Source organism: Loxodonta africana, chromosome 8 (assembly GCF_030014295.1).
Source record: "Loxodonta africana isolate mLoxAfr1 chromosome 8, mLoxAfr1.hap2, whole genome shotgun sequence".
NCBI classification, from domain to species: domain Eukaryota; kingdom Metazoa; phylum Chordata; class Mammalia; order Proboscidea; family Elephantidae; genus Loxodonta; species Loxodonta africana.
Window position 1 is genome coordinate 85,779,088 of NC_087349.1, and position 144,179 is coordinate 85,923,266.

The following is a 144,179-nucleotide window of genomic DNA, read 5'->3' on the forward strand; positions in this document are numbered from 1 at the left end:
GCTAGCCTTCGAAGCATTCAGCTTATTCATGAAACTTCTTTGCTTTTGGTTTAGTCCAGTTGTGCTGACCTCCCCTGTATTGTGTGTTGTCTTTCCCTTCACCTAAAGTAGTTCCTATCTACCATCTAATTAGTGAATGTCCCTCTCCCACCCTCCCTCCCTCCCTCCCCCCTCTCGTAACCACAAAATAATGTTTTCTTCTCAGTTCAAACTATTTCTCAAGATCTTATAATAGTGGTCTTATACAATATTTGTCCTTTTGCACCTGACTAATTTCACTCAGCATAATGCCTTCCAGGTTCCTCCATGTTATGAAATGTTTAACAGATTCCTCACTGTTCTTTATCAATGTGTAGTATTTCCATTGTGTGAATATGCCCTAATTTATTTATCTATCCATCCGTTGATGGGCACCTTGGTTGCTTCCATCTTTTTGCTATTGTAAACAGTGCTGCAATAAACATGGGTGTGCATATATCTGTTCACATAAAGGCTCTTATTTCTCTAGGATATATTCCAAGAAGCGGGATTGCTGGATCGTATGGTAGTTCTATTTCTAGCTTTTTAAGGAAGTGCCAAATCAATTTCCAAAGTGGTTGTACCATTTGACATTCCCACCAGCAGTGTAGAAGTGTTCCAATCTCTCCACAGCCTCTCCAACACTTATTATTTTGTGTTTTTTGGATTAATGCCAGCCTTGTTGGAGTGAGATGAAATCTCATTGTAGTTTTGATCTGCATTTCTCTAATGGCTAATGATCGTAAACATTTCCTCATGTATCTGTTAGCTACCTGAATGTCTTCTTTAGTGAAGTGCCTATTCATATCTTTTGCCCATTTTTTAATTGGGTTATTTGTCTTTTTGTAGTTGAGTTTTTGCAGTATCATGTAGATTTTAGAGATCAGGTGCTGATCAGAAACGTCATAGCTAAAAACTTTTTCCCGGTCTGTAGGTAATCTTTCTACTCTTTTGGTGAAGTCTTTGGATGAGCATAAGTGTTTGGTTTTTAGGAGCTCCCAGTTCAGTTTTTCTTCTGCATTCGTAATAGTGTTTTGTATACTGTTTATGCCGTGTATTAGGGCTCCTGACATTGTGCCTATTTTTTCTTCCATGATCTTTATCGTTTTAGATTTTATATTTAGGTCTTTGATCCATTTTGAATTAGTTTTTGTGCATGGAGTGAGGTATGGGTCTTGTTTCATTTTATCACAGATGGATATCTAGTTATGCCAGCACCGTTTGTTAAAAAAAAGACTGTCTTTCCCCCATTTAACTGTTTTGGGGTCTTTGTCAAATATCAACTGCTCATGTGTGGATGGATTTAAGTCTGGATTCTCAATTCTGTTCCATTGGTCCATGTATCTGTTGTTGTACCAGTACCAGGCTGTTTTGACTACTATGGTGGTATAATAGGTTCTAAAATCAGGTAAAGTAAGGCCTCCCACTTTGTTGTTCTTATTCAGTAATGCCTTATTTATCCGGGGCCTCTTACCCTTCCATATGAAGTTGGTGATGTGTTTCTCCAACTCATTAAAGAATGTCATTGGGATTTCGATCGGAATTGCATTAAATGCATAGACTGCTTTTGGTAGAATAGACATTTTTATAATGTTGAGTCTTCCTATCCACGAGCAAGGTATGTTTTTCCACTTATGTAAGTCTCTTTTGGTTTCTTGCATCTTTCCTGCCTTTTTAATGACCTCCTGTTTTCTTCATGTACGATGTCCTTTCACAACTTGTCTGGTCTTTGATCATTAGTGTTCAAGGCATCAAATCTATTCTTGAGATGGTCTGTAAATTCAGGTGGGATAAACTCAAGGTCATACTTTGGCTCTCATTAATTTGTTCAAATCTTCTTCAGTTTCAGGCTGAACCCGCATATGAGCAACTGATGGTCTATTCTGCAAATGGCCCCTGGCCTTGTTCTGACCGATGATATTGAGCTTTTCCATTGTCTCTTTCCACAGATGTAGTCAGTTTGATTCCTGTGTACTCCATCTGGCAAGGTCCACATGTATAGTCATCATTTATGTTGGTGAAAAAATGTATTTGCAATGAAGAAGTCATTGGTCTTGCAAAATTCTACCATGCGATCTCCAGCATCCTTTCTATCACCAAGGCCAATTTTCCAACTACCAATCCTTCTTCTTTGTTTCCAACTTTTGCATTCCAATCTCCAGTAATTATTACTGTACCTTGATTGCATGTTCGATCAATTTCAGACTGCAGAATTTCGTAAAAATCTTTAATCTCTTCATCTTTGGCCTTAGTGGTTGGTGTATAAGTTTAAATAATAGTTGTATTAACTGGTCTTCCTTGTAGGGGTGTGGATATTATCCTAACACTGACAGAGTTATACTTCAGAATAGATCTTGAAACGTTCTTTTTGAAGACAAATACAACACCATTCCTCTTCAAGTCATTGTTCCCGGCATAGTAGACCATATGATTATCCGGTTCAAAATAGCCAACACCAGTCCATTTCACTAATGCCTAGGATGTTAATGTTTATGCATTCCATTTCATTTTTGATGATTTCCAATTTTCCTAGATTCATACTTCATACATTCCATGTTCTAATTACTAACGGATATTTGCAGCTGTTTTTTCTCATTTTGAGTTGTGCCACATCAGCAAATGAAGATTCTGAAAGCTTGACTCCATTCACATCATTAAGGTCAACTCTACTTTGAGGAGGCTGCAAGGTCGACTCTACTTTGAGGAGGCAGCTCTTTGCCTGTCATATTTTGAGTGCCTTCCAACCTCAGGGGCTCATCTTCCGGCATTATATCAAACAATGTTCCACTACTATTCATAAGGTTTTTGCTGGCTTAATCTTTTCAGAAGTAGACTGCTGGGTCCTTCTTCCTAGTCAGTCTTAGCCTGGAAGCTCAGCTGAAACCTGTCTGCTATGGGTGACCCTGCTGGTATTTGAATACCAGTGGCATAGCTTCCAGCATCACAGCAACATGCATGCCCCCACAGTAGAATAAACTGACAGCCACATAGGGGGAGTGAAATTAGTCAGTCACAAAAGGACAAATATTGTATGAGACCACTATTAGAAGAACTCAAGAAAAGGTTTAAACACAGAAGAAAGCATTCTTTGATGGTTATGAGGGTGGGGAGGGAGGAAGAAGGGAATTCACTAACTAGAAAGTAGACAAGGATCATCTTCAGTGAAGGGAAGGACAACACACAATACAGGGGAAGTCAGCACAACTGGACCAAAGCAAAAACTAAGAAGTTTTCTGAATACATCCGAACACTTTAAGGGACAGAGTAGCTGGGGCTAGGCCTAATGGCCGTAGTTTCAGGGGACATGTAGGTCGATTGGCATAACAAAGTTTATTAAGTAAATTTCTGCATCCCACTTTGGTGAGTAGCATCTGGGGTCTTAAAAGCTTGTGAGCAGCCATCTAAGATGTAGCAATTGATCCCAACCCACCTGGAGCAAAGGAGAATGCAGAACATCAAAGACACAAGGAAAATATTAGCCCAAGAGACAAAAGGTTCACATAAACAAGAGACTCCATCTGCCTGAGACCAGAAGAATTAGATGGTGCCCGGCTACAACCAACGACCACCCTGACAGGGAACACAACAGAGAGTCCCAGATGGAGCAGAAGAAAGTGTGGAGCAGAACTCAAATTCACATAAAAAGACCAGACTTAATGGTCTGACAGAGACTGGAGGAACCCCTGAAACTATGGCCTCTGGACACTCTGTTTACCCAGAACTAAAACCATTCCTGAAGCCCACTCTTCAGACAAAGATTAAACTGGACTATACAACAAAAAACAATACTCATGAGGAGTGTGCTTCTTAGTTCAAGCAGCTACAAGAGACAAAATGGGCAGAATCTGTCAGGAGGCAAGCTGAGAAGGCAGGAAGGGACAGGGACGGGTTGAATGGACACAAGAACCCCAGGTGGAAAGGGGGAGTGTGCTGTCATATTGTAGGGATTGCAACTATGTCACATAACAATATGTGTACAAATTTTCGCATGAGAAATTAACTTGAGTTGTAAGCTTTCACCTAAAATACAATGAAGAAAAAAAAAAAAAGAAAGAATCAGAGGCTAGCGTTTGCAATCTAAAAAGCAGCAAAAGGTATTAGAAGGAGCAAGGTCATTGGAGTCAGAGAAACCTAAATTTGAGTATTAGTTCTACCGCTTACTAATGTGCAGTTTAACACCTCTAAGTTTCAGTTTCCAGATGAACGAATTGTAGTCAATAATACCATTGACCCCAACACCCACACATGCACAAGATTGTTGTGTTAAATGAGACCAGGCATCCAAAACACCTGGTTCCTTTGTAGTTGGAGCACAAAATATCAGAGTTATTGTTTTAAATAAGATCTTTGACCCTGCTTATCAAAAGAGTCCCACATTAACTAACGTAGAATCCACAGAAGAGAATACAACCTATAAGAGGGCTTCAGTTTTGGGAATAAATTGAAAAACAGAATGCAATATATCTATGGATGTCCAAATGAAATTTCTTTCACGATTGATCTGGAGCTGGCACAGCATTTAGTCCAGAATTCATCTATAAGGAGGAGTCGGAGCTCTACAAAATAAAATCACAGGATTTAGAAAGCAGGCAATCCTACTTTGCAGTAAAAAAAAGAAAATCCAAATATTACTGACTCTGCCCTGGGATGCATAGTGAGCCTAATTTGGGTGTTGGCAAATAAGCAGGACTGAAGCGCTGTTAGATCTGGGGAAAGAGAAAGAGGGCAGTTCCTCTGTCATGAAAGCAGGGCTAAGATACAGGCAAGTTCCGTACAGGAGCAGTTTGTTTAGAAGTGAGCCTGCAGGGCCAGGATGAAGAGGCTGAGGCCAGCTCAGGAGGCCTGATACCACCTCTGTCCCGTGTGGAGCTGGGATGGAGTAGCTTGCAGCAGAACTCCTGCTGAGAACAATTAGAAAAGCCAGATTTAAAAATAAAATCTGGAGATAAGGGAGAAGTAATCAGGACTTGAAAGGACAAAATCTTGGAGAAGAGAACTGCACAGAAAGGTGAGCCAAGGGTTGTGTAGCTGGATTTTCCCTCGGGGCAATTGCTAATTATGGGTGTGGGGCAAAATCCTAAGAATCCAGGTAGAGAGTTCAGGCAGAGGGCCATGTCTTAAAAGGCAGAGAAACCATAGAGCATTTGGCACTCTCATGAGGATGTTGTTTTTTGAGGATGTTGTTATCCGCTGTAGAGTCAGCCAGACTCATGGTGACCTCATGAATGATGGAACGAAACCCCTATTCTGTCTACCTAACAAAAGCATGAGTGAACCCTCTCTGGAGGAAGATATCATTCAGAGCCACAATAATTTTTCATACCCCATGTTGATATTCAATAAAAAATTGTCAGGCATGCTAAGAAAAAGGACAAAATGAGTGAAAACTGAAAGAGAGGGAGAATGAAAAAGACAACAAAGTGATCCATGAGGATTCTAGATAGTTGCACTTTGAGACAAGAACTCTGAAAGACTTATGAAAAATAAGAAAATACAAGACTTCACCAGGGGATTGGAATTTATAACAATGATGGAGATCAGTTATAAGTCTGCAATAGGGTTTCTCAACCTTGCCGCTACTGACATTTTGGGCCAAATAATTCTTTATTCCAAGAGGCTGTCCTGTGCACTATAGGATATTTAGCAGCATCCATGGCTTGTACCTACTAGATGCCAGGGGCACTTCACACACACAGTTGTTTGTTGTTAAGGTGCCATTGAGTTGGTTGTGATTCACAGCGACCCTCTGTGCAACAGAATGAAATACTGCCTGGTCACAGTGTGACAAAAATGTCTCCAGACATTGCCAGATGTCTCCTGGATGGCAAAATCACCCCTGGTTGAGAACTCCTGGGCTGCAGTAAAAGTACTCTTTGCTGTGGAATCAATTTCTCCTCGTAGTGCCCTACAGGACAAAGTAGAACTGCCCCATAGAGCTTCCTAGGCTATAATCTCTACAGAAGCAGAGTGCCACATCTTTCTCTCACAGAGCAGCTGGTGGGTTCAAACTGCTTACCTTTCAGTTAGCAGCTGAGCACTTAGCCACTGCGCCAGATGGAAGATAATACAGGCTTGAATTAGGAACTGATTTGAAAGACAGTTAATATACAGAACTGAAAATACCTGATGATGAGTGAAGAACAATGGAATGAACAATCTAGGATATATGCCTAACTTCTGGTTTGGATGACATAATAATCAAGATACAGACTATAAGAGAATAAGGTTTTGGGAGAAAGTTAATGAATTTATTTTGGGATATGTTAGGGTTGAGGTGCCTGTATGTCTTCCATTGCAATTGTAATAAATTACCATAACTTTATTCTCTTACAGTTCTAGAGGTCAGAATTCTGAAATGAATCCTATGGAGCTAAACTCAAGGTGTCAGCATGTTACTGCAATTTTGCAAGTTATAGCTGCCTGCCTCAAACAGCCAGTTCTTGAGACGGGGTGAGGTGGGTAGCAAGAGCTTTTTTACATATATACCGGTATATGGAGACGGAGGGGAATGATCTCCTCCTAAAGCTGCCTGTTTCGAGAAACTGTAGTCCAGATGGGGTTTTTTAGGGAAAAGGGGACATGGGTTTTAGGAACTTGTGGAATGTCCATTCTCTTTCTGTATGGTTTAGGTGATCACTTCTCAAACATGTTAATCTTTCTCTGCCATTATCCTATCAGTCCAGTGGGTGACTGGCGCCATCCTGGTGAGCATTGTCCTGTTTGACAGGCTGAGATTGATATCACTTGTTTTTCCATGGCCCTAGGGGAAACACTGGTTAACATTTAACTTTTAGAGGGTCTAACAGCAAAATCATACTTGGAGACAGAGATATGCTACAGAAGGGAAAAATGGTGCACCTTCTGTTCAAGATAAGGCTGAGCAGTCTGTTCCAAGCAAGGCTGGTTGCTCCTGAAGACCCCAAGGGGGAATCTGTTCCTTGTCTCTTCCAGCTTCTGGAGGTTGCTGGCATTCTTTGGTTTATGGCCATATCACTGCAATCTGTGCTTCTGTTGTCACAGTGCTTTCTTCTTACTCTGACTCCTCCCATATCCCTTATAGACTCTTGTGATTACATTGGGCCCACTCAGGTAATCCTGGATAATCTCCCCATCTCAAGATTCTTAACTTGATCACATCTGCAAAGTCCCTTTTGCCATATAAGACATTCACAGGTTCTGGGGATTAGATTGAGGACATCTTTGCGGGGGTGGGGCGGGGGCAAATAAAGATAGCTAAAGGCAGTTGGAAAAGAAAAAAGTGCAGCTGAGTATATGGCTTTTTAGCTCAATAGAAATTTGGACTGTAGATACAGATATGAAGTCATTGGTATGTATGTACTAAAGTCATGGGTATGGATATTGCCAAAGGAAAAAATATAAATCAAAATATCAAAGGCATAACTTTGGGAAACATCATTATATAAGACATGGGTATATTGTAAACTTTATAGTATTATAATCAGCTTTATATAATGGAAACTAAAATAACAATGGCTTAAATAAGAAAGAAGACGTATTAAACTCTTAAGTAAAGAAGTCTGGGCTATTATGGCAGCTTTACTATGTCACCTAAGTGCCAGCTCTTCTATCTTTCTGCTCTGCTATCCTTACATGCATGGCTTCCAACCTCAATGTTGCCATGTAGTCCAAGATGGCCGTCATCCCATCCAGGTTCCAGGTAAGAAGAAGAGGAGAAGCAAAGGGCAAAAGGGCACTTCTCCTAGCTGAGTCAGATCTCTAAAAAAGATTTCCCAGAGGTCCCACCCAACTAACTTCCACTTGACCCTTTGACTACATCTAGTTAGGCTGGACATGTAGTCTTTTTTTAGAGCACATTACCACCCTGAAAAAAAAAAAAAATCAAAATTCTGTTACTAAAAATGAAGGAGAGAATGAGTATTGAGTAGACAAACAGCAGTCTTTGCAAGAGTGGACAAAAAGAAGCCTACAAATGAGGGTGAGAAGAAGTTAATAGAAGAGGAACCAAGTGTGGGGAGTTTGTGGCTGTTTTTTGAAGGGCAGTTCCCTGCCTTCCTATGAACTCAAAGTGGTTGGATTCGAATAGGCCATCTGTGGTATAAAATGTCATGGGTAAAGGCATTAGCTCTCCACTTTCAAGGTGTCCTCCTTGAGAACCCAGCTTGGGCAGAGGAGGGTACTGCTATAGCTGAGAGAATCTGTTAGAAAACCACACATCTTGCTTGTATTTTCTTGTATCTATTAGTATAGGCCTTGGTTCTAACCTTCCTGACCAACTGTAGGGTGAAGAATAAAAAGAATAAAAATCTTCGGGCAGAATATCTACAAAGAGTCTTGCATATTTAAGTTACACTTTATATTTCATTATGCTAAGAGAGCAATTGAGATGCTTCAACAAATGGATGCAATGCTGGAGGTGCTCACTCATCTATACCAACAAATTTGGAAGACACTAACTACCTGGCTGTTTGGAAGCAATCCATATACATGCCCATTCCAAAGAAAGCTGATCCAACAGAATGTAGAAATTATTAAACAGTATTACTAATATCATATACAAGCAAATTTCTGCTAAAGATCATTCAAAAGCAGCTACAACAGTACATCGACAGGGAACTGCCAGAAATTCAGGCCAAATTCAGATGAGGACATGGAATGTGGGATATAATCACTGATGTCAGATGGATCTTGGCTGAAAGCAGAGTATACCAGAGAGATGTTTACTTGTATTTCATTGACTATGCAAAGGCATTTGACTGTGTGGATCATAACAAATTATGGATAACATTGTGAAGAATGGGAATTCTAGAACCCTTAATTGTGCTCATGCAGAACCTATACATAGACCAAGAGGCAGGTGTCAAACAGAACAAGGGGATAGGTGTCAAACAGAACAAGGGGATACTGCATGGTTTAAAGTCAAAAAAGGTGTGCATCACGGTTGTATCCTTTCACCATACTTATTCAATCTGTACACTAAGCAAATAATCAGAGAAGCTGGACTATATGAAGAAGAATGCAGCGTCAGGACTGGAGGAAGACTAACGACCTGTGATATGCAGATGACACAACCTTGCTTACTGAAAGTGAAGAGGATTGCACTTACTGATGAAGATCAAAGGCTATAGCCTTCAGTATGAATTACACCTCAACAAAAAGAAAACAAAAATCCTCACAACTGGACCAATAAGCAACATCATGATAAACAGAAAAAATATTGAAGTTGTAAAGGATTTCATTTTACTTGGATTCACAATCAACACTCATGGAAGCAGCAGTCATGAAATCAAATGACATACTGCATTGGGCAAATCTGCTGCAAAAGACTCTTTAAAGCTTTGAAAAGCAAAGATGTCACCTTGAAGACTAAGGTGTGCTGGACCCAAACCACGGTGTTTTCAATCGCCTCATATGCATGTGAAAGCTGGATGATGCATAAAGAAGACCGAAGAAGAATTGGCGCCTTTGGATTATGTTGTTGGTGAAGAATATTGACTATATCATGAACTGCCAGAAGAATGGCAAAGTCTGTTTTGGAAGAAGTACAGCCAGAATGCTCCTTAGAGGTGAGGTTGCAAGACTTCATCTTGCTTACTTTGAACATGTTATCAGGAGGGACCAATCCCTGGAGAAGGATATCATGCTTGGTAAAGTAGAGGGTCAGTGAAAAAGAGGAAATCCTTCAACCAGATTGACACAGTTGCTGCAATAATGGGCTCAAACATAGCAAAGACTGTGAGGATGGTGCAGGACTGGGCAGTGTTTTGTTCTATTAAACATAAGGTCGCTATGAGTCAGAACCAACTCTATGGCACTTAACAACAAGAGAGTATGTGACCTTGAGTTTCAGTACAAAAAGTCCTCCTTCATTACCTTATCTTTGAGAGATAATAGGTTAGGAGAGGGTGAGATGAACAGGACCTTCTTGCTATTATTTCCCACTGAGTATTGTTTCTCCAAAAATCTTAACCTAGTTTGACTTAGGAGACTTACAAGTCAAAAATTTCTTCTCCCAAAATCCTGTCTCTACCTGTGCAAACAGCATTCAGTATTTATTTGGCTAGCCTAGTGATGTTTCCTTACATCACACATGCCTTACTCAGGAATTATATGAAGCAGTGTTCCAGAATCGACAGTATTTAACAATACAACTGATTATTCCTCAAGATAAGTCAGCAATTTACCATGACGGAACAGGAAGCAAGAGCACTAGTTCTTTACAGGCAAGGACTCTCCATGGGCACCTTGCTATGACCTGGATTGAACTTGCTGATAAGTCTCCATGTGAGGGGAATAATGGAGAGCTGTTACCAATCTCCTAGACCATTTCCTACTCTAGCTGCTTCTAATGCACATATTACCATCTGGATTTGTTTCCTTTCTTGTCAATATTATCTTTAATGGTTCAGGAGAAGTTGACTAGGGCTGGCATTATCCCAGTAAGTAGGGTATTAAAAACTATGCCTTTGCAACAACAACAAAGACTCTTCAAGCAAACAAACAAAATGTGCCTTCATTAGGCTATTGGATAAACTAGAAACACTTAAAAGGTGAGAGTTTATGAAAATTAGGTGCCCATTTTACCTTTGGACCACAAATTTCAGACCCCCTCAGAAAAGCTCCAGAAGTACATGGAGTTGGCAGAGGTTATACACAGCTGATTCTTGGTCCACGACACTGATTAAGAATGAGTTATCACCTTTGGGGTGGGTTATTAAAATTCCAGCCCTAAGTCACACATACACATCTCTTAATTCCAGTCACTTTTCTCCCACTAAACCGCCTGTCCATTTTACTTGGAAGAGCCATCACAGTGAGTGTCCTCTCCCTTCCATGCAGTCTGCCCAAATGTTCAACAATTTAACAAATCGAACTGCCCATCCTGTTAAGAAATAGCTAACATTTGAGTGTTTACTGACTGCCAGGTAACATCCTAAGTACATCATCTTGTTTGATCTTCATAACAACCCTAAGGGGTAATATAATTAGTGTCAATTTTCAGATGAGAAAACTAAGGGACAGAAAGGTTAATGTGCCTAAGAGTCCATTAGTCAATGTCAGCAGAAGGTTCAGACTCTTAAATTGTCTTCCTTGAACATCGAACTCTAATTTCACCAGTACCCAGTGACCCAGTGCCGTCAAGTCGATTCCGACTCATAGCGACCCTGTAGGACAGAGTAGAACTGCCCCATAGAGTTTCCAAGGAGCGCCTGGAGGATTCAAACTGCCGACCCTTTGGTTAGCAGCCATAGCACTTAGCCACTACGCCACCAGGGTTTCCAATTTAGGAAGTATAAAAACAGGTTTCATCTTACTGATAACACAGTACACTCCAACTTGGCACAGGTAACTTAGAAAATCTACAGATTTCCCCTTCCATCCTCAAACTTGCAAGATTTGTTGTCTCTTGGTCCAGATGCACTACACTTGCCAAATTCAGGTAGGGATAGCTATAATTTCATTAAACTTAAATTGAATAAGAAAAGCTGAATTTTGTATTGTTGGAGTGTGGCTCCCCATACAGAGTCCTTGAACTGAAATGAAGGCAAGCGTTTAGCTCTCTGACTCTACAGGAGAGGGAGGCAGAGGACAAGGGGGTTGGGGATAAGTTCTAGATTGCCCATTCTGGTGTATCTGTAGCTACAGTTCTGATATAATCAAAATTCTGAACCATCTCTGAATTGTTGAGGGTGGGGGATGACAAAAACCTTCACAGTTCTTCACAGGCAGTGACTCTCCGTGTGGCACCCTGCTCTGACCTGGCTTGAACCTGCTGATTCAATGCTTATAGTTAGAAAGTGCAGAATTCATATTTGAAATGAGAGGCAAGGCCATCTGCTGTGAGAAAGGGGAAAGGGATTAATAATTAATAATAATTAATAAGCTTTGCGGAGCATGGTGAGATCTAAAATAACAAGGAGGACTGGGAAGGAATGGATATATAAAACGACAGTTGCTCTGAATTTCTGCCGTTCAGTTGAATCAGAGATGGTAAAGTTATAGTGGTTCTGATTGGCAGAAGTGTGTGCTTTTCTCCAAATCAGGTGTGGAAGTGGAGAAAGTAGAAGGTGGCTGCTCCAAGGCCAGGTGTTTGCAGAGCAGAGGCCACGAAAGCAGATACAGGTGACAAAAGTAGAGGAGGCAGACAATGCAGTGGCTGAAGATACACTGAGGTGTCTTGGCTGGCTGAGGAAGGGGGGCCACAAGAGAATGACTGGGGCTCGGGAGTCTTGAGTACAAAGAGATAGAACAGAAATTAACAGTGAGAGACATGAAGTGATGTGAAGTTGTGACCAAATATTAGTGTGGTGGGATTTGTAATTTCAGAGGAGTGGTTCTCTAGCAATGACAAGGTCTAAATTGTAGCCATGGGAAAGAGGTGCTGTAAAAATGATGTGGTGGGGGCGCCTGACTCTGTCTAACTTCACAAGGGGAAGAAGAATCAAGATCAATAGCCCAAGGCTGATTCCTATAAGGCATACCTCCTCTCTCCAACCTTTTTAACAATTCCAACATCAACTGTCCCTCCCACGGCACTTTCTACTGGGTTTGATAATTCGTTGCAATGGCCACACAGAACTCACAGACCATACTTACAGTTATGGGGTTTTTTAGGGAAGTATCAGGTTACAATCCAAGTTCAAGAACACTCAGGATACAGTTCTTCGATCAGGACAGCCTCTCCTGAGCTGTGTCTGCAGGTAGGTCTCTCTCTGGCCCCTCACCTTTGCCCTGCTCAGCAAGTGTTATAAAGCTCTTTTAGCTCTGCCAATAAGTATCCAGAGACACTCCATTCTGCCAGCAAGCTTCCTGCCCCATGGCACTCAGCTATCTTGCTCCATGGGCCACTGCATCGTCTCCTTCCTCTGCTGCTGCCATTTCTCTGCTGCCGCTTCTCGCTAGCTTCGATATTACAGCTCTCTCTCTCGGTCTCCTGGTTCCAGGAGCTTCTCTGTGCAGAGATGTTGGGTCCAAAGGATGTACTCTACTCCTGGCTCTTCTTTCTTGGTGGTGGTGAAATCCTCTCCTCCCACCTCTGGGATGGCTCATTTTAAGCCTAGCTGGATGGCAAAACTGACCAATTCCTTTGTTAGAGTTCCATATACCTTATTTTTGTGATTGACTCATACTCATATCACTGTGTGTGAGTCACAAAGTCTATGGCTAGAAGGGTCACGTTAAGTAATTCACTGCATCACAGGTGCTGAGAAGAGTTAAAGTCAAAACATTTGAGGCTAAAGTAGCGTAAGCATTCGTTCACTTGTATGGAGCTATTACCAAGATAATTTAAAAAAGACTTGAAGTGGAGAAGATTGTAAGCCAGGTGCTAAAGTTCTCAGTGAGTGTGATGAAGGTCCTGAAGTACGGTCATATGTCACTTAAAGTCCACCCTAAGTTCTGCGAAATGGATGTTATGTGATTGGGACATTGTGCAAACAACGGGCTCTGGCAGGCCTAGGGCTGCTCTGTGGCGAGTGGCCTGGGCCGCTTCCATTGTGGACACCTCAGGTGACCACCTGGCCAGGTCCTGCCCAGCACGGCCCCCAGCCCCGTGAAGGTCATGGTGGGGAGGCTCTGGGTACAGGTGGGGCAGCAGGGGAGCAGCCTCGGGTGCTCGGGAGTAGAATCTGGGGTCCACTCCTCCCAGCAGCAGGGGTGCCTGTTCCCATAGGTTAGGGGCGGTGAGGTGGGTTCACTGCTGAGCTGGGCTGTGGGCATCCCCCGGATGGCATGCACCAGACCATGGATGTATATGTGGCCGGACTTTGCCCAAACAGATGTTATGTGATGCATGACTGTACACGGATTGACAGCCCTTACAGATGTCACAAATCCCACACAAGTAGTTCTGCCTGCGGGGGGAAGAGTAACGAATGATCTGGAGGACGCCAGGATTACGAGGCCTCTGTTGTCGCCAGCATAGAAGAATGGGCAGGCACTACTTGTGAGGGCTAGAGAGGCTTGGACCCTGTTTCTACTAAGGAAAGGAAGTGTGCAAATATTCTGTGAGGCTAATATAGGCAATCCAGTTTACATGGAGCTTCAGATGGCACCTTGGAAAGACAGGTATGGAGCTTCAGAAGGCACCTTGGAAAGACAGGTATCAGTGCATGTAACAAGGCACCTGTGTGACTGTTGGCAGTTAACTTCTCTGAGCCTGTTTACTTGTCTATAAAATAGGGACAATACCTATCATGTACAACCCTATAAGGTGATGAGGATGTATTAAGATGTAAATGCACCTTGTAACTATAAAGCAATGAGTTATGGAACTAGAATTTGGGCCAAATGTCATGCTGAAGTAGGTACCTGGGCTAGCAACAGACGATTGCAGCTACAAGTGCATACAGAGTTTTATGCCTATGTGTTTCACTCCATGTGACTGTGAAACTAACTTAAACCAAGGGATGTGAGAAAATAAGAACAGTCAGGGGTGTCAAAAGATGCAAAGATCAGAAGTGATTTGAAATAGTAAATAATACTGTTGTTAGGTGCTATCAATTTTTGGCTCATAGTGACTCCATGTGACAGAGTAGAATTGCCCCACAAGGTTTTCTAGACTGTAATATTTAAGGAAATTGGTTTTAAAGTCAAGAAAGGTGTGCATCAGGGTTGTATTCTTTCACCGTATCTATTCAATCTGTATGCTGAGCAAATAATCCAAGAAGCTGGACTATATGAAAGAATGGGGCTGGAGGTTGATTCATTAAGGTTTGAGGAAGACTCATTAACAACCTGAGTTATGCAGATGACACAACCTTGCTTGCTGAAAGTGAAAAAGACTTGAAGCACTTACTAATGAAGATCAAACACCACAGCCTTCAGTATGGATTCCACCTCAACATAAAGAAAACAAAAATCCTCACGACTGGACCAATAAGCAACATCATGATAAATGGAGAAAAAATTGAAGTTGTCAAGAATTTCATTTTACTTGGATCCATAATCGACAGCCATGGAAGCAGCAGTCAAGAAATCCAGAGACGCATTGCATTGGGTAAATCTGCTGCAAAGGACCTCTTTGAAGTGTTGAAGAGCAAAGATGTCACCTTGAAGACTAAAGTGTGCCTGACCCAAGCCATGGTATTTTCAATTGCATCATATGCATGTAAAAGCTGGACAATGAAGAACGAAGAAGACCGAAGAATTGATGTCTTTGAAATATGGTGTTGGTGAAGAACATTGAATATACCATGGACTGCCAAAAGAAAGAACAAATCTGTCTTAAAAGTACAACCAGAATGCTTCTTAGAAGCAAGGATGGCACAACATGTTGTCTGTAGGGATCAGTCCCTGGAGAAGGACATCATGCTTGGCACAGTAAAGCATCAGCGAAGAGGAAGGCCCTCAAAGAGGTGGATTGACACAGTGGCTGTAACGAGCTCAAGAATAAACGATTTTAAGGATGGTGCAGGACCAGGCAGTGTTTCATTCTGTTGTGCATAGGGTCGCTATGAGTCGGAACCAACTCAACATCACCTAACAACAATAACAATCTTTAAGGGAGCAGATTGCCAGGTCTTTCTCCCACAGATCCTTGAACTTCCAGCCTTTCAGTGAGCAGCTGAGTGCTTAACTGTGATGTCACCAGTGCTGCCAGGACAGAATACTAGACAATTAGGTCATTGTTAACCTTGGAAGTAGTAGTATTTTTCCAGGTGACCTTCAAGGAATTTGACAGGGATATAAAATGAACAAAATAAATATTTCAGTCTTACCAGAGTCAAGTGCTTCCACATGTAAGATGCTCAACAGCGTTTGAAGTATGAGGTAGAGATTATTCCTATTCTCCAGATGGCAAAAATGAGGTGTCTAATCACAGATTGGCAGAACAAAGCTCTAAAGCCGGAGCTGGAAAACTTCTGTCAAGTGCCAGACAAATACCTATTTTAGGTTTTCTGGGCCATATGGTCTCTGTCACAACTACTCAGCTCTGATGTTGTAACATGAAAGCAGCCATTAATGCGTGAGTGCAGTTGTGTTCAAATGAAATTTTACTGACAAATGCAGTGTCTGGCCAGATTCAGCCCATGGGCTGTAGCTTGCTGACCCCTACTCTGAACAATCCCAAACCCAGCATTCTCACCATCATATCACATGTAAGTAGTGCAATGATCCTTTTTCAAAGTATACTGTGCAAGCTATAACCAAAAAAGGCCAAACCCACTGCCGTCGATTCTGATTCATAGCGACCCTATAGGACAGAGAACTGCCCATAGGGTTTCCAAGCAGCAACTGGTGGATTCAAACTGCCAACCTTTTGGTTAGCACCCGAGCTCTTAACCACTGCACCACCAGGGCTCCATTCAAACTATAGACACTATTTAAAGGCCCCAATAAAGAACAGTCACATTTCTAACAAATATAGGAAGATGAAAAAAGCCAAGTCATTCAATATGTCTGGAAAAGGGAGTTTCGACTAAAACAGAACTGAAGTCAGTGTATCCTGGTCCTGGTCTCAGCTATTGCTTATCAGCTATGTAAACCCAGCACAGGTTAATTTTCACCTTCCATTTGTTAAACAGCACAGTTGAATTGTAAGAAATCGCTAAGGTTTCTTTCAGCTATGCCGAGACTTCATTAAAAACTGATTAAAGTATCTCATTTTACCAAAGTGCTATCAAGTGTCAGTCCATCTCTTGGCATTTTTGCCACGCCATTTCCAAAAACTGTCAATCATCTATCAATCACAACACATCGGTCCTCTCCTCATTGTGTATTTCTGTGTATGGAAAGTTATACCTTTGTTAGTGATACACAGGGAGACTGCCAGTGAATGCCCCCAAGACCTGGAAATACATTGCCCTTTGATAAATATAGTAAAATGCCTCAAGCTCCAATTAAGGTAATCTGGAATTCAAGTGTTACCAAGCCAGTGGGAACTTAATACCTTGTATTGAACTCTATGTGAACACCAGGATTATGGTCAATCTGGGGCACAAGGGGAAAAAGAATGCCGCCAAAGCAGCGGCTTTGTAGCTCGGTATACATCCAGAGCACACTTGGAGAAAGACCTGGGAGACTTTCTGGTCAGTGTAGCAGTCAAGATGATGCTCCACTGGGCATCAGCCTGGCCCGTATGAATCACAGCTCTCATTTCATGTTCAGCCTTACTCGACTTTCAGGGTAGTCTGACATGAGGAAGTGGAATCAAAAGAGCCCAGCACTAGAAAGGAATGTTTCTCATCATAAGTAAATTGATTTTTGGTTTACTCTTATCTGACTTTGCCTGATGTGAAACTGCCTGCCTGCCTTTAGAAACTACAAAGAGCCAGACCCTGGACTAATAAATTCACTAAGGCCACGCCACTTGGTAAGGCCTCTTCTTTTACATTCTTCCATGTGAATTCTGTCACAGGCTGTTAAATTTACAACTTTCAATGGTCAAAACTAAAACATACAATATAAAGAAATTATAGAAAAGTGCAGGTAAACAATGATGAGAAGCTACATTCCTAGCTACTATCAGAATGCCATCTACCTAAAATAAACTGTAAACTTCTTAGAATAGGTTGAAAATATGCTGAAGTTATACAGATAACATACATCAGGTTTAGGAGCAGGACTTTAAATCCATGTTCCAAAGGGCTTGACGGTGTACTTCCAAGAATCCTAGATTAAGATGAGTCCCGGGAGGCATTTCGGTTACACTGCTTCCAGTTCTAGATCTGGGCTGTAATACAGTGACCACTAGCATGTGTGGCTACATGAGTTGAATATTCATGAGCTGAATGAAGTGAAAACTTTCAGTCCCTCAGTCATGCTATCCACATTTCGAGGGCTTAGTAGCCACATGTGCTTAATGGCCACCATACACTGGACAGCACAGACCTAGAAGACATTACTGTAGGAAGTTCTAAGGGACAGTGATGTTCTACATAAAACTGAATATAAGTGCTGCTAGGAAGAAACCTGGAACCCCTTAAATATTTTCCACTCTCTCTTTTGATATCATTCACCAACCTACCTACATGAAGCACTAGGAATGAATATACAGTGCTAGCTTTTTGTGTTTTTCTTTATTTCCAAGAGGGCATGTACCCTTTAGGGCTAGGAATGTCCCTTCTGTTCCCTGTGGTGCCTTCAACAAGTGGTACAACTCTAACAAGTAGCCAGGCAATGCTGATTATGGGCCAATTCTGAGAACCACTAGTAGAGCAGTGGTTCTCAAAATTTATTATATATAAGAATCACCTGGTGATCTTGTTAAACTGAAGACTCTGATTCGGTCTATCTAGGATAGAAACGCAAATTCTCAGCAGTGGTTCAACCTGGTCTGAAGCCCTGCTCTAGAATTAACTACAGGACCACTTATGTTATAAATCACCAGCAGTATTTTCACCCTGAAACACAGCAGGTACTCCATAATTACCTGTGCCAACATAAGCCTTAGTTGATGTAGGAGGCATGTAAATATGAGAAAACGTTAAACCTGTAAAAAGTTAAACTTATTTATTACTGATATTCTCTGTATATATGATCAATCCAGGCTCTAAAGCAAGGTTTGAGTGAATCAGCCAGCCATCTTAAGATGGTACTGTCAATTTGATGGTAGCTAATTTATAAAGGCTTGAAAACTTTTTTATTACTTCTGGGTAAAGTGATAAAAATTAAGTTTCTAAATTTGTAGACCAAAATGAAAGTCCCAGTAACTCTTAAGATCAAGTTTTTGTACTCATTAACCATGCTCATTTTCTGTATTATTCCCAAGATACATGAAAATGAACTCTCTGGCCTGCCAAGACTTTCGGTGGTGGTCTAGAATTATCCTTTAAAAGCTAATTGCTCCTGTCTCTGAATACCATTAACTTACGCAGTTATTAAGATCTGCTAAAAGGCTTTACCTCTGAAGGATTTACTGGATCCAATTTTTAATCCCCCACCATTAGCACTCCGGCTAGGATTTCATATGACTTACAGTGGGCTCTCCTTTGCCTTCCAGATTGTTTCTGCCATCTGTGTCCAGACTGATCTCCTCACCTTCTCATCTTCCCTTTGACTGAAAATAAGGCTCACTGGTTACAAATTACTCAGACCTTTAACGCCTATCTAATAATTGCCATCATTTTTGAAATAACTGACCAGTTTCTCTTCCCAGTCTCCTTACTGTCCCACAAAGATAAATACTCTTCCACCAGCACAGATTTGTTACCCTCACTGAGAAATTCTCACCATTCTTTACAGCTTAGTTTAGTTCACCTTCTCTATAAAATTTCTAGGGGCTACTCTCAACATGTATAAAAAAAACTGTGTGTAAAATAATTTAGTACGTAATTATACACTGTTACGTTATCACAAAACTTTGACCAGAGCACACTCTTCTACCCACATCTTGTGTAAATGCTGTAGTTCTTATTCTGGCCAAGCTAACTCTAAGACTGAATTATTGATGTTGCTTTGTGGGTCTTCAGAGCTATTACACTTTTTAACCATTATGATTTTGACATGAGTCATTAAATCAAGCACATTCAAAAAATTATAATGTTATTTTTTAATTACATTAAACCTGATGACCAATTTACAAACTTGTGCCTATAATATATTGCCTCTACTTTAATCCTTCTAACAAGTTGATAAAAGCACCATAACCAATCACACGTATACAGTGGTTCAACAGTTTTATGTGTTTTTGAATAGCTGCTTAAAGACAATCCTGAATTGCAACTTAGTGTTAGATGGTAAAGAATTTAAAATCCAACTTGCTACTATATCTCATCATGCTGACTTTTAAAAGGATCTGACCTTCTAGATCATCTACAGTATGTGAGAAGTGTTAGTCTTTACTTTTTTTTTTTAAATATTCTTTTTTTGATATCATAAACAAACCACACTGCAATGCCTTTTCTTAATTAAAAGGCAACACTTTAGATACAGGGAATTTTAATTAGACTGACATAGTTATGAGCAAAACAATAAAGTGGCCATAGCTAACTTATCTCCAACCCTTGTGTTTAAATAGGCTGATGACTACAAACTGAAATACAGTCTTGCTCTGTTCCATTAGACAGTGAAGAAGTTTCCCCACTATTTAAATATATCCATGTCACCAGTTATACAAATCTAAATATAAAATTAATCTCTTATAGGTTGTGAGATGGCATTTACCATCTTTGTGAAAAATCGACCACTATTAATCCAATCTAGCCTCAAGTGCAAACACATCTTTAAAAGGGAAAAGGAATACCACTTGCTGAACTAAAATTACTATCAAAATTTAAAAAGTTAGATCGTATTTATTTAACCACAGCCAATCTTATTTACTCCAGGAATGCCCAACAAAAACATTCTATCAGCCATTCATGATCTGAATTCTGGTGTATGAGATCACTTTAAATATGGTACACGTAAAAAAAGTCAAGAGACATTACTATTGTAATAAATAAGGCAGTGGCCAACTATTACTCATTAGTAGCTTGCTTGAGATAAGCTATCAAGTCTGCCCTTTCTGCCTTCTTCTTAATGCCAGCAAAGATCATTTTTGTTCCAGGGATGTACTTCTTGGGATTCTCCAAATACTCCATCAGTGTGTCCTCTCCCCAGGTGATACCTATGCAAGGAGAGATTCACTGAGTAAATATTTTACATTCTTGATAAAGGGTTTACTGTAAGCTAAAGTCATGCAATTGTACTTTTGGTTATTAACAACCATACCCCTCTTACCTTTGTTCTTATTGGCATCCGTGTAAGAGAATCCAGGGGCTTGACCAGTCTTCCGCCCAAACAAGCCGTGCAGATTTGGCCCAGTCTTGTGCTTGCCTCCCTTTTCCACTGTGTGGCACTGGGAACATTTCTGAACAAAAATCTTCTTGCCCTTCTCGACATCACCCATTTTGAATTCTAAAAATGAATGAAAGCTCCAAGTTAGTAATTCTTCCCCCAAGAAACAAATACAGTGGAAGCCAATGACCACTCCAGTCACTTAATTACGAATCCATTGCTACTCTATGATGTTAAATACCAGGTTGAATCTTGTTTTACTTAGTACACTCCCAACAGGCTCTTTAATATCAAAACACCATTTAGAAAAAAAAGACTCAAACACACACACTTCTGTATGTGTGTAAGGGATTTAAGATTAAAGCCCAAGTAAGCAAAATGAAACCCATTTCAAGCACCAGTTTCAAGATAGCAGGTCAAGGTCACAGAAGTGTCACAATTCTGAATTACGGGCAGGTGAGGGCTCTGCGAGGTTCCCCCCAGGGACATGCTCACCCTCCCAGCTCTGGGATCCCCGGGAGCCATCACGAGGTCACCCATACAGGCCGCTTTCAAGGAAACTAAGATGAAAACCGCCTTACTGCGATGCCTCAGCAGGTTAACGGGGGCAGCCACTACTGATCTGAAAAAATGATCCCTTACGAAAGGAAAAGCAGCTTTTATTTTCTTTGAAGGAAGACGAGAAGTGCCGCTGTCTCCCTACTCCTCCTCACCGGGGAGCAAGTCTTGCCCATTTTCAAGGTCCCTCGGCACCGAAAACGCGACGGCCTGCGTCTTCTTCGGATCCGCATTCAAGCCGCCTTCGGGCCTTCAAGGCTTTGGCCGAATCCCTGTTTCTACCTTGATGGGGTTCCGCTGCCATCCAGCCTGGCCCACTGGGTTCTGCCTGACCACAGCCCCGGGTCGTCACCCCAGGTCCTGCCTGCCCCACACGGGCTCCACCCGGCAGTCCCGGACGCGGACCTCTAGCCGCCCGCGCGCCCGCCACGTAGGTGTGTGCCCCTCACGGCTCAGCCTCCTACCCGCTGAGCCTTCCGGGGCCCCGTGCTTACCACTATCTCTTCGCGCGCACCTCGAAGGTCACCGCTCAAAAGCCGGACGTCCCGCTCTCTAACTCCAAGGACACGCCTGTCCGCGACTATGAACCGGTGTTGGTGCAACCAAACCCGCTACGCCCTCCCACGTCCCGGCGTGCGGCACGGCCAGCCGCTCCGGGGTGACGTCAGCGCGCCTGATTGGCTCCAGTCTACCCGGCTTGCCTCAGGGACTTGCGCGCGCCTGCCGGCTAGCAGGGTAGGCTGTGCCGCGTGAGTGCCCTATGTCTCGAGGCCTCACTTGCTTGGCCTTTACGACAGGCCATTGAACGAACGACGTAAAGGTTGTGCCGGAAGGGGCTGAAAAGGCGCACGTGGCTTTTGTGCGTATGCGTACATTGGTGGGGCTCTTGGAGCTGAGTCGCAGAGGTGGATCTGGGGCTAAGGAAACGGGTGTTCGGCACGTGACGCAATACGCTTTGAGGACGGTGTTTTGCCTTCTCAGAGGGAGCCGCCCCAACTTTGACTTACTTAGACGTCTCCTGGCTGCCATCCTTTAAGGTGGCGACCGTTACCCAGACTGGGTCATAGTTCCACAGCTGGCGCCAGCAGCACCTCAGACGGCGGGTCTGGAGCCAGAAGTTACACGATTTGGACATGATCCTGTGTCTGTTTTTTTCCACCTCCACGCTATTACTTTAAGTTATCTTCTTCCAAATCTTCCTTTGATGGTCGCCCCAAGACTAGGGAGGATGCTGTAATTGCGGCAGGGACAAGACTATAGCCCTGAACCCTCACCTGCAGGCTTTTCTACCAACTTCCTTTCCTCCAATTTGTGTGCGTTCCGTGGAGGGTGCGGGCAGCATCTAGGAAGAAACATTAATTTTAGATCATTAGAGGATTCTTGAAGAGCTCTGGTGGCACAGTGGTTAAAGTGCTCGGCTGCTGACCAACCAAAAGATTGGTAGTTTGACCTCACCAGCACCTCTGCGGGAGGAAGATGTGACAGTCTGCTTTCCTAAAGATTGACATCCTTGAAAACCCTATAACCCATTGCAGTGGAGTTGATTCTGACTCATAGCGACCCCATAGGACAGAGTAGAACTAACCCACATGGTTGCCAAGTCACGCCTGCTGTATTCCAATTGCCAGTCTTTTGGTTAGCAGCCGTAGCTCTTACCCACTAGCAGTTAAACTTCATCCTGAAGTGTCGCTATGAGTCAGAATTGACTCCAGGGCATCGGATTTGGTTTTGTATTTTAGAGGATTTTTGGAAATTTCCATCCTTTCTAGGTAAAGGTCATGTTAAAGTAAGCTAATGAGGTTGGGGCTGTATTAGAAATGCAGGTTTGATCACCAGTACTGCTGCTGTCAGTGGAATCCCATTCATGGTGACGTCATATATATCCAGAGTACAACTGTGCTGCATAAGGTTTTCTATGGCTGTTTTTCGAATTAAAAAAGTAAAATCCAGGCCTTTCTTTTAAGGCGTATCTGGGTGGACTCGAGCTTCCAACCATTTAGTTAGCATCCAACCAAAGTAACCATTTACACCACTTGGAAACTCCACAGTTCCATAGCTTCCAGTCATACTTTTCCTCCAAAACTGGCTCCCCTTCCCAACGTGCTCAGTTCTGTCACTTGTGAGTTTCTTCTCAACTCCTCTCTTTCTCCTCAAATTCAGCTGCGAAGTTCTGATAAAATTTTCTCCTTTCCTATATTCTATTTAAAAAACTCTTCTACCATGGGGTCAATTCTGACTCATGACCAACCCCATGTGTTTCAGAGTAGAATTGCATAGGGCTTTCAATGGTTGTGAATCCTGGTCTTGCAATGGTTAAGTGCTTGGCTACTAACTGAAATATCAGTGATTCGAACCCACCAGTGGCTCCACAGGAGAAAAGGCCTGGCATTCTGCTTCCATAAAGATTATAGCCTAGGAAACCCTATGGGGCAGTTCTACTCTGTCATATAGGATCAACGCAATGGCACAGAACAGTGATCTTACAGAAGTAGATCACTAGGCCTTTCTTCCATGGTGTCGCTGGCTGGATTCAGACCACCAACCTTTTGGTTAGTAGTTGAGCGCAAACTGTTGGCACTGCATGCTCTATATAGCACTGCCACATTCGTCCCATCAAGTGTTTATTGAATAGCATATTATGTGGTAGGCACTTGTCTAGGTGCCTGGAGTAAATCAGTGAGGACTTCTTCTCTAGTGGAGCTTACATTCTAAGATCTTTTCTCCCACTCCCAACTTAAGCAGTAGATAGTAGAAGGTTGACCTAGATTACCTTAGATCACTTCCAAACCACTGGTTTTATGATTTCTGCTCAGACTACTCATCCTTCTGTTTGACTGGATTATTTCTGTTGTTTTCTGTCTCCTGACTTCAATTCCCTCTCTGTAGTCTCTCACACTGCTGCCACAGTTTTCCTATAAATCCGAGCAGAAATCAAAACACTTAATTCAAGACCCTGTGGCTTTTGGAGGGGACCAAGATAGAGACCATTTCAAGAATAGATTTGATGCATTGAACACTAATAACTGAAGACCCGATGAGTTGTGAAATGACATCAAGGACATCACACATGAAGAAAGCAAAAGGTCATTAAAAAAAACAGAAAAAAACAAAATGGATGTCAGAGGAGACTCTGAAAGTTGCACTTGAACATCCAGTGACTAAAGCAAAAGGAAGAAACAATGAAGTAAAAGAGCTGAACAGAAGATTTCAAGGGATGGCTCAATTGTTGTAGTTGTTGTTAGGTGCCGTCGAGTTAGTTCTGACTCACAGCAACCCTATGCACAACAGGATGAAACACTGCCTGGTCCTACACCGTCCTCACAATTGTTGTTATACTCAAGCCCATTGTTGCAGCCACTGTGTCAGTCCACCTTGTTGAGGGTCTTCCTCTTTTCCGCTGACCCTGTACTTTACCAAGCATGATGTCCTTCTCCAGGGACTGATCCCCCTTGACAGCATGTCCTAAGCATGTAAGGCACAGTATTGCCATCCTTGCTTCTAAGGAACATTCTGTTTGTACTTCCAAGACAGATTTGTTTGTTCTTTTGGCAGTCCGTGGGTGGCTTGGTAAGACAAAATAAAGTATTATAATGAAATGTGCAAAGACCTGGAGTTAGAAAACCAAAAGGGAAGAACATGCTCAGCACTTCTCAAGCTGAAAGGACTGAAGAGAAAATTAAAGCTTTTAGTTGAACTATTGAAGGATTCTAAGCAAAATATTGAACAACACAGGAAGCATCAAAAGAAGATGGAAGGAAAACACAGAGTCACTGTGCCAAAAAGAATGGATCAATGTTCACCCATTTCAGGAGGTAGCATATGATCAAGAATTGATGGTATTGAAAGAATTCCAAGGTGCACTGAATGCAGTGGTGAAAAACAAGGCTTCAGGAATTGATGGACTACCAATTGAGAAGTTTCAACAAACAGATGCAACGCTGGAAATGCTCATTTGTCTTTGTCAAGAAATTTGAAAGACAGCTACCAGGCCATCCAACTGGAAGAAATCCATATTTGTGTCCATTCCAAAGAAAGGTGATCCTCCCAGAATGTGGAAATTATCAAACAATACCAGTAATATCTGTAAAAATGCCATGGTGGGGGCATCTGACCTCCACTAACTTCACAAGGGGGAGAGAGAATCATTAGCATCAATGACCCAAGGCTGATTCCTGTGAGGCAAGGGTGGGGTGGGGTTGGGGGTGGTCCTCCAGCCTTTTTAGCAATTCTGACACCAGCCGTCCTTCCCACAGCACTCTCTACTTCTTTGCTGGGTTCAATATTTCATTGGAATGGCCACACAAAACTTACAGACCATACTAAAAGTTACATGAGGTTTATTAGGGTACTAACAGGTTACAATTCAGGATACAGTTCTTTGATCAGGACATCCTCTTTCTCAGCTGTGCCCACAGATTGGCCTCTGTCTGGTCCTTAACCTTATGACCCCTTGGGCCTTTTGGACTGGCCTGGCCTCTACCCTGCTCAGGCAAGTGTTACAAAGTCCTTTTAGCTCTGCTGGTAAGTGCCCAGAGGCACCCCACTGCACCAGGAAGCGTCCTGCCCAAAGGAGCTCAGCTCTCTCGCTCAGGGAGCTGGGAAGCTCACTGCATTGTCTCCTGCTGGTCTCATGGCTCTGCTGCTGCTGCTTCTCTGCCCCTGATTCTTGCCATCTTGCCATCTCTGGTGTTAGAGCTTATTCTGTCTGTCTCCTGGGTCTAGGAGGGTCTCAGTGCAGGACCCAAGTCCAAAAGACACGCTCTGCTCCAGTCTCTTCTTTTTGGTGGCAGTCAAGTCCTCCTCTGCTGTGGAATTGGCTCTCTTTTAGGCCCATTGGGATGGCAAAACTGCCCAATCCCCATGTTAGGGTTCCATACACCTTATTTGCATGGTCTCACTGCCACAAGGTGGCTATGCACCTTATTTACATTATTAACAAGTTATCCAGTCTCATTCATGGGTCATAAGCACCTCATTTGCATAATCCCACCCAGTCATTTGGTGGCAGTTATAAAGACTATGGCTAGAAAGGCCATATCAAGTAATTCACTGCACCACAATGTTACATGCAAGTAAAATCTTGATGAAGATAATTAAAAAATGGTTGCAGCAGTACTTAGGGAACTGCCAGAAATTCAAGCCGGATTCAGAAGAGGATGTGGAGAGAGGGACATCATTGCTGATGTCAGGTGGATCTTGACTAAAAGCAGAGAATACCAGAAGGATGTTTACCTGTTTTGTTGACTATGCAAAGGCATTCAATGGTATAAATCATAACAAATTGTGGATAACATTGTGAAGAATGAGAATTCCAGAACACTAAATTGTGCTCATGAGGAATCTGTACATAGACCAATAGGCAGTTGTGAATAGAACAAGGGAATACTTCGTGGTTTAAAGTCAGGAAGGTGTGCGTCAGGGTTGTATCCTTTCGTCATACTTATTCATTTGGTATCCTGAGCAAATAATCCAAGAATCTGGACTATATGAAGAAGAATGTGGCATCAGGTTTGGAGGAATACTCAGTAACAACGTGCAATATGCAGATGACACAGCCTTGCGTGCTGAAAGTGAAGAGGACTTGAACCACTTACTGATGAAGATCAAAGACGGCAGCCATTAGTGTGAATTACACCTCAACATAAAACAATAATCCTCACAATTGGATTATAATATTTCTCATAATAAAAGGAGAAAAGATTGAAGTTGTAAAGGACTTCATTTTACTTGGATCCACAATCAGTGTCCATGGAATCAGCAGTCAAGAAATCAAATGACGTATTGCATTGGGTGAATCTGCAAAAGACCCCTCTAAAGTGTTAAAAAGGAAAGATGTCACTTTGAGGAATAAGGTGCGCCTGACCCAAGCCGTGGTCTTTTCATTCACTTCATATGCATGTGGAAGTTGGACAATGAGTACGGAAGACCAAAGAATTGATGCCTTTGAATTATGGTCTTGGTGAAGAATATTGAATATATCATGAACTACCGGAAAAACGAACAGATCTGTCTTGGTAAAAGTACAGCCAGAATCCCCCTTAGAATGGAGAATGGCTTGACTTCCTTTAATGTACTTTGGACATGTTGTCAGGAGGGATCAATCCCTGAAGAAGGATATCATGCTTGGTAAAACAGAGGGTCAGCAAAAAAGAGAAAGCTCCTCAAGGAGATGGATTAACACACCCATCTTGTTGAGGGTCTTCCTCTGCAACAACAGGCTCAAACATACAGCAGTGATCCTGCGTATGGCACCAGACTGGGCAGTGTCTCGTTCTGTTGTACACAGGATTGCTATGAGTTGAAACTGACTTAACAGCACCTAACAACAAGCATTCAGGTGTACTCCTTAAGTAGTCTCATTTGGCAAACTATATAAGTTTTTAAAAGACCAAACTTAGCAAGACTTTGCAAATTCAGCCTATACTATTCAAGCCAACTCCAAAAACATCTTCAGTATGGATATGCTAGTGGCAAATGTGTGAATAAGCCAAATAAGTGATTTAAATGGGATGTTACTGGAAAATGACCCCTGCATCTTTCAAGTATTTAATGGTGGCACTAATACCTGTCTCCCTTCCGCCAACCCTCAGATGTAGTATTGACTTTATTTTTTTGTTTGGAAGAGAGTGGGCAACATACTTCTACTGGAACCTTTCTTTCTTCATGGATTAGGGAGCCAAAGCAAGGATTCTGCCAATTACTGTGTATTTCTACTCCAACTACACACAAGATCTGGAGAAATTACTACAGCCTGAATCTGTGGTCCCATTTGCTACACTCAGAGGAAAGTTTGAGTAAAAGTCCCTTAGCCCCCACTGACTGGTAGATCACAGTGGTCTTATTTCTCTTTCATTACTAAGGGGTATTCTTTCCAGATGTATAATTTCATTTGGCAGTTATTTTCTTTTAGTATATTGAAGCTATCCATCATGGATTAAATTGTATCCCCCCAAAATATGTGTCAGCTTGGCTAAGCCATGATTTCCAGTATTGTGTGCTTGTCCTCCATTTTGTGATCTGATTATCCTGTTTTTTTTTTTTTTTAACTGTGCTTTAGATGAAGGTTTACGGAGCAAATTAGTTTCTCTTTAAACAATTAATATACATGTTTTGTGACATTAGCTGCCAATCCCACAACCTGTCAACACTTGCCCCTTCTTGACCTTGGGTTCCCCATTACCAGCTTTCCTGTCTCCTCCTGCCTTCTTGTCCTTGCCCATGAGCTGGTGTGCCCCTTTAATCTCGTTTTGTTTTATGGGCCTGTCTAATCTTTGGCTGAAGGGTGAACCACAGGAGCAACTTCAGTACTGAGTTAAAAGTGTGTTGGGGGCCATACTCTCAGGATTTCTCCAATCTCTGTCAGACCAGTAAGTCTGGTCTTTTTTTGTGAGTTAGAATTTTGTTCTACATTTTTCTCCAGCTCTGTCTGGGACCTTCGATTGTGGTATCTGTCAGAGCAGTAGGTGGTGGTAGCCAGGCACCACCTAATTGTTCTGGGTTCAGTCTGGTGGAGGCTGTGGTAGTTGTTGTCCATTAGTTATCCTTCATTTTTTAATTTTTATTTTTATGAATCGTGTTATTTTTATTATAGTACAAGTCAACTTATAGTCAATGAAAAGTGAGTAAAAAGTATTCCAGGCATCCAGAAAAGGAACAGGTGCTATGGCCTATGCAAAATCTGGGTCTTAAAAAGCTAAGTAGGAAAAGAATAAGCAGAAATTCAGGAGGATGAAGTTATAATGATTAGTATTGTTAATGTTTACTGGGGGCTTGCTGTGAACAGGCAATGGGTTAATATTTTCCAGGCTTAATCTCATTTAATCTTCCCAACTCCACAAGGTGGTCACTGTTATTATTCCCATTTTACAATGGAAGAAACAGGTCTAGAAGACGATAATTTGTTCAAGGTCACATAGTATATGGTAAGACTGGGGTTTGATCCTAAACAGACTGACCTTACAGGCTAAGGTTCTTAAATACTATTCTCATTCAGGAGTCCCTGGGTGGCACAAATTGTCAAGTGCTTAACTACTGGCTTAAAGGTTGGCAGTTCAATCCCACCCAGTGGTACTGCAAGTTATCCTTCATTTTTTGATGGGTTGTAAATCCTAGACCCTATGCCTGTGGTTATGGTCCCATTTGGGGTAAGCTGTTTGTTATGTTAATGAGGAAAGATTGTTGTTGTTAGGTGCCATCGAGTCGGTTCTGACTCATAGCGACCCTATGCACAACAGGACCAAACACTGCCCGGTCCTGAGCCATCCTTACAATCCTTGTTATGCTTGAGCTCATTGTTGCAGCCACTGTGTCAATCTACCTGTTTGAGAGTCTTCCTTTTCCCGCTGACCCTGCACTCTGCCAAGCATGATGTCCTTCTCCAGGGACTGATCCTTCCTGACAACATGTCCAAAGTATGTAAGACACAGTCTCATCATCTTTGCTTCTAAGGAGCACCCTTTTTGTAGTTCTTCTAAGACAGATTTGTTCGTTCTTTTGGCAGTCCATGGTATATTCAATATTCTTCGCCAACACAATTCAAAGGTGGCAATTCTTCGGTCTTCCTTATTCATTGTCCAGCTTTCACATTTATATGATGCGATTGAAAATACCATGGCTTGGTATCTTTGCTCTTCAACACTTTAAAGAGGTCCTTTGCAGCAGATTTACCCAATGCAATGTGTCTTTTGATTTCTTGACTCCTCCTTCCATGGGCACTGATTGTGGATCCAAGTAAAAGGAAATCCTTGACAACTTCAATCTTTTCTCCATTTATCTCCATTTATCATGATGTTGCTCATTGGTTCAGTTGTGAGGATTTTTGTTTTCTTTATGTTGAGGTGCAATCCATACTGAAGGCTGTGGTCTTTGATCTTCATTAGTAAGTGCTTCAATTCCTTTTCACTTTCAGCAAGCAAGGTTGTGTCATCTGCATAACGCAGGTTAATGAGTCTTCCTCCAATCCTGATGCCCCGTTCTTCCTCATATAGTCCAGCTTCTTGTATTATTTGCTCAGCATACAGATTGAGTAGATATGGTGAAAGAATACAATCCTGACACACACCTTTCCTGACTTTAAACCAATCAGGATCCCCTTGTTCTGTCTGAACAACTGCCTCTTGATCCATGTAAAGGTTCTTCATGAGCACAATTAAGTGTTCTGGAATTCCCATTCTTAGCAAGGTTATCCATAATTTGTTATGATCCACACAGTTGAATGCCTTTGCATAGTCAATAAAACACGAGTAAATATCCTTCTGGTATTCTCTGCTTTCAGTCAGGATCCATCTGACATCAGCAATGATATCCCTGGTTCCATGTCCTCTTCTGAAACCGGCCTGAATTCTGGCAGTTCCCTGTCAATATACTGCTGCAGCCATTTTTGAATGATCTTCAGCAAAATTTTGCTTGATTGTGATATTAATGATATTGTTCTATAATTTCCACATTTGGCTGGAGCACCTTTCTTGGGAATAGGTATAAATATGGATCTCTTCCAGTCAGTTGGCCAGGAAGCTGTCTTCCATATTTCTTGGCACAGACGAGTGAGCACTTCCAGCGCTGCATCTGTTTATTGAAACATCTCAATTGATATTCCATCAATTCCTGGAGCCTTGTTTTCCGCCAATGCCTTCAGAGCAGCTTGGACTTCTTCCTTCAGTACCATTGGTTCCTGGTCATATGCCACCTCTTGAAATGGTTGAACATCGACTAATTATTTTTGGTATAATGACTCTGTGTATTCCTTCCATCTTCTTTTGATGCTTCCTGTGTCTTTTAATATTTTCCCCGTGGAATCCTTCACTATTGCAACTTGAGGCTTGTATTTTTTCTTCAGTTCTTTCAGCTTGAGAAACCCCAAGTGTGTTCTTCCCTTTTGGTTTTCTATCTCCAGTTCTTTGCACATGTCATTATAATACTTTACTTCGTCTTCTCGAGAGGCCCTTTGAAATCTTCTGTTCAGTTCTTTTACTTCATCAATTCTTCCTTTTGCTTTAGCTACTTGACATTCAAGAGTAAGTTTCAGAGTTTCCCCTGACATCCGTCTTGGTCTTTTCTTTCTTTCCTGTCTTTTCAATGTCCTCTTGCTTTCTTCATGTATGATGTCCTTGATGTCATTCCACAACTTGTCTTCGGTCATTAGTGTTCAATTTGTCAAATCTGTTCTTCAGATGGTCTCCAAATTCAGGTGGGATGTACTCAAGGTCATCTTTTGGCTCTCCTGGACTTGCTCTGATTTTCTTGTTTCAGTTTGAACTTGCATATGAGCAATTGATGGCGTGTTCCACAGTCAGCCCCTGGCCTTGTTCTGACTGATGATATTGAGCTTTTCCATCGTCTCTTTCCACAGATGTAGTTAATTTGATTTCTGTGTGTTCCATCTGGCGAGGTCCATATGTGTAGTCGCTGTTTAAGTTCGTGAAAGAAGGTATTTGCAATGAAGAAGTCGTTGGTCTTGCAAAATTCTGTTATTCCATCTCTGGCATTGTTTCTATCACCAAGGCCATATTTTCCAACTACTGATCCTTCTTCGTTTCCAACTTCCGCATTCCAATCATCAGTAAGTATCAATGCATCTTGTTTGCATGTTCGATCAATTTCAGACTGCAGCAGCTGATAAAAATCTTCTATTTCTTCATCTTTGGCCCTAGTGGTTGGTGCGTAAATTTAAATAATAGCCATATTAACTGGTCTTCCTTGTAGGCGTATGGATATTATCCTATCACTGACAGTGTTGTACTTCAGGATAGATCTTGAAACGTTCTTTTTGACGATGAATGCAACAGTCTTCCTCTTCAAGTTGTCATTCCCATCATAGTAGGCTATATGATTGTCCGATTCAAAATGGCTAATAGCAGTCCATTTCAGCTCACTAATGTCTGTCAGTTTGTCGTACTGTGGGGGCTTGCGTGTTGCTGTGATGCTGGAAGCTATGCCACTAGTATTCAGATACCAGAAGGGTCACCCACGGAGGACAGGTTTCAGCTGAGCTTCCAGACTAAGACAGATGAGGAAGAAGGACCCAGCAGTCTACTTCTGAAAAGCATTAGCCATGAAAACCTTATGAATAGCAGCGGGACATTGTCTGATATAGTGCTGGAAGATGAGCCCCCCAGGTTGGAAGGCACTCAAAAAATGACTGGGGAAGAGCTGCCTCTCAAAGTAGAGTCATCCTTAATGACGTGGATGGAGGCAAGATTAGTTTATATTAAAGAGAATTAGGGTGGGATGCAACACCCTTACTTCAGGTCACAGCCCTGATCCAATGTGAGAGGAGTTTCCCTGGCCTGCATCACCTTTTATCTTACAAGAGATAAAAGGAGAGAGAAGCAAGCAGAGAGAGAGAGAGAGACCTCCTCCCACCAAGAAAGAAGAGCCAGGAGTGGAGCACACCCTTTTTACCTGGGTTTCCTGGGCTGAGAAACTCCTAAATGCAGGAGAAGATTGATGACAAGGACATTCCCCCGGAGCTGATAGAGAGAAAAAGCCTTCCCCTGGAGTTGGTGCCCTGAATTCAGACTTCTAGTCACCTAAGCTGTGATAGAATAAATTTCTGTTTGTTAAAGCTATCTATTTGTGGCATTTCTGTTATAGCAGCACTGGATAAGTAAGACACTATTCATGTATTTTTCTCTGACTTTCACTGTTGCTGTTGAGAACTCTACTATCAATCTAATAGTTTTTATAATGTCAGTTTTTTTTTTTCTCATTTTGCTTTTAGGTATTATCTTTGGTATTCTACAGTCTTAGGATTCATTTGGTTTTGTAACTTAATGGATTTTTTTCAGTAAAAATGGTGTGAGGGCATCCTCAGATCTCCTCATCCAACTTCACAAGGGAGATGAGAGAGAATCAAGATCCACATGAGCCCAGGTTGATTCTTGTGAGGTGGAGGTCAAACATACCTCCAACCTCCAGCCTTCATACCAATTCTGACACCAGCTGCCCTTCCCACAGCATTCTCTGCTGGGTTCAATAATTCATTGCAATGGCCACACAGAACTCACAGATCATACTTACATTTATAGGGTTTATTTGGGAAGTAATACGTGCAACTCAGAATCAGGATCAGGAAGCAGGTAGGCAAAGTCTCCCTTCTTCAGTGCAGGGCAGCTCTCAGCTCTTCTTGGCTGTGCAGTCCTCCTCTTGGTCCACTGAGTAGAGGCTCCTCTCATCCCCCTCAGGACAGGCCCCCTCTCTTGGCCCTCGGCCCTTAGCCCCACTTAGGCCTGGACTCTGCCTTGCTCTGGCAAGTGTTGCAAAGCTCATTAGCTCCACCAACAAATGCCCAAAGGCACCCCACTGTACCTGGAAGCCTCTTGCCTGAAGATGCTCAGCACTCTTCTTTGTGGGCAAGTGTCCGGAGGCACCCCACTTTGCCTGGAAGCCTCCTGCCCTAAGGCTCTCAGCTCTCTCACTCCATAGGTCAGCACACTCACTGTAGCCACCTTCCTTTGTGGGCTGGGAAGCCCATCACTCCCTCACACCAGTCCTGGTTCTGATGCTGCCATTCCTCTGCAGCTTCTCATCGTGTCATGCTGTCTCTGGTGTTACAGTGCTCTCTTTTTCTGTCTCCTGGGTCTTGGAGGTTCTCAGTGCAGGGAACCCCGGTCCAAGGAATACACTCGGCTCCTGGCTCTTCTTTCTTGATGGTAGTGAGGTCCCTCCTCCAGCCCCTGGGATTGGCTCGTTTTAAACATAGGAGGATGGCAAAACTGACCAGTTCCCTTGTCAGGGTTCCATACATCTTATTTGCATGGTCCCACCCCCACAAGGGTTCCAGGCACCTTATTTATATTATTAGCAGGCTGTCCAGTCCCCTTGGTGGGGCATAAGCACCTTATTTGCATAGTTCCACCCAGTTATTGTGTGGGAGTTACAGGTCCATGCATGGCTAACAAAAAACAAACAAACAAACCAAACCTGTTGCTATCCAGTAGATTCCGACTCATAGTGAAAGGGTAGAACTGCTCCATAGAGTTTTCAAGAAGCGCCTGGTGGATTCAAACTGCTGACCTTTTGGTTAGCAGCTGTGGCACTTAACCACTATGCAACCAAGGTTTCCTAGAAGGGCCATATTAATTAACTGCACTGCATTCTCTTTCATCACTTCTGGAAAATTCTCAACCATCAACTCTTCAAATATTGCTTCTACTCTATTTTTTCTCTCTCCTCCTGAGACTACACTTAAATATACATTATACAGTATCACTGTATCTTCTATGTCTCTTACTATCTCTTCTTTATTTTCCAATCTTTTGTTTCTCTGTGCTTTCCTCTAGGTAGTTTCTTCAAACCAATCTTTCAGTTACCATTTCTTTCTTCAGCTGTACTGAACTGCTGCTAAAACTATCCATAGCGTTATTAATTTTTATTATTGTTCAGTTCTAGAATTTCTACTTTTTTTTCAAAGCTGCCTTGTCTTTGTTTTGTAGTTTCCAGTTTCCTTCTAAAATTCACAAGGTTAATTTTTACCTCTAGAATATAATAAGCATAGATATTTTACAGTCTGCCTAATAATTCTAAAATCTGGAGTCACCGTGATGTCTTTCTTGCTTCTGCAGTTCTCACTTATATTGTGTATCTAATGTTCTTTCTTTATTGAACACTTTATTTGAAAATCCTGTTTGTAGGGATAATTTGATGCCTAGGTTGATGTTATCTTCCTCCGGAGAGGATTTGTGTTTGGTTTCGCCAGGTAATTGAAGGCAACAGAACTCTTTATTTCAAGTTCAAAACTTGAGGTTTTTCTTGGCCACCCAGTAAAAAGTCAGGCTGAAGACACTGTGAAATCTGGTTTTCTTCCATTACACAATTAATGCTTCATTAGATTTATGCACATATTTACCACTTTTTTCACCTTTCCTTCTGAAATCAGATCTTCCTTCTGGGATAATTTTCCACCTTTCTGAAATACATTCTTTAGAAGCTCTCTAGTAAAGGTCTTTTGGTGATAAACTCTCATCTTTTGTTTTTCTGAAACATTTTTTCCTCTCGTTCTTGAATGATAGTTTAAAGGTATATAATTCTGGCTTGACAACTATTTTTTCAGCCATGTGAGGATGTTACTCTACTGGCTTCTTGTTTTCATTGTTGCTATTGAGAAATCTTCCATGAATCTAACTGTGATTCTTTAGTAGGTAATCTCACTTTTATCTCTGGTTATTTTTAATGTCTTCTTTTTGTCTAGGGAGTTCTGATGTTCCATCACCATGTGTCTTAATGTAGATTTTGTTTATCCTGCTGGGCACTCATTGTGCTTCCTAAATCTGAGATTCATGTTTTTTTTTTTTTTTTTTTTTTATCAGCTCTGGAAAATTTTCAGAATTATATTTTCAAATACGCCCTCTCCCAAGTTTCTCCCTTTTATCCTTCTGGAACTCTAAATAGGCTTGTGGTAGACCTCCTCCATAACTCTTAATTTCTCTTTTGCATATTCTACTGCTTTGTTCTCCATATTACATTCTGGATAATTTACTCAAAACCACTCTCCAGTTCAACAATTTTCCTTCAGCTGTGGCTTTTTTAAACCTGTTTTTAAAACTTACGTTGTAGTCTATCCTTTGTGTTTTTAATGTAGGATGCCTGGCTATATTTCATTTATTTTACGTATAATAAAAATCAGTTACTCTACAATCCAATCCAAGAACTAGAATATTATTTAAAACAATTATTTTCTCTGTTTACAAATGGCAAAGAGACCATTACCTCTCTCCTCTCCCTCTAAGAGTGTTTCTTTGGAAGATGTAAAGGGCCTGACTCCTTATTGCCTCATCCTTTTTGAAATGTAAATACCTAAGAAGGTAGAGTTCCAGTTTCCCTGTCACTTTAGGAGCTTAACATAGGTGTAGCCATTTGTTTCTCAGGGAGATAAGTTTTATTACCCTTTTAGATGATGACAGTTAATTTAAAAAATGGCTTCCCCAACTCTTCAGACAAGGGATTGGACTGGAGTATAAGACAGAAAATGATAGTGGTGAGGAGTGAGCATCTTGGCTCAAGTAGACACGAGACTACATGGGCAGCTCCTGTCTGGAGATGAGATGAGAAGGCAGAGGGGGACAGGAGCTGGATGAATGGACACAGGGAATACAGGGTGGAGAGTAGTGTGCTGTCACATTAGGGGCAGAGCAGCTACGGTTACATAGCAAGATGTGTATAAGTTTTTGTATGAGAGACTGACTTGATTTGTAAACTTTCACTTAAATCACGATTAAAAACAAATGGCTTTCCTAGTTTCCAAATGAGATTTAGGGTGAAGGAATGTGAAAAAACAGATTCAACCAAGAGGGATCTGTTCACTAACTGGGCTATCAAATCTTCCTGTGGAAAACAGGATACCATAGATCCAAACGACAAATGATAATTGTGTTGTCAGTGGGAAATAGGGTACTATCAGTTTTAATATCACGTTATATGATAGCTAAAAATATATGGTATAGAATTATAATTTAGCTTAGCTGTATAAATTTTGGAAACCCTAGTGGTATAGTGGTTAAGAGCTATAGCTGCTAACCAAAAGGTCAGCAGTTCAAATCCATGAGGCGCTCCTTGAAAAGGCTATTGGGCAGTTCTACTCTGTCCTATAGGGTCACTATGAGTCGGAATCAATGGCAATGGGCTTTTTTTTTTTTATATATATACATTTTGTGAGATTTTGTTCTCACTTCATAGTCTCTTGCAGACGACCTACGTGCAAGTACTCTGTTGTGCCTATTCAGTAAGAAATGTGTTTACTTTCATTCAGTATTGATGATGAGATCTTTTTTTGTTGATAGGATTTTTACATCCCCAACTAAACTCCAAAAACTCAAACCTATTGCTGTTGTCTATTCTGACTCATGGTGACCTTATGTGCAACAGAATGAAACATTGCCATAACGGATTTTACTCAATAGGTTCTTCGCAACCCCCGGTTTTCAAATTCATGTCTGATAGCTCTGTGACCTAGATGTAAAGGAGGTTTCTGGCCTTTATATATGGCAGACATGAATTCATAAGCTGAGGAATTCCTCAAATACTAGAAGGTGTTTCAAGGGCTGGATGGCCAAAGGGAATAACAATATTCACCACAGGGATCATACTTAGCAAAATATTTAAACTCTTTTTGAAGATATACTGTATATGAATAGCTAAACATTTATTGAGCACTTACTTTATTCTAGATATTTTACTGAGTGCTTTACATGCTTACCCTCATTTCATCCTTACAACAATGCTATGAAGCAGATACTATCATAATTTCCATTTTACATAACTGAAGTAACTTGCCTGAGTTACCAGGTAAATGTTAAAATCAGGGTTCTACCCAGGTTTGGCTCTAAACTAAGACTGAACTTATAACCCCTATGCTTACTGTCTTTGCCAAGCCATCAAAGTAATTTCAATAAAGGAAGGAAATAAAAAAATACAAAGTTCATTACTCATTTTGTTCTCTTCTTGGCATCTTCCATGCTGTGGAAGATTGGTGTGGACAGCTGACTGTTGTATGGTTATTTTGTATCCTTCGATCGTGCTGAACTGAGTTCTAGGTTAGGAGTTTTTTTGTATGAGAGTTTTTGTGTGTGGGTAGCAACAGAAGTCCAAGAGAAGTCTTATGGATGTACAATTGCTCCAGCACCACCCACCTGACAAGCATCGATTCAATGTAAGCTAGATTTTGCAACTTTCATTTGTGTGATTTACTGTGACATCAATTTAACGGATATGAAGGTGTTGGATTAAACATGCTGTAAGAGAATTGTACTTCCTAGATTGCTTCTAGAGTTTTTATAGTCATTTACATATTGTTAATTAGATAGCATTTACTGTTAAACACACCCATTTTGTCATAATGCAAGTATAATTTTATTACTACATAACATTGCAGTGCGCTTAATAAGAAATCTTAATTAGGTTAATTTGTTAAGACGTTTATGAATACCTCTGTTTGAGGCTGGGAAGCCTTTATGAATCAATAAAATATTGTCTTTTTTTCAGGCAAAGTACTCAGGGAAGGATGTTTCTTTTTTTTTGCAATTTATTATTTTTGAGATAAAATTCCCCTTTTTGATCCAGATTCTTCTATAGAATTTTTGATCAAAGTGTTCAGTAATAGTAGCCAGATACCATCTAGTTCTGGTCTCATGGCAAAGGAGGCCGTTGTTCACGGAGGCAATTAGCTACACATTCCATACCCTCCTCCTATTCCTGACTCTCCTCTTCCTCTGTTGCCCCAGGTAAATAGACCAATTGTTGTGCCTTGGATGGCTGCTTGCAAGCTTTTTAGACCCCAGGCACTACACAGTGAACTAGGAGGTAGAACAGAAGCGCTAAATACATTATTAGGCTAACTCATTGGAATGTCCCCAAAACCATGACCCTCAATCTCCAAACCAAGGAACCAAATTCCATGAGGTGTTTGGTTGTATGTAAGCAGCCTCAGCAGCTACTCTTTGTTGTTGTAAGCATATCTATCACTCAACTTTTGCCAATTCAACTTTTCACAGGTGTACAACTTATTGACAGCAGTTACAGTAATCAGCTGTGCAGCCCCACCTTTAGTGTGATTTTTCCATCACCATAAGCCAAAACAATTCCTTCTATCTTAACCTGGAATACTCCATAAATACTTTTCAAAATTGAGCTCTGGATGAGCATTGAATGACACAGAATTCATGTCTTGGACAAGTACTTGTAGTGTACGCATTCTCTGTCACCAAGTAGGCAAGATCCATTCACCTTAACAATCAGCAAAGTTAGGAATAGGGATGACATCCTCTTAGGAAAGTTGAGGATGATGACCAAGATGTCTGAAGAGAAAGCTGGGTTACCTCTGCATGAAGGTGGGCACAGTGAACACCCATAATCTGAATACAATTCTTCATCCTCACAACCCAGGGGAAAATGTGCAATTAAAACCCCAAATTCCTATACTGCAGAACTGCATCTTCCAGTCTGTTCTTTGGAATTCTAGTCCAATAATATGCTGTATGATAAAAGAGTCAAAATAGTTCGAGAAATATGTATACTATATCCCTGTCACCTGAGACATTTCCAGTGCACATTACATGTTAAAGGCTATGGAGAATCCTGTGATCAAGTCATATGATTGACTTTGTTGGCTCCAGTTTTCCCCAATATTATCTTACTGTTGGAACTGACTCTACGGCAACAGGTTAGGTTTTGGTTATGTAACTTTTTACCCCCCCGATGCATTTGTCAGTTTGTTGTACTGTGTGGGCTTGCACGTTACTGTAATGCTGGAAGCTATGCCACCAGTATTTCAAAGGGCAGCTCAGTGGCTCAAGAACATAACGTATATAGTGACAGATGCAAAGATCTGGAGGTAGAAAACCACAAGGGAAGAGAACACTCGGCATTTCTCAAGCTGAAAGAACTGAAGAAAAAATTCAAGCCTTGAGTTGCAACATTGAAGGATTCTATGGGGAAAATGTTAAACAACACAGGAAGCATTAAAAGAAGATGAATACACAGAGTCACTATACCCAAAAATAATTGGTTGATATTCAACCATTTCAGGAGGTAGCCTATGACCCACATAGTCGAATGCCTTTGCAAAGTCAATAAAACACAGGTAAACATCTTTCTGGTAGTCTCTGCCCTTAGCCAAGATCTATCTGACATATCTCTCGATCCACATCCTCTTCTGAATCCGGCCTGAATTTCTGGTAGTTCCCTGTCGATAAACTGCTGCAGCCACTTTTGAATGATCTTCAGCAAACTTTTACTTCAGTGTGATATTAATGGTATTGTTCGATAATTTCTGCATTCAGTTGGATCACCTTGCTTAGGAATAGGCACAAATATGGATCTTTTCCAGTCGGTTGGTCAGGTAGCTGTCTTCCAAATTTCTTGGCACAGAGGAGTGAGCACTTCCAGTGCTGCATCCATTTGTTGAAACATCTCAATTGATATTCCATCAATTCGTAGAGCCTTGCTTTTTGCCAGTCCCTTCAGCGCAGCTTGGACTTCTTCCTGCAGTACCATCGGTTCCTGATCATATGCTACCTCCTGAAATGGTTGAATGTTGACGGCACCTGACAACAACAACTTTTTGCCTCCCATAATACATAAATCTCTTGGAACTAGTGCTGCATAGAATGCAGTTTGGGAAAAACTCAGTAACTTTAGCCAAGAACGGTTTTAAAGAAATCAAATGACATGTTGGTCATAAAACAAGAAAAACAAATTTCAAAGAGATACTCGTAGAATTCCTCATGAACTTTCCATGATAAACTCTGTGGGAAATGTACCTCTTGGCTCAGTAAATGAGTTGACTTGCTTTTGGGGGTTTGCTAAACTCTTGGTGGACACCTTTCAAAAGTGATGAATTTGGCTTTAGAATAACTGATATTAAACCATCCTTTCCTGCAACAATTAGAACTCACCAGTAACTAATTAAAGCCATTGCTAGATCTTCACAGTAAAATCATTTTATCTGTATTAAAGAAATGATTGTTACTCTTCATCAGGTTAAAGGGAAGGAAACATATTCACCTTGTTGCAGTTGTAATGTGTGCACACAGAGCATTTTGGGTTTCTTCTTTTCCACTTACTGTGATTTTGTCAACTCATTTATATAAGTGGACATGGTACACATATTTATTTTATAATTAGTTTGTATAGTCGCCCATCATTCAGTTAACTGGGCATGTGAGTTTGTCTTTTCCACCTAATGTTATTTTGTGCAAACACTTACCTTTACAAAGGGATAGTGTTCACATATTTTACTAAGGTACTATAGTTTGTATATACATCTGATAATTATTGGGTATTTGACTTTTTTCAAATTTTCATTTTTGTAAAACGATGATGTAGGCTTTGTTGTACACATTGCATTTCATGATTCTGGAAAACTTGGAGTATAATTTGAAAATGAAATTAAAAACTATACATTTTATAGTTCTAATATTTTATTGCCAAATTATCAAACTTTTCAAGAAGTCAGAACATCACCTTTTCTCGGTTCCTCTGACCAGGTCTTAACTTAAATTCCTGAAAACATCAACTTCATTAACCAGGGCATTATGGCTTATCCTGAAAACAGAGTCAGCAACAAGAAGGAAATTCTGTTACATTTTTTTCTTTTCTTGCAAGAGGATGGGTATTGAAGGGATGCATGAAAATCTCAATTGTAGAAATAATAGGAATTATGGCCATAGAATTGGTGTTTCATCCCTGAATGCTCCTTATCCCTGAGGTCTCTATGGTCATCTAGAATTGATTTATGGAAACGTTTTCGTACACCAGATTTTGAAAAAGAGTTCTTAAGGTCCAGCAGGTTGGTTTGAGGTTTGGCCACTCCACTTCTAGGAATCCAACCCAGAATAGGTTTTGTTTCTTCGTTGTTTTCCATGTTTAAGACCAACTGATGTTCTTCTGGCTTACCAAAAAACTGTTCTAAAGTGAAGGTTTCTGTGCCTTGTTTATTTTGTAAAATACTAGGCTTATTAGGGCTAGTAGGATCTTGACACATTGTATACTGATCAGATTTAAAATGTTCATAGTGAATGTAATTGTTTGCTTTAGGGTAAGGTATAGGTTGGGGTTTTAATGCTAGCTGTCTCCAGTACAAATCTTCTGTCTTTTTAGTATCTGTGATTTTTGGAAATGGTTTCATGTCATAAATGTCAGTCAGATCTTTGGTTGGGTAACAAGGTGGAAGTGCATAGGTGGATAGCAAGCTTTGTTCTTCCTTAATCTTCTCTTCAATATCCTGGTTTTTACGGGTCACACCGGCCCGTGTGTTATCATTAAGTGCCCTCATTTCTTCAGAACTGGGTATAAAGGTGTGAAAAGCACACAAAACTGTAGGAGTACAATCTGGACAGGAAGGTGGTTTTTCCTGGACAGTAGGCTCCAGAGGACGTTGGTCATGAATCAGTCTGGCAATTCGCCCTTCCAAGGGTCTGACGGGTTTTAAGACAGGGTGGAATTTTTCTTGCTGTAGTGGTAGGATAAGAAGATCAATTAATTAATAAATCTGACATTTTGAGGGTGTTGCTACAAATGGCAGATCAAAAGTCATACCCGTTTCCACTGAGTAAACAAGGGATGGTGTAGGAGAGCACTTTGCAGTGTTCTTTGATATTTATTTAAAGACTATTAAAATTTGGGTGGTAATAAACATATGCTTATCTCCTCTACTGGTTTTTCCTAAGATGGAAAGAGCAAATATTTTATCTATAAAGAAGCTCCTTTATGTAAGAACTCATTGCTTTCACACTCCCAGAGACATAAAATAGTCACAAGAACAAAACTTCTACCCATCACCAACTCATGATTTAAAAGTAATGTGCAGTTATTTAAATCTCAGCCAAAGCCTTCTTCATTAGGCCAAGGCAGGGGGTTCTTAAACCTTAGCTGACTCAGAGTCACCTTTGAAGTTGGCAGAAAATGAGATTCCTAGGCCTGACTCTCTGAGATTATGATCCAGAAGGCTTGCGATGGGGCTCAGGAATCTGCATTTTTAAGAAGTACCTCAGGTGGTGCTGAGGCAGGTGATGTGCTCACTACGTTTTGAGCAGCACTGGTCTAAGAGGAGTTTGTCCTCTCTGTGCTTCTCTTTGAGGTGTTTTATAAATATTGTTAGTCATGTCTGGTAGCTGCAAAAGCAGTGAGTGTACTCCAAGTGCTAGTAACAGACACATATCTGGCAAGGGCAGGAGATAACTGCGGAGGGGCATGAGGGAACTTTCTGGGATGATGGTTCTACATCTTGATAGGGGTTTAGGTTACAAACTATGTGAATGTACACTTAAGATACGTGCAGTTTCATTGAATATAAATTTTACCTTCAGATAAAAAAACCACAAACAAATCTTGAACTCTGGTTAATGATATGCATGCTGAACAAAATGTTTAAGGGTGAAGTATGCTGATGTCTGCAATTTACTCTGAAATGCATAAAAAGTAATAGAGGGGATTGATAGATGGATAGAAAGATGGAAAGATGAATGCATGTGTGATGAAACAAATATAACCAAAACCCGTTGCCGTTGAGTCGACTGTGACTCGTGGTGACCCTGTAGGACAGGGTAGAATTGCCCCATAGGGTTTCCAAAGCTGTAATCTTTATGGTAGCAGACTGCCACATCTTTCTCCCGTGGAGTGGCCAGTGGGTTCAAACCGCTGATCTTTCGGTTAGTAGCCAAACACTTAATTACTGTACCACCTGGGATCCTTAAACCAAAGCAAGATGTTGATGGTAGAATCTAAGTGGTGAGTAAATCCGTGCGAACTATAAAATTATTTCAACTTCTGTATATGTTTGAAATGTTTATAATAATGTTAATAAAAATAACAAATACTAAGAAGGAATGTATAATGATGGAATTGACAGCAGAGATAACAGAAATGAAGGTGATGAGAAAATAATAACCATAGTTTGGACTTAAAAAAAATGCATGTAGGAACATCTTTTTAGAAACTATCTGTAGTTAGATGAGTTTTTATACTGAATACCTGTGGCTAATCAGGTTTGGGTAGATACTACGAACGAAAGAATAAAACCACCTAGCTCTTCGTTAGGTTTGTCATAAACAAAAAAAGGATAGGGCTTACCATATCCTACTTTGATGGTATCCCTTTGTGCAAGTAGTTTTTAGTACCTTCATTTTATTTTACTATAAAAGAAATTTTCATTAGCTTCCCCAGAGTCCATTATTTATGTTTCAGTCAGAAACCCAAAGAATTTACTGAAACTTTCTTTTGAACGTCAAACTTTTTTAGGTGTATTTTATCTTGTTACTAGTCAATATTTAAATGTTGATTTACTTACACAATAATCTTGCATATACTTGGCAAGCATACTTTGTATAACTGTACATGTATTTCTTTGTAAAAAATTATAAAGCTGCCTCGTGAGTAGCTAGACCCTACAGGGTCAAATCTGGGCAGTTTACTGAATACACCTGACAATGTCAGAGTATACATGTAATATTTTATAGCCTTAGAGAGTACTTGTTGCAAGTGAAAAATAAAGAACATTAAAAACTCTTCAGTGAGTGATAAAGCACAGTCTATGGAACTACTTCTGGTTCTGTGATTTTATACCACCTTAGGGAATACTGAAGCGAATATAAAATGAATGTGTTTAGCTCAATCTAAATACACCTGGTACTGAAGTAATCTTACAGTTGTTTTTTATGTGTCTTTGCACAATTTACATCTTTGAAAATATTAATTTTGTTTTGAAAATTTTGTAGTTTTAGAGTATAAAGTTTAGGCCCCAAATAAAACAACATATATGCATAGTAATAGGTAATTTCATTTCATTTACATAATTAAGCCATCATATTATCACTCCTTCTACTAAAAAATTTCGTTTAGGCCATTTCATGTAATAATTAAGAAATATCTAGTACTACGTGCAGAGAATTTATTGGCTTTTGGTTGTAATTCAGCCAACTCTCAATTATTGTGCATAACAGGAGGAAGCCTTTATCTCTTCAAAAGCAATGGTCATGTACAAGATATACAAATATGCAGAGATTCACAGTATATATTAAGAATCTCATTAAATTAATAATTAATCTCTATTCTTTTGTAAACCAATCCCTTTGTAAATTAGCAACAGTAGCATAGTAGAAAATCTGTAAAAACAGTACTGTGAGGAGGAAAAGACACCTCTCTTGTTCTTCCAAATAGTGGGCAAGGGAATTCAAACCAGTTCAGAATTAACTTTTAAAACGAGTAAAAATTTCCCTATTATTCCATGAATCAAATAAAAAGTGGGCAAAGCAAACAGGAGCCCAGGCCCTGGATACTTTCCCCTGATAAATAACTGAGAGTTGGCTGCAATTACTTACAGGCTCTGGGTCAAATCCTATCTGTCCAGTGAAGTCGGCTACCTCCTTTTCATGGTAATCATCCAGTTCAAGGGGATTCATGGGCCCCAGACCTTAATGGAAACATTATGTCTTATTATTCCGTTAGAGTAAATGAAGAATGGCATTTAAATTACCTTTTATAGGAAAACATACCCATTCCCCTTTGTAATATAATGAGAACCAATGAAATGAAAACCTACTCTACCTCCCAGCTACCCACTAAGAGAAACATGCCACCCACCCTGATTCTTATCCGTGCATAGACTGAGAAACAGGGAGCAATATTGGAGGAGGAAAGCTTGTAACAGCATTGTTAAATATTCCTGTTTTGTTCTTTCTACTTGTTTCAAAGTGAAGTCATACCTGTAAAATCATGAGTGTACGAAGTGATCCAGTGGGACCTCTCAAGATTTCTTTGTATGTTGGCTTCTTTTAGAGAGTTGATAGGATCCCACGAATTTAATGAAGTGTTAGGAGCGAAGGTTTTAGGAGGTTTTGGGTAGAACACTGGCTTATTTTTCTCAACACATTTGGGAAACTAGAATATGAACATAAAGATTATTGCTCTTAATGACATCTAGTAGAATAAAGGCCTATCCGTTATCTTGGCAGGGAAAGGGGGCAAAGGAAGTTCTAGGCTGAAGTTGGATACTACTCCTTCATTACTTACTAACATTCTGCCAACTGTAGCCATATGCAGAGTTAAATGCAATGTTTTAATCAATGAAACAATAAGGTCCTTTCTAGAAGTCTTTTGTCTTAGCAGGGACTCTGATAATGTACATTCAAGAAATGTCCTTGGAAACATATTACCTCCTGTGACATTTTATTAGCAATTCAAAGGACACCTAGGTCTGCTTTTGGATAAGTTTAGCCAAAATTGTGTGTCTCCTACTTTTCCTTCCCTGCCTGAAATGATACCACTTGAGTTATGAGGTGTTAGCATCAAGCTCAGTATCTATTTTATTTTTAATTTTTCATCCAGGAAAGTGCAAACCTTGATTAAAGTTAGGGATGAGCTGTAAGTATGACTGCAAGTTTGGAAATTAAGACCAATTAGGATATTAAGAAAGTGAGATTAATCATTAGAGAGAAGAATACGTCAGTAAAAAATATGTATGTATAAAAGCACTGTGGGGGATATACATATTATAAAACATTTTGGTCTCAAAGAGCTTGTAATTTAGATGAGAAATAAAATACATGTGGACATTACTGGTTATAGTCAGTAAGTGTTGTAGAAAGGCAGAAGAAACCACTTGTGCTGGCGTAATCATGCCTTATAAATTACACCATTTTCTAGTTTTCAGACTGCTTTCATATCTCAGTTAATCCTCATACCTTGTGAAGTTTGTAGACAGATTTCACTGGAATTACACAGATAAATTTTATGATTGAAGCTCAGAGAAGAAAGCAGTATGCCCAATGGCACTTAGAGTAAATGGCAAATAGGGGACAAACTAGAATTTAGGACTCCTGAGTTGACTCTCTTGCTACTACACACAGAAATAATGAGAGTTGAGCTGAGCCTTGAAAATTTAGTAAGTTTTAGATAAGCAGAGAGGCCTTGAGGGAGGGCATTCCAGGACTGAGAAATAGCCTGAACCCTAGTTGGGAAGAAGAGCTGAAAAAGGATAGACCTGTCTTCAAGGACCAGTGAGTGGAGCCAGGCTGCAGGAGAGGAAGTAAGGCCAGATGGTGAAGCATCCACGGAGCATCTAGGTTTACATTTGGGCAGTGGGGAACTTTCAAGATTGTTGAGAAGGGTGTGGAATGAAGAAGGCAGAATTTTAATGAGCAGGTAAAAATGAGGGAAATTGAAAGAAGAAACTGAACTACAGAGCTGGGGATTTTGGCAGTAAGAACATGTATCAATGAAGTGGTCTCTAGAATAAATTCTTATAGAGTGAAGCCTGTGACAGCCTTGTTTTTCTGGGTCTTGAAAGTTTTCTGCCCTTGAGAGGTGCAGTCTTATCACTTTTCTATAGCTCTTTATTAGTGGAAAGTATTTGAATGTTCCTTCACTGACAGGTTTCTGCCTTACACAGGTTTCGGCTTTCACAGGTTTTCCTGTATTCCGGGTTGCTTAGATATAGATTTTGCTTGAAGGAATGAAAGATCCTGTGAAGCAGATGGTTTTTTAAAAAATTTATTGTGTTGTTATTGAGAGTGTACACAGCAAACCATATACCAGTGCAACAGTTTCTACATGTACAATACAGTCATTCTTTTGAGTTGTGCAACCTTTCTCATCCTCCTCTTCTGAGTTGCTCCTCATTAACATAAACCCGCTGCTCCCTAAAGTTCCTGTCTAGTCTTTTAAGAGTTGCTGTTGTCAGTTTGATCCCATATAGACAATTCTTAAAAGAGCATAATGCTCAAGGCAGACCTTTTTTTACTAGTTAAGCTAAGTTATTTTTTTTTTTATTGCTAGCTTTTAAGATGACTTCAGGAAATTTTTTTTTTTGTATATAAATGTATCAAATTTATTAATTTTGACATTTCTGTGGCTTCCCATTTTTTGTTAATACAAACAATGTTGCAAAGAATATCCAAATACATATCTTTCTGGGCACATTAAAAAAATTTTCTTATAAATGGAATCATATATTGTGTGTTTTTTTTGTGACTGGTTCTTTCACTTAGCATAATGTTTTCAGGGTTCATCCATGTTGTAGCATGTATTAGTACTGCAGTCTTTTTTATTGCTAAATCATATCCCATTATAATGATATCCCATAATTTGTTTTTCCATTGTCCTGTTGACAGACATTTGTTTTCTTTCTACTTTTTGGGAAAGTTGAATAACGCTATTGTGGACAGTTTCTTATGATAAAATTACACACGATACACCTAATCTACGGCCCAGCAATTCCACTCCTAGACATTTACCAAAGAGAAATGAGAACATGTCCACACAAGGTTTCTATTAGAATGTACACATCAGCTTTGTCTCTTTGTGCATGTGGGCAACAGTTTCTGTGAAGCAGATCCTTAGAAATGGAATTTGGGATCACAGTTTACATGCATTTTCAGCTTTTTTAGTATTTCCCAAATTGCTCTCTAAAGTATTAGGCATTCCTCCAACACCATATAAAATGTGTAACAGATTCATCTCTTCTCAGGGAATATTTCTGGTTTAAGGTTTAAAGATCATCTCAGGGCAGTAGTTTCAGGGGTTCATCCAGCCTCCATGGCTCCAGAAAGTGTAGATTCCATGAGAAACTGAAATTCTGTTTTGTATTTTCCCCCTTTTGATTAGGATTCTTCTATGAAATCTTTGATTAAAAATGTTCAGTAATGGTAGCCAAGCACCATCCAGTCCTTCTGGTCTCATGGCAGAGGTGGCAGTTGTTCACGGCAGCAGTTAGTCACACGTTCCATATCCTCCTCCTATTTCTGACTCCCCTTCCTTTGTTGCTCCAGGTGAATAGAGATCAACTGTGCCTTGGACAGCTGCTAGCAAGCTTTTAAGAGCCCAGGCACTATACAAGGAAGTAGGAGTTAAAAAAGTAGCACCTAACGCGTTAACTGGGATGTCCCATGAAACCATGACCCTAAACCTGCAAACCAAGGAACCAAATTCCATAAGGTATTTGGTTGTATATAAGCAGCCTTAGCAGCTACTCTATTTTTTTTTGTTGTTGTTGTTATTGTAAATATATCTATCATACAACTTTTGCCAATTCAACTTTCTACAGTTGTGCAACTTATTGACAGTGAATACAATAATTGGCTGTGCAACCCTACCCTTAATGAGATTTTTCCATCACCGTTAACCCCCTTTTTCCACACCCTTCCACCCCTGGTAACCACAGATAAACTTTGGTCTCTGTACATTTGCCTTTTTTATCTTTTTACATAAGTTAGGTCATACAATAATTGTCTTTTTGTGATGGGCTTATTTTGCTCAGCATAATGCCTTCAAGCTCCATCCATACTGTAGCATGTGTCAAGACTTCATTTCTCCAACCAGCTGAGTAGTATTCCATTGTGTGTGTACCACATTTTGTTTATCCATTCATTTGTTGATGGGCATTTAGGTTGTTTCCACCTTTTGGCTATTGTGAATAGTTCTGCAATGAACACTGGTGTACAAGGCTCTTTTTGAGTCTCTGCTTTCAATTCTTTTGAGTATACACCTAGGAGTTAAATTGCTGAGTCATATGATAGTTTTCTGAGGAACTGACACACTGTTTTCCACAACAGCTATACCATTTTGCATTCCCACCAGTAACGGATAAGGGTTCCAATTTCCCCACATCCTCACCAACATTTATTTTCTTTTTTAAATCTTAGCTATTTTTTTTTTTATCCTAGTGGGAATGAAATGGTATCTCATTGTGGTTTTGATATGCATCTCTCTGATGGCTAATGGTGCTGAGCATCTTTTCATGTGTTTGGTGGCCACTGGAGTGTCCTCTTTGGTGAAATGTCTATTCAAGTCCTCTGCCCATTTTATGATTGGGTTATTTGTCTTTTTGTTGTTAAGTTGTCAAAGTTTTACATATATTTTGGTTATTAGACTCTTGTTGGATATATGGTTTCTGAAGATATTATCCCAGTCGGTATCTTGTTTTTCACTTTTCTGGTAAAGTCTTCTGATGAACAAAAGTTTTAAATTTTTATGAGTTCCCATTTATTTATTTTGTCTTTTGCTGTTTATGCTTTTGTTTTCATATTAGATAATCCATTTTTGAAAGCTAGGCCTGACAGCATTGCTCCTGCTTATTCTTTTAAGAATTTTATGGTTTTAATTTGCACACTTAGGTCCTTAATACATTTTGAACTTGTTTTTTTGTATGGTGTGAGGTATAGATTCTGTTTCATTTTTCTGCATGTGGAAATTCAATCTTCCCAGTACCATTTATTGAACAGACTCCTCTTTCCTCATTGAATGGACTTAGCACCCTTGTCAAAAATCAGTTGACCACAAATGTATGGGTTTATTTCTTAGCTCTCAATTCTATTCCATTGGTCTATACCAGTACCAGGCTATTAGGATTACTGTAGTTGAATAACATGTTTTCAGATCAGGAAGTATGAGTTCTCCTACTTTGTTCTTCTCTTTCAACACTGTTTTAGCTATTTGGGGCCTCTTGCCATTCCATATGAAGTTGAGGATTGCTTTTTCTATTTCTGTAAAGAAGAATGTTGGAATTGCATTGAATCTACAAATCACTTTGGGTAGTACTGGCATCTTAACAATATAAAGTCTTCCAATCCATGAACATGGAATGTCTTTCCATTTATTTAAGTCTTCTTTAATCTCTTTCAGCAGAATTTTATAGGTTTCATATCCCTGGTTAAATTTATTCCTAGGTATTTTATTCTCCTAGATGGTATTATAAATGGAATTGTTTCCCTAATTTCCCTTTCAGATTTCTCGTTGCTGGTGTTTAGAAACCCAGCTGATTTTTGTTTGTTGATCTTGTACCCTGCAACTTTGCTAAATTCCTCTATTAGCTCTAGATATTTTCTTGTGGACTCTTTGGGATTTTCTATATGTGGGATCATATCATCCAGGAATAAAGATAATTTTTCTTCTTCTTTTCCAATCTGGATACCTTTTGTTTCTTTTTCTTGTCTTATTGCTCTGGCTAGGACTTCTAATACAATATTGAATATAAGTGGTGAAAGCAGGCACTCTTGTCTTGTTCCTGATTTCAAGGGGAAAGCTCTCAGTCTTTCTCCATTAAGTATAATGTTTACTGTTGGCTTTTCATATATGGTTTGAATAATACTCAGGAATTTCCCTTCTATTCCAATCTCCTTTAGGGTTTCCATCAAGAAAGGGTGTTGGATTTTATTAAATGCTTTCTCTGCATCCACAGAGATGATCATGTCATTCCTTTGTTCTACTGATGTGAATTATATTGATTGATTTTTGATGTTGAACCATCCCTGCATTCCTGGAATAAATCCCACTTGGTCATGGTGTATGAGTTTTTAAATATGCTGTTGGATTCTGTTCACTAGTATTTTGTTGAGGATTTTTAAATCTATATTCATAAGAGATACTGACCTGTAGTTTTCTTTTTTTGTGGTGTCTATGTCTGGTTTGGGTATCAGGGTTATATTTGCTTCATAGAATGAATTAGGAAGTATTCCTTCCTTCTCTATATTTTGGAAATGTTTAAACAGCATTGGTGTCGATTCTTCTCTAAATGTTTGGTAGAATTCCCCAGTGAAGCCATCTGGTCTAGTAAGGGTTCTTCTTGATGTATACTTTTTTTTTTTTAAGAAACAGGAAATTGCCTACTGCATAGGTAATTATGCGACACTGCAGGGACCATACTCTGGCATGCCATGATGGTCTTTCTAGGTTAAATTCACATGTTACTAACCTTCCAAAATTACTGCTTGCTTACTGCGTAGGTTGTTGGATACAAGGAGATAATAAGAGGAAAACACTTGGCACTGCCTCTTATAAAGTAACTGGTCAATAAATGTTAGTAACTATTTTCCTTTGTGATTTAAAATATTATCTTTTTATTCATGTGGAGTTGCAGGAGAGAGGTTAAGAGTAGAGAGTGGGGTCTCACAAACCTGAGTTCTGTGTTCATGAGGTAGTCACCAACTCTCTGAGCCTCAGTTTACTTATCTATACAATGGGAATGTTGATATGTTAACTATATGTGGTTATTTTAAGGGCTAAATGACACAGTATATCTAAAGTCGTTAGCATATAGCAATTTCTCAATAAATGGTAGGTATTGTTTTATTTTCTTTTATTTCTGACTTAACACAAATGTATTAATAATGGCTGGGGCAGTCACAACAAAGTGCAATAGCTTGTAAATCTTTCTGAAAATCTCCATTTACTCTATGCATCTTTGGAGTTATTTGATATAGTATGAATCATCAGAATAGGTTTGGGGGAATACATAGGGAAACACCGCCCTCCTCCATCATCTTTCTGTGGGAACATTTTCATTACGTAACTGTGGATAAATGTTACCTAACTCTCAAAAGTATGTGAAATCGGCTAAGGAAAAAAAAAAAAAAAACCCATATCACAGTTAAAATCTCAAGTTTTTCATCTAGATAGAAAATAAAAACAGTCCATCTTTTGAATGTTTATAAAATCATTGAATAAAAATGTTTCTTTTTTTTTTTTTTTTTACTTTGCTTTAAGCACACATTTAAAAAGATACTTACATCATAATATACACCCTGACCAGGCCAAGTCAAGGCTTTCTTCTTTGAATCTGAGGGAAAATCAACCAGTTCGTATCTATACGGATTACCTGAAAATTTCAGGAAAAGTATTATTATGCTGAAGAAATAAGAACAGGCTTCTAACCAGTGAGATTTATGGATACAATAAATAGAAACAAGCTAATATCAGGTAGAGAGGAATGCTAGTGCTATAGACGGATAGTTGTGCCTTTTGAGTTGCAACCTGCTCCCTTAATGAGCAGAGTGTAGGCCGCACACAGTCTCTGACCTTCGTACTCTCAGCAGTACTGTTATTGTTTTATTAGTTGAGTCAGTTCTGACTCATGGCAAATCCGTGCGTTCAGAGTAGTAACTACTCCCATAGGGTTATCAAGGCTGTGATCTTCCAGAAGTAGATCACGAGGCCCTACTTCCAAGGCATCTTTGGATGGGTTTGAACCACCTTTCAGTTAGTATCTAGCACGTAACCATTTGTGCCACCCCAGCAGTATTGGGGGCACTATGACTTTACCTTCTTGTTAATGACAGGGATATCCTTATGGAAAATCTTCTGGATCTTCTTTCTGGTCTTGGAAGGCTCAGCAAATACATTTCTATACTCTCTGTTTTGACTTTTCCCCACTTTAGTTTTAGTGTCAAGAGTTTTCCAAATGTAGTTAGTGCTTGTTTACCAAAAAGGTAAATTCAGGCGATCTAGCTCTAGAGCCAGCACTCTTAGCCTGTATGCTACTTATTTCTAATCCCCGCCCCGCTGCCAAAAAACAAAACAAAACAAAAACAACCCACTGCTGTTGAGTCGATTCCAGCTCATAGTGATCCTATAGGACAGAGTAGAACTGCTCCATAGGGTTTCCAAGGAGCGGCTGGTGGATCTGAACTGCTGACCTTTTCGTTAGCAGCCGAACTGTTAACCACTGTGTCACCAGGGTTCCTATTTCTAATAAAGAAGAGTTAAAATAAGTGGAAGAGTAGGAAACCTAATACAGTCCTTGTACTTGAAAAGATGTTTTATAAGAGTGGTAGAGTAGTCAACCAGGTAACTTGTTTCTTCAGTCCATTATCTACAAATGCACTGAAAAAAGGTTTTTTTTTTTTAAATAAATTTAACACCTATTTCTGTGATTTCTTGGTAACAGTATGTACTTCATATAACATCAGAAATTCTCTAATTCAGGAATTGAAAAAGAAACCTAATTTGACAGTGAGCCTAACAAGCTTCAAAAATTTCAATTGTTGAGGAATCATATCTCTTAGTTCTTTTGCTCCATACTCCCCTCCCCCATATCACTCAATATGAAATGGTCAATATATTTGATACAGCTTTCACATCTTTTAGTAATGCCAACTGGACTGACAGGTAATGAACTAAACAGAAAAGTTCAGTGGTGTACCTATACTGGAATCATGATAGTACAGCAATAAAAGTGATAACTGCGAACACTTATCTGTTATCCATGAAGAAGGTAGTAATGTTCCCATTTTACAGATTTGGAAGTGAAGGCAGAGAGGTTAAGAAACTTTCCTGTGGTCCACAGTGAGTAAGTGGCAGGGCCAAAATTCTACCCATGCAGTCTAAACTTTGGAGTCTAAGCTCTTAATACTCCTCTATATGGTCTCTTAAAATGTTACTGTGTCCCAGTCAGGTACTGACATTGATGTTAATCATGGCAGTATTCTGTTCTTATATTTTGGTCCAGATATTGATGTACAGAGGAACTGCATCATAGGTCCATTCTTGGGTCTTACTACCTCATAGCCTAAACTCATTCAACAAATATTTACCTCTGCCTAGCATGTACCTTTTCTGTCACCTTCAGTTACCCCCTTCTCTAGTATCCTCAATCTTTCTCCAGAAGTTCCTTCTGTTTTCATACATGTGTAGCCCTCCTCTACAAAAGCTGAAGTGTCTGGTGTGGAAGAAACGTGATGACTGGTCTATGTGATTACCGCCCTCTCTAATATAACACATCCCAGGAGACCCCCAGGTTTGCATCTGGGAGAAGATCGTGAGGTGTTAAGAGGAACTGAACAAACTGCTCCCATTACTTTCTGAGTCTCCTTTCAGTAAGAATTTTCCAGGCTAATCTCCACTGTTATCCCCACGTGAAGACTCTAATGAGCTGAGCTGAACACCGTCCCTTGTGCTGATCACCTGAGCTAGGACAGAATTTTAAAGAGCTAAACTGAATGACAGAGCAGGAAGGAAATAAAAACAGAAAATACAAGTAGAATAAAAACAATCAATTCCGGTTCCTGATTTTCCCACAGTGGGGTGAGGGATGGGAGGGCATCGTGTAGAAAGTAGAAAGGTTAGGAGCCTCTGTGGGGAATCTGATTAAAGCTGACTATGGTGGGACTGATAGTAATGTGCAGCAACGGCCGAGTATCACTTTCCTCATCTACTGATGAATCACGTCTTCACTCATCTACACACGAGTCACATGAGTCACTCAACTGATAAGTACAGTCCTTTGTGCCACTTGCTTTCTTTAATTTTATTCTTGAATAAACTCCAATAATAAAAAAAATTAATATTGTTCTAATCCCAAATCACATTTTACCTCTTGTCTTCAAAATCATTGTATCGTAAGCCTTCGTTGGCACAGTTGGGGGAAATGGCTGTTGGCTGCGGGCTTTAATGCCAGTGTAGAGCTCCTTGGGTGATGTGAAGGTCGGGAACATGGCACAGCGAGAGATGTGGGTGTTGTAGGGGTGTTCAACTGGATACGGGCAGCAGATTTCTCTTAAGATTTCGTTGAGCAAACAAGACAAGGCAAAACAAAACAGAATGGAAAAAATACAGTCAAAAAATTCATCATCAGCTATGTATTGAGGCCCTTCTTTGTGCCGGGTACTGTTCTAGGCCCTGGTGTACGACAGTGAACCAGGCAGTCCCTCTACTCATGGAATTGGCATTCTGGTGGAATATAAGTGCCATGTATACCATTAAACATATGAAACTTTCCTAAGACAAATAAACAAATTTTACTTTTTTAATAAATCATACTTGAATTATTTATCAGGGAATAAATAATGGTTTCATAATTGGCATAAAAAATATGAAGCACTAAGAGTGACAGAAAAATGTAGAAACAGTGGTGATGGCTGAACAAGATGAACATAATTAATATCACTAAATTGAACATGTAAAAAAATGTTGAAATGACAAACGTTTTGTTCCATATATATGTGTTGTTGTTAGCTGCTGTGGAATCACCCCCTACTCATTGTGACTTCATGCACAAATGAACAGAATGCTGCTTAGTCCTGTGCCATTCCAATGACCGGTTGTAGATGAACTGTTGTGATCCAAGGGGTTTTTACTGGGTGATTTTTGGAAGTAGATCGCAAGGCCTTTCTTCCTAGTCCGTCTTAGTCTGGAAGCTCCGCTGAAGCTTGGTAAGCACCAGAGCAACATGAGAGTCTCCACTGATCAAAGAGTGATGGTTGTGCATGAGGTGTGCTGGCCAGGAACTGAACCCAGGTCTCCCACATGGAAGGCAAATATTCTGCACTGAACTGCCCCTGCTCCCTATATATACATGTATTTACCACAATAAGAAATAAAATAAATCCAACAACAACAAAAAATATCAAGCAAAAGACACCTGAATTGTGTGGTGTTGACAATGCTACAGGAAGAATTTCTAGTTGCTTTCAATTCCTGCCTCTTGCTTTAATGGGATTAGAGGATACTCTAATTATTTGTGGAACAGTTTTGAGCATCCAGTTTCAGCAATGCAAAGTTGCACCGAACTTCCAACCCAGGCCATTTATTTCTTTAAGCAATTAACTAACAAAATATACAGGCTGTTGATATACGCAGTGCTATTTAGAAATAAAAAAGCCAAAAATAGCTAGTACATTAAAGGAAAAAAAAAAGTTAAAAGGCCTCAGGGATATAATTTTCCTATCATCTGGAGAAGTGGCAGAAGTTAAAGAAATCCTTGTAGAAGCTGTCTAAACTAAATACAAGGATAGAATTGGAAATGAAAGTAGGAAAAAGCGATACCAGGTGGGCCTCCAATCTTCAAAGAGCACAGGCACGCAGTGAGAAGTCTGCATGTGACAGACATCTGGGTGCTGGGTGCACTTAGAGGCGGAGAGCTACAGAAAGAGTATAAACTCTTTAGAGTCAATCTACAGAAGCTATGGGAACACTGTTTAATGCTGACATTTACCAGGCCAAAATAAACCCACAGGTTATACCATGATTGTTAGTGTTGGAGTCTTGTTATAGAGTCTTTCCTTTCACACTCTTTCTATCTAGGAATTGGCAGAATAGCTTCTGCAAATAACTGTATACGGTGTGACTATGTGAGAATAGCTTCTATAAGACACTTAGTTTGAAATACCTCATTGCTTTTCCATCGTATTTTTCAATCCCAAGCATTTTTGGTTGTTTTTTTTGCCATATAGTCTCAATGGCATGCAAATCAAAGTGTCAGGAAGAAACAGCTTCATGGACCAACAGCTAAAATGGCAAATTCACTAAGGTATCTTAAGTAGTATGTGTCGGAATCGACTCGACGGCACAGGGTTTGGTATCTTAAGTAGTATCATGAAGCTTTGCTTCCAAGCCCAGATCCTCTGACTGGCAGATAACATGCTGCAGTAGCCCAGCCCCAAATCCAGGTCTCTCCTGCTTACTCAGCATGGCGCATACAAATCTGTACTGAATTGAATTTGCTTGGCATTTCGGTGGGGTCTCTGAAATACCTAGCCATTCAAAATTCTTAGCAAAGTTCCTGGTCTTTTATGGATACCACAAGAGGTCTGGGCTCTGGGCAAAAGTCATTCATGAGGCCAGTTAACTCCTTTTGTGTGTGTGTATAAACTGATTCAGTTTTCTTGTCCCTGTCATAAAGTCTCTTACTGGAAGACAATTTTGAATTCGTTATAGAATTTTTTTCATTGCTAGTCACTAAATACTTTTTCAATTTATTTACTTGGCTTAAAAAATGCCTTATGAACTATGACACAGCATGGTGTAAGGTCTGATAGCTGGGTACAGTCACGGCTGTGATTCTGTGAGAACATAGGACCAAGCACTGCTGAACTCCAGCTGACTTCCCTGTGGTCCAGTGATGCCCTGGCCAAAAACGCTGTGTAGTAACTAAGCAAAATAAACTAATACTGGATGAATGTCATTTTATATACCACAAAATGACATTCATTTGTTCTAGATGTTTTCCAATATCCAACTCAGTGGATTCTATAGTAAACTGAGCCCCTCAAATTAATTTGCCCTTCCTTACAAATATGCTTAAAATAAGTGGGCATTATAGTTTTAGTAAACTGCATTTGTGTAGATAAAGCCAGGACATATTCGTGTGCATGGAGAGAATGCTCAGTCTATTCGAGTATGAAAAAGATGGAGTTTGCTGTGCTCTAGTATAAAGCCAGGAGCCCTGGTGGCACAATGGTTAAGTGCTCCGCTGTTAACCAAAAGGTTGGCGGTTTGAAACTACCCAGCTGTTCCATAGGAGGAGGACCTGGTGATCTGCTTCTGTAAAGATTACAGTCTAAAGCCCTATTGGGTGGTTCTGCTTTATCACACAGACTTGCTATGAGTCGAAAATCAACTCGACGTACAAAATATCTTCTAAGGGAGAGTCTTGCACATTCAAAGCCTTGGGGGCTTGCCTTATTCATTTTAAGGAAGAGTAGTCAGGAAGCAGGGGACCTTGACAAGGAGAAAAGATTCTGAGGACAGTGAGGAGTGAAATAGGCTAGAGTTTACATACTGTTCAATAACCAGTATGTAGTCACGAAGCATACTAGAAAGAGTTGCTAATAGAGTAAGTTGAAATATAATTCCTTATGGAGTAAGTTGAAATATAATGATTGTTTTAATATGTGCTAATTAACTTATCTGTGTAGAAAATTCATTTTGAGTCTCTTGGGTTCCTCTCAGAATGTGCCAGATGGAGCTGCTAAGATGTGGGATCAGTGGGACTAATTCCTGAGCCTCTGATACCATTTCCCATGGACTTGACTGTAGTTTAAGAAAATGTGGTATGAATATTTTACAAAGTTGTCATACCAATCCACTGTCTACAGAAAATATCTCAGTAGGTAATCCGGGAGGTCATTAGACACTGCAACTGCTGAGTGAGCAGGCACTGCCTTTAACTGTTTTTTAACAACTACAACAGTAATAAAACGCTTACATGCTAAGTGCTTTATCTGCATTCTTTATCAGAATCTTCCAACAAGGTAAACACTAACTTGTACCAGGCCAGAGGCCAGGCAAGGCGGTCTGATTTCCTTAATCTGATGGTTGACAGAACTTCCTGAACAAATACCATTACATTTTGTTTTCATTATATCCTTTTTTTTTTTTTTTTTATTACAGAGACATGGCCAGAAGGTGGTTTAACTTGTTAATTTAGAAAACAAGTTCTAAAGGTAAGAAAGCGTATTAAATCTCTCTTTCACACATGTGTGCATGTGCACACACGAACCACAGTAATTCCATGAGCCATTTCCTTCTGATGACTGGACCCCTGGACAGAAAGTAAATGTGCAAAATGCGTATACGTAGGCCCTGAAATCTGGTTCCAGTTTGCAGCTAGGATTCTGGCTTCCTGAGGAAGAGGTAAAAGGTGGGGGAGGTAAGAAAGCAGGGAGAGGCCTTGAGTAATTCTGATCATTTGGGATCACTGAGGCAAAGATTCTATTTCCATTGGATTCTAGAAATGTATACTTCCCAGCAACTAGTATAAAAAGATATATGGTAACAATTGAGGGAAACATATTTTACTCTAATACCTGAAAGCTGTGAACTGTGTGTGTTGAGAAATGTATGAGATTTTACTCAATTTCTTGTATGTATTAAAAAGGTTATTAAAAAAAAAATTGCAAAACTCTACCTTCAAAACTGAACGTTTCCATTCCCATTCAAGTTGTGGGTACAACTGTATTAAATGACCAAAATATATTTTCTTCTTTTAAATTAAGACTGTATAGAAAATAATTACCCTCTTATTATATTAAATGATTCATAAAGATTGCTTTTTACTTTGTGTTTTAAGCTCTTGTGACCCCAATACTCCCCAGCATGTTTTCTCCTTTTTCAAAACAGGCAACTGAGAGCTTGACATAACTAATGCCATAATGAACCTATAAGCTCTTCTTCTTGTTCTGCCTGCCTCCTCCTTCACATACCTCTGTTAATGACTTTGTTTTGACCAAATGTTAATGACTTTGTTCTTTGTTTTAAAATGATGCAAATAACCTTTTGTTATGTCCGACCACGTGGCCTAAAACCCACAGGAAAATCAGAGCCCAGGTATCTGATATGAATATCTTTAGCCTAATAAAGAAATGTCTGGCAGGGGACTACAAAGACACTTGTAACCCTTGTTAAGATTCTATATAAGCTGTAATGTAAAACTGCTCTTTGGGATTCCATACAGACAGCCTGTGTTGCTGCTAGGTCCCTGAAGATGTATAAAATAAAAAATTATTGATGTATAAATCTCCTTAATAAACTTTCTCACTCTTTCTAACTTGGAGTATGTTTTACTGGCTCGACTGCTCCAGGGCATGGACCCTAATCAGGCAACACCCTTAAACAGAAAGGAAATAATAAGGAAAAGGCAGAATGTTAAGCACTCATTTAACCACATACATACTTAAACACAGGAATTGGGTTCCTTTTTTATGAATCATTTAGTTAGAGGAGGCATGGGCTATCTCCGGACTCAATCTGCATTGTATCCTTCACCAAGATGTTACACAGCACTTTGAAGGGAAGTTTGAGGAGCTCAGGTCAAAGGAAGAGACTATGGGGCTTAATGGGATTCAGGCAGAAACATGAATCCAAGGAAACAACCCAATAAAAAGGGCTTTACTTTTCATCTTGTTAAGAAGATAATTTGAAAAGTCTCTAACAAGGGTTCTTCACATAGTTGTTTTAAAACAAACAAAAAAACTAGGCCCTAACTTTAATAGTCTTTATGTTCTTAATATTCAGCTTAATATTTTCAGTTAAGATTGGTGAGATTCCAGTGGCACCAAGCACATCTAGTGACCAGATCTTGGTTTCTGATACCATTCTCCCATAAAAGGAATCAGGGGTCTTTGGAGAAATGGTTGATTCTTAGCACTGGGGCAGGAAATATACTAGATGAGCCTGGAGAATTTTGTAGTACGAAAAAGTAAGTAAGTGACAAAAAAAAAAAAAAGTCCTCACAATGATGGGATGTGACAAAGGGATTTAGGAGCCAGCTGAAAGAGCTCCCAATGACTACCCCTGAGCAAAAAAGAAGAGTAGTATTGGATTATAAGCCAAAGTGTAAGTAAATATCCATGAGCCCATAGTGATCTGAGTAAATGACTGAATAAAATAAATGGATCGCCCATGCAGAAGAATTCCAAATAATTTATGTAGATATCCTGCCTCAAGGAGGTGGAGCATAAGTCCAGACTCCTTAAGAGTGGCTGTGCATAGTGGCTTTCTTCCAGAGTACACTACTGAAAGTGGGAAACAAAAGAGTAACTTTATAGTGGAGAAAGCTATCAAGCACTACCTCTAACAGATGGTCAATGTCAACATCAACAGTGATATATTTGATAGTATGTACCCTTGATGTGATGTGACAAACACTGCACTTTACCTCCGTAGTCTTCTTCCCCAAAACATTATGCAGTCTAATCATGAGAAATACATCAGACAAATCTCAGTTGAGGGGTATTCTGCAAATACCTGACCAATAATTCTAAAAACTGCCAAGGTCATCAAAAACAAGGAAAATCTGAGAAACTATCAAAACCAAGAGAAATGTAAGGATTCCTTGGATTAAATGTTATACAGTATTCTAGATAGGGTCCTGGAACAGAAAAAAGGACATTAAGGAAAAACTGAGGAAATATGAAGTATGGATTTAAATTAGTAATAATGTATTAATATTGGTTCACTAATTGTGATAAATGAACCATGCTAATGTAAGATGTTAACAGGGGAAATGGTGTGGGGTATACGGAATTCTCTGTATCATCTTCCCAATAATTCTACAAATATAAAACTTCTAAAATAAAAAGCCTATCTTGCTAAGAAGATAATTTGAAAAATCCAGAAGGATTCTTCACATAGTTGTTTTTAAAAACGAACAATGACAACAAACTGGGTCTTAACTTTAACAGCCTTTTGAGCAGGTCTTTTGCATTAACTGAGAAAAAAAAGATTGAGAGGAGATATAATTGGAGGAAATTAATAATACCGTTATAATTATAAAATATATCATTATCCCAATAATACTTGGAACTTGTTATGGATTGAATTGTGCCCCCCAGAAATGTATATCAACTTGGCTAGGCCATACATGATTCACAGTATTGTGTGGTTTTCCATCGTTTTGTGATCTGATGTGATTATCCTAACCCAGCCAACCCCAGTGCCGTCAAGTCGATTCCGACTCATAGCGACCCTATAGGTATCCTACGTGTTGTAAATCCTAACTTCTATGATGTCAGTGAGGCAGGATTAGAGGCTGTTATGTTAACGAGGCAGGACTTAATCTACAGGATTAGGGTGTATCTTAAGTCAGTCTCTTTTGAGAAAAACAGGGAATTGAGCAGAGAGGAGAGGGATCACCAAGCAAGAAGAGCCAGGCACAGAGTGTGTCCTTTGAACTCGGGGTCCCTGCACTGAGAAATTCCTAGTACAAGGGAAGATTGATGACCTTCCCCCAGAACTGACAGGGGGAGAAAGCTCTCCTCTGGAGCTGATGCCCTGAATTTGAACTTCTAGCCTCTCAGACCGAGAGAATAAATTTCAGTTTGTTAAAGCAATCCACTTGCGGTATTTCTGTTAGAGCAGAAGTAGATAACTTAGACATACCTGCACCAGCCTCTCCTCCCAATTGTTAAAAAAAAAAAACTTTCATGAAAAGTCTCATTAGTCCTCATACTTGTCTAAGACATAGAGAATACCAATATTTTTTTCTTGATTATAATATGGAAAGAAAATATAAGTTGTATACTCACTCTACCATAGCATTAGGTGGTTTGGGAATCCTAGAATAAAAACAGGAAACAAATTATAATTTATATTAAGGATTTGTTAAAGTTTATATTCCTATTAGAAATATACTTAAAAATAAAGATGTATCCCATTTTCAAAGGTAGTGTCATCAAGATTATATTCTTGGTTCACTTTCTGGAACACTGAATATTGACAAGGCAGAAAAATATGATGATATTTACATATCTAAGTTGTCTACTAATTTTTTTTTTTCCTTTCCATTTATTCTCGGCCCCACTCACCACACTTTTCGCATTTCTTACTGGCCGTGAAGGTACTCGGGCTGACTACTTCTAGCCATCACAGAGCTCTGGTTCTCACTGACATTCACTTTCATAGTCAGGCAGTAGCTGGGGTGCTCTGAGGGAGCCTGACATCACGCATGTGATGCAATTACATGATCTAAAGTGACCCAAGCGTGGCCTGGTTGGAGAGGAAATGCAAGAACTGCATGAGCTTTCCCCCTTTGCCCAGGCTGTTAAGTACCCATGATAATAAATGCTGCCAGTCGACAGAGAAGCTGGAATAAAACTGTCCAAATTCCTGGAAGCACGTCTTTTATGAACCAGTTCATTCCAAGGTTATGTTTACTAATTACTCTGAGACTTGTATGCCAAGGAATTACACTGCAGTCCTGGAACAAAGTCCATACTATGCGAGGGAGGAACAGCCATCCACTTACATTTGAATTTAATAATTAATTTCAGCCTATGAAATAAGATTCTAAGACTTTAGATACAAAAAAGGAACAAAATGCTGTCAATTTGATAGTAAGGATCGGTAACATTAAACATACTGTTTAATTTTATAGAGGAAAATCACTAGAAAGTGGTATATAAGCTATATGATTTTATTATCCTATAAACAGAATTCACGTGACCATTAAAGGTCTATATCTTTATTGGACTCTGAGTTTGTGGGCTTGGACTAAAAAAAGCATGTCTTGTCTTCCAGCCATATTTCTGGTTGAGTTGGGGGTTGGGGAGTGGATGAGTACAGCAATCCAAGAGATCTAGAGTTACTAGATTGGCTACTATATATAAAGCATTAAATTGGCATCTAAAATTGTTCTCAAGTGACAAATTTTGCCATGATATTGACAATATGCCTAAACTTGATTTGATCCAAAAATGAAAAATAAAACTTAAAAAAAAAAACTTAAAAATTTGAAAAGATAAAATGAAAATAACAGATGCTCAGAGATAGCACTTCTTTAATCTGAGCCAGTACATCAATTTACTGCCATGTTCCTCATCTGTTTTGCAAAATTCACTAATCCCAAAGGCAAACGGGCACTGCCATTGCAGTGGTTAAGAGCTCGGCTGCTAACCAAAAGGTGGGCAGTTCGAATCCACCTGCTGTTCCTTGGAAACTCTATGTAGCAGTTCTACTCTGTCCTATAGGGTCACTTTGAGTCACAATCACTCAATGGCAATGGGTTTCGTTTTTGTTTTTAAGGCTGGTGGCCTAGCAATGACACATTCATGTCTTTTTGGCTCCCTCTAGTGGCAAAAATCTATATAACTTCTTACCTATTAACAGATTGCTAACAATTCTAAGAAAACCATGGTGGCGTAGTGGTTAAGTGCTATGGCTGCTGACAAAAAGGTTGGCGGCTCAAATCCACCAGCTGCTCCTTGGAAACTCTATGGGGCAGTTCCACCCTGTCCTGTAGGCTCGCTATGAGTTGGAATTGACTCGATGGCAGTAGGTTTGTTTTTCTGGTTTTAACAATTCTAAGGAAACCTTGATGGCATAGTGATTAAGTGCTACGGCTGCTAACCAAAAGGTTGGCAGTTTGAATCCACCAGGCACTCCTTGGAAACCGTATGGGAGTTGGAATTGACTCAATGGCAATGGGTTTAGTTATTTTGGTTGAACAATTCTAATAGTTAAAGGTAAAGAAGTGATTTTTTGTTATTCAATATTGTCAGTGTTTTATCTTTATCTGAAAATTAAAAGTATGGCTTTATTTTAATAAATATGACAAGCAATTTCAATGAGTAAAAAAATTAATATACTGGAAAATAACACCTCTGTAAGCAAAGGATAAATTAATAACCAATATTCCTTATTCAGGAACTCTGGTGGCACAGTGGTTAAGAGCTCAATTGCTAACCAAAAGGTCAGCAGTTGGAATCCACCAGCCTCTCCTTGGAAACCCTACAGGGCAATTTTTCTCTGTCCTATACAGTCACTAAGAGTCAGAATCGACTCGATGGCAATGGGTTTGGTTTTATTCCTTATGGAAAAATGAGAAGGCTTAGGGAGCAGTTTTATTAAGAGCTATTTGTAGATTGTCATACAAACTGCTGGCATAAAATTCTGATTAAAATTTTTCTTGGGGGCGCTGTGAAATCTGCAATGAACCTTTAAAAAATGTAATGGATTCTTGTCTGTTACGGTTGAGTAACTAACTAGGCCAAAGGCAGGGAAATGGACTACAGTGACCTTTTAAAATCCCTTCCGATATTACTCTTTCATATTGTATATTTTTTCCTTGACTTATTTAAATACTACAAACTACTAGTGGGTTTTTTGAATGGTTTTATTTTGTTTGATCTTAGATTCTGATAGTAATGATCTCTATTTTAAAAAATACATTTCGTTTCGCCAAAAGTCCTCATTTTAAGGCATTTTATTTATCATATAGCTCACTTCCACTTAAAAATGTTATTTGATCTCATGTTTTTTTTTTTAAGGGAAAAAGAAAAAAAAACCTAAACTTACAAGGAATCATTTCCATAGACGTTACTTTTTTTGTTCTGCGTCAAATAATAGAATTGTTCAATAGGAAGCTTTCTGAAAGGAAAGGAAAGATTAAACATTTTAAAAATTAACACAGTGTAGTAGTGAGACTGCAAAAGACATAAGTATGTATATATGGAAATTCAGCATACAAAAAGGTAGCATTTTAAATTAAAGGAAAAGGATGTACTTTACAATAAATAATGCAGGAAAAATCCACTATCCATTTGGAAAAAAAAGTTAGGTCTCTATCTCACACTATTCACAAAGATAATTTCAGATGGATTAAAACTCTAAAGACGCACAGGAATTCAACTGTGTGGATCATAACGAATTATGCATAACGTTGTGAAGAAAGGGGATTTTGGAACAGTTAATTGTGCTCATGAGGACCTGTACATAGACCAAGAGGCAGTCGTTTGAATAGAACAAGGAGATAATGTGTAGTTTAAAATCAGGAAAGATGTATATTAGGGTTGTATCCTTTCACCATACTTATTCAACCTGTATGTTGAGCAAATAATCCAAGAAGCTGGACCATATGAAGAACGTGGCATCAGGATTGGTGGAAGACTCATTAACAACCTTTGATGTGCAGATGACGCAACCTTCCTTGTTGAAAATGAAGAGGACTTGAAGCACAGCCTTCAGTATGGATTACACCTCAACATAAAGAAAACAAAAAATCCTCACAACTGGACCAATAAACAACATCATGGTAAACAGAAAAAGATTGAAGCTGTCAAGGATTTCATTTTACTTGGATCCACAATCCATGTCCATGGAAGTCGCAATCAAGAAGTCAAATGACGTATTGCATTGGGCAAATAAGCTGCAAAAGACCTCTTTATAGTGTTGAAAAGCAAAGATGTCACTTTGAGGACTAAGGTGTGCCTATCCCAACCCATGATATTTTCAATCGCCTCTTATGCATGAGAAAGCTGGACAATGTTAAAGAAAGACCAAAGAAGAATTGATGTCTTTGAATTATGCTATTGCTGAAGAATTTTGAATATACCATGGACTGCTAAAAGAACAAACAAGTCTGTCCTGGAAGAAGTACAGCCAGAGTCAAGGACGGCGAGACTTTGTCTCACATACCTTGGACATGTTATCAGCAAGGGTCATTCCCTGGAGGAAGACATGCTTGGTAAAGGAGAGGGTTAGTGAAAAAGAGGAAGAGATAGACTGATACAGTGGCTGCAATAATGGCCTCAAACATAGTGCAGGACCAGGCACTGTTTCGTTCTGTTGAACACGGGGTCACTATGAGTTAGAACTGACTCGATGGCACCTAACAACGACAGCAACATAGAGAGCTAATAAAACCTGTAAGAAAAAGACAAATACTCAATAAAAAGGGGGAAAGAATAAGAAGAGAAAGAACAACAAAAAAAAACCCAAACCCATTAGCATCGAGTTGATTCCAACTCATAGTGACCCTATAGGAGCACCTGATGGATCTGAAGTACGAACCTTTTGCTTAGCAGCTGTACCTCTTAATGACTATGCCACCAGGGTTTCCAAGAACAGAAAAGGAAATATAAATGGCCTGTAAACACAGGAAAAAACGTCCAGCCTAACTAAAAACCAGCTGCCGTTGATTCCAACTCACAGCGACCCTATAGGACAGAGTAGAACTGCCCCATATGGTTTCCAATAAGCACCTGGTAGATTCGAACTGCCAACCTTTATTTTGGTTAGCAGCTGTACCTCTTAACCAGTAGGCCACCAGGGTTTCCTCAATATAACTAAATCCAGAGAAATGCATTCTGATAAACAAAATATCCTTTTATACTCATTACAGCAGCAAAAATTATGTTGTTGTTGCTGTTGTTAGTTGAGTTGGTTCCGACTCATAGAGACCCTATGCACAACAGAACGAAACACTGCCAGGTCCTGTGCCATCCTTACAATCGTTGTTACGCTTGAGCTCATCGTTGCAGCCACTGTGTCAATCCACTTTGTTGAGGGTCTTCCTCTTTTCCGCTGACCCTGTACTCTGCCAAGCATGATGTCCTTCTCCAGGGACTGATCCCTCCTGACAACATGTCCAAAGTATGTAAGACACAGCCTCACCATCCTCGCCTCTAAGGAGCATTCTGGCCGTACTTCTTCCATGATTTGTTCGTTCTTTTGGCAGTCCATGGTATATTCAATATTCTTCACTAACACCACAATTCAAAGGCATCAATTCTTCTTCGGTCTTCCTTATTCATTGTCCAGCTTTCACATTCATATGATGTGATTGAAAATATCATGGCTTGGGTCAGTCTTCAGGATGACATCTTTGCTCTTCAACACTTTGAAGAGTCATTTGGAGCAGATTTACCCGATGCAGTGCATCTTTTGATTTCTTGACTGCTGCTTCCATGGCTGTTGATTGTGGATCCAAGTAAAACGAAATCCTTGACAACTTCAATCTTTTCTCCGTTTATCATGATGTTGCTCATCGGTCCAGTTGTGAGGGTTTTTGTTTTCTTTACGTTGAGCTGTAATTCCTACTGAAGGCTGTGATCTTTGATCTTCATTAGTAAGTGCTTCAAGTCCTCCTCACTTTCAGCAAGCAAGGTTGTGTCATCTGCATAACGCAGGTTGTTAATGAGTCTTCCTCCAATCCTGATGCCCCCCTCTTCTTCATATAGTCCAGATTCTTGGATTATTTGCTCAGCATAAAGATTAAATAAATAGGTATAGTGAAAGAATACAACCCTGACATACACCTCTCCTGACTTTAAACCAATCAGGATCTCCTTTTTCTGCCCGAACAACTACCTCTTGATCTATGTAAAGGTTCTTCATGAGCACAATTAAGTGTTTTGGAATTCCCATTCTTCGCAAGGTTATCTATAGTTTGTTATGATCCACACAGTCGAATGCCTTTGCATAGTCAATAAAACACAGGTAAACATCCTTCTAGTATTCTCTGCTTTCAGCCAGGATCCATCTGACATCAGTAATGATATCCCTGGTTCCACGTCCTCTTCTGAAACCGGCCTGAATTTCTGGCAGTTCCCTGTTGATATACTGCTGCAGCCGTTTTTGAATAATCTTCAGCAAAATATTGCTTGTGTGTGATATTAATGATATTGTTCTACAATTTCCACATTTGGTTGGATCACCTTTCTTGGGAATAGGCATAAATATGGGTCTGTTCCAGTCAGTTGGCCAGGAAGCTGTCGTCCATATTTCTTGGCATAGATGAGAGAACACCTCCAGTGCTGCACCTGTTTGTTGAAACATCTCAACTGATATTCCATCAATTCCTGGAGCTTTGTTTTTCACCAATGCCTTCAAAGTAGCTTGGACTTCTTCCTTCAGTACCATCGGTTCCTGATCATATGCCACCTCTTGAAATGGGTGAATATCAACTAATTCTTTTTTTTTTTTTTAATAATTTTTATTGTGCTTTAAGTGAATGTTTACAAATCAAGTCAGTCTCTCACACAAAAACCCATATACACACCTTGCTACACACTCCCAATTACTCTTCCCCTAATGAGACAGCCCACTCTCTCCCTCCACTCTCTCTTTTCGTGTCCATGTTGCCAGCTTCTAACCCCCTCCACCCTCTCATCTCCACTCCAGGCAGGAGATGCCAACATAGTCTCAAGTGCCCACCTGATCCAAGAAGCTCACTCATCACCAGCATCCCTCTCCAACCCATTGTCCAGTCCAATCCGTGTCTGAAGAGTTGGCTTAGGGAATTGTTCCTGTCCTAGGGCAACAGAAGGTCTGGGGGCCGTGATCACCGGGGTCCTTCTAGTCTCAGACCATTAAGTCTGGTCTTATGAGAATTTGGGGTCTGCAACCCACTGCTCTCCTGCTCCCTCAGGGGTTCTCCGTTGTGTTCCCTGTCAGGGAAGTCACTGGTTGTAGTTGGGCACCATCTAGTTCTTCTGGTCTCAGGATGATGTAATCTCTGGTTCATGTGTCCCTTTCTGTCTCTTGGGCTCGTAATCGCCTTCTGTCCTTGGTGTTCTTCATTCTCCTTTGATCTAGGTGGGTTGAGACCAACTGATGCATCTTAGATGGCTGCTTGCTAGTGTTTAAGACCCCAGATGCCACTCTTCAAACTGGGATCAACTAGTTCTTTTTGGTATAATGACTCTGTGTATTCCTTCCATCTTCTTTTGATGCTTCCTGCGTCGTTTAGTATTTTCCCCATGGAATCCTTCACTAGTGCAACTCGAGGCTTGAATTTTTTCTTCAGTTCTTTCAGCTGGGGAAACCCCAAGCGTGTTCTTGCCTTTTGGTTTTCTATCTCCAGCTCTTTGCATATGTAATTATAATACTTTACTTTGTCTTCTTGAAAGGACCTTTGAAATCTTCTGTTCAGTTCTTTTACTTCATCAATTCTTCCTTTTGCTTTAGCTGCTCGACGCTCAAGAGCAAGTTTCAGAGTCTCCTCTGACGTCCACCTTGGTCTTTTCTTTCTTTCCTGTTTTTTCAGTGACCTCTTGCTTTCTTCATGGATGATGTCCTTGATGTCATTCCACAACTTGTCTGGTCTTCAGTCACTAGTGTTCAGTGCATCAAATCTATTCTTGAGATGGTCTCTAAATTCAGGTGGGTTATACTCAAGGTCATATTTTGGCTCTCGTGGACTTGGTCGGATTTTCTTCAGTTTCAGTATGAACTTGCATATGAGCAATTGATGGTCTGTTCCACAGTCGGCCCCTGGCCTTGTTCTGACTGATGATATTGAGCTTTTCCATTGTCTCTTTCCACAGATGTAGTCAATTTGATTTCTGTGTATTCCATCTGGTGAGGTCCATGTGTATAAAAAAAAAAAAAAATAGTCACCATTTATGTTGGTAATAGAAGGTATTTGCAATGAAGAAGTCGTTGGTCTTGCAAAATTCTATCATTCGATCTCCAGCATTGTTTCTATCACCAAGGCCATATTTTCCAACTACTGATCCTTCTTCTTTGTTTCCAACTTTTGCATTCCAATCACCAGTAATTATCAATGCATCTTGATTGCATGTTTGATCAATTTCAGACTGTAGCAGCTGATAAAAATCTTCTATTTCTTTATCTTTGGCCCTAGTGGTTGGTGCATAAATTTGAATAATAGTCCTATTAACTGGCCTTCCTTCTAGCTGTATGGATATTATCCTTTCACTGACAGCACTGTACTTCAGTATAGAATCTTGAAACGTTCTTTTTGAAAATGAATGCAACGCCATTCCTCTTCGAGCTGTCATTCCCAGCATAGTAGACTATAAAAAAATATGATTGTCCAATTCAAAATGGGCAAAACCAGTCCATTTCAGCTCACTAATGCCTAGGATATCGATGTTTATGCATTCCACTTCATTTTTGACGATTTCCAATTTTCCTAGATTTGTACTTCATACATTCCAGGTTCTGATTATTAATGGATGTTTGAAGCTGTTTCTTCTCATTTTAAGTCATGCCACATCAGCAAATTAAGGTCCCGAAAGCTTTACTCCATCCATGTCATGAAGGTCGACTCTACTTTGAGGAGGCAGCTCTTCCCCAGTCATCTTTTGAGTGCCTTCCAAACTGGAGGCTCATCTTCCAGCACTATATTAGACAATGTTCCACTGCTATTCATAAGGTTTTCACTGGCTAATGCTTTTCAGAAGTAGACTGCCAGGTCCTTCTTCCTAGTCTGTCTTAGTCTGGAAGCTCAGCTGAAACCTGTCTTCCATGGGTGACCCTGCTGGTATCTGAATACTGGTGGCATAGCTTCCAGCATCACAGCAACACGCAAGCCCCCACAGTACGACAAACTGACGGACACGTGGGGGCAAAAACTATACAGTTTGATATAATGGAATTCGCTGAGTGTAGGGAAATAGATGCTTTTAGACTCCGACATAAGAATATAAAGCATTTGGGCAACTACTAAAGTTAGAAATATTCACATTGTGACCCAGCAAGTTCAAGGAGGCTTGTACAGGTTGTTCATTACAGTATAGTTAATGCAACAACAAGAACAAAAAGGGAAACACTACAAGGATGGTTATATAGTCTATGTTGTTGTTAAGTGCTGTCAAGGTAATTTTAACTCAAAGCGACAACCCCATGAGACAGAGAAGAACTGCCCCACAGGATTTTCTAGGCTATAATCTTTACGGGAGCAGATCTCCAGGTTGGGTGGGTTAGAATTGCCAATCTTTTGGTTAGTAGCTGAGTGCTTAGCCATTGTACTGCCAGGGCTCCTTATATAATCTATGATGTATCTATATTGTAGAACATTATGAGAAATTACAAAGAATGAGGTAGACCTGTATTTACTGACATGGGAAAATTTGTAGGCTGTAGACAGAAAAGAAAACCCAAATTGCCTAATACTATCAAGTGATTCCACACACAAAATAAGACCATTTTCGATGGGTCCATTTATCATTGTGTAAATGTATAACTAAAGGTGTAGAAGGAGACACACCAGAGTAGCAACAGGGATTACCTCTAGGAAGGAAACTCAGATCGGGTAGGGGGAGGAGCAGAGGTCAAAGGGAACCAGACCTTATCTGTAATGCTTAATGTTGTAATGTTCAACTGTCACTTGTGGCTACCCCTTATCTTTTGAATAGCCACCCTATATTTTTATAATGAGTCTGTACTGTGAATTTAATCTACCTAATGTAGACTGAAAGAAATTTGCTTTCCATCCTCTGAGATTGGCCCAGGAGTGTGAGGGTTATTTGTACCTCAGAAGAATGCTCACCAAAAGAACCCCATTATTGAGGATGTTCATGATAATTAAAACCTGTTGCTGTTGAGTTGATTCTGACTCATAGCAACATTTTAGGACAGAGTAGAGCTGCCACATAGGGTTTACAAGGCTGTAATCTTTACAGAAGCAGATTGCCACATCTTTCTCCCTTAGAGCAGCTGGTAGGTTCAAATTGCTGACCTTTTGGTTATAAGATGAGCGCTTTAACCGTTGTGCCACCAGGGCTCCTTGATAATAATTAGGTAGATAAAGTGACCAATTCTTTTTTTTCATTGTGCTTTAAGTGAAAGTTTACAATTCAAGTCAGTTTCTCATATAAAAACTTATATACACATTGTTATGTGACCCCAGTTGCTCCCCCTACAATGTGACAGCACACTCCTTCTCTCCACCCTGTACTTCCTGTGTCCATTCAACCAGCTCCTGTCTACCTCTGCCTTCTCATCTCGTCTCCAGATAGGAGCTGCCCACATAGTCTCATGTGTCTACTTGAGCTAAGAAGCACACTCCTCACCAGTATCATTTTATGTCTTACAGTCCAGTCTAATCTTTGTCTGAAGAGTTGGCTTCGAGAATGGTTTTAGATTTGGGCTAACAGAGAGTCCAGGGGCCATGACCTCTGGGATCCCTCCAAAAAATGACCAATTCTTTGCATTTCAATCAGGCTTTCTCCAGTTACCCCAGTGCCTGCTCAATGGCTTCATAAACAAAGTTATCACAGGGACAGGGAGAGAAATTGTGCATAGGCTCAGCAACATGAACTTCTCTTTACCAAAACTGACCTGGCTATTGTCACATTTGAGTTTGCCAGCAGACGTGATCTACCCTAAGCATTTACTAGTATAACACATTCTTGGGTGTGCTAATCAGCCATCTGGTGGTAGGTTGATTACATAAAAAAACACACACATTTCTAAATATGGATTTCCTTTCCTTCTCACCATTCTTCTGCCAGTAACATCATCAGTGGACTTCCTCAATATCTTATTCACTGACTTGCGATCTTAAACTATATTACTGTTGATTAAGGAACTTAACTTACCACAAAAGAAATAAGGCAATGGTTGAATTCAAAGGATTCACTGGTCTTACCATACTTTCAGAAGAGTAGAATGGCCTATTAAAGATTCAGTTATGGTTGAGCGTTGTCTTATAGAGTGTGGCCCATGCTCTGAACCAGTGGCCGATAAATATTCCTGTTTTCCCTACAGCCAGAATGCATGGGTCTAACAACCAAAGGGTGGAAGTGGAAACAGCCCTTAGTACTGTAAAATTACTGTTACACTTGAGAATTTTTGCTTCCTCCCCCGTCAACTTGGGCTCCACTGGTTTGGAGGTCAAGGGGAGAAATGCTTCCCTCAGGGGGTGCGACAACAATCCCCTTGAATTGGAAGTTGAACTGCTACAGTAATTCTAGACTCCTTATAACTCTGAATAAAATAGGCAAGAGAGGATTATACCAAGTAGGCTGAGGTGACTGATCCTGATTATCAAGGGGCAAGAGGGTTGCTGCTATACCATGATGGGGGAAAGGAGTATTACTGGAGCCTGAGGAATCTTTTGGACATCTCCTAGTATATTACCTCCAGTGGTATAAAGTTAATGAAATACTATAGAAGCCTAACACAGACTGTTATGGATTGAATTGTGTCCACCAAAAATATGTGTTGTAAATCCTAACCCCTGGTTATAATCCCATTTGGGAAAGGGTTTTCTTTGTTATATCAATGAGACAGTGTTAGTGTAGGTGTATCTTAAGTCAGTCTCTTTTGAGATATAAAAGAGATTAAGCAAGCAAGCAAGAGAGCAGAGATGGGGGAAGACAATGCCAAGCCACAGGATGATCACTAAGGAACCAAGGGACAGGGAATTTCCCCTAGAGCCAACCGAAAGAGAAAGGCTTCCTCTAGAGCTAGTGTCCTGAATTCAAACTTCTAGCCTCCTAAACTGTAATAAATTTCTGTTCTTTAAAGCCATTCACATGTGGTATTTCTGTCATAGCAGCACTAGATAACTAAGACACACAGAGCCACCAAGGGGTCAGATCTTTCAGGAACAAAATTTTGGATCATGCCATCAAATAATGAACTTTGCCAGCTGAGGTACTGGCTGAGGTCAAACGAACTTGGAGTGATAGTAGAGGAAGGAAAATGCATCACCAACAATAGCCTCTTGACCAGTTGCAGAAATGTGGACAGTAGTTGCTTCCCATCTTTTCCTCCATGGTGATATACATGTGTATGTGTATTGTATATATTTGTATGTGTGTGTGTTTGTGTGTACGTGCATGTAGATATATATGGATATGTATATACGCATGTATATGTGTATTCAAGGGGCTCCAGTGGCACATGGTTAAAATGCTTGACTGCTTAGCAAAATGTTGGTGATTCAAATCCACCAGCCATTCTATGGCAGAAAGATGTGGCAGTCTGCTTCTGTAAAGATTACAGCCTTGGAAACCCTATGGGGCAGTTCTTCTCTGTCCCATAGGGCCACTATGAGTCGGAATTGACTTGATAGCAATAGGTTGGGTTTTATGTGAATATCCATATATATATACACACACACTAATCTTTTTTCCTCTTTCTGTTCTTTATTACTTCATATAGGGCATGTTGCTGATAATTAATTTCATTAAAGCACAAAGGTTTAGACTATCGGGATGAGATTATGACTGAACTAGAAGAGTAAACATCACTCAGAGATCCTGGACTTGGAGCTGGATGCAGAAACTGATGAGGCTTTGGGTCTCTCCTTCTGGAAAGGTGAGTGTATTTTTATGAAAAATTGTTACATTTTCTTACATTAGAGTGGCAGTTCTCACACTTTGTTGCATGTTAGAATTGTCTAGAAAACCTTATTAGAATTGCCTAGAGCATCTTGTTAAAATGTTTCTGTAAAACTGGGGCTGGTCCCAAATTTCTGCATTTATCATTTCCTAGGTGATGCTGATGCTGCTGGTCCATGGGCCACTTTTTGAATAAAAAAGCATGTTAATACTGTTGATGTTGTTTAGAGCGACAGTCAACTGTCACTTTCAACTGTCTTATCGTCTTTACTTTTGTTACTTTCCTAGGTAAAATCTAGAAAACTCTACTTCCCAGCCTCCCTAGAAGCCAGGGTGCAAATGGGTGCCCTAAGTTCTACCAATCATCCATATATTTACTAGACTCTGATTTGGACATGAGTGGCCTTTGTCTGGGACATCCATATTGCTAATTAGGTGGCAGGAGAGGTACCAGTTTAAGCAGGGACACGTTCTCTGATGAGGCTAGTCCTGGGGCTGAGTCTGCCTGTTGTTCTAGAAAGCGTAGCGATTAGCCTATTTCTCTAGCCCTTCCGACAATTCAGTGAGCTAACCTAACATCCTCTCATAAAGCCTGTTCTTCAACTAGCCAGAGTCGGTTCTGTTGTTTGCAACAGAAAAATCCTAACCCATACAAATGAATAACTTCTGTAATTAAAATTTAATTTTAAAAAGAATGAAAGTAGTTTTATTTGCAAAGTAAATTTTAAAAAGCAAGTGTAATTTAATTTAGATAAAAAAAAATTTAGATAAGGGCTATAAAATATTGAGCACAATGTGTGGCATAAAGAAGTACTCGATACATGTGCTTGTTTTTAAAGGGGACTGTTTTGTGATTTTTATGGAAATGATACACTGCCATTATAAAAATTTGACTAATTACAGAAAAGTTTACACAAATAACCTCCATGTAGAACATGATTCTAGATATCTCTCTCTAAGAAAAAGGAAGTAACATTGGAGAGATGTACGGATATAGTCAGGACAAAGGTTTTAAGAACAGCATCAAAGTTCATGCCGTTTTTAAAATAAAATTAAAAAAATTAATTTTACTAGCATTAACCTATATTTCTGACACAGCTGGCTGACATTTTAATTGGTACAAATATTTCCTCTCCCAGTGTCCTAGGGCTGCATGCAACAAGGGGCCAAACACAAACCTCTCATTTCAAGCTGGATTTCCCTTAAGAAACTAGTCTTGGCTTTTCTTTTTATCTGTGGGTAATTCTGTGAGTTGACTTCTAATGCTTTTAGAATATTATACATTTTTTTCAATGTACAAATTTCGCGGACAACAGCTGTAAACTCCATCAGGAGCTATACTCCCTGTCTCTAGAACAATGCTTGCTATACTTAAATTGCTGAATAGACATGTAAATGGGTGGATGAGTAAATGAGTGAATTAGCAGGTGAAATGAACTTGTTTGGGCTGTGGAGTCAAACAGGCCTGGACTCAAATCCCTGTTCCACAACTTTATAATTGTCTGACTCAAAGCAAGGTACTGAGTCTCTTGAGATCTCTGTCTATTCATGTGCAAAATCAGGGTAACAACATTCACTTTACAAAGATATTACGAATCTACTGGTATATTAGAAAGTAATTTCCATGAAAGTGGAGACTTAAAAAAATCTTTTTTGGCAGAAATGCTTTTTTTTTTAATTGTGCTTTGCATGAAGCAAATTAGTTTCTAATTAAACAATTAATACACAAATTGTTTTGTGACATTGGTTGCCAGCCCTGTGACTTGTCAACACTCTCCCCTTCTCGATCTTGGGTTCCCCATTTCCATTCGTCCAACTTTCCTGTTCCCTCCTGCCTTCTCGTCCTTGTCCTGGGCTGGTGTGCCGGTTTAGTCTCCTATATATGGTTCTGCTATGCATATGATTGTTTGTTTTATGGGCCTGTCTAATCTTTGGCTGAAGGGTGAACCTCAGGAGTGAGTTCAGTACTGAGTTAAAACGGTGTCTGGGGGCCATACTCTCAGGGTTTTTCCAGTCTCTGTCAGACCACTAAGTATGATCATTTTTGTAAGTTAGAATTTTGTTCTGCATTTTTCTGCAGCTTTGTCCAGGACCTTCTAGTGTGATCCCTGTCAGAGCAGTCAGTGATGTAGCCAGGCACCACCTAGTTGTGCTGGTCTCAGTCTGGAGGCTGTGGTAGTTGTGGTCCGTTAGTTCTTTGGACTAATCCTTCCCTTTTGTCTTTGGTTTTCTGTATTCTCCCTTGCTCCAGACAGAGTGGGACCAGTGGAGTATCTTAGATGGCTGGCTGCTCATAAGCTTTTAAGACCCCAGAATCTACTTACCAAAGTAGGATATAGAACATTTTCTTTATAAACTGTGTTATGCCAATTGAGCTAGATGTTCCCTGAGACCATGGTCCCCAACTCTTAGCCCAGCAATCCAGTCCCTGAGGGAGTCTGGATGTGTCTGTGAAGTTTCTATGACTTTGCCTTGGTCGAGTAGTGCTGATTTCCCCAGTATTGTGTACATGTCTTACCCTTCACCAAAGTTACTACTTATCTAAAAAAAAATAGTTAGCATTAAAAAAATCTTTTGAATGAACGAATGAATTTGAGGTCCTCACTATGTATAATGTGTATCAGATGTCTGAATCTTTCTAATTGGTCTCAGACTGTTAGATCTTTTCATTTGTCTGCTTCTTTATTGCCTTGCTGAGGCCTCCAGTAAGGTCGGTCGTCAGTTGCTCAGTGTCCCGACCATTAATGTGCCTGTATCTAGCTGTGCTTTCCTTTCCTAATTTATTTCTTTTAACTGCTTTAGAACAAAAAACCAGGTGTCATGGATTGAATTGTGTCCCCCTAAAATGTGTGTCCACTTGGCTAGGCCATGATTCTCAGTATTGTGTGATTGTCCACCATTTTGTCTTCTGATGTAATTTTCCTATGTATTATAAATCCTACCTCTATGATGTTAATGAGGCAGGACTCAATCTATAAGATTAGGTTGTGTCTTAAATCAAGCTGTTTTGAGATATAAAAGAGAAAAGCAAGCAGAGACACAGGGGGACCTTATACCAAAAGAAAGTAGTGCCAGGAGCAGTGTGTCCTTTGGACCCAGGGATGCTGTGCTGAGCAGCTCTTAGTACAGGAGAAGATTGATAACAAGGCCCTTCCTCCAGAGCCGACAGAGAGAAAGGTTTCTTTTGGAGCTGATGCCCTGAATTTGGATTTCTAGGCTACTAGACTGTGAAAGAATAAACTTCTGTTTGTTGAAGCCATCCACTTGTGGTATTTCTGTTATAGCAGCACTAGATAACTAAGGTGGGATTTGTTACTGAGAGAGTGGGGTGCTGCTCTAACAAATATCTAAAATGTCGAAGCGGTTTTGAAATTGAGTGGATAGAGGCTGGAAGAGTTTTGAAGTTTTTTTTTTAATAGTAAAAGCCTAGATTGCCTTGAAGAGATGGTTGGTGGAATTATGGACATCAAAGACAATTTTGGTGAAGACTCAGAAGGAAATGAGCAAGGCTATTATTATTATTTTTTTTATTACACTGGAGGTGGCACAGATGGCGAGAAGCAGCATCAGAGAAACAGCAGCAACAGAACCAGAAGACCAGTGCGAGACAACGCTAGAGCCAACCCAGGGAGCAAGAGAGCTGAGTGCCTTTGTGCAGGAGGTTCCTGGCAGAGAGCTGAGTGCCTGGCACAGGAGGCTTCCTGGCACTTATCAGTGGAGCTAGGCTTGCTGACCCATGGAGCATGAGTGCTGAATGCCTTCCATTGGAAGTTTACTGGCAGAGTTGGGTACCTCCAGGAACTTATCTGTGGAGCAGAAGAGCTTTGGAACACTTGCCCCAGCAGGGCAGACACAGACGGTGAGACCAGAGGGCCCAAGACGCCAAGGAACCAGGAAGCAGAAGCTGAAGAGACAAGGAACACAGGAAGCAGAACTGCCTCAGTATCACAGGATAGAATTACCACCACTGGGGTCTCCAAGGGTAGAACCACCACCGCTGGGGTCTGTAAGGGTGGAGACGTGGCCTCTGGGGCTTCAAAGGGTGGACCACAGCCTCCTAGGTTTCAAAGAATCAGATCTTCACCAACTTGGTTCCAGAGTATGGGGCTGCCTGTCACGACTACCAACGGGATCGGCCCAGATCCACTGTTCAAAAGCTAAGGGGGCAGGGATGCCATGCCCAAGGGGCAGAAGAAAGGTGACTGCCAGGGATGAGGGGGTAGGGTTGCCACTCAGATGGACTAGAAGAATGGCGCTACCCAAATGCTAGGGAGCAGAGTTGCCATTCCAGTGGGCCTGGAAGGCACAGCTGAAGCCCAGGGGCCTCCACCCGGAATCCAGAGAGTGTGGCTAACACCAGGAGTCTGGAGGGCAGGGTCATTGCCTAAATAGTCTCAGAGAACAGAGGATTATTTTCAAGCCTTGAAGGCTAATACAGTGTGTTCTGCTGACTTCTTGGTTCCTGTTACCTCTTCTTTCCCTCCAATTTCTCCCATTTGTAATGGAAATGTCTACCTTGTGCCTGTTCCACCATTGTACTTTGGAAGCAGATAACTTGTATTCTAGATTTCACAGATGAAGAGGAATTTTTGGATTTTGGACTTGGAGTTGATTTAGGACTTTTGAGTGAATGTGCTTTACATGTGGCAAGGACATGAATTTTGAGGTGCCAAAGGGTGGAATGTCATGGATTGAATTGCGTCCACCAAAAATACGTATCAACTTGGCTAGGCCGTGATTGCCAGTATTGTGTGATTGTTCAGCATTTGTCATTTCATGTGATTTTCCTATATGCTGTAAATCCTACCTCTATGATGTTAATGAGGCAGGATTGGAGGCAGTTATATTAATGAGGCAGGACTCAATCTACAAAATTAGATTGTGTCTTAAGTCTGTCTCTTTTGAGATATAAGAGAGAAGAAGCAGAGAGACGGGGGACCTCATACCACCAAGAAAGTAGTGCCAGGAGCAGAATGTGTCCTTTGGACCTGGGCTTCCTGTGCTGAGAAGCTCTTAGTACAGGGGAAGATTGATGACCTTCCTCCAGAGCTGACAGAGAGAGAAAGCCTTCCCCTGGAGCTGGTGCCCTGAATTTGGACTTCTAGCCTACTAGCCTGTGAGAGAATAAACTTCTGTTTATGGAAGCCATCCACTTATGATATATTCTGTTATAGATAACGAAGACACCAGGTAACTATATTTTTAGTAAACCAGGTAGCCAGGATTGTTAGATAAAGCAGGAATAGGTAGGCTCTGTGTAAAGGTTTGATAAACGGATTTTGCTCTGAGGAATTTCATAATCTTTATTGTTGTCAGCTGCTGACAAGTTGGCTCTGACTCATGGTGACCCCATGCACAACTTAATGAAACACTGTCCAGTCCTGCGCCATCCCCATGATTGGTTGGGGATCAGACCATTGTGATCCATAGGGTTTTCAATGACTTTTGCAAGTAGATTGCCAGCTTTTTTTCCTAGTCCCTCTTAGTCTAGAAGCACTGCTGAAACCTGTTCAGCATCATAGCAACATACAAACCTTCACTGACATGTGGGTTGTGGCTGTCTGTGAGGTGAATTGGGCAGGAATTGAATCCGGGTCACGCAGTCTGCATGGAAGGTGAGAATTCTACCAGTGAACCACCACTGCCCCTTCATAATCTTTAGTAAATAGTTAATGTGACATTTAATTTGCTGCTCAGATTTTTTTTCCTTTTCTTCAGTTTTAACCTGTGTTTTGAATAGAGTTTCTGAAGAAATGATTTTAAGATTTATAAATTATTACTGAAATATTTTAACGCTTGAAAATAATGCCTTGATAGATTCTAATGACTGCAATAAAGATTGCTGAATACATTATAAAGCAAAAGTTCCAATAACCAAGAACATCTGTACAAATTAGACCAACTATTTGCTCAAAGAAAAATACTTTTAATTTAATATCTTTCTCTCAGGAATATTTCCATTTAGTTTTAGGTAAGATGGGATAAGCAAGGGAATTAGATTAATCAAAATTTCTGATCACAGTACTTTAAAATCTCTAAGGACACCAAAATGCTTCATGAACAGATTTTTAAAAATGATTTCACCATTAGAAATTATAATTAGTTTTCCCATCTGCGTCTTTTTTTAACAATAGACTTTGTTTTTTAAAGCAGTTTTAGGTTTACAGAAAAATTGAGCAGAAAGTACAAAGAGTTCCCATACACCCCCTCCCTCCCTTGCACTGTTTCTAGTGTTAATATCTGGCATTAGTGTGGCACCTTTCTTACAACTGATGAACCAATACCGATACATTATTATTAACTATTTTTTTTTATAGCCCATAGTTTACAATAGGTTTTACTCTTTGTGTTGTATAGTCCTATGGGTTTTGACACCATCTGTCTCTTCTCTAAATAGTGGATGAAATAAGTTTAGAGGCCTATTTAAGTTAAGAAAGGATTCACAATAGAAACAAAGAAAAATGGATAATAAAGACCTCTCTGTAAATGGCAGAAAGCTTATTTACCTTTGCCAGGTTTCTCCACCAAATCCATAATGTTGGTGTCCTTTACCCATGACACGAGGAGGTTCACATTTTGGCCTGTGTTCCTCTGGGAGTGAAATTGGTATTATCCCACCATATTCCCTATCGGCACCCCAGGGAAGCCTGCATTGTTGGAGTGACTCCCTTAACTCCTGATACCTGTGAAAAAAGAGAGACTTTTGAAATAGCGTCAGAAATACCTCAAGTTCCTATAGCTTCATAATTATTTATTTTTTTTATCATTGTTGGAACATAGAATTCTCAGTGTAGGGTAGATTATGATACACACTGGCTATTTGGACATCATGGGACCCTTGAAAGAATCAGATCAAATTCTTGAAGGCCTATAGATTTTTTTTTTTTAATGGCGAGTATTGTGAAGGAGAAGCTACTTGATCCTAAATTCTACCTAGAGCTTCTGTAACAGTGGTTCTCAAAGTGTGGTCCTTGGACCAGCAGAATTAGCATCTCTTGAGAGCTTGTTAGAAATTAAAATTCTCAGGCACCACCCCAGACCTAGGAATCAGAATCTGGGGATGGGGCCAGTAATCTGTTTTAACTAACTCTCCAGGTGATTCTTAACACACACTAAAATTTTAGAAGCATTGTCCTATTCAAGTTACCTTCCATAGAAATGAGGTCTTCAATAGTCCCATCCCTTACAATAGTGCTATTCAGTAGGTTGGAGACATGGAAATTTCCTCAGTTGGCTGGTAGTATTTAGCCTGATATTGAAGACGAATAGTTCAGATGATTTTTCTCTGCTCTTTCTTAACAAAGGAGTGGAGGGCAGGACCCTATCTTGTTTACTGTTTTAACAGTGCTTTACCCCAGTGTCTGACACATAGAAAGTGCTCAACAGAGTCTGTTCAATGACTGCGGGCATGAGTGAATAAGCCAGGACGCAAGCAGCCCAATACACCACAATGAAAGCCCCTGGCTAGGGAGAGGGTCTCACAAAACACTGAAGAATATATCTGGCAAAAGATCTGCTTCCTAATTAGGAAGGATTTAATGACTTCTAGTTGCCAATGGTGGAAAGCCAGGTTATTTGCACCAACGCTCTCAATGAAAATAAATAAAAATGCTGACAAAGAAAACATCTTCTTAAAAGCAATGAATTGCTGTCAATACTAGAAAGGGATACCAGGCCTACACAAGAGGAAAAATAGGAACCCAGAAAGGTAAAGAAGCGCAGAAGCTACCTACCTTTGCCCTTAGAGCAGCACCAATTCTGGAAAATTCATACTTTTGTTTTAAGGGCCTTGCGGAGTGAAAGGTACAGATATTAAAGTTCAGGGCCAGATAGGAATCTAAAGGAGACCATATCTACAATATGCTGGGCCCCCAGAAGGCTACACTCCTCCATTAAAGGTGAGTTAGAAGAGTGGTCTTTTGCTCAAGTTTGCATGGGCCCAAGACTTGACTTTGGATTAACGTGGTCTCTTAGGCACTTGGCAAGACAGACAGGATCCTCTCTGGAGGAAGCGTTCTTAGAGGAATCCCTGCTGAAGATGAGCTCTAATGAATGATGAGTTATCTAGGTGGAAGAGAGGAAAGAATATTCTAGGCAAGGGGAGTAGAATGCAAAAAGTCCTGAAGATGGGAAAGATTATGGAATTGAAAAATCTTGAAAATGTCGGCTTTGAAATCCCTCTTAGAGAGGGAACTATTTTTGTTTGATAAAATATTTTGCCAAGCCGTTTGGTGTAGAGATAAACATCTTAAAAGTATTGGTGTTGGTAGAATCCAAGCAACCTAAAGGATGGATGAAGCTGCTCTGCAGTGGGAGTTATTTGTGTTTTTACTCCTGAGGTAGAAAGAGGAGAGGGAAGGGGAGTAAAGGGAGAGGGAGAAGACAGGAGCCAGCAAGATGGGAGGAGGCTGGAGATTGCATTTGGTGAAAAGCCAGCCAGAGACCCCTAGTGACCCATGGTTAAAGAACTGATGAATACAGAAGTTAGGGCATATTAGGGGTTTTAAGTTACATGTAGTATGGTGTGACGTGACTCTTCCTCCTGACCCCCAACTGCTCAGTGAAGTTTATCATATTCATAAATGCTCTGCGTGGACAGTATCTGAAGGAAATTGAGAAAATACTGGGTTTCACTTCTGGGTCAATGTGGTGGTCAACAGAACCGGGAACTCATAGTCAGAAATGACCAACAGACTTTAAAGCCTCACCTCTACCCCCATCCTGGGAATTTGGATAAATTTTAGCGAAAGCTTTGGATTTCCCAAGACATGGAATAAAGATTTAAGTGGAACTTAAGGGCTGAGAAAATAGCTGAATTACAGCTGATATGGAATTCAGGAATTTGGGGCTCAGTAGAGAAGAGTTGTAAGAGATGAAGCAAGAGAAGAAAACAATATCCTGAGAGGCTGTATCAGCCCTTTAGACTATACCTTGGGAGTAACAGAGTCAGTCAGAAACTCAGAGCTTGGAGACAGAGACAGAGATATAGACTGTGGAGCTCCTTCTTCTTTGTACCACTACAGAGCTTGGCTTAATGGAATCCCCTGTAAACATCTGCTGAATGGAGATATTTCCATCCAGGAAATGGGAGTATCTTATAAATTAAATGTATTATCTCGTAAGGTCAATAGATTAGGGGTTGGCAAACTACAGTCCCTACCCAAACTATGGCCAAATCCAACACACAGGCTGTTTGCATAAATGTTACTGGAATGCAGCCAAAACCATTCATTTATTCATTGTCTATGGCTGCTTTCACCCTACGATGGTAGAGTTGAGTATTTGTGACAGAGACTATAAAGCCTAAAATATTTATTATCTGGCCCTCTGCAGAAAAAGTTTGCCAGCCCCTGCATTAGCTAGTCAAGGGGCACCCGGGCAACCATTGATTTGAGGTGCTGTAGAAGGGACACTCCGCTCGCAGACATCTAAGGCCCTCAGCAGCTCTATGACTATATGACTTATAGACATCGTTTGGAGGACATGGCAAGTGAAAAATATTTAAACACATTTGATTAATGACAACCTAAGTTTTAATATCTAAGTTTGTAAAAGTTATATTTAAATCGTAAATGAGTCAATTTCTCAACATCTGACCCCTGTACATTACATTATCCCAGGAAGATGAGCCAGGAGAAAATGTTAATCAGTCATTTAGGCTGCCATCCATCTGAAGCTAGTAAGTTGCAGGAAACCATTTAAAATAAAAGGCAAAGCATAAATAAGTCATATTTCTCTTTTACTTTAGAGTCTCACGTTTTCCCCCTTAGCTTTAATGCTAACAGCATTTTATAGAAAGAACCCATTAAAATAAATACTACTAAGTATTTGTAAAGCTTAAATAAAACACATCCCTAAAACAAAGAAAATAATAATCAAAGTATCAGTGCTGTAACCTGTAGCCAAAGAAAATTAAATCTTTACCTGTTTTTGAGAAAAATACCACTCCCTATCCATAAACCAGTATCTGGTTTTGAAGTCACTTTACAGTACTCTGAGCACCAAGTCACAAACCCAGAGGCTGAATTTAGCCAGTAATTACTAGAAGGCAAGATTAAAAGAAAACTCAAAATCAACATAACTTCCATTTTTTCAGCTGGTAGAGAATTAATGTTCAAGAAAAGTGTCCAGGAATCAGAAAGCAATGGAACGACTCCAGAAGCAGAATGGGAACGTGTAATGAAGCACTTCCTTAACTGATGTTTGTTTGCCTGAAGAGCTAAAGAACTTGCTAGAGAGAAGTCAGCTGAATGAAAAACAGATAGGGATCTGTGACGATTCTGAATAGCTGTTCAGGCCACTCTTAAATTTTCAGGAGAAATACCAAAGAATACCACCCATTTATTGACTTAGTATTTTTAAAGAAGAGCAAGTCAGATTATATAAAATAGTAAATACTCTAATTGTTTCAAAACAAACACATGAATAAAGTAACTGAATTATAAAGATTAACTTGCCCTTGGTCAGTGGGTAAACCAGAACCATAATCCTGGTTTTCCTACTGTTTTTAGTGCCTTCTGCTACCCCCACTTAACCTATCAGCCCCCAAATAAGCTGAAAAACTTTCAGGAAATACATATTCCGTCTCTCTGTCTCAGACCTACTGAGCCTGAATGTCTAGAGATTGAGCCTTTGAGTCGATTCCAACTCATAGTGACCCTATAGGGCAGAGCAGAACTGCCCCATAGGGTTTCCAAGGAGCAGCTGGTAGATTCAAACTGCTGATCTTTTGGTTAGCAGCCAAACTCTTAACCACTGTGCCCTAGGCATCTGTATTTTTACAAAGCTCCTCAGGTGATTTTGATGTACGTGTCTGCAGACCAGTGCTGGAGCTAGACTGTGTTAGCCATTCTGGGAAGAAATAAAAAGTAGGCTGATGCAAGGAAATCATTTTACATCACTGTTAAAATTGCCGACTTAGTTCAAATTACATTATGATATTAAAAAATAAAAAAAGATAGTGTCCCTTAAAGTACATCAATGTTTAGAAAGTTAAGTTGCTGAGTGCTACTTAGTCATGCTGGACTCATGATTATTCCTACCGTTGTGAAGGGTAATTGCTAAAACCCAAGAGTTTTCTTTTGATTTTTTAAATTGTGCTTTACGTGGAAGTTTACAAGTCTCTCATACAAAAATTTATATACACCTTGCTATGTACTCCTAGTTGCTCTCCCGCTAATAAGACAGCACATTTCTCTCCACCCTGTATTCCCTGTGTCCATTCAGCCACCTTCTGTCCCCCTCTGCCTTCTCATCTCCACTGCAGAAAGGAGCTGCCCACATAGTTTCATGTCTATTTGAATCATGAGGTTCACTCCTCACCAGTATCATTTTCTATTTTATAGTCCAGTCCAATCCCTGTCTGAAGAGTTGGCTTTGGGAATGGTTCCAGTCTCAGGCTAACAGAAGGTCTGAGGACCATGACCTCCAGAGTCCTTCTAGTCTCGGTCAGACCAGTAAGTCTGGTCTTTTTATGAGAATGTGAGGTCTGCATCCCACTGCTCTCCTTCTCCATCAGGGACTGATTCTCTGTTGTGTTCCCTGTCAGGGCAGTCATTGGTTGTAGCCGGGCACCATCTAGTTTTTCTTGTCTCAGGCTGATGTAGTTCTCTGGTTTATGTGGCCCTTTCTGTCTCTTGGGCTCATAATTACCTTGTCCTTGGTGTTCTTCATTTTCCTTTGCTCCAGGTGGGTTGAGACCAATTGATGCATCTTAGATGGCTGCTTGCTAGCATTTAAGACCCCAGACGCCACTCACTGAAGTGGGATGCAGAATGTTTTCTTGATAGATTTTATTACGCCAATTGACCTAGATGTCCCCCGAAACCATGGTCCCCAAACCCCTGCCCCTGCTACACTGGCCTTCGAAGCATTCAGTTTATTCAGGAAACTTCTTTGCTTTTGGTTTAGTCCAATTGTGCTCACCTCTCCTGTTGATTTTGTTGTGTTGTGTTGTTTTTTTGAGATACCTTGAAGTTAAAGTTAGTAGCCATGGACCTTGAACCTGGTCTGAAAAAGCAAACCTCAGCAGTGATAGATTAGAGGTACCACCGTTGCCCTGCTAACACTTTCTGGAGAAGTTCAGACAAATAACATTAAGAGAAGAGAGAATCTTCTCTTTCTGTAGCTGTCTAGCTTCTTTTTAAGAGAACTAGGTGTTAAGAGGAGAGGTTCTGAGAATACATGATCATCCTGGCATCCAATCTGGGGACTGTAAAATGAAAGAATTCACACAGAATAAAAGGAAAGCAAGGTTTTAGTTATTAGGAGTCAGGAGCCTGGTTGTACCTAGATGCTGTTTCAAATGATACCATCTTGTAGTTTACACGTAGCTGAACACATGTTGTATTTAATTTTATAGTCAATTAATAAAAAGCAGTATTTCCTCAAAGATGCTTCCCTTAAATTTCTTGCCAATTGAAGAGTTTTAGAACTAATCACACACCAACAATAGGCCCATTTAGGTAGAGCAGATCTAAATTTCAGTGAAAAATCTTAGATGAGTGTTTTCCAGGGCACAGTGAATTCAATCAGATATGACAATTTCAAAGTCTCAATGGAGTAAAACAGTCAGATATCGAGATGCAAGAAGAAGTAGACATCTGTTAATTCTGTTTGCCTGAAACCCCTTTTTGTGCTAACAGAGTCCAATCTTCTTTACGGGGAACCACTCCTGTCCTGCCCATGTGATTTGGGTGGGGCAGAACCTCAGGGTGGGACCCATGACCCGGGCCTTTGGTGAATGGTCCAGGGATGGGCAAACATCCCAAGATAAGCTAATAAAAGTCCTCTCAAGTTTTTTCTCCCATTTTCCCTTTCCCTGGCCTTGGAAAGCTGCCACATGTAAGCGTGGACCTGCTAGCAGTTATTTTATCACAATCTGGGGAGAGCCTGCCCAAGAAAAAAGCCTACACAAAGGAAAGCAGAACCAAGAGCTGAAGATGCCCCCATGCCATTATATGACCTGTGTCTGAAGTCAGTTATAATGCTGGGAAATTTTCACTTACATGAGCCAACAAATCAAATGACCATTTTACTTAAGCCAGTTTGAGTTGTTTTTTTCTGTCACCTGCAACAAAAAAAAGTCCTCATAAACCAAAGAGTTTCCAAAGTACACATCACAATAATGAATTCCCAGTGAGTGATATGAACATTAGCAATTGAACTGAGACTTGGCAAGGAAGGACTACAGGAGTGGCTCCGTTGAGAAGAGAAGAAGATAAAATTGTGACCCTTCCTACCTGTTAGGGTGGTCTGGAAAGGAGGGTTTGGGAAATAACGATGAATAGACAGTCGCTGCCTTGAAGAAACTTATGTTTAGTGCAGTAGTTCTCAAACTTTATCTGCAAAGGAATTCGTGGACTTGTTAAAATGCAGACTCCTAGGCCTCAATCCCAGAGATCCTGATCAATATGTTTGGGGTGATCCAAGGGATCTACATTTTAGACAAGTGGTGTAGGAAGCATTGCTTTGGTGGAATAAATAGACATTGAGAAAAATACAATATGGTGGCATATGTGCTGGAATGGAGCGTGAACAAAGTACGGGGGAGCGCTTGAGTGTTCTCTAGGACAGTGATACTCAACCAAGGTGTTACTTGACCAATAGGAGAGAAACAGGTGGCGTCATAGATAGATCTTAGGAAACCGTACAAAACCTATCCTATTTAATAGCTACAATCACCACTGAGAGTCACAGGTAAACATTATCATTTGGGTTGCGAAGGCAAAAAAAAAAAAAAAGGCTAAGAACCACTGTTCTAGTGTTCTTTCGTTATAAACAAGCAGCCGTGGCCAGATATATTCTGCCAACCAAATAAAATCTGGAAATTCTGCTCAGGTACCCTAGAAAGTAGGAAAGGCTGTTTATATATGTGCTCTAATGGCTTTTAATTGGAACGTACTTGAAATCCTGTGATAAATAGATAGATAGTAGAGGTGAAAGGAACTTGGTCTAGTTCACAAATAAGGAAACTACCAGGGAAGATCAACTGTCCAACAACTCTAAAACTAGAAAGTGTCAAGCTTGGGTTCTGTTTCTAGTTACCTAATTTCATGTTTACAGGCCATTTCACTTATGAATGCTTTAGCTTCTATCTATCTGGAAAGAGAGAAAACATTCTCTATTCCACAAACCAAATAGAGATTATGAGGCTAATCGGACTGTGAAAGACTACATGTTGGTGTAAGTGGCTGGGGTTGGGAAATGAAATATTCACAGTCATACACCACCTAGAACAGATAAAAATTGTCACTCAGATTCTAGTTTAGAAGTCAGGGGTAGAGGTTAGTAGTCTGCTATTTCTGATGGAGACAGTATGCTTTATAGAAACACTACTGAAGGTTATCCTCAGTTATCTCAAGGAATATCTCAAAATTTATTCTGAATGCTCTCAGAACAATCATTACACAAATTCCCATTCCAGTCATGGTGTGTGCCAGAGTAGCTTGTATTGGACTAACTCTCTTGATGGCAACAATTATAAACTCTAGATAACATATTTTAAAAACCCAACTGTTTGAAGATACTGGAGAAAAATCAGATACGGCAAAAACTAAAGGAGATATGACCCTTGAAAGAAGAAGAGCACACTGGGTGAGAACCACATTTAACTGGCTTTTCCCTAGAAAGCAATCCCTAGTTTATGGCACGTCAGGAGAGATCAAGCTGAAAGAGGCAGACTTACTGGGCTGCTTTCAGGTTGCCAGAGTGGTTGGAAATTAAGGTGGGAATCCAGGAAAGGTGAGAGCCACAGAAAAAGGAGTTCCCAAATACGCATTAAAATTTCCCTAAACTTCTTGGCTGACAGCTGCACATTAATGGGAAATAATCTAAGAAAGCCCATGAAAAGCAACACTCAGGAGGCTAAATATCTGATCAGAGATTTCAACAGGTGACCAGTACTGGGGAGACAAAATCTTAAGATAGAATCCTGCCAAGTTAGAAGGGCGTGGTATACAACCAGAACCTTAGAAAAGCCACACATCCTAGGACTAAGAGATCCTAGGACTAAGAACTATTACCTAAAACTAAGGGGGAAGACTGACTCATCTTCATAAAAACCCCACACTAGTAATTTACTGGCTTACTAGAACAGAATTCACATTCTCCAGAGGAAGATAAAACCCAGAGTCTCTACAATATATCATTCACAATGTCTAGTAAACAAAACATTCCTAGATATAAGCAGAAAAATGTGACCAATAATCAAAGATTAAAAGTCAACAGCTGACCCAAAGACAGCACAGATATTGGAATTAACAAAGATTTTAATATATAATATTTTTTTCTTATTATAAGTATGTTAAACAATTTACAGGAAGAGATGGATATAATGAATGGGGATACGTCAAGGAAGAGGTGAAAATTCTTAAAAGGATCCAGATGGAAATCCTAGAACTGGAAAAATATAGCATCTAAAATAAAAAATTCATTGCAAAGGCTTAACAGAAGATTTGACACTGCAGAAGAAAGGATCAGTGAACTTGAAGATGGGCCAATAGAAATTACCCACACTAAAACAGAGAGAAATATCAAAACAAAAAGAATAGAGCTTTAATGGCCTATGTGACAGTATCAAGCAGTCCAGCATACATGTAACTGAAGTTTCAGAAGGAGAGGAGAGGGATAATGGAGAATAAAAAAATATGAAGAAATAGACAAAAAAAATTTCAAACTTGATAAAAAACAACTCAGATCCAAGAAGTACAAACTGTTGAAAACTAAAGATAAAGAGAAATCATAAAAGCTGCCAGAGGGGGGTAAACTGAATTATATACAATATGGTCCCATTGTTTTCAAAGTGTTTTAAGAAAATTATCAACTTAAAAGTCTATATCCAATGAAAATGGACTAATAATGAAGGTGAAATAAGAATAGTTTCAGATAAGCTAAAGCTGGGAGAATGGTTTAAAGCAGACTCATGCGATAAGAAATGCTAAAGAAATTTCTTCAGTCTAAGGAAGTAAAATCAGGAAAATTAAGATCTACAGAAGGAATAACAAAAACCAGAAGTGGTAAATATATGAGTAAATATGAAAGAGTTTTCTTTCTTAATTTCTTTAAAAGACAACTGACTGTTACAAGAAAAAATAACAGCAATGTATTACCTGATTTATAACATGTAGAAGTAAAATATATGGCAACAACAGACAAAAGATAAAAAAAAAAAAAACCAAACCCAGTGGCATCGAGTCGATTCCGACTCATAGCGACCCTATAGGACAGAATAGAACTGCCCCATAGAGTTTCCAAGGAGCGCCTGGCGGATTTGAACTGCCGACCTTTTGGTTAGCAGCCATAACAGTTTAACCACTACACCACCAGGGTTTCCAAGACAAAAGATAGGAGGTAGTAAATGGCAACTAAACTGTTGTATGGTTCTTATACTATGTGTGAAGTGGTAAAAATTAATTCAAAGTAGAGAGTTATGAATTAAAGTTGCACACATGCACACGTTGTTGTTGTTAGGTGCTGACTCACAGTGACCCTATGTACAGCAGAACTAAATATTGCCTGGTTCTCCACCATCCTCATGATCGTTGTTATGCTTCAGCCCATCATTGCAGCCACTGTGTCAGTCCATCTCACTGAGGGTCTTCCTCTTTTTCACTAACCCTCCACTTTACCAAGCATGATGTCCTTCTCCAGGGACCGATCCCTCCTGATAAACACGTCCAAAGTATGTGAGGCATAGTCTCACCATCCTTGCTTCTAAGGAGCATTCTGGCTGTACTTTTTCCAAGACAGATTTGTTTGTTCTTTTGGCAGTCCATGGTATATTATACATACACATATACACACAAGTATATATAAGGAGGTATAGGTAAAAAGTCTAGAGTGGAGATAAAATGAAATAATGAAAAGTAATTAACCCACTTAAAGAAGGTAGGAGTGGAGAAACAAAGGAATAAGAACATATGGGACAAATAGAAAACAAACACCAAGATTAAATTCAACTATATCAATAACTACTTTAAATGTAAGTAACTTAAACTCTCCAATTAAAATCCAGAAATTGTTAGACTCAATTAAAAAAGCAAGGCCTAACATTTTTGCTATATAAAAGTGACATACATTAAATATAAAGACATAGGTTGAAAGTAAACGGATGTAAAAAGACAAACCATGCAAACACTAAGCATAAGAAAGCTGGGGAAGCTATATTAATATCAAACAGACCAGACTTCAAGACAAGGGGTATTACTAGATAAAAGGACATTTCATAACAACAAGAGTGTCGATTCACCAAGAAGACATAACAATCCTAAATTCGTATCTAATAACAGACACAATCTTGTAACAGAGATTCTAATTAAGCAAAAAATGGACAGAATTAATGGAAGAAACAGTTATTTCCACAATCATAGTTGGACATTGTAACCCTTTTCTCAATAGCCCATGGTGTTTTCAATTGCCTCATATGCATATGAGAGCTGGATGACGAATAGGGAAGACCAAAGAAGAATTGATGCTTTTGAATAGTGGTGTTGGCAAAGAATATTAAATATATTGTATATTATATTAATATTATATGACTGTTTTTTTTTTAGTTGTAAAATATACCATGGATTGTCAAAAGAATGAACAAATCTCGAACAAATCTATCTTGGAAGAAGTACAACAAGAATGCTCTTAGAAGCAAGGATGTGAAAACTACGTCTCACATACTTTAGACTGTTACCAGGAGGGATCTGACCCTGGAGAAGGACATCATGCTTGGTAAAGTGGATAGTCATCGAAGAAGATGAAGACCCTCAATGAGATGGAGTGACAGTGGCTGCAATGATGGGCTCAAGCATAACAACGATTGTGAGGATGGCACAGGACCAGGCAGTGTTTTGTTCTGTTGTACATAGGGTTGCTATGAGTTAGAACTGACTCAATGGCACCGAACAAAAACAACGCTTTCAATAACTGCTAGGACAAGCAGCCAAAAAGTTAGTATGGATATAGAAGATTTGAACCACACCACCAACTAATTTGACCTGATACAAATTTACAGAAACATCACATTTTTTTTTTCAAATGTACTTGGTATATTCACCAAGACAGGCCATATGCTGGGCCATAAAAAAGTCTAAAAAAATGTGCCAACCACAACAGAATTAAGAAATAAGATATCTAGAAATCCCCATATATGTGAGAATTAAGCAAAAATATTTTAAAATAATTAATGGATCAAAAGAGGAATTACAAAGGAATTAAGTTATTTCAAAGAGAATGATGATGAAAACACAGCCTATTAATATTTGTGGGATGTAGCTAAAGAAGAGTTAGTAGGGGAAATTTATAGCTTTAATTGCCTATTTTAGAAAAGCTTTAAAATCAATGTCCTAAGCAGCAATGTTCCTAAGCAGCTACAAAAAGAAGAGCACATTAGCCCAAATTAAGTACAAAAAGGAAATAATAAAAAGCAGAAATCAATGATATAGAAAACACAGAAACAAGAGAAAATCCTCAAAACATGAAGTTGGTTCTTTGGAAAGATTAATAAAACAGTTCCAACCCTCAGCTCATCTTAGGTGCTCCCTACTGTCATCCGACACAGCCTTGGCGTAAGTGTGAATTCAGAGTCTATATTTCTAAATAAATTGGAAAAACAGCAAAGAAAAAAAAAAAAAAGATTTGTAAAACAGCTAAAACCCTAGTAAGACTGATGAAGAAAAAAAGAAATCACAAATTACCAATATCAGAACTTAAAGTGTAGACCTGGTGTTAGTTTCCTAGGGCTGGTATAACAAATTAGCACAAACACAGTGGCTTAAAACAACAGAAATTTATTTTCACAGTTCTGGAGGTAAAAGTCTGAAATCAAAGTATCAGTAGGGCTATACTCTCTACAGAAGCTCTAGGGGAGAATCCATCCCTTGCTTCTTCCAGCTCCTGGTGGCTGCTCTGGCATTTTGAGGTTTGTGGCCATGTCACTCCAATCAATGCCTCAGTCTTCACTTGCCTTCTCTTCTGTGTGTGTGTACCTCCTCTGTATAACTCTTATGAGGACTTGTCATTGGGCTTAGGGCCCACCTGTATAATCCAAGATGACCTACTCATCTTAGGATCCTTAACTTAATTACATCTGCAAAGACCCTTTTTCCAAATAAGGTCACATTCACAAATTCTTGGGTTATCATTTTGGGGGTACTCAACCCACTATAGGCATCAAAACATCTTACAAGCACACACAGGATAACATAGGAATATTAAGAAAAACTTTATGCCTATAAAACTTACAATTTAGATGAAATGGACAAATTTCTTGAAAGACACAAATTAACTTGAGAAGAAATAGATAATTTGAATAGTTCTATACTTATTAAGGAAACCCTGGTGGCATAGTGGTTAAAAGCTACAGCTGCTAACCTCAAAAGGTCAGCAGTTCAAATCCACCAGGTGCTCCTTGGAAGCGCTCCTTGGAAACCGTATGGGGCAGTTCTACTCTGTCCTGTAGAGTTGCTATGAGTCGGAATTGACTTGATGGTAACGGGTTTTGTTTTCTTTTATAGTTATTGAAGAAAGGGAATTGTAATTACAAATTTTCCATAGAGAAAATTCCAGGCTGAGATGCCCTCACTGGTGAATTCTATCAAACATTTAGAGAAGAAATAATACCAATTTGACACAAACCCTTTCAGAAAACAGAAGAGGGCGGAATAAACTTTAAAGTTCATTTTATGAGGTCAGCATTACTGTGATACCAAACCAGGTAAGGCTACATTACAAGAAAAGAGAATTATAATTATAGATCAGTATCCCTTATGAACATAGCCACAAATGTCCTTAACAAAATATTAGCAAGTTAAATCTGGCAATACATAAAAAAAGATAATACATCATGACAAAGTAGAGTTTATTCCATGACACAGGTTAGTTTAACATTTGATAAACAATCAGTGTAGTTCACCACAGTAATAGAATAAGGGATAAAAAAATAATAAAGTCAAAAACAGGTGGAGAAAAAACAGATGACAAAATTCAGCACCCATTCATGATAAAAAGTCTCAGCAAACTAGGAATAGGAGGGAACTTCCTATATCTGATGGAAGGCATCTACAAAAATCCTACAGTTAAAATCATACTTAACAGTGAAATACTCTTTTCCCCCTACATATGAGGATAAGGCAAGGACCTGACCTCACCACTTCTTTTTGGTTTTGTACTGGGAGTACTAACAATGCAGTAAGAAAAAAAAGAACAAAAGGCACAAAGATTGAAAAGCAAGAAATAAAACTGTCTTTAGTCACAGGCTACATGATTGTATATTTAGAAAATTATAAGGAATCTATAATAAAATGCCTACCTCTGATAAGTGAATTTAGTAAGATCACAGGACATAAGTCAAGATTTAAAAAGACAGTTGTATATACTAAAAACCAAAAACCCAGTGCCGTCTTTGTATATACTAGCTACAAATAATTAGAAAACAAAAATTTAAAAAGTACTATTTGAAGACGAAATACTTAGGAATAAATTTAACAAAGAGGTGCAATATCTCTACACCGGAAACTGCTGTAAGAAATTAAAGACTTAATGATGAAACATACCCCGTTGATAGATTGGAAGGCTCAGTATTGTTCAGATATTACTTTTCTTTAAATTGATATGTATATATTTAATGTAATACCAATGAAAATCTCAGTACTTTTTTTTCTTAAGGAATTGACAAGTTAATTCCAAACTTTATATGGAAATACTATGAACCTAAAACAGATAAAAGTATCTTGAAAAAGGAACAAGGAACTTGGAAGACGTTCACTATCTGATTTCAAGATTTACTATAAAGTTATAGTAATCAAGGCAGTATGGTATTGGTGTAAGCATAGAAGAAAAGATCAAAGGGAAAGAATAGAAAATCCAAAAATAGACAAAAATAGGCAACAGTTAATTTTTGACAAAGGTATCAATGCAATAAAATGTGGAAGGAAAATCTTTTCAACAGTTGGTGCTGGAAAAACTAGATATCCATATGGGGAAAAAATGAACCTTAACCCCTACGGTACACAAAGATTACAAGCCTAAATGGAAAAGTTAAAACTATAAAGCTTCCAGAATAAAAAACAAGAGAATGCCTCCACAATTTTGGAGTAGACAAAGATTTCTTATAGGTCACAAAATGGATTAACCATAAAAGACATAAATTGATAAAAATGTACTTCATCAAAAGATATCCTTATGAAAATAAAAAGGCAAGGAGACTGGGAGAAAACATTCATTATATATATCTGAATGTGGCTGATTGTACTCTTCAAAGATGGCCACGATCATATCTTCATTGGAACACTTAGGTTTGGAGCTCGGAACCATGTGCAAACCACACACGATCTGCTAACGGTTTCTTCTGCATCCAGGAAAGCCCCATCTAATATGACGACCCCTGGATCTGGGCAGGAATTTTGGGCTGAGCCACTCTTGGGACTCAGGTAACAGCAGAGGAGCAGGTGCAGCAAGGACTGACTCAGCAGTAGAAGTGAGCTGAGCCCTCTTTCTCTCCAATATAAAAACATTCCTTTTCATTAAATGAAAACAGTCCAGTCTATTTACAAGAAAATGCATAATATGATCTTTAAACAAAAAAAATAAATAAATAAACACCAGCGAGGATGCATATTTAGATGTTAACTAAAACCAACCAAAACCCATCGAGTCCATTTTCATTCATAGCGACCCTACAGGACAGAGCAGAACTTCCCTCACAGGGTTTCTAAGGCTGTAAATCTTTACAGGAGCAGACTGCCCCATCTTTCTGCCTCAGAGCAGCTGAATGGGTTCGAATTGCTAACCTTCTGGTCAGCAGCCAAGCACTTAACCACTGCGCCACCAGAGGTTTTCTTCCTTGTGCTTTAATTTCAGTTTTTTTTTTTTTCTGTTGGAAAAATGGGGAGTTTGTTTTCTTTATGGATTTCTGTGGTTTTGAAATAATTTTTTTAAGGAATATGTGTTAGTTTTATAATTAGGGAAAAAATCCTTTTTCTTTTCTAATATAAGGAGCATGTTTATAAACTAAAGCAGACCCACTGAAGTCTGATCAAGATGGTAAAAGCCTAGATGCTAGAAGAAAGCAAAGTCTGAGAGAACGAGTGACATTTAATCTGGCAAAGGGAACTCTTAGAGAGGCCAAAAGATCCTTCAGACACTTGAAGGGCTGCTATCATGGGGGATGATGAATTATTCTTAATTTGCATGGTTTCAGAGGGAAGAATTAGGATTTGCAGGTCAAAATTATGAGAAGGAAAAATGGTCTCAGTAGAAAGAAAATTAACCATCAGGAGCATTCAAAAATGGAATGATGTCCCATTTTTGGAGTGTTTACACTGAGGTGACTTCCTGTCTGAAGCTTTAAAGAAATAATTCTTAAATGAGAGATATGACCAAGTTAAATTTAAAAACAAACAAAACCATGTTTTTTTTTTCACTGTCCCAGTGTTTTGAGGTTCCCTCCTCCCCCCTGCACCCCCTACTCAAATGATTCAAGTAAATACAGAAAAACTGGCCCCAAGATCTTGGCAAATTACTTACCTGTATCTGTTACTTCATGTGTAAAATGCGGATAATAACAGTACTTCTCCCAGAGGAAAACCCTGGTGGCATACTGGTTAAGAGCTAAGGCTGCTAACCAAAAAGGTGGGCAGTTCCAATTCACCAGGGGCTCCTTGGAAACCCTACGAGGCAGTTCTACCCCGTCCTATAGGGTTGCTATGAGTCAGAATTGACTCGACAGCAACGGGTTTTGTTTTTTTTCTCATAGGGTTGTTGCGAGGGTTAAAATCATTACTACATACAAAGGCCTTGGTACAGTGCAGACTCATAGTAATTGCACACTATATGTTAGATGTAGTTCTCATCTATAAGCCGGGTATTACAGGGAATTTTGTAGAGCAAAAATTTAGAAAGCAGCTATGAGCAACAGATTCTGGGAGTGAGTATTTTTGAGCAGATGGTGTTAGGAGATGAAAGGGAACCACTACACTGGTTTCCTCTACTAAAAAAAAAAAAAAACTTTGATTAAAACATTAATTTTCAAATGAAGGAACTGACCATTCTAAAGTTCTAGAATTTGATATCTTTTTATAGCACCTTTTTATAGTACAGCCCAACTTACTTCTCACTAAGTTCCTAGCCAAGTTCCTAACAGCTGTGGACACTTCAGGGTTTAGCTCATGGTGATAAACAGAAGAGCCCCATAACGATAAATCGGTTTTCTCAAGTACAAAAAATACACTGATCTATTAAAAATCCTTTTTTCTTGTTTGCTTCTCCAGTTTTGTTTTACCTGTCCTCTGAGGCAGTTGGGCGAGCAGGTGTTTGCAGTGGAGTGTGTACTTCGTTAGAGCAAAAGGTGTCTGATAGGAGGTCATCCCCTTCAAGCTCCCCGCAACAGCAGGACCTGCCATGCATTACCTCCATGCTTCTTGACTAAAAAGGCACCGCTCTGGAAAAGAAAAGGAGGGCACGCTTGGCTCGGGAGTCAACCGACTTGGTCACGACTCTCTGGGCAGACAGGAGAGACTCTTTGTACTGTTAAACTGTTCAACCCAATGCGGCATAGAAATCAGGGCTTTCTTCCTCACCTAAAGCCGGTGTAAGGACTGGATTCTCAGACGTCACTGCAGGAATAAAAAGCAACTTAACTAATTTCTATGAAAATGAATTTCGACTGAAAAAACTCTTCAAAATATTAGATATTTTTAAATGGACTCTCAGCTCTACATGGAATGGACAACCTGTAGGTCCATACAAGTCCGCTACTTCGCAGGCATCTGCTGAAATTGAATTCTTGCCTCAAATTTAACCGTCAACTATTCAAGAAAACTCAGCTGACCCCCCCACCCCGCCCTGTCCCTCACTCCCCCCACGGCCTTCTAACAAGCAAAGCGATCAAGAGCTGTGCTTCTAAAAGGCTTCGGGGGATTGTGAACAAGAATTCCTTTACAGAGGGGCAGATCCCAAGCTTTGGGGCCCAAAGGGAATTCCAGGGTCCCCACCGCTTGGGTGAGAATCCCACCCTGTCCAAGAAAAGACCAGGAGGCATCGCGGCGAGGACCGCAGGCCCCGGGAGGTGGGGCCGACCCTCCCGGGCCATCATCGCCCTGCCGGGCGGTTCCACAGAGATCCGGATGCACCTGGGACATCAGTCTGGAAGCGGCAAGTGACCTCGCCTCCCCTTCTCCTCCCCAGAGACGATGGGCCTCCGCGGGGCGTGGAATTCGGCCGACGACCGCACCTGCGGCCCCGGGGAGCTTGCGGGCAGGTGCGGGTGAAGGAGAGAGGAGAAGCGCCGACGGGCCGCGGGCGGGGTTCAGGGCGCCTGTGACGGCGACCGTGACCATGGCACAATGCATCCCTGCGCGGGGGCGGCGGGCTTCGGGGTGACGGCGCCCCTTAGGGGCCTCGGAGGGAACCAGCCCAGGAGCTCCGGGCGAGTCAACTATCACAAGCGGGGCCGGAAGTGAGCAGAGATGGGGAGACGCCCCGTCCAGAGGCGAGACTCGCTCGGCCGCCTCTACCCGGCCCTTGGCCCCGCCCCGGCTCCTCGCCGCGCTCCCGCGCGCCCTCTGGCGGCCGCGGCTGCCTCATTTTCTCCTTCCAGGTGCCTGGTCTAGCGATACGGGAGTGTGGTGGGGCTCTCGCCTCTGGACTGGGTACAGGAATAGCCTGCTGGAGACAGACTTGTGAATTGGGTGATATTTGCCTTTATCTCTGACACCTTTAAACATCTTTTTTTCGTTGTTGTTTTTTCTATTTTCCTTTAGAAGTCCACCCTAACCTTTTTGCTCTTTTGGTGCTCCTAGGTATTCAGGATCTCCCATTAAATCTCTCCCACTAAATTCCCTGTCAGCCCAGCCCCATTTCAAGTCCCCAGGCTTTCAGTATTTCCATACTCCACCTTTCCCCATGCTTGACTTTAGTCCCATTTACTCATGGTTTGATTTTTCTTGGGAGGTAATAACTGAAAAACAAACAAACAAAAAAACGCAAAAAACAAAACCCACTGCCCTCTAATTGATTCCGGCTCAGGGACCCTGTAGTACAGAGTAAAACTGCTCCATAGAGAGATCCCTGTAGGACAGAGTAGAACTGCCCCCTAGGGTTTCCAAGGCCATAATCTTTACAAGGTGGACTGCTATGTCTTTCTCCCCAGAGCGGCTGATGGGTTCCAGCCGACCTTTCCGTTAGCAGCCGGGCACTTAACTACTAGCCATGAACACAACAGATTCAATCAGAGGCACCTGGTGATACATCTGTAGCCATATGTTGGTATGTCCCCGGATGGTGGTGACAGCAGGGGAAGTTGTGGCAACCCATGCTTAACTGAGCATAGTGTGTGGCGATAGCTTCCAGGTCCTAGTGGGTTTGAAACTTTATCTTAGGTCAAATGAACGTAAAGAGTAGGAAAATTAATTTTCTTTGTCATTTTTCAAATAAAATTTACAGAGAAGAGAAAAATCACTGCCGGATCTTAGTAAAACAATTGTTCGATTTGGAAAATGCCTCCCTATCAGAAAGGTTCTCTGGGATGTCAGGATTGGGTCTATTTGTTTGACCAGCACTCCTTATCCTTAGCTTTTGTTACCCCACCAGCAGGTGATGTGTATGTGACCCCAACGACACAAAGTAGCCTCCTACCCAAGGATGCTCAAAGTGTTGGACACTTAGGTATATCACGGCCACTGGGCTCCGTTGCTGCAGAACACTTCTTTCTCCTTCTCCTGACACGTTGGCCTCTTTTTCACTACCTCGTTTACTTTTTGCATCACTAGCAATCCTTCAAGCAGGGAAGATGAAATTTGGGCATGAAAAAAATGTATGCGTGGGGTATATACTGTGTCTGGATTGACAAAAATTCTAAACCACAACTAGGCCTTTAACCTTCAAGTGAAGAATATGCAGGAAATTTATAAAAAATGTAAAGCATGAATTATACACTATAATTTTTCTTTTTAAGTTTGTATATAGTGACCTTTAACCAAGCAGTCTGTGAAAATAAATAAAATGAGTTTTTCGAGCCACTCAGCTCTTCTTGGCAGATACCAGTATTTTCTTAATGAAAATATTTGGGGTCTGATTCCTGATATAGAAGATGAAGTGACTTTAAATGGCAAAACTTAAAATCTCGTTGATTGTGGTGTTTGTATTTACCAGGATGACAATTAAAATATATTCTAAACCTGTTGCTGTGAGTTGATTCTGACCCATAGCGACCCTATAGTAGAACGGCCCCATAGGGTTTCCAAGGAGCGGCTGGTAGATGCGAACTGCTGATCTTTTTGGTTAGCAGGGGAGCTCTTTACCACTATGCTACCAGGGCTCCAGAGTATATTCTACTGGCTTTAAAACTAAACTACAAATGAGTTAAATGGCATTTTAGTATTAAAATTTTGACTTGAATAGCTTAAGGGACTATGTTGTCATTTAGCAATGAACATTGAAATGACATAGGTACATACATTTATCAAACATATTTATTTAGTACATAGTCCCTAGTTGCCTAAAATGTGTGAGGGATTGTTCCAGAAGGAGGGCAACATGGGGCACTTACAGTCTATGGGGATGTGGGGTAGTGAGCAGTCATAATCCAATGATGTAAGTGCTACATTGAGGGACAAGCACAGTTGCTTTAGAAGCCATAAGTACCTCAACAAGCCTCTTCCACTGTGACAGGACAAAAAAGGCCAAGGATGGGTAGGTTGCAGGTTAACTTCTAAACTGGGGGAGGGATGGATCAGGAAGTTGAAAACCGTAAAGAACTCAGATCCTTTGTTGTGAGTGAAGAAAGAGATATTGGGGTAGAAGGCAAGTATAGTGGAGAAGGTTTAAAATAGTTATTGTGAGGAACGAGAATGCTTTTAAAAGAAAATAATAAATACCACTTATACCCCAAACCAAAACCAAACCCATTGCTGGTGAGTCGATTCTGACTCATAGTGACCCTATAAGACAGAGTAGAACTGTCCCATAGGGTTTCCAAGGAGCGGCTGCTGGATTTGAACTGCCAGCCTTTCTGGTTAGCAGCCTGAGGACTTAACCACTGCACCACCAGAGCTCCATCATTTACATAGTGTTGCTAAGCCTTACACTTTTCATGGTTACCTCATTTGAGCTAATAGCTTTGTTAGATAGGTGAAGGTGGTGTAATATAGTAGAGTTACTGGCCACTTGGGGCTCCTCAATGCACTGAACCAACAGGCAAAGAAGGGTTTTACTGTACTGACTGGAATAATCGATTTCAATTACTAAGCAGAAGTGGGTTGCTGCTGTGGAGTAGGGGCAAGGAGGATTCTGAGGATTCTTTGGGATTGCCTGGGATGCCTATTGGTTACTTCCATATTCAACCATAAGAATTAATGGAAAACTACAGCAGCAGTCAAGAAATCAAATGACGCATTGCATTGGGCAAATCTGCTGCAAAAGAACTCTTTCAAGTGTTAAAAAAAACAAGGGTGTCACTTTAAGGACTAAAGTGTACGTGACACAAGCCATGGTGTTTTTAGCCAACTCATATGCATGCAAAAGCTGGACAATGAATAAGGAAGACCGAAGAATTGATGCCTTTGAATTATGGTGTTGGTGAAGAGTATTGAATATATCATAGACTGCCAGAAAAGTGAACAAATCTGTCTTGGAAGAAGTGCAGCCAGAATGCTCCTTAGAAGCAAGGATGGCGAGACTTCACCTCACATACTTCAGACATATTATCAGGAGGGACCAGTCCCTGGAGAAGGACATCATACTTAGTAGAGGGTCATTGAAAAAGAGGAAGACCCTCAATGAGATGGATTGACACAGTGGCTGCAACAGTGGGTTCAAGCATAACAACGATGATAAAGATGGTGCAGAACTGGGCAGTATTTTGTTCTGTTGTGCATAGGGTTGCTGTGAGTCGGAACTGACTTGATGACACCTAACGACAACAACAACAACATAGCAGCCCGATAAAGACAGCATTCCTGAGATTCAATCCTTCTAGAATAAAGGTAACTCTCCAGATAAAGAACCCTGACTAACTGAGGGCAAAGGGAACATGGGAATAGGTAGTAGAATACGGAATAAGTAGAATAAGAAAATAGAAAGTAAAGTAGTAAATACCAAAAACAAACAAACAAACAAACAACCCTCAGTTGCTGCCAAGTCAATTCCAACTCACAATGACCCTATAGGATGGAATAGAACTGTCCCAAAGGGTTTCCAAGGCTGTAATCTTTTTGGAAGCAGACTTCACATCTTAATCCCATGGAGCGGCTGGTGGGTTTGAACCACCAACATTTAGGTTAGCAGGTGAGCACTTTAACCACTGTGCCACCAGGGCACTTTAAGTAGTAAATAGAAGTAGAATAAGGAAGCTATATAATCACGGCCTCATGGATTATAGAAATGACTGTAGAAATACTGTGTATTTTTCTCTAGGTCCTGCTGGTAGCTAATCTGTGAAGATGGCACTCAGTGAACCACGCCTCCCACTGTTTAGACTTGTATCTGTGACTCATGTCAGCTGCTCAAATTCAGTGGACGTGATGCAGTGCCAATTCTAGACCTAGCCTTTAAGAGGGCTGGCAGCTTTTGCTTTCTCCCTCTGGGGACACGTGCTTTTTAAAATTTTTATTTAGTTATTGTGGTAAAATATACACAACATAAAATTTGCAGTTTAAACCATGTTCAAGTGTACAATCCAGTGGCATTAATCACACTCACAACGTTGTGCAACCATCGCCATTATTTGTTTCCAAAACTTTGTCATCACCCCAAACAGAAACTCTGTACCCGTGAAGCAGTAACTCTCCATTCCCGTTTGTCTATTCTAGATATTTCATATAAATGGGATCATACAATATCTGGCCTTTTGTGTCTGGCTTGTTTCACTTAGCATTGTGTTTTCATGTATCAGAACTATATTTCTCTCCATGACTGAATAATATTCCATCGTATGTACATACCACGTTTTTGCTTATCCCCAAATCTGTTGATGGACACTTGGGTTGTTTCCACCTTTCAGCTATTGTGAATAATGCTGCAGTGAACCAAACAAAAAACCAAACCCGTTGCATTGATTCTGACTCATAGCGACCTTATAGGGCAGAGTAGAACTGTCCCATAGAGTTTCCAAGGAGTGCCTGGTGGATTCCAACTGCCGATCTTTTCATTAGTAGACATAGCTCTTAACCACTATACCACCAGGGTTTTCCCTGCAGGAGGCATTGGTATACAAATACCTGCTTGAGTCCTTGCTTTCAAGTCTTTTGGATGTATGGTTAGGAGTGGAATTGCTGGATTAGATGATAATTCTATTTTAAATTTTTGAAGAACTGCCACACTGTTTTCCACAGTGGCTGTATCATTGTCAATTCCCAGCATCAGCAGATAAGGGTTCCAATTTCTGGAATACTTGCTTTTGGGAGCCCTGAATCACCATGAAATAAATCTATCTTGCTGCAGAGATCTGTGTTCCAGTGTCCCAGTCAAGCTTTCAATAACTGCAGCCTCAGCTGCCATCTGATTGCAGCCACATGAGAGACCCCAAATGAAACCAGCACAGCTGCCCCACTGATCCCAGCCAACCTGCAGGATCATGAGAGATATTAAAATAGATGTTCTTTAAAATGGCTTAGTTTTGGGATGGTTTATTATGCAGTGATAGATAATTAAAATACTTGTTAGATTTTATGTATGTATTACATAATTTCTTCTCTTGCTTCCCTTTCCTCTATTTTTATATTAATTTAGTATTTAGGGTACAGAATATTTTGGTGGGATTGTAACTAAACTAGAACAGGAATTAACATCATCCATAAATGGATATGTGACTGTTAAGACCTTCAGGGAAAGGGTTATAGGATCTTCACTTATGTGAAGAATAATTGCATTTTTTCAGGTGGTAGTTTAAATATAAAATTAAAAACTGAAGCCTAAATATGGGTATAATAGCTATGTGCAGATACCAAGTAGTCAAAGGAATAGACTTTGCTGGTTGTTTACTTATTGCCTCCAGCTCCAAGCCTACCCTTCTATACTCTCCCTGAAATTCTAGGGCAGGGATTCTGTAAATTACATTTTCCGGACTCTTACTGGCTGACCTTTGGTTAGATTCTACCAATGGGAGGAACTGGAGAGAGATTGGAAGGCAGGAGGAGGGGAGAACAGATTCCTTGCTTTTTCAGCTGCCCCTTCCAGCAGTAGCAGGTAGCTCTAGCTGGAGCCTCCAGCTCCTGCGGGCATTCCCCTGCACCAGCTCGTCTGGGCCCTCAGTGGTACCAGCAGCAGCTGACAGCAGGGGCATCGATTAGGCCTCCTCTTCTCCCCTGCTGGGCTTAGTCCCTAGGTCACCTATATACCCCCATCTTACAGAGGTCCAAACACCAGCTACATAGTGTCCCCTTCTCAGAGGTGTGAGAACTAGCTGAGAAGCCTCACTGCCCCCTCCCCACCCCCGCCGAAGTCTGCACCCCAGCCCATATGGGATGACTTCACAAGCTCTTAGGTTCTGGAAACCCCACCTCTTCCTTTCTCACCCCACTGCTCTAGCATAACATTTTGACCATTTGTAAGTGTACAAATTCAGTGACATTAATTATGTTCACCGTGTTGTGCAGCCATCACCACTACTGATTTTCAAATATTTTTTCATCCCCCTGAACAGAAATTTGGAGTCCTTGGGTGGTGCAGACAGTTAATGTGCTTAACTGCTAACCAAAATTGGGAGATTTGAGTCTACTCAAAAATGCCTTGGAAGAAAGGCCTGGAGATCTACTTCTAAAAAATCTGCCATTGAAAACCCTATGGAGCACAGTCCTACTCTGACACATAAGGGGTCAACATAAGTGACACTTGATTGGACAAAATGGGTTATATAATTGTTAGATGCTTCTTTCAAATTTGCTACTTCGTAACTTCCACAATAGGTAATAATACAGAAAGGCTTTTCTCTTTTGTGGCTAGCCCTGATTTTAGAAGTGCATTGCTTCCATTAGTCCAAAAGAAGTGACACCCTCTAGCCTGCCCTACGACGCTCCACCCCAGCTTTTCTATACTACTTTTCCATGTTTATTGGTATGAGAGTGAACAGTGCCCGTAGACCTGAAAAGTGGGAAGACTGGGTTTGCTTAGGGTAAGAAACAAGACTTCAGAAATGATTTAGTGTCTTGGGTAAGGTCCTGCACAACCCCACAAGGTAAAAGCCCTGGCAGGTTTGACTGGCAAGTGAAGGACCCATGCATCAGAGGAAGTCACCGTCCCAGTGATGTATCACCCTGGGCTCCCTGCCTGCTCCTCTCTCAGGCTGCCGCCATTGCCCTCTCACTGCCGGTGATGTAGGACATGGCTGAGACTGACAGAGGGAGAAGGTTAAAGGGGCAGTAGTTAAAACGTCACCCACCTAGGCTGAAATCCAGAAGGCTTAATTTACCATGGAGCCTTTTCATTAATGAGAGTGAAAAGCGAAGAGGTTGTGGTTTCTAATCAAAGTAATGCTTTAGTTACTGAAATGTAAATGGATTAATTGGGAGGGAAGCAAAAGTTAATTGGGTCAAAAAGATAAATTAAGAGGAAACTAAAAACATCTCTGTCACAACCAGGCCTACCCTTGGTTTTTGAGAAAAGAAAGTACATGTAGAAATTAAAGATCCAAATGTAAATATTTGAGCCTTTGATAGCTTTGTGACTTTGGTGACTATATCAATTGAATAATAAATAGCATCTCTGCATTCCATCGAGGATCTTTTAGGGTGAAAAGAATCTTACTGATTCTCTATGGGTGCTTTTTTATTTGGCTTAGTTTGGTTTAAGTACCTTGCCTTCCCTTGAATATGTACTGATTCCCTGATGCTAAAGGAGTGCTTGGGTGGTGCAAACGGTTAAGAGCTCAACTACTCACAGAAAGTTTGGCAGTTTGATCCCATCCAAGAGGTGCCTCGAAAGACAGGCCTGGCAATCTTCCGAGAGGTCACAGCCTTGAAAACCCTCTGGAGCAGTTCTACTCTGCACACATGGGGTCATCACGAGTCAGAATCAGCTCAACAACAACCGGATGCTAATAAGTGTTCCCAAAATCATAGGTGTGCTCAGGTTGGGCTGCTAAAAAGAGATTCTTACTTTTGCCTCCTATAAAATTAGTGATTGTACTTTAGTTTAAAAATTTAAGATTGTTAACTGAGCCGTGTTAAGTGTATAGCGTATTGTATAGCATAACACAAGAAGATCTTAAAGTTGTTTGCTGTTGTTTTGGTGGTGGTAGTTGTTTTGTTCTAAGAATTTAAAATTACGTATAAAAGTGGTGCATTTTATGCCCTCTAGTGGTTAAGAATAATTTTGCAATATTGGTTATGTGTCAGTGCTCTACTTTTATTTACCAAGGAAAAGCTATACAAATTTTTTTTTTTTTTAGTGGTTAAGAATAATTTTGCAATATTGGTTATGTGTCAGTGCTCTACTTTTATTTACCAAGGAAAAGCTATACAATATTTTAAAAGCTGTTTGAAAATTAAGTTAGTACATTGTTGTGGTTAATTAGTATTGTTGTATATTTTAAGAAAGAAAACAATAATTCTATGTTTTATTAACCACAATATGCAAATGCCTGGAAATCTGGCAAGAAGTAAAATAAATTTTGAGATAGTTTTTCTTCAGGATTAAAATAATGTTTCTTTATCTCTACATAGAGAATATTAACATAGACAGTGATCTAGTTATAATTTAATTCCACTCCTGTTTCTAATAGTAATTTTCTTTTTTGGCTCCTTTCGTTCTTGATTCCTATATGTAGAATGAGAGTAATGGGTGGTAAACTTCTCATTTCCTAACCTACACATTGGATTGTATGTACTACATTAGTGTTGTATTTTGAGGGAAAAAGTCACAGTATATTTTTAGAGCAACTGTTTTTATTAGTTATCTTTGGACATCTAATTGACTAATTATTATCATTACATATTCTAAGAAGTTAAGTGCAAGGGTTCTAAATTTTATTAATTGCGATATAAAAAGACCAGGGAAACAGACAAGAAGCAAAGTAAAAATGAGCTATTCAGAGGAATGTGATGGAGCATTCAGGTTCAAAGGAAAGTGCTATAAGATAGTATATGAATCATTGTTGACTAGTCATTTCTCAGGAAAATTAAACTAATCAAACTCCTCATTTTCCTTGCAGTTCTAAAATGAATGTCTCCCCATATCTGACAGTGAACAGAAACCTTTGTTGTCCCAGCATTTCCTTCCTTCCTTCCCCTCCCACCCCCACCCCCCCCCCAAAAAAAATCTGTGTGTAGTGTTTTAAAACACTGAGGATTTATTCCTGGCCTCCAGGGCACTCTGCCTCTCTCTTTTTTTAATCTTAAGCCTTAATTCAGCAAATGTTCTTGAATGCTTAACACATTTGAGGGCCAGATGGGAAGTGGCTGTGGTGGTGGTGGGCAGACGGGGGAATGCAGGAGGAAGAGCATAAAGTTCGATGCCAGACAGACCTCGGCTAAACCCACCTGCTAGTTCTGGTATCTTTGAAAGATTCTTTCTTGCATATAAAAAAGGATAACCCCCAACCCCAGTGCCATGAGTTGATATAACATAAAAAATGGGTATACCAGAAATGGTTAAACAGATAAGTATCATAATATTGTTATTAAGCTGAAGAAGGAATATAGAGTTTTTTTTAGTGCAGTGATTCTCAACTGGGGAAGATTCTGCCCCCCAGTGGACATTTGGCAACGGTTGGAGACATTTTTGGTGGTTGTTACCATGGGGCTGGAGGCGTGGGGAGCTATTGGCAACTAATGGGTAGAGGCCAGGAATGCCGCTAAAAATCCTGTAATGCACAGAACTTACCCCCACAAGAAAGAATCATGTGGTCCAAAATGTCCATAGTGCTGGTATTGAGAAATCCTAGTCCAGTGAAGGAAAAAATCATGTTGTTATGGATTAAATTGTGTCCTCCCTCAAAAAAAGTGCGTCAACTTGGCTAGTCCATGATTCCCATTAATGGTTGATTGTCTACCATTTTGTCATTTGATGTGATTTTCCTATGTGTTGTAAATCCTGCCTCTATGATGTTAATGAGGTGGGATTAGAGGCAGTTATGTTAATGAGGCAGGACAATCTACAAGATTAGGTTGTGTCTTAAGTCAGTCTCTTTTGAGATAAAAAACAGACATGAGCAGAGAGACATCAGGATCACCTACCACCAAGAAAGTAGTGCCAGGAGCAGAGCACGTCCTTTGGACCTGGCGTCCCTGTGCTGACAAGCACCTAGTCCGGGGTAAGATTGATGACAAAGACCTTCCCCCAGAGCGGACAGAGAGAGAAAGCCTTCCCCTGGAGCCGACACCCTGAATTTGGACTTGTAGCTTCCTAAATGGTGAGAGAATAAACTTCTGTTTGTTAAAGCCATCCACTTGTGGCATTTCTGTTATAGCAGCACAAGATAACTAAGACATATGTATATAAAATACATACACACAGACATGTGTATGTATATAAATATATATATGGAAGCACTGGTGCCGTAGTGACTAAGTGCTATGGCTGCTAACCAAAAGGTCAGCAGTTCAAATCCACCAGGTGCTCCTTGGAAACTCCGTGGGGCAGTTCTACTCTGTCTCATATGGTTGCTATGGGTTGAAATCAACTTGACGGCAATGGGTTTGGCTTGGTTTTATATATATATATATATATATATATATATATATATATATATATATATAAAATATAGTAAGTGTTAAATTGAGGAATGGTACAAAGAAGTGACCTTGAGGAGACTGGGCAGATGCAGCTAGTTGCTTGATTGATGTTCTCTTCTTCCACAGTAATAGTGGGTGGCACAATGTTTCCAATGAAGAAACTACATTTCCCAGATTCATTTGCAGATCAAAGTGACAAATGGCATGAAAGAGGAAGTTGTTGGGGTGGTGATCTTTAAAGAGGCCAGCTCATATTGGAAGAGTGCCTCTTTGCCTTGCTGCCTCTTTGTTTTTGCTGCCTGGTAGGGATGTGATGGCCTGTTGGGAGCCATGTGCTAAGGATGGTGGAGCACAAAGACAGAAGTCTAGATCCCTAATGACAGCGTGAATTTCCACACCAACCCAGGACTGCCTCCTTCCAGGCATTTGTATGTGCGAAAAACAAAAACCCAATTTCTCTCTTGACGAAAACAATGTTATATAGGTTTTCTGTTACATGCAGCTACATCCAAATTTGACCTGGGCCTTGAAGGATTTTGGTAAGTAGAAAATGAACCTTTGCACCAAAGGAATTAGCACAGGCAAAGGCACAGAAACGTGAAAGTGTATGTTTCCAGGAAATAACATGTAGTTTGGCATGTTCATGAAATATATGAAAAGTTCCAAAGGAAGAGTGTAACATAATGTCCCCAGCAAGATCTTTAGTAAAAAAGAAAAGGAAAAACACATCAAATAAGTGGATGCCACCACTCTCAACTTTCTTGCTTATTTCATTTCGTCGGTCACAGTTAGGTGAACACTGACCTTTCATTTTTCTTGGTGGGAAATTTCTCCCAGAGTCATTACTTTTTTTCTCAAGGTCATTGTCATAGTATGATGTTTGAAATGTGGACCTGAGATCACATGGACGTCGCCTTCCATGAAAGTTGTTGCTGTATTGGTAATGAGTGTCTGATCACTAGCTTTCCTCCACTAGCCCTCACGCTCTGCTCACCTGCACAGGCCGGCTGAGGCTTAGGTTAAGACCAATCCACATGGGGTTTCCATGGGGAAGGGAACTGCTGAACTGCTGAGAGAGTGGAGGAGGGTTATAGAATGGAATACTGTTAGGTGAAAAGAGTTATTATCTCCTCGCTTTCATTTGTGGTACTTTTTTAATATGGTATTTGGAGAAAGATCAAGCTAAATTGCTTGAGGGATTCTAATAATTAGTGTTTTTTCATTACGTTCTCACCACTTAGATGTCCAATCAGATAACGATATTCATTTACAAACTGAATTAGGTATTAATTTAAAATAATTCTAGATATAAAAATCTATTGCAGAGATTCTTCAGCTTTATGGGATCACAGACCCTTTTGAGAATCTGCACAGAAACTGTGAATACTCATCCAGAAAAAATGCACACGTGTATGTGTAATGGGAAACCGTGGTGGCCTAGTGGCTGCTAACCAAAGGGTCGGCAGTTCCAATCCGCCAGGCGCTCCTTGGAAAATCTATGGGGCAGTTCTACTCTGACCTCTAGGGTCGCTATGAGCCAGAATCGACTTGACGGCACTGGGTTTGGTTTGGTTTGGTATATGTAATGATTCAGAGAAAATGTCATTTTTAGCAGCTGTGATAATACTTCTGAAAAGAGATCTATCACTGTCACAAAACCAAAAACACCAAACCCATTACCGTTGAGTCAATTCTGACTCATAATGACTCTATAGAACAGAGGAGAACTGCCTCTTAGGGTTTCCAAGGAGCACCTGGTAGATTCGAACCTCTGACCTTTTGATTAGCAGCTGAGCTCTTAATCACTGTGCCACCAGGCTCCTCATTGTTGCAAAGGATGTCAAAAGTGAAGTTTTAACCAAAACACCAAAATCTAATAGACACAAAATTCCAAAGCTGTATCACTATTTGCAGAGCTTTTGAAGGAAGTGTCTGGAAAGTGGTTCCACTGTTCCTCAATTTCCTCACCCACTTGGAGGCTATAAAAGGATAGGATTTGGGTTTGTGAAGAGATTCTTTGAATAGAGTTGTTGCCTTGCCGTGAATACCCCCTACCTCATGCCCAGATGTTGGGTGTTACTGTGTCCCTTACCCCTTCATCAGTATGCCAGGCAGAGGCTTCCATATGATGGAGAAATGTGTCCCATGTGGCTGGGAGAAACAGAGCAGCAGGAGCGAGGAGCTGTGCTGGGGTCAGCTTGCACGCCCAAGTGTGGAGGAGCTAGCCACGGATGGCCAGGTATAGGCTGTTTCAAGCCCTACTCGAGAGGACCCCGGAAGAGAAATGAGCATGCATGGAGTGGGTGCCAGGTTCCAGGGCTGACCACTGAGGCCAGCCTGGAGAGTGGAAAGCATCATGGGAGGCAGGAGAGTTGCAGGGAGAGGGCCCAAGCAATGGTGGGTGTTCCTATTTGCTAAGTCCTGAGAGTGAATCCATCCAGCCTGGTAAGAGCTATCCCATTGCCTCTCGTCCCTAACTCCCTTCTACCTGGTGGAGTCCTATAAAGCAGTCACGGTGGGGAATCAGGTAAGACTGGAAGAGAGAGCAGAAGTTAACCACTCTCCTGTCCCCAAACTATAGACCTCAGCATGGGAAAAGTGGGGAATGAATAAATGAGTGGCTGAATGCAGATTGAAATGCTGAGTAAAATGAAATGAGACTGTGTGTTTTTGATTTAGAGAGGTGAAAAGACTACTACGTAAGAGCAGTAATCAAGTTTATGGCATCTGGCCAAGTTTCCACCTAAGGAGTGGAGATTTCTGCACTCCTCTTTCCCCATTCCTTGAATTTTAAAGAGGTAACCTGTTGCCATTGAGTTGATTCCAACTCATGGCGATCCCAGGCGTAACAGAGTAGACTTGTTCCATATGTCTGTCAGTTTGTCATACTGTGGTGGCTTGCATGTTGCTGTGATGCTGGAAGCTAAGCCACTGGTATTTCAAATACCAGACTGGTCACCCATGGCAGACAGGTTTCAGCTGAGCTTCCAGACTAAGACAGACTAGGAAGAAGGACCTAGCGGTCTACTTCTGAAAAAATTAACTAGTTGAAAATCTTATGAATAGCAGTGGAACATTGCCTGATATAGTGCCAGAAGATGAGCCCCTCAGGCTGGAAGGTACTCAAAAGACGACTGGGGAAGAGCTGCCTCCTCAAAGTAGAATCGACCTTAATGATGTGGATGGAGTCAAACTTTTGGGACCTTCATTTGCTGATATGGCACTACTCAAAATGAGAAGAAAGGTAGTTTCAAGAGGCCAAGGCTTTATTAGTGTTGCATGATATTTTCTCTGTTTCTCAGGATTGGGCAACTGCCGACCAAAGTGGAGATACAGAAAAGCTGTATTATATTGTAATGAAAACCATGAATGGCAGGGGCCAGACACCGCAATATGGTTTAATAAGGGATGGCAGAGCCAACCCAGCCCCTTCTCAGCCTGTGCTCCTCCCAGCCATGTAAACAAACAAACAAAAACCAAACCAGTTGCCATTGAGTCGGATTCTGACTCATGGAGACCCAGGTATTACAGGGTAGAACTGTGCTCTATAGGATTTTCATGACTATGACCTTTCAGAAGCAGAAGCTCCTTTGGCACATTCACACCACCAGCTTTTCAGTTAGCAGTCAAGCACTTAGTTTTTTGCACCACCGGGAATGTGTAGTTGTGAGTTTTTGGCTCGGAAGGGCCTGCTGCAGCTGCCTTTCCCCCACGAAGCCAGAAAATCACCCAAAGAGAGCAGGGGTGTCTTTGTGAAGAGGGGACTGACATTTCCTCTCCAGACTGGCTGTTTGGTAGGCAGTGGATTTGCTGATCTGCCCCTGGCCCTCCTTAGCAAGGGCAAAAAGTGTTGGAGACAGGTGGGGTAGTGGTGGGGCAGCCCAGGGCAGCCTGCAGTCCTGTTCTTGCCAGGGCAAGGATGTCTGCATTGTCTATAGATCAAGTGGACACTGAGAAGGGAGCCAGCTTGAGCCTTTCTTTCTGGCAGTAACTGGTGATGCGGAGTGCAGATAAGGTGGTTGGAAGGGAGCAGCAGCGTGCAGGTCTCCCAGGTCAGTGACTGGGCAGTGCAGAAGTCCCTGCAGGACTTCCCCAAGAACACATCTGTAGAGGCACAGCAACATTACATAGAAAGGAATAAACAATGACTCTTGATCCCCATTCCACCTACTACAACACACTGGAGAAGACAGGAGGGGAGATTGTCTCCCAGAGGCCTACTATTTCCCCTCCCACCATCATACCTTTGAGGTGAGGAAGGGGTTGTTAGGTGCTGTGGAGTCGATTCCGACTCATAGAGACCCCATGTGACAGTAGAACTGCCTCATAGGGTTTTCTTGTCTGTAACCTTTATAAAAGCACATTGCCAGGTCTTTCTCTTGCAGAGTGGCTAGGGAATTTGAACTGCCAAACTTTCAGTTAGTAACTGAGTGCTTAACCATTGGGACCTTGCCCCCTGCACACGTTAGGTCCCTCCAGCCACCAGCCCAGCCAACAAGGGGGGAGGGGAAACTGCATTGGCTATGAGTTTGACGTCTTCAACTGGATTTGAGTGAGGTTTTTAATATCAAAAAGTGACTGAGGAAGTTATGGAAACTGTCCAGGGTATCATTAAGGGATCTCTCTACCCAGCAGGGGAAGGAGATTCAACAAGGCACAGCTGGGGGCAGGATGGGAGAGAAAGAAAACCATTTCCTCTTTGCAACCTATGGAGTGGAAACTGTTCGGTAAACCAGTTGTATCTGATTAAGGGCTTCATAGTCTTATGACTGAAGTCAAATCACTATGCATTTGTGATGTGGTGTACTGTGTTTATAAATTGCTAGCTTAGGAGTGACTAGATTTTTTTTTTCTATGAATTCAAAACTTGAAATATTAAATGCAAAGAAAAGAGACACGCCAGAAGGCATATTTCCAGATACATAGGGAGAAGGAGAAGAGTTAATAGTTGCCTTTTTGTTTTATCTCCCCAAATCTAAGAGTTTTCTTTATCTTATACATTTACACAGAGACACGACAGGTTTTAAATTTCAGTCTGTCAAAGATTCACTAACAGTTGATACAATGGAAAAAAAAAAAGGTGCAGGAAAACGTGTTTATAAGTGATGTGTTATACATGCTCACTTATTTGTCAACCATGCCATTCAGTTAATTGTTTTATTTTCATCAAAATATTTGTCAGGCTACTCTTGCACTTCTATTTCATTTTTTTCTTAAGTGTAGGTGTCATGGTTTTCACATCCTTGGTTGGCGCAAATGGTTAACATGCTCGGCTGCTATCCGAAAGGTTGGAGGTTTGATTCTACCCAGGAGCACCTTAGAAAAAAGGTCTGAGAACCTACTTATGAAAAATCAACCACCGAAAACCCTATTGAGCACAGTTCCACTCTGATACACATAGGGTTGCCCTGAATCTGAATCGACTGTATGGCAACTAGTTAGTAACGTGGCTTCAGTCCATCTCACTCTCTTTCTCTGTCTCTCACCATTACCAGAGGCTTCTTAAGTATTTGCAATGCTTTTTTTTTTATTTAGACAACAGTTATTTCCAGATTACATTACAATTATTCCTTAAGTGACTAGCTGTACTGACAAGGAAAAATTGTTGTGAATGATACGTCCCAGTGCAACGCACGAGTGCCGTGACCATTCATTCTCTCGCTGTAGAGCTGTTGGCAGATTAGAGGCCACAGCTTTATGTCATGTTCAGGGGAAGGCTCCAGATTTCTTATTTTTCTTGTTTCAATTTTGCATCATCTCTTTTCTTGAATCCCAGCATCCTGAAATGTAAGCAGTACAAAATGTTCTCATCCATCAGAATAGCATGTCACAGCATTATCAGAATACAGGCCGTGCTCCTAATTGCCTAATTATACTTGAGTTGAATTGTGTTGCACTTGAAATGAGTAAACTACTGATGGGTTCCTGCCATCGTAACGGCTACTCAGAGTCAAAAACTTACTGTTGACTCATCTTTCCCTCACCACTGCCCCGCTCCCCAATATCTAATTAGTTGCCAGATTCTCCCTTGGTGTGATATCTCAGGACCTCAGCAGAAACTTCAGTGGCTCTCCTGTTCCTTCCTGGTGAATAATGTCCAAAGGCCTGTACTCTACCCTCACTGTCCCCTTCTAGCCTTCTTCCATCTCCTCTTTGCAAACCCTTTGCTCTTGCCAAACTCAACCCCAGCTGTTCTTGGCTCACCTTGCTTTACTGCCTTTGCTTATACTCTTTTCTTTGCCTGAAAATGTGCTCTTTCCTCCCTCCAGTCTTTGAATATTCAAAATAGTCACCCTTCAAAGCTTGACTCATGAAACACCCCCAGATTCCCACAGGCAGTGGGAATAAAGTCCCCTCTATGGGGAATGGGGCTACTTGATGGGACTTTATTAGTGCCATTCTTGTATCATTTTATTCATTCTACCAAATATTGAGTGCCTAGGCATAGTTCTAGGCACTGGGGTTATGACAATGAACAAAAATTATGGAACTTTAGAACTGAAATTCTAGTAAAGAGGAAGAACACCAAATATATGATATGCTAGATGGGGGAAAATACTATTGAGAAAAATAAAGCAGTTTAAAAGAGAGCCCTGGTGGTGTAGTGGTTAAGAGTTTGGCTGCTGACCAAAAGGTCAGCAGTTCAAATCCATCAGCCACTCCTTGGAAACCCAATGGGGGAGTTCTATTCTGTCCTATAGGGTTGCTATGAGTCAGAATTGACTTGATGGCAATGAGTTTTGGTTTTGTTTTGGGGATCTCCTGAGAAGGTCTTGCTGATAAGATGAAACAGCTTGCCACCTCACTTGCTTCAGGTCTTAACTAAACAGTCACGTTCCACTTTATATTTAAAAATGTTCTTTCACATGTACGCTCCCTACGTAATAATAGATAAGTGGCTTATAATTTATTTCGAATCTCTTATAGTATGTGGCACTCTGGTTTGTATATATTGTTGTTGTTCTGTGCTGTCAGGTTGATTTTGACTCACAGAGTCCCGATAGGATAGAGTAGAACTGCCCCATGGGGCTTCATAGGCTGTAATCTTTATAGGAGCTCATTGTCAGGTCTTTTCTCCCCTGGGGCCACTGGTAGGTTTGAACCACCAACCTTGCGGTTAGCAGCTGAGTGCTGAACCATTGCGCCGCCAGGGCTCTGATACTTGATGTAAATACTTACTAATTGATGCAAAGAGTGATATCAGAATTGATTTACAAAACAAGATTCAGGAAAAAGAAAAAGGTTTGGCTAAAGTTTGGAATTTGAGACCTGAGTTACTGAGATGACATCCTTGCTAATTGTGGATGTGGGGTCGTCTATATTAGAGAGGTCAAATGCCAGACAATATATTACAGGGTTAAACTCCCAATCCTGTCATTGCATGTACTTACCATGACATTGATATCTGTTATGCATTGAATTTTCCAGTTCCTTTATGTCCCCCAAAAATCTGTGTTGTAAATTCTGCCTGTGGTTATAATCTCATTTGGGAGTGGGTTGTCTTTGTTATGTTAATGAGGTAGGATTAGTATAGGATGTATCTTGAGTCACTCTCTTTTGAGATGTAAAAGAGATTTTGTATACAATCTTGAGATATACAAAGGAGCACAAGACAGATGGGGTAAGATAGATGCTAAGATGCACAGAGATCTCCAAGGAACTAGGAACCAGGAAGCAGAAGCCGAAGAGACAAGGACCTTCCTCCAGAGCTGACAGAGAAAGAAAGCTGTCCCCTAGAGCCGGTACCCTGAATTTGGACTTCTAGCCTCCTAAACTGTGAGAAAATAAATTTCTGTTTGTTAAAGCCACCCACATGTGGTATTTCTGTTTTAGCAGCTCTAGATAACTAAGACAATGCCTTGTGTGGATTAGGAGAAACCATCTTATGACTATATACATATAACCATGCTTATACCTGGCCCTCTACAGTTCTCAACATCTAGGTTATTTATTCCCCTGCATCCTTGCCATTCTCTTTCTTAGACACTTATTTGAAAACATGTAACAATTTGTAAGTTTCTGGCCCAGCTCTCTATAACTTGCCATGTATTTAAACTGGTTTTTAGGTATTTACCTTGGGTGCTTTTGGTCAGGATTCTGAATTTCTTGGAGCTGGCAGGTCATGGAGTAAAGTAACTCATTGGCAGATGGTAAATCTATGGATTGTTGGATTAAATCACTCAGTGTCTTAGTGACTCTTTTGGCTGCTGTCATTCTCCCAAACCTTTGGGGCAGATTAGGAACTCGTCTCAAGATACTTCCCCCCATATTTCTTCCAAATCTCAAAGGCAAGTTGGACGTTGGCCCAGGACTTCGTTCTTCCATGGTTCTCCCAAATCTCAATGGCAAGTTGTTGACTGAGGGTGGCATTTTGTTGACTGTGTGTGTGCTCATCTTAATGACAGTTTTTGGTCCCCAGTCTTTTAATTCTTCAAAATTGAGGCTTCTTTCCTTTTCCCCTTTGGAGTCTCCTCTAGGCTATAATTAGAAATGACCATTGTAATAATTTCTTAGTGTTACAAGCAACAGACTTCAACTCCACATTAACTTAAATTCAGACTTTAATCTGCAGAATAGTTAAGGCTATAAACAGTTTGTGTTCTCGTGTGCAGAATTTTTTAATAAATAATTTGTATTAAGCTTCTTAACGCAATCTAGTTTCTCATTCCCTAGACTATTGTAAGACAACTATAAAATATTAATAAAATATATATAGTGACTATAGCAATGCGTTCAAGCAGTGGGAACATAATGAAGTATTGAAATGAGGCAAACGTTTTGCTGCAGTTATTCTCTTTCAGTTTTTTGATTTATCTTGTTTATGAAATATTTTGTATATTTTTGTATTTTGATTTAGAGAAACCTCCCTGCTCTCTCTCCATGTCTCTTATTTTTCCCGTCGTTAATGATCAAAGTGGTGGACGCATGGAAACAGAGATGCTAGCTAGCTAGGTTTTGGGGCATAGTTGTAGGAAGTCAAGTTGAATTTTTTTTTTTTTAACCCCTTCATACTCTGAACTCTACTGCAAAAGCATTTTTCAAGAAACTAGTTGTATATTTATTAGACTATACATTATATATTTAGTAAAGAACCCATTGGTTTGTGGGTTACCACACAACTGATACACCAGCTCTATAGGAATCATTTAAAATACAATGAATCTTTAATTAGATTTACTTTTACCATGAAGGAGCTCTGATGGAGCAGTGGTTAAGCGGTGGGCTGCTAACTGGAAAAGTTGGTGGTTTGAACCCACCAGCTGCACCGTGGGAGAAAGATGTAGCAGTCTGCTTCTGTAAAGATTACATCCTTGGAAATCCTATGGGGCAGTTCTACTCTGTCCTATAGGGTCGCTATGACTCGATGGCAATGGGTTTAGTTGTTATATTGGTTTTTACCATGACAGATGGTCCATATGGAGATTTTTAAATGATGCTTTCTGATTGTAAAATATAATACATGCTCCTTTCAGAAAATTTAGACAATATGGAAAAGCATAAAGAAGAAAATAAAAATAACTTGAATTCCACCATCTAGAGATAAACATTTTACTTAGATACAGATTTACCAAAAACTTGTTGTTATTGTTAGTCCTCTACTTAAATTGTCATTAGAGAGGCCAGGCTGTTGCTGTCATGCTAAATGATGCAAGTTACAGCCATGTACTGTCATAGCAAGGCTGAATTTTAACCAAAATGCAATATACAAACCAACTTATTCCTTACATTTTACAAAATCATAAGATTCAGTACAAATATTATATCATTAATACTAGTCACATTAGGCTTTAAAAAAACTTACCTCACAAAATTTGTCATAGTTTTCTTTGCTGTGAAGATTGGACATCCTTAAATTATCTGCACAAAAGATGTTTGATGTTAACAAGCTTGAAGTGGCTAAAGTCAATAAAATGAATTGTCTGGATAAAATAATTTCCATCTTGCTAAAAATCCAAAATTAAGTCTATATGCTCAGTTCAGTGTCTACAGGAGGGGAAATTGTGATCTTTTATACTGTGTAAAAAGAAAGGAAAGTTTCCTTTAGCAGTGAAATCAAGCTCACATGTTTTTGGTATGAGTATTAATTAGAGTGGGTAATGAAAATATGCATGGAAGAAATGTGAGTAATTTATTCCGGGAAGACACCAATGCTCCTGCTTGCAAATTCATTAACTTTGAAAATAATTTTCCTCGTTATGGAAGAGATTCTAATTAGGCGAGTTTGGGGTGATAGTAATTAAGATTCCAAACCAACAGAATGCTTTATTTCTCTGAGCTTAACCAAATACTATTTTGTGTTTGGCGTTTGTGTCAATTCATGAGGGAAGGAAAAAAAATATTCAGTGCGTTCTAGTTTTTTTTTTTTTTTTTATAATTCACACGAAAGAGTTAGACAGCATTTTCAAAATGTCAAGCAAGTTTAAGAATGTGAAAAGAATCCTAAGTCACCATAATAGCAAAATAAAATGCCATTAATTAACTTTCTGTAATATGCTGTTTGGTTATTAAAAAGATTTAGGAGTAAATGTCAGCCGTAACGGGAGGATGTGCATAAGCCCATTCGATAGGCATTTTGACAAACTGGCTGTCTCCGGAGAAGCTGGAGGCGGTTCAAGGCCTTTCGAATGTGCCCTGTGGGCCTTATGTGGTGAATCTGTATAAATCACCAGGATTTTATTTCTAGATGCTGCATCCTGCCTTCTTCCTGAAAGCCCTTAAGGACCCTAGCAGGGGTTTGGTAAGTCACACACATGCCGATTTTGTTGCTCCCTTGGCCCATATTATTTAGGTGATCTATCATTGCCACAGGCATACTGGCTTTGTGACATAAGAAGAGAATTTGCAGAAATAAATGCTTATTTACTGAAATGCCAAGCGGAGTGTCTTTCAGAGCAGGTGACTGATGTTGTTAAAGACCTGCCTTATTACTAGACTGCTAGGTTCTAGGGAAACCATGTTTCGCTCCCACGGGCACGGGCCCATTCAACCTTCTCAGGGGAAAAAGGCCTCACATTGATTTCCAACACCTCAGCTGCTTCCAGAGAAGAATTAACAAATAAGCAAGTCCTAAAATTACGCCTTTTGTCCTAAGCATTGTTCCACCTCTGGCTTCTCTCACCAGCTTACTATAATTTGAGGTATGAGATGGGCTGTGAAGACCTTTCTGTGTACTAAAGATCTTCAGAACAAATCAGAAAGTTTAAAAACAACAGTGGGTAGACTCTGGTGGTGCCTTGACAGCACATTTGCCGCTACCTTTTCCAGCTTCTTTTACGGCAGCTTACATCATTGGTCTCATTTGTTTTAGTCTATGGTAGCTAAAAATTCCCAGGTGGCAATTAATTCAATCTTTGGTCTAGTGTTAATTTTGTAAGGCTGTTACTAGATTATTTGGGTTTAATTTCCCTGAGGATTTAATATATTTCTCTCCCAAATTGTTCCTTTGCAAACTGCTGATGGAACTTCCCTTTTTTTTGTGGTCAGTAGATCCAAACTTTTGAGAAATGTGGGAACCAAGGGGCAAGCTATCTTTACTGAGTTCACATCCTAGAAACAGGCAATGGGACCAGCATGGGTCTCCTTCAAAATTTGTTTGTATCTAGTTGTTATTCTCCAATGACTTTGACGCTTCTGTAATTCACCAATTTTTGATGCCACTATTTGGGATTTTGGAAACCCTGGTGGCGTAGTGGTTAATTGCTACGGCTGCTAACCTAAACGTCGGCAGTTCAAATCTGCCAGGCGCTCCTTGGAAACTCTATGGGGCAGTTCTACTCTGTCCTATAGGGTCGCTATGAGTCGGAATTGACTCCACGGCAAAGGGTTTGGTTTTTTTTTGGTTTATTTGGGATTTTGGCACATCAGTTAGAGTTTTTCTGATTCTAGTCAGCATCCAGAGGAGCTGGTATGACTAATGACTACCTTCCTCCACCGGTTAGGCTTCCAAGTGTGGCATGTGATTAGAGTCACCTTATTAATATGTATAGCGCTTGGCTCTGTTCAACCATACCTTCCTTACCTTGAAAACGTTAACAGATATAGAACAACATTACCCAACATACACACAAATGAAACCACCATGAATCTTTTGATGAGATGTGCTGCTACTTACACACATAGATATTAATTTGTTTAGCACCTTTTGATGAGACATGTGAGCTTTTGAAAGATTAAACATAAAACCAGTATCTCACTGACTTGTGACAGTTAAATACATGTTTCATTTACTAAGATTTTAGAGGTCACAGGACTTCAACATCTAAGTCTCTCCCTCTAGCTCAGATATTGAGTATTGAGCTTCCAACCTTAGTGCTCAGCTTCCTAGCAGGCAGTTCTTTTTGGATGTCTCACAAGCATCTCAATCCCAGAATGCCCCAAATGGAATTCACCTTTGCAATACCTGTGTTTCCTCCTATGTTTCCCATTTCAATGACTGTAACTGTATCACTCAAGGTCCAGTCAGGAGATAGAAAGCACATAGTATTTATTTATTTATTTTTAATAGACTACTTTTTAGAGCAGTTTTAGGTTTACAGAAAAATTATGCAGAAAGTACAGAGAGTTCTCATATACCCCTCACTTCCCTCCACAGAGTTTCTCCTATTAATAATATCGTGCAATCATGTGGTACATTTGTTACAATCGATGAACCAATATTGATATATTCTTCTTAACTAAAGCCAGAAGTTTACATTAGGGTTCACTCCGTGTCCTACAGTCCTATGGGTTTTGACAAATGCATAATGTCATGTGTCCACCATTACAGTATCTGATGGAATAGTTTTCCTTTCCTAAAAAATGCCAACACAAAGTGAAAATTTAAATGGGATTCAGGAACTGTTCTAAGTACTTTGTGAATGATCTCATTTATCTTTCCTCATATTCCATGAGCAGGTACTTTTATATTCCCACTCTTCAGAAAAAGAAAGTAAGGTGCAGAAGGACTAAGTAATTTTCCCCATAAGTGACAGAGCCAGGACTTGAACTCAAGCAGTCCAAAAACTTCATCATGGCACTAGTCTGCCCAATCAAGTCTGAACTCTTCTAAATCGCCCTTAAATCTGCTCACTTCTCTCCATTTCCATTGCCTTTCTCCATTATTTCTTGCCTAGACCCTTTTCTTGGTCTTTTCCAATTCATTCTCCACAGTGCAGCCAGGAGAATTTTTATAAAATACATTTATGATTTTCCTTCTTAAAACCTTTTAATGGCTTCCCCTTTCTGCCAGGTTTACTTAGCTAGCTAGCTCACTCTTGTAATCTGTACTCCGCCTATTTCTCCAGCGTCATCTCTTACCACTCCGCATCAACTTTCTGCTTTATTTATAACAAACTTCTTTCTGTTCTTCCAAGTGGGTGAGCTTTGCCTTGTCTCCAGGCCTCTGCACATGCATTTCCTCTGTATGGAATTAATTCTTCCACTCTCCTGTCTCCTTCTTACACCTACTCATTTTTGGGTCTTTCTTAACTCCCTGCATGCTCCAATAGCTTATTTCTTCTCAGATCACTGCTCCCATCACTCTCTCTTGCCCAGCTTCTTGGCTGCACCCTCTACTGGGCTGTACTCTCTCTGAGGGAAGGACCTTGTTTGTACAGATCATAGTCTTTATTACAGATGATAAAGAAATTTATTTTCAGATATATGAATAAATTTTTCATTAGCATTGGAAATATGAGCTAAAACTGAAGTTTGTGAATTGCTTTTCCCAGTTCTGGTCGTTGACTAGAGTTTTTCCTTTACTGTGACTTACACATGATTAGAGCTTAGGCTTGTGGTTTATCCTGAAATCATAGTATCTTAACAGACTCCTGTTTGGGATTCACATTCAAGGCTTTCCTGGATGGAGAACTGTGCCTGGCCAGTCAGTTATAAGAGAGCAGAGTGTGAGTTTAAGTGTATTTTGTTATAGTTGAACATGCAGCTTGAAGAGTTCAGTATGTTCTGATGGATCTTGCTGTGTTGATGTGCATCAGTTGTGCCTGAGACACCAGAAGGGTGTGAAAAGGGACTTACAGTTTCAGGAGGGCTTGCTGACAATAACTTAGGGTCTCTAACCAGGCAGATTTCAGAGGCCTGCTGGCTCCTCAGGTTGAGGGGAGAAAAGGGCTCTCTGGCTGCATATTACCTTTCCATGTCCAACTAGCTGCACCCTAGCCTCTGGCCAGCAGCTAAAATGGGGGGCAAATCACTTCAGTCAATTGGGCTGAGCTGACTTGAGGATGTGTTTAAGACTTTGTAACTAATCAGTCGCTGTCAATTCTGACTCAGGACAACCCCATGTGTGTCAGAGTAGAACTGTGATCCATAGGGCTTTCAGTGGCTGATTGTTCAAAAGCAGATCACTAGGCCTTTCTTCCGAAGTGCCTCTGGGTAGACTCGAACCGCCAACCTTTCAGTTAGCAGCCTGGCGTGTAAACATTTGTACCATCCAGGGACTCTTAGGATTTTGTAAGGCTCTGTTGTATTTGTACCGCTAGGTTGTCAGAGTCTGGGGTTTTCTATCAGGGCCCCTCCTTCTTGGTTCTGGGCTCCAATTTTTGTTTTCCAGGATGATGAGACTACTAAAAGTCTTGCTCAGTTTTGATCTGTTTTTTACTTGATTCCTTGACCACTTGACCTATGTTACTTAAGAATCAGCAAATGCCTGGAGGGAAACCAGCATAGACTTTTGGGCTTGCTTCTTTGAATCCTGCTTTGGTCCAGTCCCTTAGCCCTCCAAATCCTTGCTGTCTCAGCTGCCAAAAAATCCAAATTTTGCCTCCCCAGCTCCACAGGAGTGACAAAGGCCCTGCGGGGTTCTGTGCCTCTTAGTTGCATACTTCCTTCAGGTTTTCAGCCATAAAGCTTAAGAATCAGCAACACCACCCAGAGAAAGTAGCTTATAGAAGTTGGACTCATCCAGAGGAGCTTTCCTTCTCTCTGGGAGCCTGCCCTTTTAAATCCTGGCTGCCTTGGAAACTCTTTAGTGCCTCCAAACAGATGATTTTTATATTTTATGCAGAAGATCCCGTAAGAGTAAAGGGACAATAACAACAACATGGCCACTGGAGGAATTTTGGAGAGACTGAGAATTACCCAATTTTCCTATGCAAAGACTATGATCTAGTTGGGTAGGAACAAACTGAACTAAACAAACTAAACAAACCTCATCCCATGGGTGTGTTTCAGAGTAGGACTGAGCTCCATGGGGTTTTCAATGGCTGTGAACTTTGGAAGTGTATTGCCAGGTCTTTTCTTCCAAGATGTCTCAGATCCACCAATCTTTTGGTTAGTGGCTGAGTTCTGAACCATTTGTACCACCCAGGACTCCTGAACAAACTAAAGATTAATGTGTATGAACCAACTTGGGAAAGATGTGATTCAAACTGTAACAGCAAAAGTATTTCCAAGTAGTTAGATGAGAGTCTCACTGGCAAGTCTCTGGAATATACTGAGGGTATTTCTAGCCTGTGATGGAGTCAGCCCTGCAGGTACGTATTCCACGCAGCGGGAGATGGTAAATTTTTTTGCAGCCACTTGGTTTGTAGGTATTGAGGAGTAGCAAATGATGTTGGGGAATGAAGTTGTATCTCCCTTGAGGTGTAGGATATGGCCATCGGTGGGGTCTCCTAGCGCTCATTTCAAATGATTATAGCAAGATTTACCACAGTTAGACTTAATTCTGTCTGCCTCTGTTACTATGCTCTGAGAACTTGGGGGAAGACTCTGTATTGTGTTTAGAATCTCTTCCTCAGACATGACTCCCAGCATCTAGGGAGGTACCTTGTAAAAAGTTCAATAAATGTTTGTTGAAATGAATTGTTAAATTTCCAAGTGCTATGCCACCTGCCATCTCTTGGTTGAAAAGAACTTTCTCACCCCAATGCTCACAACTGAAAGCAAAGTTTATACCTTCCCACTCCCGAGGCCTGACAGTTTAAGCTTCCTCTGTGTCTTTTCCTTGGCCCCTCTTCTTGAATGAATCTTGTGGTGTTCTCTTGCCATCTGTGTCTCCACTTTTCTCTTCACGTTGCTTCCTCTGTCACTCTGAAAGACCATGGCCTCCAGTAACTCTGCACTCACACTGTTAGGTACTGCTTCTTTCCTGAACCAGAGAACTTTTCTCCCCCTTTACTCTCACTCTATAATCTGCCTTCTAAGTAAAAAGGGATTGTGGCACAGTGACTAAGAGCTCGACTGCTAACCAAAAGGTCAGCAGTTTGAATTTACCAGCCACTCCTTGAAAACCCTATGGGGCAGTTCTACTCTGTCCTGTAGGGCCAGTTTGAGCTGAAATCAATGGCAACTGGTATGGTTTTTGGTTTTGGTTCTTCTGAGGCAGGAAGAGTAAGGTGAGAAGTGTGACTGAAGTGCTCAGGCTAAATACAGAATACTGGGCTGCTTCATGTCTGGAAAAGCTGGAGAAATAAGCAAGCACCACTGATCGTTGACACTTCTCTTCACCTGCCACCTGATTTAAGATCTCTACATCCTTTTTTTTTTTTTTTTACATCCTTTCAGTATAGGGACATTGGTGGCTCAGTGGTAGAATTCTCATCTCCCAGGCAGGAGACCTGGGTTTGATGCCCTGTCTGTCAGTGGAGATTGTATGTTCCTATGACGCTGAACAGGTTTCAGTAGAGCTTCCAGACTAAGATGTATAGGAGCAAAAGCTAGGTGATTTACTTCCAAAAATCAGTCAATGAAAACTCTATGGATCACCATATTCTGACCCGCACTGATCATGAGATGGTGTAGGATCGGGCAGTGTTTCCTTCTGTTGTGCACGGGGTCCCCGTGAGCTGGAGGCCTACTCAGTGGCAGCTAACAACAGCAATAGTGTCTTTTTAAGCCACCATTGTGGATGTTTTTGCTGTAGGCATTGAGTAGGTGATACTAGTAGAATATTTAAAATAATAGGTTGTTTTTGTGCTATGCGCTGCAAGTTCCTATTTAAGTATTGATGGAAGGGCAGCTCACCCCACACATTGATCCCTGCTTCCTGAGACAATGGTAAAGTCTACCAAACAGGCGGTTAATTTTAATGCCCAGAGGTACCGCGTTGTAGAACTGTTTTCCTCACCCTCATCTCAGCTGTTCACTTCCAGGGCACTGGCCTTTTTTACAGTATTTATTTCTTCCTTTCCACCCAAGCATAATCTAGTTCTTGTGCTCTAGAGAAGAATTTATGGGCATAATAGTCTGCTTTTGCACTTGCATCTTTGCAAAGTATTTTGCAACCATTTGCTACCTAATTCCAAGCCCTCTTTAGAGGTGGGTGGTGGTATTACCGCATAATTCATTTCAGCATTGTATGTGGTAAAGAAATACTTGCCTTTGTTGCACCCTATGCAAATTGGATGAAATTATTTTAAAACTGTGTAGTGGTGCCTTTGTTTCAAGATTTATGGGTGGTTTGTTTTAATGAGCTTGTCATATTTTGATAGCAGGACTATATTTACTTCTCTCCTTTTTACTAGGACAGATTACAGTGCCAGGGCCTTGGAAGGTGCTGACACGAGCACAAAACGAAGATTATTCCCCCATGAAGTAAAGGCAGTTGAAATCCAATTCAAGTTGAAGTCACTTAAAGAATCACTTTGTACAATACAATAATAAACATTCAATATTTATAAAAATTAATTTGCAGGATTTATTCCAGAATGTTGATTAAATGGCAAAGTCCCTATTTCTAAAAGACATATGTTAGAACAATATATTGAACAAACCCTCAACATCCACATTAGATCTTCCAAATGGTATGGAGTAATGGTGTTTTCTAATTTTTTTTAAAAGAAATTGTGAAAGCTGTTTAGGAAGTAGCCCCCCTACAAGCACAGTTTTCTTATGCTGGGCTTTTAAATTTTTTAACGTTTCATTTTTATTGACATTTTTTTCCCTGCATGAAAAATGTGTGATTTTTACTGGCCTGGCAGGGGGTTGTGGTACTTCTTGCCAAAGCTTCGAGAAAACTCAGAATTCTATACATGAGGGACAAAAACCAGATGTTTAGTTAAAACAACACATAGCTTTTTTATACAAATATATAGGTAATAGAAACCAAGAGGTTTATTGGAATTTGATTTTTTTGGGGGGGGGTCAGTCTTGCTTTTGATATATTGAGAGTAAGCACGCAGTCACTTGTTATTCCAACTTGAACAGAACTATTTAATTTCTTATAAAGTGTAATTTAATTTCTTATAAAGCTCTTTTGATATCTTGGATTTTTCATCTTGTTTTATCTTTGCTTTGAAGGATTCTCCTCTAAAATGTAGAATGTGTTCTTCAAATGATGAGTTGTTTTAATAAAAAGAAAATTTAAAACATCAAGTAATTTAGGAAAGACCTTGCCCAATCCTTAGGCCACCCTCTTCCACTAGCCTGGCCACACCTTCACTGGGGACAAAATCTGTTGCTTAAACTTACACCGATGTGGGTCGCAGAGGATGTTTGCAAGGGCAACTGTTTTCCCATTTCAAATACCAGGCTAAGGGCAAATGTGTAACTAAAAAAAAATAGGCTTCATTGTTAATTTTGTTTTGGCTTAGATGCTCTTTCATCTCCGAGAAGTGGAAGGGGGCTTTGCTAACTGAAATGCACATATTGAACGGGTTGTTGTTTTTTTCTTTTTGGAGGAGAGACGTGGTTTCTGTGGTCCTAAATGCTGCTGGTAGGAGACCCTGGGTGGCCTGGAAGAAAGTCCTGGAGATTTACTTTCAAAAGATCATACGAAAACAAAATCAAATCCAGTGCCATCGAGTTGATTCTGACTCAGTGACCCTATAAGACAGAGTAGGACTGCCCCATAGGGTTCCAAGGACAGAGTAGAACTGCCCCATAGGGTTTCCAAGGAGAGGCTGGTAGGTTTGAACTACCAACCTTTTAGTTAGTAGCCTGAAATCAAGCCCTACGGAGCGTAGCTCTACTCTGAAACATGTGAGATTGCCATGAGTAGGAATCAATTCGATGGCAACTGATTAAATGCTGTTGGTAAGAACTTCTGTAAAGACTCACAGCAGCCATGTATTTGCCTGGGTTCTGAGCAGAAATTGGCCTAGCTCTGACCATCCTTGCACTAACACATCTGACTTCGACTTTATTCTTTTTTGTCACTAGCCCTTTGGCTTTAGCAATACAACCTGTCCTTTTGCCCCAAATCTGACCTCATGTGGTTACCTCATACCCTTTTGGTCCCTATATCACTTGGGTCACACTGGCTGGACTTCATCACCAAGGAGGGGGTTACATTTTCCTTCAACCCTGGTTTTATTGGACAGCCAAAGCGATGTGTCCATGATACAGCCAGGAAATATAGAAATGGCAGTTCTGCTGGCTGAACTCAACCAGTTCCTTGACAAATAAAGCAAACAAGCAAGCAAACAGAAAAACTTCAGCCAAGTTGCTATTGCTGCCTGTGAAGGAACACTTGAAAGCCTACTTTTAAACCTACAGTGACTTTGGATATAAATTTAATTAAAGGGGAAGATTTTCTGACAATCTTCTGATTCTAAAAGACAAGAACCGGAATGAAACTTTCTGTATTAATTGAGGTTAAATGAGATAAATGAATATTAATATAATTCTCATTAAATAACTAATGGATTTAATTCTACATTGGGTTTTCTACCAGGTATATTTAAGAAATCAGATATTTCTCCACTGAGAACCCATAATGTCATGTATTGAATTGTGTCCCCACAAAATATGTGTCGATTTGGCCAGGCCATGATTCCCAGTATTGTGTGAATTGTCCACCATTTTGCCATCTGATGTGGTTTTCCTATGTGTTGTAAATGCTATCTCTGTGATGTGATAAAACAGGATTAGCGGCAGTTATGTTAATGAGGCAGTACTCAGTCTGTAAGATTAAGTTGTGTTTTAAACCAATCTGTTTTGAGATATAAAAGAGAGAAGCAAGCAGAGAGACATGGGGACCTCAAACCACTAAGAAAGAAGCACTGGGAGCATAGCACGTCCTTTGAACCTGGGAGTCCCTGCGCTGAGAAGCTGCTAGTCCAGGGGAAGATTGATGACAAGGACCTTCCTCCAGAGCTGACAGAGAGAGAAAGCCTTCCCCTGGAGCTGACACCCTGAATTTGGACTTCAAGCCTACTAGACTGGAAGAGAATAAACTTCCATTTGTTGACACCATCCATTTGTGGTATTTCTGTTACAGCAGCACTAGATAACTAAGACACATAATACAAAGAATATAGGCAAAGCTGATAAGGGTTTTAGAGCATATTTAGATGAACCAGGAGGCTTACCAGCTTCTGGGGGCAATAGCCTATCATAAACACAGACTCGAATGACCAGAGCAGTGTTTGAATACCATGCCTTGGCTCGTGATCTCTGTAGAGTTGTCCTTCTGATTCACTGATAGACGTACCCAGTGATGTTGGCATTCAACCAGGAGAGCAATGTGGATCTTCCAGTGAGTACCATCTCTGTCCATGCCCCAGCCCCAATCTCTAGGTCAAGTTCAGTGGACCAGTCTTCCCTATATTTTCATATCCTTTAGGTTGATTTGTTTAAATTTGGCACTTCCAAACTCCCTTAATGTAAATCTTAACCTGCCCATACTTGGATAAATATCCAGGGAAATGGATTCCCAGAGTCCTGGAGAGGCCCTGATACCCAGTAAGAGCAGAGAAACTACTTTGGGCACCCTTTGGACCTCCTTGCCTCATGAGTAGTTTCCTATGCTTGTGTTTTGTAGTTGGGATTTTGTATTGGCAGGTCTGTAAAACTAGGCTCTCCTTTATCTGATATGTTACTCAGGACTCTTTTGGTTGCATGTTGTTGAAATTTCTAGTGTGTTTAAACAAAACGAGGAATTTATTATAAGGAGACTGGGGTGTCTTATGAGTGGGATTGGGGCCTATAGAACATCTGGAGCCCAGGACTGAAAGCACCATCAGGACTTTCTCCTAAGTTCTCACTTCTCTTTATGCATCTGTTTCATTAGCCCTCTGGATTTTTCTGTTTCTCTATCCATTTACCAATACCTTCTGAGTTTACATATCCTCAATTTCAGCCACCCCAGGAGAAACCGTCGTATCTTTCTCAGTTCCAGATTCAGAATACCAGGAAAAGACTCTGATTGGTCCAGCTTAGATAATGCCCTATCCTGAACCAATCATCTTGGCCAGGGTGGGTCCCATTGTGCTAACATAAAGACCCTACTGTAAATTTGTGAAAGGATTTGGGGTAGATAAGAGTATGAGGGAGAACCTGGGCTCCTCTCCTTGAATTTAACTCCCGGTGCAGAAGGAAACTACTTCCCTAGCTGGTGAAAAACTAAGTTCTGACCTGTAGTCAGAGGGCGAAGTAACCAGTCTGAGTTGGTGCAGGTATTTCTCTCTAAAGAAGCCAAGGAGGTCTCTGTCCTAGGCCAGTGATACCAGTAGACAGGGCTTTCATCTGTGCCATTTGGCTTTTGTTTTCACAGGCAGGTGTTCTTGTGTGATATTTTTGTGGCTCATATGGGGCTTTGATGGTAAAAAAAACAAAACAAAACAATACAAACTCTAGATCATCCTTTCCCAGGGGCAGCTGAGAGCACAATTCCCAGATATTTCTCCATATATCCATCAAAGACAGTGCCAGCTTTGAGAGCCTGTAAGATTCCCCTTCTCCCCCAGCAGGTGAAAGCCCCGGCTCAGGTGTTTCTCTTTGGCATTTGGACGTGCTCCTGTTCCCAGCATTTTGCTCAGCACCAGATATGAAGCACTGTCCTGAGAATTTCCAGACCAGATGGTTTGGTCCCTAAATGGCCCTAACTCTTTTTAACTTGGGTCTCTTTCCTAAATGTTTCGTACCCTTTATTTTGCTGTGGTGATCCTGGCTGACCTCATGTCTTCCCTCTGAGTTTACTAAGGGTGCGTAACTTCTATGACCCAGAGTAGAATGGTTCATAGCTTTTGGAGCAAGAGTGTTTCTTTTCCTATTAAGTTTGCAGATTTGTCATCTTTTTTATTTTTATTTTTTTTGCCTGATACTTGGGTAGTCTTCCTTGGAAACAATAAAAAAATTTCCTTCTATAATGAACCGTGTTAGAGATCAGCACAGAGTGTTTATTTTGGAGATAGTAAAAAGAAGACTCTTGTGGATAGTCTCAAATATAAGTATATACTCTTTTGGTAATTAGCTTCATTGCTCTCTGTCAATTTTTTGACAGTATTTACACTAAATTAGAAACAGTAATAATGAAACATTCTAGTTCAGCCCTAGAAGTATATCTGTCTACAATAAAATATTTGCTTTCAGTGACAGAAAGTATTTTAGAAGTGTTCATTAGAACAATTTGATAACTGCGTATCCATTATTAATAACCCAAGACAGGGAATTACATGTTACGTGACTCATGTGACCAATAAGGAAGCCACCATTTCCATAATTATAAAGAATTCATATCACATCCATTTTACTATTCTGTATCATTTGACCCATTTATGGCTCATTTTGAAAGAGTAAGATTTAAAAATTTATGAAGTTTTTTGAATGAAAAATCTGTCAGGTAATTTCTCCCTCCCATTGCTAGCAGTATGTGCTCTTCATCTATAAATCTGAGGCTGTTCTGTGGGGGGGAGATTCTACACTCCTCTAACTACAGAGGCTCAAGAAAGTACAAGATGCTCTGGGTTATTCTCACCCCTTCCCCTTTTGTGAGAGCCTGAGAACAGGGGTAAACTGTGAAACAGAGTTGGAATCAGAAGGGTGGTGCTGGTTGGTCACATTCTGGAACAAACTAAAATTTGGAGTGGGAGAACAGTCACTCAGTGTCCACTACTCTCTGTTCCGTGGCCCCAGTAGAAGTTACTGAATGGTTCATCCAGACAGAAAATGGAGCAAATGCTCAGTGGGGCTGACCAAGTCGTCACAGTAAGCTCCCAGTAAAATGTCAGTTAGTGGTTGCTGCTATTATCGAGTTGGCTCCAACTCATGATGACCTTATGTATAACAGAACAAAACATTGCCCAATTCTACGCTATCTTCATGATCATTGGTATGTTTGAATCCATTGTTGTTGTGGCCATTGTAAATCCACCTCATTGAGAGTTTCCCTCATTTTTGCTGACCCCCTACTTTACCAAGCATGATGTCCTTTTCCAGGGATTGGTCTTTCCTGATGCTGTGTCCAAAGTAATCGAGCCAAAGTCTCACCATCTTTGCTTCTAAGGAACATTCTGACTATATTTCTTCTAAGACTGAGTTCTTTGTTCTTCTAGAAGTCCACAATATAGTCAATATGTTACCGCAAATTGCGGATTCGAGCCGCCTGAGCAAAGCCAATATTGAGACAGGAGGAGGTAAGCAGTAAGAAGGCTTTATTGAATACCGGTATTCAAGAGACAGAGGAGGTTAAATTTCTTCCAAATTCTGTCTGCCCCAAGAGGGCTACCAAAGGGTTTTATAGGGAGAGGGTCAGGGTTTAGAAATCCCCAGGAATGTTGATTCTTCTTTGAGGGGGACATAATGACGAAGTGACTTATTGTTGACGTCTTGCAGGCCTCTTTACACCATCCTGGTTTCGGTCACTGGATGGGCCTGGGTTTTACTCAATTATCTTGGGTGCTGATGGTATCGCTCGTTGTTTTTGTCACCTCAGAGAGAAACATGGTTTAAGCAACAACAAAAATCTTGGTTACCTTGTTGTTCTACAATGGAACAATCATGAGACAGATTCCAGAGTAAATAATTGACATTTTCAAAGACTAAAGATTTTAATCACAGCTTATACAGCTAAGCTAGAAAATATATTCTCTCTTATTTTAATACTAGAACACTGCAGAAAATGTATTTTCTCAACTTCAGATATACCCTGGACAGTTGCTGCTACTACTGCTGCTATTGTTCTCACTACCTTCAAGATTTAATGTATGTGAGTGGGAGTAGGGTAGGATGCAAGCTGGGAAGAAGGAGCAAAATTTGGAAGGTTGGTAGAAGATGAACTTTTATCTTCTAGTTATCCTTTCTTGTGCAGAAAGAAAACCAGGCCTACTGAATGGTTCTTGTCCTGCTATTTCCCCCATCCCCACCCAAAATCTTAGAAGTAGTTGAATTTGGAGCATCCTGTAATTAGGGTCAAGGGGATTCCCAGATTATTGTCACACTTGAGAGCCTGCAGCAGCAATTTTCTTAATAAGCGGTAAATTAGTACTGAGAGATGCTAACTCTTCTCCCACATGTCCCTATTGCATCACTCTCTCTTTTTAGACATGTGTGTGAACAACAGTTGCTCAAGTGTTTTTGATGAAATGTGACATTTGTGGACTGTGGCCCCTGACCAAAGAATCTGAGCTGTGGTATCCAACATTTTACAGTCTACAAAATATAAGATGCCTGGTATTTATTGCTTGTACTAACAGCTTGAGCCAAGCTTCCTAAGCCTACAGAGCAGACTTCTTATTACTGCTCATTTTACTATCAGCAAACAAAAGGTAAATAGGAAACAATGTTGAACAGCTGACCTTGACTGTTCGTGAGAACTATGGGAATTCAGATAATCTGAAGGGGGAGGATTTTGTTTTCTAAAAGTAAAAAGAACTCAAATGGCACAGGAATAAAGTGGAAAAAAGATATAAGGTAGAAAAAGTTATAAGTAGAGGTTTTGCACTAGCTTCTCAGAATGGCAGCAATTTACGTATTAAAGCAGCCACCAGGGAAATGTTAAAAACTCTCTTGGAAAATTTCCAATATGATGGATAGAACTTTAATATTAATAGAGGATTCATCATGATAATGTAAGTCATAGATCTAAATCTCCCTTCATCAACTGAATAGTTCTTTCCAGCCTATTATGCAGGTAGTACATGTTTTAAATAGCGTCATGTAACGGGTTCTGAAGTCTTTCTTTATCTGCGACTTTCTGAAGTTCTGTTCACAGGAATGGTGGCCGACTGAGTCAGTGATTCATCTTTCACTGTGTTATCTAGGCCATCTACATTTTCAGTTTCCTTACTTTTTATTAATATTTAGTGCTCCTTAGCATACTTAGAGAACAGGGGAGGTTCAGTGGTAGAATTCTCGTCTTCCATGTGGGAGACCTGGGTTGGGTTCAATTCCCAGCCACTGCACCTTAAATGCAGGCACCGCCCCTCTGACAGTGGAAGTTTGCATATTGCTCTGATGCTGAACAGGTTTCAGCAAAACTTTTAGACTAAGGTAAACTAGGAAGAACAGCCTGGCAATCTACTTTACAAAATCTGCTAGTGAAAACCATATGGATCACAAGATTCGATCCCATTGTGCGTAGGATTGCCATGAGCCTGGGGCCAACTTGACCGCTGCTAACAACAACAACAAAAGATACTTAAATTGTACTTCTTTCACAAACAGAAAAAAACATAATTCAACACATCCTATTTCACATACATGGAGTAGGCATGAAGGGAAATCTGGTTCTTAATCTATGGTATCTGTTGATCATTATACAAAGAAGAAGGAGCCATGGTGATGCAACAGTTTAGCATTTGGCTGCTAACTGAAAGGTTGGCAGTTGGAACCTACCCAGTGTGATAACTGAAAGGTTGGTGGTTGGCCACTCTGTTGGGAGAAAGATGTGGCAGTCTGCTTCTGTAAAGATTACAACTGTGGAAACCCAATGGAGCAGTTCTACCCTGACCTATAGGGTTGCTATGAGTCAGAATTGACTCTACAGTAACGGGTTTAGTTTTTTGGTTTAGCTATGTAGTGTAGAGTTGTGAAAAACAGCGACAACCTTTTTGGAATGAGAATGATTGCAGTGTTGATACCAGTGATAATGAATGTAAGACTTGCCCACAATTTTTTCAACAGGATCTTGAAGGTCCAGTAGTGGAACATGCAATCGCCTTTTCTTATTTTAGCCTGAAACATGCATGCGTGAAAATAAGTCCATGAGTGCAGACCGCCAATACAGGTATAAAGTGTGTTTGCAGAAAGTAAACCCTTGAGCTTGATATAGAAAAATTGGGGGCAGAGGTGGGGGTAGGGGCTCTCCTTAAGCCTGGAAATCACTGCAAACTCTGCCCCTCTTTTGTAGATTCACAATGTTCATTGGCTCTATCCCAATCCAGTTACAATTCTGTCAAGGTTCAGATCATGAGCTAATTAAATTTTTTTAATTTTCCTCCTTCTGATCTATAAACTAAGGAGCCCTAGTGGTGCAGTGGTTAAAGCACTTGGCTGCTAACCTAAAGATCATTAGTTCGAACCCACCAGGCACTCTACAGGAGAAAGATGTGGCAGTCTGCTTCCATAAAGACTTATAGCCTTGGAAACCATATGGGGCAGTTCCACTCTGTTCTATAGGGTCACTATGAATTGGAAATGACTCGATGACAATGAGTTTTTGGCAATGGGTAATCTACAATCTCTTTTATTATAAAGAGTATGCTTTTAATCTTAGCACCCTGTAGAGTGACTGGCTCGTTGTAAGAGTTCAACAAATATCTGCTGAAGGAATGAATGAATGAATAAGCAGAGCCTGGGAACTTAAGCAGAAAAATTATCTTTATGGTATGCTGATATGTGATTAATGAATGTACCCTTTTCAGCTAAGCACTTTTTCCATTATAGTGACTAATTTCCTCCCAGTTGATTGGATTGAGATTGACTCTGATGTGAAATGGTTAATCATTTAGTCTGCCCCAAACACAAGATTGACTGTTATTCAGTGTGTTTTCCCCTTTGTATAGATATCAGCAGTATATATAAAAAATTCTAGCACCCATTCATAATAGAGACATTTCTCTTATCTATACTCATAGTCTATAACTCAGAATTTTCCTTTTTTTTAACTGCCAAGGGAAAAACTGAAATTTATAGACCTCTTTACCTTTCATTAAAAACCTAGCATTATAGATTTATAGAATTATAGATTTGACTATACTGTGCTTTTATCCTTTTTATTTATAATACTTAAAACTTTTTTTCCCTATATGCTTTAGGTTTTAGGCTTACAAATTTTATTCTGATTTGGGCATTATTTTTCCCTCCCTTCCTTTCTTCGTTTTTTTTATTTTTCAAAAGATGAACAAGAACAAAGATAACAATCTCCCTCCACAGCTCCATCCCACTCCAGCTGTATACTCATGGAGTGACCAAGGTTACCACTTTATTTTTGGCTGGCATAAAGTTGTGCGATGTAAGGGCTCACACCAGGATGGAGGCTTGGCTAGAAGGCTAAATTTATAACACCCTTTTCTATATTTCTCTGTTCTCTTTTGAAGATGATTCACAAACCTCCAACTTAGTAAGGACATTAAGAGGAATTATTATGTCCAAGGAACTTAATTATGTCTCTGTTCTTAGAGACTAGGTTGGCAGTTGTAGCTTTGGGTTAAGCCAGAGCTCGCTGGATGGAGTTGTTAAAAAGTAAGAAAAGAGATAATGTACCAGACTGGAAGAGGAGGAGGAACAGTGGGAGCACCCACTAGTCCCCTACCTCCTGCCACTCCCTTAACTTTTTTAGTAATGAGTGCTACCACTGTAGCCAAGTGACACTCATGGATACCTCCTGGGCACCATAGGAGGTCTCAAACAGAAGCAAAAGGGAGGACAGTAGCTGGGGAGGGGAGTAAGAGTGAAAGAAAGACTTAGGACCAAGAGGAGAGTGAGACCATATGATGCAATGGGAAGAGCACAACATTTAGAAATTAGTGGTCTGCATTCTAGTTTCCAGGTTCCATGTAACCTTGGGCACATTATCTAGCTCGTGGTTCCTTCCTTCAAAACATTTATGGATTGCTGGATGATCAGTCTGTAAGGACTCTCTGCCTCCAAAAGTCTGTGTCAGTGATGTGACAGAAAGAATTAGAAGGAAGTGGGGAAAAGAAAGCTATGAGTGCATGTGATTGGTAAAGGTCACCAAACTCAGGTGCCCCTGAACTTGTCTGCTCATCATGAATTACTTTACCAGTTACCTGTTGCCTTTAAGTTGATTCTGACTCATGGCAACTGCATGTGTATCAGAGCAGAACTGTGTTCCATAGGATTTTCATGGCTGCGACCTTTACAAAGCAGATCACCAGGCCTTTCTTCCATGGTGCCTCTGGGTGGGTTTGAACTGCCAGCCTTTCGGTTTGTAGCCAAGTGCTTAATCATTTTTGCTACCTAGGGACTCCTAGCTTCCTCAAATCTAGGGGACATCTGATTGGATCTAAAAATTTCTGTTCACCGGCTGGGGCTGAGATAAGAATCTGACTAATAGAGAAAAAGGCTGCTTTATAGAACCCTTGATAGGAAGCCAAGGGATGATGAAGAATAGAGCCCTTGTTAACCAGCTAAATATTGCACCTGTAGGTTCATTCCAGAAGCCCTGGCAATGCAATGGTTAAGCACTCAGCTGCTAACTGAAAGTTCGGTGGTTTGAACCCAATGGCTGCTTCTCAGGAGAAAAGACCTGGCAATCTGCTCCCGTAAAGATTACAGCCTAGGAAACCGTATGAGCAGTTCTAGTCTGCTGTATTGAGTTGCTATGAGTTGGGATCAACTCAACAGCACACAACAACAGATTCATCCCAGGAAACCATGCCTGAAAACAGTGATTGGATCCTCAACCTTTCATTTTTTGTTGTTGTTGTTAGGTGCCGTTGAGTCAGTTCTGACTCATAGTGACCCTATGTACAACAGAGCGAAACACTTGCCTAATCCTGCACCATCCTCATGATCGTTGTTGTGCTTGAGTCCATTGTTGTAGCCACTGTGTCAATTCATCTCATTGAGGGTCTTCCTCTTTTTTGCTCACCCTCTACTTTACCAAGCATGATGTCCTTCTCAGGGACTGATCCCTCCTGATAACATGTCCAAAGTATGTGAGTTGAGGTCTCGTCATCTTTGCTCCTAAGGAGCATTCTGGCTGTACATCTTCCGAGACAGATTTGTTCATTCTTTTGGCAGCCCATGGTATATTCAGTATTCTTCACCAGCACCAGAGTTCAAAAGTGTCAATTCTTTTTCTGTCGTCCTTATTCATTGCCCAGCTTTCGCATGCATATGAGGCAATTGAAAACACCATGGCTTGAAGTAGGCGACATTAGTCTTTAAAGTGACATCTTTGCTTTTTAACACTTTAAAGAGGTTTCTTGTACCAGATTTGCCTGACGCAATGCGTTGATTACTTGATTGCTGCTTCCATGGATGTTGATTGTGGATCCAAGTGAAACGTAATCCTTGACAGCTTCAATCTTTTCTTTTTTTATCATGATGTTGCTTATTGGTCCAGTTGTGAGGATTTTTGTTTTCTTTACTTTGAGATGTAATCCAAACTGAAGGCAGTAGTCTTTGATCTTCATTAGTAAGTGCTTCAAGTCCTCTTCACTCTCAGCAAGCAAGGTTGTGTCATCTGCATATCGCATCAAAAGAAGATGGAAGGAATCTACAGAGTCACTGTACCAAAAAGAATTGGTTGATGTTCAATCATTTCAGGGGGTAGCATATGGTCAAGAACCCATGGTACTGAAGGAATAAGTCCAGGCTGCACTGAAGACATTGGTGAAAAACAAATCTCCAGGAATTAACGGAATACCAATTGAGATGTTTCAACAAATGGATGCAGCGCTGGAAGTGCTCACTCATCTGAGCCAAGAAATTTGGGAGACAGCTACCTGGCTACCGACTGGAAGAGATCCATATTTATGCTGATTCCAAAGAAAGGAGATCCAACCAAATGTGGGAATTATTGAATAATATCATTAATACCACATGCAAGTAAAATTTTGCTGAAGATCATTCAAAAGCAGTTTCAGCAGTACATGAACAGGGAACTGCCAGAAATTCAAGCTGAATTCAGAAGAGGACGTGGAATGAGGGGTATCATTGTCAATGTCAGATGGATCCTGGCTGAAAACAGAGAATACCAGAAAGATGTTTACCTGTGTTTTATTGGCTATGCAAAAGCATTCAACTGTGTGGATCATAACAAATTATGGATAACATTGCAAAAAATGATAATCCCAGAACACTTAATTGTGCTCATGAGGAACCTGTGCATAGATTAAGAGGCAATCTTTTGAACAGAACAAGGGGATACTTCCTGGTTTAAAGTCAGGAAAGGTGCGTTAGGGTTGTATCCTTTCACGGTATTAATTCGATCTGTATGCTGAATAAATAATCCAAGAAGCTGTACTATATGATGAAGAATGCAGCATCAGGAGTGGAGGAAGACTCATTAACATGATATGCAGATGACACAACCTTTTCACCTTTAGATGGGGTAATTTTGATAGGACATAAATTCCTTGGCTTAATAACAAGGGTTATTGGGAGCCAAGCCTATGTAGCAGGGTTTAGACTCGAGACTATTTGAGGGCCAAAACAAAAAGAATGAGTTTCACATTCTCTTGCAACTGCTCTGAAATCTAAATTCCAGAGGTGCTCCAGAAACAGAGCCTGCAGGCTTGGACCTTGACCATCAGCGTGTCTCCGTAGTCTTTTACTGGGTAAGCTTGGGGACTGTGAGCTGCGGAATGTTAGATGACTGGAATATGTTTCCAGGAGTTCAGGCTGTTAGTTGATTCCCCAGAAAGCAGATCTCTGAAGCCATTCTTATTTTTACATATGGTGTATCTGAAAAAGGGATTATTCGGCAATTGCAACACTTTTTGTTTTATGTGCCTCTGAAGGCAAGATATGTTTTGTCCTCCATCAAGTCTTAAAATAATATTTATCCTGGCATCTTCCCATTTTTCTCTCCACATGGAAACTATGATATTTTTAAGACTAGTTGTGAAATCATTCCTAGGTATGCACATTATATGGAGATCCTAGAAAAACTTTGCAGGAATATGAATAGAAAATGATATTATTTTACGTTCCAGACATTATAAACCATTCTTTTGTTGAACTTTTCTTCATTAGCAAAATGTAACAAAATGAAGTATAAGCTCACCCTGTGGCTGGTATGCTTTTTCTAGGGGTACAGAATATTAAAAACGGCTTGGAAGATAAAGAAAAAAAAAAAGGAGAATTTGAGAGAAATGTTCTTATGATAAAATCACAAAAGCAGTACTATCTTCTAGTTAAATAAAGCATGAACAATAATTTTGGGTTAGGTATGCTCTTCAATTATGCATTTGATTTTGGTAATAAAAGACGCATGTTTTCCAATAATGTGTGGAATTTAAATATACTGTTCGTTTTTCCCTAGTCTTCAGGAGAGCACTTAGTGATCCAAAAGTTACCTCTAACCCATTCTTGTCCATTAAAAATTAAATGCTTTTACAGTAAATTATTAAAAGTGCTAGGTTGGCTGCAAATCATCAAAGGTACCATAAACCATTATGCAAGCAAGCGAGAAGTCTGATTAAATCTAAGGGATCAGAAGGCATATACATCCCTCGATATCCATCGCAAATTCTAAACTACAAAAGCAACCATAAAATGCTGCATTAAATTACTTTTAAAAACTCTTTCAGGATTTTCAAAATTCAATAGTGATTTGCCTTTTCAATTAAGCATGAACTAAGAACTTTTACAGCAAAGCACAGATACACCACTATTTATTTAGACGTTATTTCCACTTTCTTTAAACCTGCAGCAAAATTAGCCTCATTTTTTCCAACTGATATCACTCACTTAATGGAACTGAGGCATTCTAACAGAGTTCGTGGAATGGCTAGTTATTAATTAAATCCTGTTTTCCCACAAAATGTCTTTTCTATCATTTGATCACATTGAAAAAAAAGGCGGGGGGGGGGGCCCTGAGTGTTGCAAAATCATGATGAAAATGTTAGAGACATTTAAATAAAATATGTTTAAAGAAAAAAACTAAGACAATCACAGGTTTGATTTAAATGAGATAATGTATACTGAATCAAAACAGCCTAGCATAATGCCTAGCACATTAGGAGACACTCAATAAAATAATCAGAGGCTTTTACTGTTGCTAACCTCATTTTCAAGTGAAAAACTCAGGCTTCACCAAGGCCACCAAGACCAATGCCATCCAGATGGTGGGAGTTGAGGGTTGTTTGATTCCCAAGTATGTGCTTTTCCCTTTGTATCACCCCCAGTGTTACTGCTTCCTTAGAATCTGATCATGCCAGTGACCATCCATCTACTCATAGATCCATAAAATGATGTGTTAAAACAGCTCTTTGATAAATAAAAATATAAAGGAGGAAGAAAAATATAAACATGGAGGTAACGTGGTCAAATTGCGATAGTTGTGGAGAAGAGGAATAGCAGCCCAAACAAGCATTTACACTCGGGGTCTAGTAAAGCAGGGTCTGCTCCCAAGCCTGCTGCCCATTCTTCACATCTGCCAGGTGGGGTGAGGCTAAATAATTCTGCAGCTTAGCTGAAGTTGGTTTGGGTGGCTAAGGAATCGGAATGAATATGTAAAAAGCAAGCATTTTAGGGACAACCAAGTGGCAAGTGATTTAACTCTGTCAGTGGTTCTCGAGCTTTAGTGTTCATTGGAATCATCTAAGGGACTTGTTAAATTATAGATCTTCTGCTTCAGTAGGTCTGGGGCGGGGCCCGACAATCTGCATTTCTAACACGCTGCAGGTGGTGCTAATGCTTCTCCTCCAGGCACCCCACTTTGAGAACCACTGACTTAGGTTCCCTAATTAATTATCACCACAACCCCATGATGTAAGTGTTATTAGCCCCATTTTATAGATTAGAAAACTGATGAGTAGAGTGTGGAAAACTCGTCAGAGTAATGATGTGAATCCCAGTTAAAGAGAAACTGAGAAATTGCCTACAAAGAATCTTTAGAATTTCTGAATCACTTGAGTAGGCAATAAGAAAGCAAAGTTACAACTGTTTATCACCACTCTTCCACTCCTACCCAGAGACAAGGATGTCACCCTCAGAGCAAGACAACTGTCATTGATGTGCACCAGCACTGCCTGATCCCAAAGATAACAGTAAACACTGAAGCCATTCTTCCAGAGATCCTTGAGTATTTTAAATGGGGAAACTGAGGCATGGAAAGGTTTGATGATTTGTTTGACTTTATATAGTGTATAATTGGAAGCATTGGGAGATCAAACGTCCTGAAACCCAATCAAGGTTTAATTATAAGACAAAAAATTTGGAGCTTCTATTTGCCATTTTCATTACCATCTGCCATGCTTACCTTTTCAAAAGGCTACCGAATGCAGACGCAGCATAATGAGGTGGTGTTAGGGGACCCTAGAGGCCGAAGACACCTAATAAGTTAGTACTCCATGGATTATCAGACCATGTCTAGTCACCTCCCCCACCGCATCACTCGCTTCCTCTAAGTGGTTTTGCAGACCCTCTGGAGAGCCCCGGATCGGTCCAGATCTAACCGGCTTAGAATAATCAGACATGCACAGAACAGACAAGATGACTGACAGATGACTCTGAGCTGCCACACGTGCACAATAACACTAGAGGACTTATATCAAGGAATGAAAAGATCATATCAAGGAAAAAAAATCACTGGACATACGTCGTCTGCAGTGAAGAGTCTGTCAGCCACTTCCATGCTGAGTCCTAGCCCCACCTAGTAATGAATAATCACTAGAAACTATGAATATTTAAAACTTCCTGATCCTGCCCACTGCCTTCCTCCATCCCTAGGTGAATATGTATAAAATAAATAAACAAAATGTGAGTGCTTCCTCAAACCTGAGCTCAATGCCTCTGAGTTCCCACTTGCTTGCCTGCAAAATAAGCTCTTCCTCTCAGAACCAACGTCTGAGAGTTTGGCTTCTTGCGCACCGGGCACGGATCCATTGGCTTGGTTTCAGTGGGATAGGTAGTAAACCAGAAGTCTGAATTCCTTTGTTTATTTATTCCATATTTATTGAGTACCTTCCACATACCAGGAACTGTTCTAGGTGCTGAGGATAAAGTGGTAAATAAGACAAACAAGTTCCTGCCCTTGCATTCTAAAGGCAGTGAGATAATAAACAAGCCAAAAAAAAAAAAAAAAGATAAATATGAAATTTAATCTACTGATAGACACTTTGAAGAAATTAAAACCAGGTAATGTAGGAAACAACCACAGATTCAGAGATTTAAAAATATGGGTCTAATAGTTTACTAAAGATGCCAAGGAGTCCCTGGGTGGTGCAAATGGATAACACACTTGGCTGCTAACTGAAAAGTTAGAGGTTCAAGTCTACCCACAGGCACCTCAGGACAAAGCTCCGGTCATCTACTTCCCCCAAATAAGCCATTCAAACCCCGTGGAGCGCAGTTTCACTCCGACACACGTGGGGTTGCTGAGCTGGAGCTGATTCAATGGCAAGGAAAAGAAAAAAGATGTAGAAAGAAATGAGGAGGGTTGACTGCCAGCCAGAGGCTGGACTATAACACCCCAGTTCTTAACATTTTAATTTTATGGATTTTCTTTTATCCATGAGGATAATCCAAGATTTCCCTTCCAAACTTCTCCAGAAATTATTTTGAGATTCTCAGAAGAGGAATTTTATTCACTTTTAAAACAATTACAATCGTCTGATAATACACATTTTAAAGTTACACAGGGATACGTTTTGAAAACAGGAGAAAACCCGTTGCTGTCGAGTCAGTTTTGACTCATTACAACCCTATAGGACAGAGTAGAACTGCTCCATATGGTTTCTAAGGAGCAGCTGGTGGATTTGAACTGCCGACCTGTTGATTAGCAGCCATAACTCACTGTAACTGTTAAACACTGCACCACCAGGGCTCCAAAAATAGGACAGGAATAGTAAATTCTGGGCCAGGGATTGTCCAAAGCCAAATCAATGGTGTCAGCAGTGAGGACCTTGCTTTTTGATAGAGAAGTTTGGGTGAATGGAAGCCATTGGTCAAACCTTGAACAGAGGCTATCCAAGAGCAAAAGTGGATGTAAAGCCTCGCCGCATAGTGCAGAACCACTGTACTCATGCACCTGCCCTTGCCACACCTTGACTTGGTTGGTCAAGGTGATGGGGCACTAGGCACAATGGTCTCCAAAGGCACGTAGACCAGCAGGGGCGCCCTAGCAGTGGAGAGTACAAGGGCCAACAGTAGGGGCCCTGGGACC

At 40.2% G+C, this 144,179-nt stretch overlaps 3 protein-coding genes across 3 annotated transcripts; all 3 read right to left on the bottom strand.

Annotated features, from left to right (window-relative positions):
• Positions 1 to 19,474: 19,474 nt before the first annotated feature.
• On the bottom strand, positions 19,475 to 21,897 carry LOC100657132 (cytochrome c). Its single transcript, XM_003407070.4, has 3 exons — positions 21,768 to 21,897; positions 20,659 to 20,835; positions 19,475 to 20,545 (listed from the first exon to the last, which is right to left on the bottom strand). The coding sequence occupies exons 2-3, from the start codon at positions 20,825 to 20,827 to the stop codon at positions 20,397 to 20,399; spliced, it is 318 nt and encodes a 105-aa protein (XP_003407118.1). The 5' UTR covers positions 20,828 to 20,835; positions 21,768 to 21,897; the 3' UTR covers positions 19,475 to 20,396.
• Positions 21,898 to 36,106: 14,209 nt separating this feature from the next.
• SPMIP4 (sperm microtubule inner protein 4) lies at positions 36,107 to 99,004 on the bottom strand. Its single transcript, XM_003407069.3, has 10 exons — positions 98,687 to 99,004; positions 97,837 to 97,995; positions 81,074 to 81,250; positions 65,047 to 65,118; positions 62,280 to 62,309; positions 54,848 to 55,029; positions 52,266 to 52,354; positions 45,468 to 45,642; positions 45,084 to 45,175; positions 36,107 to 42,217 (listed from the first exon to the last, which is right to left on the bottom strand). The coding sequence occupies exons 2-10, from the start codon at positions 97,968 to 97,970 to the stop codon at positions 41,402 to 41,404; spliced, it is 1,767 nt and encodes a 588-aa protein (XP_003407117.2). The 5' UTR covers positions 97,971 to 97,995; positions 98,687 to 99,004; the 3' UTR covers positions 36,107 to 41,401.
• A 15,034-nt stretch (positions 99,005 to 114,038) lies between these two features.
• On the bottom strand, positions 114,039 to 119,162 carry NPVF (neuropeptide VF precursor). Its single transcript, XM_003407068.3, has 3 exons — positions 119,025 to 119,162; positions 117,297 to 117,700; positions 114,039 to 115,002 (listed from the first exon to the last, which is right to left on the bottom strand). Exons 1-3 carry the CDS (start codon positions 119,160 to 119,162, stop codon positions 114,951 to 114,953), a joined length of 594 nt encoding a protein of 197 aa, XP_003407116.1. The 3' UTR covers positions 114,039 to 114,950.
• Between the last annotated feature and the right edge of the window lie 25,017 nt (positions 119,163 to 144,179).

Excerpts from the sequence above, each read along its gene's own strand:
- SPMIP4 (XM_003407069.3), bottom strand. The coding sequence starts at position 97,970 with ATGGAGGTAATGCATGGCAGGTCCTGCTGTTGCGGGGAGCTTGAAGGG. Across the intron at positions 65,119-81,073 it reads GGTGGAGAAACCTGGCAAAG|AAAGCTTCCTATTGAACAAT; the intron begins GTAAATAAGCTT and ends CTTTCCTTTCAG. Across the intron at positions 42,218-45,083 it reads TAGGATTTGACCCAGAGCCT|CAAGAAAAATTCCACCCTGT; the intron begins GTAAGTAATTGC and ends CTACCACTACAG.
- LOC100657132 (XM_003407070.4), bottom strand. The coding sequence starts at position 20,827 with ATGGGTGATGTCGAGAAGGGCAAGAAGATTTTTGTTCAGAAATGTTCC. Across the intron at positions 20,546-20,658 it reads GGATGCCAATAAGAACAAAG|GTATCACCTGGGGAGAGGAC; the intron begins GTAAGAGGGGTA and ends CTCCTTGCATAG.
- NPVF (XM_003407068.3), bottom strand. The coding sequence starts at position 119,162 with ATGGAAATTATTTTATCCAGACAATTCATTTTATTGACTTTAGCCACT. Across the intron at positions 117,701-119,024 it reads ACTATGACAAATTTTGTGAG|CCTAGAGGAGACTCCAAAGG; the intron begins GTAAGTTTTTTT and ends TTCTAATTATAG. Across the intron at positions 115,003-117,296 it reads CCTGACCAAAAGCACCCAAG|GATGCTGGGATTCAAGAAAA; the intron begins GTAAATACCTAA and ends CTTACATTTCAG.